This window comes from Mobula birostris, chromosome 14 (assembly GCF_030028105.1).
Source record: "Mobula birostris isolate sMobBir1 chromosome 14, sMobBir1.hap1, whole genome shotgun sequence".
Taxonomy (NCBI): domain Eukaryota; kingdom Metazoa; phylum Chordata; class Chondrichthyes; order Myliobatiformes; family Myliobatidae; genus Mobula; species Mobula birostris.
The window spans coordinates 15,198,023-15,342,201 of record NC_092383.1 but is presented as its reverse complement, the minus strand read 5'-3'; the positions used below and the strand labels follow the sequence as shown (position 1 = coordinate 15,342,201).

The following is a 144,179-nucleotide window of genomic DNA, read 5'->3' as shown; positions in this document are numbered from 1 at the left end:
GCAAGATACAATCTTTTTTTTTTCAGTTATATAAAGAATTAAAGGGAGGTGAGTGTTGATATTGGACCAATGGAAAATGATGCTGGTGAGGTAGTAATGGGAGACAAAGGAATGGCAGATGTACTTAATGGGTACTTTGCACCTGTCTTCACTGTAGAAGACAATTGCAGTGTGCCAGAGGTCAGTGAGTACCATTACTATTACAAAGGAAAAGTACCAGGAAACTTGAAAGGTCTTAAGGTGGATAAGTCACCTGGATGAGATGGGCCGCATCCCAGAAACCTGAGAGAGGTTGCTGAAGCGATAACAGATGGTTTGGTCATGGTCTTTCAAAAATCACTTGATTCTGGCATGGCCCTAGAGGACTGGAGGATTGTAAATGTCACTCCACTCTTTAGGAATGGAGGAAGGCAAAAAAAAAAGGAAATTATAGGCCAGTTAGCCTAATCTCAGTGGTTGGTAAAGTGTTGGAGTCTATTATCAAGGATGATGTTAAAGGAGCGATAGTGCGGACTATTATCTAAATGGGGAGAAGTTTCAAACATCAGAGGTGCAGAGGGACTTAAGAGTCCTCATGCAAGACTCCCAGAAGGTTAATTTACAGGTTTAGTAAAAAAGGCAAGTGCAATGTTGCCATTTATTTCGAGGGGAATAGAATATAAAATCAGGAGATAATGCTGAGCCTTTATAAGACATTAGTCAGGCCGCACTTGGTGTGTTGTCAACAGTTTTGGGCCCCATATCTCAGAAAGGATGTGTTGCTATTGGAAAGAATCTAGAGGAGGTTCACAAGGATGATTCTAGGAATGAGGGGGTTAATGTATGAGGAGCATTTGGCAGCTTTGGGCCTGCACTCACTGAAATTTAGAAGAACGCATGGGGAGCTCATTGAAACCTACCGAATGTTGAATGGACTGGACAGGGTGGATGTGGAGAAGATGTTTCCTCTGGTGGCGGTATCCAGATCTAGCGGACACAGCCTCAAAATTGAGGGGCAACCTTTCAGAACAGAGGAGAGGATTTTTTTAGCCGGAGAGTAGTGAATCAGTGGTGTGCTCTGCCACAGATTGCAGTGGAGGCCAAGTCTCTGAGTATATTTACAATGGAAGTTGATCATTACCTGATTGGTCAGGGCATCAAGAGATATGGTCGGAAGCCGGGTGTATAGGGTTGAACGGGATTCGGGATCAGCCATGATGGAATGGCGGAGCAGACTCGATTTGCTGCTCCTAATCCTACTCCTATGTCTTTTGGTCTTATGGTCTTATAACACTGATCGGAGAGCCCCCACGCCCTCCAGTTGGAGAATTGGCATTCTCCTTCTTACCCCACACGGGTCATATCCCCTCAGTCAGAGAACTGACTCCCTGCTTCCTATCATCGAACCAGTTCTGAATCCACCTTATTAGCTCCCCCTGAATCCCATGCGACCGAACCTTCCAAAATCGGACTGCCATGTAGAACCTCGTAAACTTGTTAATGAAATTAGACAACCTCCACTACCCTAATTTCATGTATTCTCTTATGTCTCTGAAAAGCTTCAAATGATTTCGGAAATATGACACTCCAGTGAGCTGTGCTGAATGAATTACTTCCCTTGACATTGTGGACTCTTGGTCAGTGGGCAATGGAAATAACCATATAACAATTACAGCATGGAAACAGGCCATCTAGGCCCTTCTAGTCCATGCTGAACTCTTACTCTCACCTAGTCCCACCGACCTGCACTCAGTCCATAACCCTCCATTCCTTTCCTGTCCATATAGCTATCCAATTTAACTTCAAACGACAACATCGAACCTGCCTCAACCACTTCTGCTGGAAGTTCATTCCACACAGCTACCACTCTCTGAGTAAAGAAGTTCCCCCTCATGTTACCTCTAAACTTTTGCCCTTTAACTCTCAACTCATGTCCTCTTGCTTGAATCTCCCCCACTCTCAATGGAAAAAGCCTATCCACATTAACTCTATCTATCCCCCTCATAATTTTAAATACCTCTATCAAGTCCCCCCTCAACCTTCTACGTTTCAAAGAATAAAGACCCAACTTGTTCAACCTTTCTCTGTAACTTAGGTTATGAAACCCAGGTAACATTCTAATAAGTCTCTGTACTCTCTCTAGTTTGCTGACATCTTTCCTATAATTCGGTGACCAAAATTGTACATGATACTCCAAATTTGGCCTCACCAATGCCTTGTACAATTTCAATATTACATCCCAACTCCTATACTCAATGCTCTGATTTATAAAGGCCAGTATATCAAAAGCTTTCTTCACCACCCTGTCCACATAAGATTCCACCTTCAGGGAACTATGCACCATTATTCCTAGATCCCTCTGTTCTACTGCATTCTTCAATGCCCTACCATTTACCATGTATGTCCTATTTTGACTAGTCCTACCAAAGTGTAGCACGTCACATTTATCAGCATTAAAATCCATCTGCCATCTTTCAGCCCACTCTTCTAACTGGCCTAAATCTCTCTGCAAGCTTTGAAAACCTACTTCATTATCCACAGCTCCACCTATCTTAGTATCACCTGCATACTTACTCATCCAATTTACCACCCCATCATCCAGATCATTAATGTATATGACAAATAACATTGGACACAGTACAGATCCCTGAGGCACACCACTAGTCACCAGCCTCCAATCTGACAAACAGTTATGCACCACTACTCTCTGGTGTCTCCCATCCAGCCACTGCTGAATCCATTTTACCACTTCAATATTAATAGCTAATGATTGAACCTTCCTATCTACCCTTCTGTGTGGAACCTTGTCAAAGACCTTACTGAAGTCCATATAGACAACATCCACTGCTTTACCCTCATCAACTTTCTTAGTAACCTCTTCAAAAAATTCAATAAGATTCGTCAAACATGACCTCCCACGCACAAATCCATGTTGACTGTTCCTAATCAGACCCTGTCTATCCAGATAATTATATATACCATTTCTAAGAATACTTTCCATCAATTTACCCACCACTGATGACAAACTCACAGGCCGATAATTGCTAGGTTTAGTCTTAGAACCCTTTATAAAAAATGGAACCGCATGAGCAATACGCCAATCCTCCGGCACCATCCCCGTTTCTAATCACATTTGAAATATTTCTGTCAGAGCCCCTGCTATTTCCACACTAAATTCCCTCAAGGTCCTAGGGAATATCCTGTCAGGACCAGGAGACTTATCCACCTTTATATTCCTTAAAAGCTCCAGTACTACTTCTTCTTTAATCATCATAGTTTCCATAACTTCCCTACCTGTTTCCTTTATCTTATACAATTCAACATCCTTCTCCTTAGTGAATACCAAAGAAAAGAAATTTTTCAGGATCTCCCTCATCTCTTTTGGCTCCACACATAGCTGTCCACTCTGATTTTCTAAGGGACCAATTTTATCCCTCACTATCCTTTTGCTGTTAATATAATGGTAGAAACCCTTGGGATTTATTTTCACCTTACTTGCCTAAGCATATCTTGTTTTAGCTTTTCTATTTTCTTTCTTAAGATTCTTTATACATTCGTTATATTCCTCGAGCACCTCATTTACTCTATGCTGCCTATATTTATTGTAGATATCTCTCTTTTTCCGAACCAAGTTTCCAATATCCCTTGAAAACCATGGCTCTCTCAAACTCTTAACCTTTCCTTTCAACCTAACAGGAACATAAAGATTCTGATTTCACCTTTAAATAACCCCCATTTCTCTATTATATTCTTCCCATAAAACAAATCATCCAATCCACTCCTTCTAAATCCTTTTACATCTCCTCATAGTTAGCCTTTCTCCAATCAAAAATCTCAATCCTGGGTCCAGACCTACCCTTCTCCATAATTATATTGCAAGTAATGGCATTGTGATCACTGGACCCGATGCTCCCCAACACAAACCTCCGTCACCTGACCTATCTCATTCCCTAACAGGAGATCCAACACTGCCCCTTATCTAGTTGGTACATCAATGTATTGCTGCAAAAAAATATCCTGCAAACATTTTACAACCTCCAAACCATCCAGCCCTTTTACAGAATGGGCTTCCCAGTCTACGTATGGAAAATTAAAATGTCCCACAATCACAACCTTGTGCTTACTACAAATATCTGCTATCTCCTTACAAATTTGCTCCTCCAATTCTCACTCCCCATTTGGTGGTCTATAATACACCCCCATAAGAGTTACTACACCTTTCCCATCCCTCAATTCCACCCAAATAGCCTCCCTAGACGAGCCCTCTAATCTATCCTGCCAGAGCACTGCTGTAATATTTTCTCTAACAAGCAATGCAATCCCTCCCCCTCTTGTCCCTCCGATTCTATCACACCTGAAGCAATTAAATCCAGGAATATTTCATTGCCAATCACACCCCTCCTGTAACCGTGTTTCACTAATAGCTACCACATCATACTTCCAGGTATCAATCCATGCTTTAAGCTCATCCACCTTTCTTATAATGCCTCTGGCATTCAAATAAATGCATTTCAGAAATTTTCCACCTCTTAATCTCTGTTTATCACTATCGGTGCAAACAATTTTACTATTTTCTTTTTCTTCCTTCTTCCCTACATCTGTTCCTACACCCTGGTTCCCCTTCCCCCTCGTATATAGTTTAAATCCACTGGAGCCTCTCTAGAAAACCTACCTGCAAGAATATTTGTCCCCCTCCAGTTCAGATGTAGACCATCCTGCCGGAACAGGTCCCACCTTCGCTGGAAAACTGCCTAATTATCTATAAATCTGAAGCCCTCTCTCCTGCAGCATGTCTTCAGCCACGTGTTGATCTGCGCTATCTTATTATTTCTGAACCTGACTGCATGTGGCACTGGTAGCAATCCTGAGATTGCTATCCTGGAGGTCCTGTCCTTTAACTTGGTGCCTAACTCCCTAAACTCACCTTTCGGGACCTCCTCCCTCTTCCTACCCATGTCATTGGTCCCTACATGGACCACGAAGTCCGACTGCTCACCCTCCCTCTTGAGAATACCGGGAACTCGATCCAAGATATCGCGGACCTTGGCACCAGGGAGGCAACAGACCATCCAGGATTCTCGATCTCTTCCACAGAACCTCTTATCTGTCCCCCTAACTATCGAATCCCCTATCACTACTGCTCTCCTCTTTTCCCTCCTTCCCTTCTGAGTTGAGGGTCCCATCTCAGTGCCAGAGACTCAACCACTGCAACTTGTCCCTGGTAGGTCGTCCCCATCAACAGCATCCAAAACGATATACTTATTGGTGGGAACGGCCGCAGGGGTGCTCTGCTCATTCTGTCTATTCCCCCTCCCTCTCCTGACAGTCACCCAGCTACCTGTCTCCTGACCCTTAGGAGTGACTATCTCCCTGTAACTCCTGTTTGTTTCTGCCTATGCCTCCTGAATGATCCGAAGTTCATCCAGCTCCAGCTCCAGTTCCCGAACTTGGTTTGTCAGGATCTGCAGCTGGATGCATCTTTCGCAGGTGTAGTTATCAGGGGCGATTGTGCTCACTCTGATTTTCCACATCCTGCAAATGGAGCACTTAACTGCCCTAACTGCTGCCTCCATTACCTACTCTTAGGGTAATTAGATTTAATAAAGGAATTTACCCAACCTTCCCTCACTTGGAGTGAAGCTCTTCCTCAGCCTCTGCTCGCCGAAGCCTCAGGAGCAAAGTCTTCCTACTCTGTCTCCCTCTACTCCATCGCCCACTCCGTTACTCTGCTCTCTTTTAAATACTCCCGCTGCCTCACGGTCTGACTTACACGTGCTTGCGCAGTTGTGCCCCGTTCAACTGCCGAAGAAAATCATAATATTAGTTTTGTAACATCTTCCCTGAGGTGGCAATTTTAATATGTTTCTACAAAAATGCATTGCAAACGTACTCAGCCTCAAACTGGTTATAAAATGCATCTAAAATAACCTCAATTGGAGATGCAGCTACAATTGTACACTTACCGATAAAGGACACCTTGCGAGTAATAGAAAGATTTTCTTTGATGTTGTGATTTCAGCAAACAAAACGTGACCTGCAAATATCCGCTGTTTCTACTCTGTTATTTCTTCTCCCAGAGTGCATGACCAGACATTTCCCAACCCTGCATTCCATCAACTAGTTCTTTGCCTATTCTCCTAATCTGTCCAAGTCCCTGTAATCTGTTCATTCCTGTGTGCCCACCGATAAGAAGAAGGGAGTGAAGAAATCAGGTGCAAAAGGTCTTTTTTTTAAAACACTGCTCGGGGAGAAGGGTCTGCACTGCGCAGGCGCGTGATGTAGCGCGCCAAGGTTTAAAAACAGACCACCATATACAGTGGGCAGTGGATTGAGAGGGAGCAGAGTGGGACGGCTTTGGCGAGAACAGGCAGAGGCCAGGGTAGGTTCCGGTAAGTTTTTGTCCAGATTGTTTAGAGTAGAGAGAATGCCAGACAGGATGTTGGAATGCTCCCGTTGCAGGATGTGGAAAGTCAGGGAGCCCTCCGGTGTCCCTGACAACGACACCTGCAAGAAGTGCATCCAGCTGCAGCTCCTAACAAAAACCGCATTAGGGAACTGGAGCAGGAGCTGGGTGACCTCCGGATCATTTGGGCTCCTTTGGTGTAACTACCTCCCTGTAGCTACTATCTATAATCTCCTCAAAGGAGCAGAGCACAGGAAATTGGGTCACTTTCAGGCGAGGGAAGAGGAAAGGGCAGGCAGAGCAGGGTTCCCCTGTGGCCATTCCCCTCAACAACAAGTATACCATATTGGCTACCGTTGGGGGGGATGACTTACCTGGGACAAGCTGCAGCTGCCAGATCTCTGGCACTGAGTCTGGTTCTGTAGTGCAGAAGGGAGGGTGGAAAAAGAGGAGAGCGGTAGTGATAGGGGACTCAATAGTTAGAGGTACAGATAGAAGGTTCTGTGGTTGTGACAGGGAATCCAGGATGGTTTGTTGCCTCCTGGGTGCCAGGGTCAAGGATGTCTCTGATCACTTGCATGATATTCTGAAGTGGGAGGGTGATCAGCCAGATGTCATTGTACACATCGGTACCAATGACGTAGCAAGGAAGAGTGAGGAGTTCCTGGAGAGTGAGTATAGAGAGCTTGGTAGGAAGTTGAAAAGCAGGACCTTGAGGGTGGTAATCTCAGGATTGCTACCTGTGTTGCGTGCCAGTGAGGGTAAGAATAGGATGCTCTGGAGGATGACCAAGTGGCTGAGGAACTGGTGTAGGGGGCAGGGTTTCAGATTTCAGGATCATTGGGACCTCTTCTGGAGCAGGTGAGACCTGTACAAGAGAGACGGGTTACACTTGAACTACAGGGGGACCAATATCCTTTCAGGGAGGTTTGTTAGTGCTATTGGGGAGGCTTTAAACTAGATTTGCAGGGGGATGAGAACCAGGGTGCCAGAGCTGACAGTGTGGCTTGGGTGAAAATAAATGATGTTAAAAGTTCAAGCAAAGCCGCAAATAGAAAGGTTGTGAGTGGTGGTAAAAATCTTCTGAGGTGTATATATTTCAATGCTAGGAGTATTGCGGGGAAGGCAGACGAGGTGAGGGCGTGGATTGACACGTGGAATTATGACATTATAGCAATTAGTGAAACTTGGCTACAGGAGGGGCAGGACTGGCAGCTTAATATTCCAGGGTTCCGATGTTTCAGATGTGATAGAGGCAGAGGAATGAAAGGTTGGGGGGTAGCATTGCTTGTCAGGGAAAGTGTTACGGCAGTGCTCAGGCAGGACAGATTAGAGGGCTTGTCTATTGAGTCCTTATGGGTGGAGCTGAGAAACAGGAAAGGTATGGCCACATTAGTGGGGTTGTATTATAGACCACCCAATAGCGAGAATTGGAGGAGCAAATCTGCAGAGAAATAGCAGGCAACTGTAGGAAACATAAAGTTGTGGTGGTAGGGGATTTTAATTTCCCACATATTGATTGGAACTCCCATACTATTAGGGGTCTAGATGGTTTAGAGCTTGTAAAATGTGTTCAGGAAAGTTTTCTAAATCAATATATAGAGGGGATGCAATATTGGATCTCCTGTTAGGAAACGAGTTAGGACAAGTGACGGAAGTGTGTGTACGGGAGCACTTTGGTTCCTGTGATTATAACACCATTAGTTTCAACTTGATCATGGACAAGGATAGATCTGGTTCTAGGGTTGAGGTTTTGAACTGGAAGAAGGCCAAATTTGAAGAAATGAGAAAGGATCTAAAAAGCATGGATTGGGACAGGATGTTCTCTGGCAAGGATGTGATCTGTAAGTGGCAAGCCTTCAAAGAAGAAATTTTGAGAGTGCAGAGCTTGTATGTTCCTGTCAGGATTAAAGGCAAAGTGAATAGGAATAAGGAACCTTGGTTCTCAAGGAATATTGCAACTCTGATAAAGAAGAAGAGAGAATTGTATGACATGTATAGGAAACAGGGAGTAAATAAGGTGCTTGAGGAGCATAAAAAGTGCAAGAAAATACTTAAGAAGGAAATCAGGAGGGCTAAAAGAAGACATGAGGTTGCCTTGGCAGTCAAAGTGAAAGATAATCCAAAGAGCTTTTACAGGTATATTAAGAGTAAAAGGATTGTAAGGGATAAAATTGGTCCTCTTGAAGATCAGAGTGGTCGGCTATGTGCGGAACCAAAAGAAATGGGGGAGATCTTAAATGTTTTTTTTGCATCTGTATTTACTGAGGAAACTGGCATGAAGTATGGAATTAAGGGAAACAAGTAGTGAGATCATGGAAACTGTACAGATTGGAAAGGAGGAGGTGCTTGCTATCTTGAGGCAAATTAAAGTGGATAAATCCCCAGGACCTGACAGGGTATTCCCTCAGACCTTGAAGGAGACCAGTGTTGAAATTGCAGGGGCCCTGGCAGATATATTTAAAATATCGGTGTCTATGGGTGAGGTGCCGGAAGATTGGAGAATGACTCATGTTGTTCTGTTGTTTAAAAAAGGATCGAAAAGTAATCTGGGAAATTATAGGCCAGTAAGTTTGACGTCGGTAGTGGGTAAGTTATTGGAGGGAGTACTAAGAGACAGAATCTACAAGCATTTGGATAGACAGGGACTTATTAGGGAGAGTCAACATGGCTTTGTGCGTGGTAGGTCATGTTTGACCAATCTATTGGAGTTTTTCGAGGAGTTTACCAGGAAAGTGGATGTAGGGAAGGCAGTGGATGTTGTCTACATGGACTTCAGTAAGGCCTTTGACAAGGTTCCGCATAGGAGGTTAGTTAGGAAAATTCAGTCATTAGGTATACATGGAGAGGTGGTAAATTGGATTAGATATTGGCTCAATGGAAGAAGCCAAAGAGTGGTAGTAGAGAATTGCTTCTCAGAGTGGAGGCCTGGGACTAGTGGTGTGCCACAGGGATCAGTGCTGGGCCCATTATTATTTGTCATCTATATCAATGATCTGGATGATAATGTGGTAAATTGGATCAGCAAATTTGCTAATGATACAAAGATTGGAGGTGTAGTGGACAGTGAGTAAGGTTTTCAAAGCTTTCAGAGGGACTTGGACCAGCTGGAAAAATGGGCTGAAAAATGGCAAATGGAGTTTAATACAGACAAGTGTGAGGTATTGCACTTTGCAAGGACAAACCAAGGTAGAACATACAGGGTAAATGGTAAGGCACTGAGGAGTGCAGTAGAACAGAGGGATCTGGGAATACAGATACAAAATTCCCTAAAAGTGGTGTCACAGGTAGATAGGGTCATAAAGAGAGTTTTTGGTACAATGGCCTTTATTAATCAAAGCATTGAGTATAAGAGTTGGAATGGTATGTTGAGGTTGTTTAAGGCATTGGTGAGGTTGAATCTCGAGTATCGTGTTCAGTTTTGGTCACCAAATTACAGGAAAGATATTAATAAAGTTGAAAGAGTGCAGAGAAGGTTTACAAGGATGTTGCTGGGACTTGAGAAACTCAGTTACAGAGAAAGGTTGAATAGGTTAGGACTTTATTCCCTGGAGTGTAGAAGAATGAGGGAGATTTGATAGAGGTATATAAAATTATGATGGGTATAGATAGAGTGAATGCAAGCAGGCTTTTTCCACTGAGGCAAGGAGAGAAAAAAAACAGAGGACATGGGTTAAGGGTGAGGGGGGGAAAAGTTTAAAGGGAACATTAGGGGGGGCTTCACACAGAGAGTGGTGGGAGTGTGGAATGAGCTGCCAGATGAGGTGGTAAATGCGGGTTCTTTTTTAACATTTAGGAATAAATTGGACAGATACATGGATGGGAGGTGTATGGAGGGATATGGTCCGCGTGCAGGTCAGTGGGACTAGGCAGAAAATGGTTCGGCACAGCCAAGAAGGGCCAAAAGGCCTGATTCTGTGCTGTAGTTTTTCTATGGTTTCTATAACTTACATTAGAGCTCCATTTTGCAGCATACATTTTAGGGTGAGGGCATCTGAGACAGAATGCTCCACTTTCAAAGTTCAAAGTAAATTTATCATGAAAGTACATATATGGAAGCAGTGAAAAGAGAGCACGTCCTGCATAGTGGGGGTCCCTGATGATGGATGCTGCTTTCCTGCGACAATGCTTCAAGTAGATGTCCTCGATGGTGGGGCAGGCTTTGCCCATGATGGACTGGGCTGTAACCACTACTTTTGTAGGATTTTCCAATCAAGGGCATTGGTGTTTCCATACCAGGCTGTGATGGAGCCAGTCAATATACTCTCCACTATACATCCATAGAAGTTTGTCAAAGATTTAGATGTCATGCCAAATCCTCGTAAGCTCCTAAGAAAGTTGAGGTGCTGCTGTGCTTTTTCATAATTGTACTTATATGCTGGTCTCAGCACAGGTCAACCAAAATAATAACAACAGGGAATTTAAAGTTGCTGACCCTCTCCACCTCTTAACGTCTGATGAATGTAGGCTCATGCACCTTCTGTTTCCTCCTCTGGAAGTCAATAATCAGCCCCTTGGTCTTGCTGACATTGGGTAAGAGATTGTTGTTATTAGATTAGATTCAACTTTATTATCATTGTGCCAAGTACAGATACAAAGCCAATGAAATGCATTTAGCATCTGACCAGAAATGCAAAGAATAGTGTTATTTACAAAATAACTGCGAATAAAAAAGTGCTACAGCTCACAAATATAAAGAACTGAGACAGTACAATACGGATGCAATACTGCTTAGCGCTGTGATGAGAGGTTCAGCAGTGTCACAGCCTCAGCGAAGAAGCTCTTCCTGTGCCTGCTGGTGCGGGAGCAGAGGCTCCTGTAGTGCCTACCGGATGGGAGGAGAGTAAAAAGCCCATGGTTAGGGTGAGGTGCATCCCTGATAATGCTTTGCACCCTGCCCAGGCAGCGTTTATGGTAGATGTTCTCCATGGTGGGCAATTGGGTGCCGATAATCTGCTGGGCAGTTTTCACTACATGCTGGAGTGCTTTGCGGTCCGATATGAGACAATTGCCATACCACACTGAGATGCAGTTGGTGAGTATGCTCTCAATGTTACAGTGGTAAAAGTCCGTCAGTATCCTAGGACAGAGGTGAGCTTTCTTGATGCTCCGCAGGAAATAAAGGCAATGTTTCGCCTTTTTTGATCAGGATGGCACCTTTCAGATAGATTTTCAGTCTCCCTCCTTGATATTGATTCATCACCTCCTTTGACTCGGCCTACGACAGTGGTGTCATCTGCAAACTTGAATATGGCATTGGAGCTGTACTTAGCGACACAGTCATAAGTGTAAAGCTAGTAGAGCAGAGGGCTAAGCACACAGCCTTGAGGTTCACCTGTGCTAATGGAGATCGTGGAGGAACTGATTGTGGTCTGCAAGTGAGGAAATCAATTTTCCAATTGCACAAGGAGGCATTGAGGCCAAGGTCTTGAGACCTATTGATTAGATTTGTGGGGATGATAGTATGGAACGCTGAGCTGTAAATAATAAAGAACACCTTCATGTATGCACCTTTGTCGTCCGGATGTTCCAGGATTGAATGAAAAGCCAAAGGGATGGCATCTGCAGTGGACTTGTTGCCCTGGTAGGCAAACTGGAACAAATCCAAGTTGCTTCTCAGGCAAGAGCTAATGTGTTTCATCACCAACTCTCAAAGCACTTTATCACAGTGAATGTAGGTTCTAGGGGTGATCCTTCATTAGGGATGAAGGAGATATAGAGGGTGCCAATCAGCTTTGCCTACCTGGCCTTTCCCCATAGCCTTTAATTTACCTGACATGCAAAAATCTATCTAACAATGTCTTAAATATATTTAATAAGGTAACCTCTACTTTCTTTCCTGAGCAGATTCACTGTTCTTTGGGAAAAGTAGTTCTTCCTCATCCCTTCCCTAAATCTATTTACACGAATCTCGAAGCAAACCCCATTGTTCTGCCAGTGGAAGCAACTTTCCTGCTTCTACCTTATTTATCCCTTTCATATGTTTCTATGAGATCCCCTTCTCATTCTTCTGAATTCCAGTTGATATAGTCCTAGGCAATTCAAACTCTCCTCATAAGCTAACGAGAATCAACCTGGAGAACCTTTTCAGCATTGACTCCAAAACAAGTTGGTCTTTTCCCCTGTTGGCTGGGAATGCATGCTGGTTTCCCCTCTTCCAAGTTTTTAACTAATTAAAACAATAGAAGCAGGGAGGTGCTGATAAGAGGATTTTTTTTTAGAATGTCTTCAACTTTGAACTTCAGTTTCTTGTGCAAATTTTGATTTGAAACTTAATCATCACTGATCTCAAGTCTGCGTGCCTTCACCCAATACTTGCCCTGTTTTAATCTTCTGTTTACTTGCTCTAGTTGCTATGTGGCTTTGTACATTGTACAACCTGTACTTTTCTGTACTCTCTGCTTACGACATTTCTAAAGGTGTGACTGTTTTTGCAATGTTATTTTTAATCCTGCCCAAAAATTAATTCCCTGAGACTGAAGTGAATTTCCTCATTTCTTCCAAATGTCTGTGTGGCTTTCTGTTGCTTTATTTACTTTGTGTTTTACATTTTGCACCTTATTACTCACGGAAATAACTCACACTTCAGATGCTTTTCTCTTGTCTCAGTTATGGCCTTGTTAGATTCACAAACCCACTTCCTCATTTTTGCATTTCACAACATTGGCCTCATATGCAGTTATTAGGGACTAGTCTTGCTACATTCTTTCATTTCCTGCCCATCTTACATTATCTCCCTTAGGTGCCCTTCGTGATTGAGCAAAGTAAAGAAGCTAGACCTTTGCCCACAATGTCTGTGTCAAACATGGTGCAAAGTTAAACTAAATCTCTTCTGCCTGCTCATGGTCCATATATCCATTCCCATCATGTTCACTTGCCTGAAAAGCCTCTTAACTGTCACTCCTGCTTCACCCTGTGTGTGGTAGCCCATTCCAGACTCTTACCACTCTGCGTGGAATTAGAATTGGAATTGGTTTATTATGATCACATGTTCTGAGGTGCAGTGAAGAGTTTGCTTTGCATACTTTTTATACATATAAATTCATTGTACACTGCATTAAGATAGTACTGGGTAAAACAATAATAAAATGCAGAATAGAATATATCAGCTACAGAGAAAGTGCAGCACTGATAAAGAATAATGTGCAAGATCATAACAAGGTAGATTGTGAGTTCAAAAGTCCGTTTTATTGTACAAAGGAGCCATTCAGTAATTCTATAACAGCAGTGCAAAGTTATCCTTGAGCTTGGTGCTTTGTTCTTCCAGGCTTTTGAATTTTCTACACAATGAAACAGGAGAGAGAGAGAATGTTTAGGGCGGTGGGGTGTCTGATTATGCTAGCTGCTTTACAGAAGGAACAAAAAGTAAACACAGGAAGGGAGGCTGATTTCCAAGATGTGTTGAGTTGTGTTCAGATCTGGACTGGACTGTTGTCTTCAATCATTTACCCAGTCCACATTGTAATGATGTGGCCATTTGACTACCCCCTTCCTCTGTGGCAACTTTTCCTCCTTTGCTGATGTCATCAAATTTAACCTCGATTATTTTTCAATTAAGTCATTGCCCTCTGGAATTTACTTAGCTTCTGTGTCACAGTGCCCACTGGTGAGTTTTCTTAGCGCTACCTCTGAACCGAGTGCCTTGTTTACTTTTAGTTATTGCAAACAGTCAATTTGTCAAGTTACCTCTCTGTGTTGGTTAACTTTATTATTCTCATCTTTGCTTTCAAATCTTTCTATGATCTTCCCTTTCCTCACTTCTATAAACTCTCCTGGTTCACAGCAGTCCAGATCTCTCCACTCTTGTAACATTAGCATCGATTTTGTGCATCTCTCCTTCACTCCACCATTGACAATGGTGACTTCAGCTACTTAATCCCTTGGTCCTGGAATTTTGAGCACTAAACTCCTTCTTCTACCCCCTTGTACACCATGACCCATAAGACCTAACTTTTTGTCCATTCTCATGTTTGCTTCTCTCACATCTCACTTGGCAAATTTTCTGAAGACAGTCTAGTTTATTTCCCTGCATTTAAGTAAATTATATTTATCAACATTTTTGCTGCATTGGGCAGGAATGCAACATAATTAAATACTCAAAATAGAGATGCAAACATCCAGGACACAGCCTGTTTTCAGTACTAACATTAGGGAGGAGGTACTGAAGCCTGAAGACACACACTTAGCATTTCGGTAACTCAGCATGGATAACTTCACTCACCACAACTCTGAACTGATTCCACAACTTTTGACTCACTTTCATATAGATCTGAATCTGTAGAATGTTCAAATAAAATGTTATTGGGAAGCAGAACTCAGATGCACAACTAGATCACGTTTCTGGACCACGTTTTTCAGCTGAGGTTTCAAGTGTGGCAAGTTCCAGCAGGGATAGTGAGCAACAGGTTCTCCATATGAGCTCAAGGAGAAAGACTTCGTATTGCACAGGGCAGAGTAACAAGAAGGTGTGGTGTTACAAATTCTAACTTTACTTGCTCCAGAGCAGGTAATCATCTTCCACCACAAAGATTTGTGACCGCTTCTGTAGCATTTACTGGTCTAGGATATCCTGTAATAATTGTTCATTTCATCCTATCAAGTTGAGAATGGGGAACATCTGATTTCTCAGCCTCTCAGGGTCATGTGTTGGTAGCTACCAGACTCAGATAGGGCAGGCCACAGCCTGAAATCTATGCTGAAACGAGGTTAATATTGTAAAACCCCAAAGAGGAGAAAACAATTAGTGAATAGCACTTAAGTGGAAAGACTACCTATTTCCAGAATCAGAATAAGGAATGCTATTATTGAAATATTTCTGATTTTTGTTTTGTTTTGTGGCAGCAGTACAGTGTAGGGCATTAACATTACTAAAGTTACAAATAAGTAAATAGATAATAAATACATTAATTGTTAAGTAGATAGACAATGTGAAAGTGGAATTATGAGGTCGTGGATTCATGGATCATTCAGAAATCTGATGGCGGGGAGGAGAAACTCTTCCTAAAACATAAAGTGTGCGTCTTCAGCCTCCTGTACCTCCTGACATAAAACCGTAAGACATCGGAGCAGAATTAGTCTATTTAGCCCATCGAGTCTGCTCTGCCAATCCATCATGGCTGATTTATTATCATCACTTCAACCCTGTTCTCCTGCCTTCTCCCCGTAACTTTTGACAACTTGATTAATCAATAATGTATCAAACTCCACCTTAAATACACCGAATGACTTGGCCTGGACAGCCATCTGCAGCAATGCATTCCACAGATTCACCACCCTCTGGCTAAAGAAATTTTTCCCCATCTCTGTGATTAATAAATGTCCGGTTATCCTGAGGCTGTTCTGGCCCTAGACTCCCCAACTATAGGGAACATCCACTCTATACAGGCCTTTCAAAATTCTATTGGTTTTATTGAGATAACCCCCCCCCCCCCCACACACCCCTCATTCTTCTGAATGCCAGCAAGTACAGGCCCAGAACCAATGAAACACTCCTCATATGTTAACCATTTCATTCCTGGGCTCACTCTTGTGAACCTCTTTTGGACCTTCTCCAAGGCCAGGACATCTTTTCTTTGATAAGAGGCCCAAAACCACTCTCAGTACTCCAAATGCTCATTGAGGCCTCAGTATTACATCCTTGCGTTTCTCTTCTAGTCCTCTCGAAATGAAGGCTGACATTGACTTTGCCTTCTTGACCACCGACTCAACCTGTTTGTTAACTTTCAGGGAATACAGCACGAGAATTTCCATGTCCCTTTGCATGTCTCATTGAGTTTGCTCACCATTAGGAAAATAGTCCTCACCTTTATTCCTTCCACCGAAGTCTATGACCATACATTTCCCTACACTATATTCCATCTGCTCATTCTTTGCCCATTCTTTTGCCCAACACTAGCAGTCCTCCCACCTGTCTTCATGTCATTTGCAAAACTGACCACAAAGCTATCAATTCCTCCGTCCAAATCACTGACAGATAATGTAAAAAGAAGTTGTCCCAATATGGCTTCCTGTGGAAAACCACTGGTCACCAACAACCAACCAGAAAGGGTGCATTTTATTTCCACTCTTTGCCTACTGCCATTCTTCTTCTATGTTAGTATCTTTCCTGTAATAACACAGGCTCTTATCTCGTTAAGCAGCCTCATGTGTGACACCTTGTAAAAGGCCTTCTGAAAATCCAAGCTCATAGTATACACCAATTCTTCTTTGTCTATCCCACCTGATACTTACTCAAAGAATTGCAACAGATTTGTCAGGAAGGATTTCTCCCTCTGGAAAATATTGCTGACTTTGGCATATTTTGTCATGTGCCTCCAAATAACCAGAAACCTCATCCTCAATAATCAACTCCAACCTCTTTCTAACCATTGAAGTCAGGCTAACAGGCCCTAAATTTCCTTTCTTCTGCCTCCCTTAAAGAGGGGAGTAACATTTGCAATTTTCCAGTCCTCAGGAACCATTCCAGAACTTAGTGCTTCTTGCAGGATTATTAGTAATGACTCCATAATCTCTTCAACTACCTCTTTCAGAAAGTAGGGATGTAGTCCACCTAGACCAGGTGACTGATCTACCCTCAAGCTTTTCAGCTTCTAATATCATCTCCTTATTAATAGCAACAACACTCAGTTCTGTCTACTGACACACTCCCATATCTGGCATTCTGCTAATATGCATTCTGGTCATTTTCTTCAGCAGCTCAACGGGGCACGACTGCACAAGCCCTGTGTAAGTTGGACCATGAGGCAGCGGGATTATTTAAAAGAGAGCAGATTAACGGAGGGGGTGACGTTGTAGCGGGCGACGGAGTAAAGGGAGACAGAGTACGAAGGCTTTGGCTCCTTAGGCTTCGGCGAGCAGAGGCTGAGGAAGAGCTTCACTTCAAGTGAAGGAAGGTTAGATAAGTTCCTTTAATTAATCTAATTACCTTAGGAGTAGGTAATGGAGGCTGGAGTTAGGGCAGTTGAGTGCTTCATTTGCAGGATGTAGGAAGTCAGGGCGAGCACAATCGTCCCTGATTACTACACCTGCGAAAGGTGCATCCAGCTGCAGCTCCTGGCAAACCGAGTTAGGGAACTGGAGCTGGAGCTGGATGAACTGGATCATTTGGGAGGCAGAGGCAGAAATAAACAGGAGCTACAGGGAGATAGTCACCCCTAAGAGTCAGGAGACAGGTAGCTGGGTGACTGTCAGGAGAGGGAAGGGGAATAGACAGAATGAGCAGAGCACCCCTGCGGCCATTCGCACCAATAATAAGTATATTGTTTGGGATACTGTTGATGGGGACGACCTACCAGGGACAAGTTGCAGTGGTTGCGTCTCTGGCACCGAGATAGGACCCTCAACTCAGAAGGGAAGGAGGGTAAAGAGGAGAACAGTAGTGATAGGCGATCCGATAGTTAGGGGGACAGATAAGAGGTTCTGTGGAAGAGATCGAGAATCCCGGATGGTCTGTTGCCTCCCTGGTGCCAAGGTCCACGATATCTCGGATCGAGTCCTCAGTATTCTCAAGAGGGAGGGTGTGCAGCTGGATGTCATGGTCCATGTAGGGACCAATGACATGGGTAGGAAGAGTGAGGAGGTCCTGAAAGGAGAGTTTAGGGAGTTAGGAGCCAAGTTAAAGGACAGGAATTCCAGGATAGCAATCTCAGGATTGCCACCAGTGCCACGTGCAGGCAGGTTTAGAAATAGTAAGATAGCGCAGATCAACACGTGGCTGAAGACATGGTGCAGGAGAGAGGGCTTCAGATTTATAGATAATTGGGCAGTTTTCCAGCGAAGGTGGGACCTGTTCCGGCAGGATGGTCTACATCTGAACTGGAGGGGGACAAATATTCTTGCGGGTAGGTTTGCTAGAGAGGCTCCGGTGGATTTAAACTATATACGAGGGAGGAGGGGAACCAGAGTGTAGGAACAGATGTAGGGAAGAAGGAAGAAAAAGAAAATAGTAAAATTGTTTGCACAGTTAGTGATAAACAGAGAGTAAGAGGTAGAAAATTTCCTAAATGCATTTATTTTAATGCTTGGAGAATTGTAAGAAAGGTGGATGAGCTTAAAGCATGGATTGATATCTGGAAGTATGGTGTGTAGCTATTAGTGAAACCTGGTTACAGGAGGGGTGTGATTGGCAACTAAATATTCCTGGATGTCATTGCTTCAGGTGTGATAGAATTGGAGGGACAAGAGGGGGAGGGGTTGCATTGCTTGTCGGAGAAAATATTACAGCGGTGCTCTGGCAGGATAGATTAGAGGGCTCATCTAAGGAGGCTATTTGGGTGGAATTGAGGAATGGGAAAGGTGCAGTAACTCTATGGGGGTGTATTATAGACCACCAAATGGGGAGCGAGAATTGGAGGAGCAAATTTGTAAGGAGATAGCAGCTATTAGTAGTAGGCACAAGGTTGTGATTGTGGGAGATTTTAAACTTCCACACATAGACTGGGAATTCCATACTGTAAAAGGGCTGGATGGTTTGGAGTTTGTAAAATGTGTGCAAGATAGTTTTTTGCAGCAATACATAGAGGTACCAACGAGCGAAGGGGCAGTGTTGGACCTCCTGTTAGGGAATGAGATAGGTCAGGTGACGGAGGTTTGTGTTGGGGACCACTTCAGGTCCAGTGATCACAATGCTATTAGTTTCAACATAATTATGGAGAAGGATAGATCTGGACCCAGGGTTGAGCTTTTTGATTGGAGAAAGGCTAACTTTGAGGAGATGCGAAAAGATTTAGAAGGAGTGGATTGGGACAGTTTGTCTTATCGGAAGGATGTAATAGAGAAATGGAGATCATTTAAAGGTGAAATTTTGAGGGTACAGTATCTTTATGTTCCTGTTAGGTTGAAAGGAAAGGTTAAAAGTTTGAGGGAGCCATGGTTTTCAAGGGATATTAGAAACTTCATTCGGAAAAAAAGAGAGATCTACAATAAATATAGACAGAATGGAGTAAATGAAGTGCTCGAGGAATATAAAGAATGTAAAAAGAATCTTAAGAAAGAATTTGAAAAGCTAAAAGAAGATATGAGGTTGCTTTGGCAAGTAAGGTGAAAATAAATCCCAAGGATTTCTACTGTTATATAAATAGCAAAAGGATAGTGAGGGATAAAATTGGTCCCTTAGAGAGTCAGAGTGGACGGCTATGTGTGGAGCCAAAAGAGATGGGGGTGATTCTTAACAATTTCTTTTCTTCAGTATTCACTAAGGAGAAGGATATTTAATTGTGTAAGGTAAGGGAATCAGGTAGGGAAGTTATGGAAACTATGATGATTAAAGAAGAAGTAGTACTGGAGCTTTTAAGGAATATAAACTTGGATAAGTCTCCGGGTCCTGACAGGATATTCCCTAGGACATTGAGGGAATTTAGTGTGGAAATAGCAGGGGCTCTGACAGAAATATTTCAAATATCATTTGAAATGGGGATGGTGCCGGAGGATTGTCATATTGCTCATGTTGTTCCATTGTTTCAAAAGGGTCCTAAGACTAAACCTAGCAATTATCAGCCTGTGAGTTTGTCGTCAGTGGTGGGTAAATTGATGGAAAGTATTCTTAGAGATGGTATATATAATTATCTGGATAGACAGGCATGGTTAGGAACAGTCAACATGGATTTGTGCATGGAAGGTCATGTTTGACACATCTTATTGAATTTGTTGAAGAGGTTACTAGGAAGGTTGACGAGGGTAAAACGGTGGATGTTGTCTATATGGACTTCAGTAAGGCCTTTGACAAGGTCGCCCACAGAAGGTTAGTTAGGAAGGTTCAATCGTTAGGTATTAATATTGAAGTAGTAAAATGGATTCAGCAGTGGCTGGATGGGAGACACCAGAGAGTGGTGGTGGAAAACTGTTTGTCTGATTGTAGGGCGGTGACTAGTGGTGTGCCTCAGGGATCTGTACTGGGTCCAATGTTATTTGTCATATACATTAATGATCTGGATGATGGGGTGGTAAATTGGATGAGTAAGTATGCAGATGATACTAAGATATGTGGAGTTGTGGATAATGAAGTAGGTTTTCAAAACTTGCAGAGAGATTTAGGTCAGTTAGAAGAGTGGGCTGAAAGATGGCAGGTGGAGTTTAATGCTGATAAATGTGAGGTGCTGCACTTTGGTAGGACTAATCAAAATAGGACATACATGGTAAATGGTAGGGCATTGAAGAATGCAGTAGAACAGAGGGATCTAGGAATAATGGTGCATAGTTCCCTGAAGGTGGAATCTTATGTGGATAGGGTGGTGAAGAGAGCTTTTGGTATGCTGGCCTTTATAAATCAGAGCATTGAGTATAGGAGTTGGGATGTAATGTTGAAATTGTACAAGGCATTGCTGAGGCCAAATTTGGAGTATTCTGTATAGTTTTGGTTACCAAATTATAGGAAAGATGTCAACAAAATAGAGAGAGTACAGAGAAGGTTTACTAGAATGTTACCTGGGTTTCATCAGCTAAGTTACAGAGAAAGGTTGAACAAGTTGGGTATTTATTCTTTGGATCGTAGAAGGTTGAGGGGGGACTTGACAGAGGTATTTAAGATTATGAGGGGGATAGATAGAGCTGACGTGGATAGGCTTTTTCCATTGAGAGTGGGGGAGATTCAAACAAGAGGACATGAGTTGAGAGTTAAAGGGCAAAAATTTAGGGGTAACATGAGGGGGAACTTCTTTACTCAGAGAGTGGTGGCTGTGTGGAACAAGCTTCCAGCAGAAGTGGTTGAGGCAGGTTCGATGTTGTTGTTTAAAGTTAAACTGGACAGCTATATGGACAGGAAAGGAATGGAGGGTTATGGGCTGAGTGCAGGTCAGTGGGACGAGGTGAGAGTAAGAGATCGGCACGGACTAGAAGGGCCAAGGTGGCCTGTTCCCCTGCTGTAATTGTTATATGGTTATATTATATGGCTATATAATGTCTACACAGTGGAGACTGACACAAAATACTTAAGTTTTCCTGCCACTTCTTTGACCCCCATTACTACCTCTCCAGGGTAATTTTCCAGTGGTCCAAAATAAACTCTCATCTCTCTTTTACTCTTTATATATCTGAAAAAAACTTTGTATCCTCCTTTATATTATTGTCTAGCTTAACTTCATATTTAATCTTTTCTGTGGCTTTTTTGTTTCCTTCTGTTGGCTTTTTAAGACTTCCCAATCCTTTATCTTCCCACCAATGTTTTCGGGGGGGGGGGGAACTTTGAGGTTCTAACATTTAGCTGTCATTCATTCTTTGGGGGCACTCCTCTGTTTTCGTGGATGGTTGCGAAAAAAAAAAATTCAGGATGTACATTATATACATTTCCCTGACATTAAATGTACCTTTGAAAGCTTTGAAAAACATTGCACACTCAAGTTGTTTGCCAAGAAGCCAAAAATGACCTTGATATCGATTTCGTTGCTTCTTATAACATTTTCAAAATGATAGAAAAGTGTGGAAATCTCATACAATTGGTGAAAGATTAATAATGCCCGCTGTATCAGAAGCGGTCACCACTGTGCTCAAAATGGATACCAGTATTCTGAAAATCAATTCCTCTGAGTAATAACTCTGTAACTCATCATAGTGATGAAATGAGTGAAGAGATGAGTATTAGCTATGCACAGCTACAAAAAATCTGAATTTGGGATACAACTCGGTGCATCAAATGTGTGAGACAATGAGGCATTGCTAATGGCAGCAGTCCCCAACCACCGGGCCGCAAAGCATGCGCTACCGGGCTACGAGGAAACGATATGATTTGGCGATATGAGTCAGCTGCACCTTTTCTCATTCCCTGTCATGCACTATTGAACTTGAACGCATGAGAGGTCATTACCCGCGCGTCATCCCATGTCAGCGCGGGAAGACTCCTCGAGCTTGCAAATGACGGCGGGCTGAAAAGTATGTGTGACATCACATCTCTGCCGGCATTCTGGATCAAAGTCAAGGCTAAATATCCTGAGATAGCCACGAAAGCACTGAAAACGTTGCTTCCATTTCCAATATTTTTCTGCGAAGCAGAGTTTTCTGCATTGAATGCAATGAAAACTAAATTGCGGAATAGACTGGACATAAGGAACCCATTCGAGTATCGCTGCCTCCCATCACCCCTCGATAGGACCGTGTTGTTGCAGGGAAACAAGCCCAGGGCTCCCACTGATTCAGCGATATTGGTGTGTTGCAATGATTTTATATGTTCATACGAGGAAAATATGCGCTGTGTGTTTAATATCCAAACGTTACTTAAAATGTTATGATGCTATTGACTTACCTATATAACTATATAACAATTACAGCACGGAAACAGGCCATCTCGTCCCTTCTAGTCCGTGCGGAACGCTACTCTCACCTAGTCCCACCGACCTGCACTCAGCCCATAACCCTCCATTCCTTTCCTGTCCATATACCTATCCAGTTTTTCTTTAAATGATAATATCGAACCTGCTTCTACCACTTCTACTGGAAGTTCGTTCAACACTCACTTCAAGCTCCCCTGTCCTCCCCTGATAATTGACTTATCGCTATATTCATACATGGAAAATAGGCGCTGTGTGTTTAATATTAAATTCATTAGATAAACCCTTTTAGAAACGAAATTGAGTGTATTAACCACTTATCACCAATATTCCGGTCGTGATTAACACCCCCTCCCCCCCCGAACAGAATCTCCGAAAACGATTTGTGGAGGGAGGTGGGGGGAGAAATCAGTAGGTCACGCATGTACACTGGTACCCGCGCAAGGCTTCATGGTCATTGTAGTCTTTTTTGGGGGTAAACTCAAGGTATTTGACTGCTACTCTTGGCCATTAGCAACCCTACCCTCCACCCCAACCTGGTCGGCCGGTCCGCAAGAATATTGTCAATATTAAACTGGTCCGCAGTGCGAGAAAGGTTGGGGAGCCCTGCTAATGGTATATGTAGAGTTTATCAAAAATGGAAAAGTTTATGAAGAGATTCATAAAAACTAAAAACAATCATCAATTGAGAGTAAGTGTACAATGAGCTTTATATTGAGGATAAAAGTATTCCGATTTAGGAACATGATTTCATGTGCAACAGGTGGAGCACCATCTATGGCAGGTTGCCATGCTGGTTTAGTTGCAATTATGAAAGAAAATTCCAAGTCTGTTTGCAATCCATAGTGTAATTCACCTCAACATCTTGCAGCGAAAAACCTCGGCCAGTGACTTTCTTTATGCAGGACTCTTGTAATACCTGCTATCAACAAAATTAAAGATCCATTAAATAGCAGAATATTTCAACAGTTATGCCAAGATAATGATGGAGGGTTTGAATGCTTGCTTCTTCACACTGAAGTGCATTGGTTGTTGACTCATACAGTTGTATCCCAAATTTTGATCTTTTTGGCACTGTAGTTGAATTTTTGCTCAGAGTCAACAAGAGTTTGGAAAACAATATTGAAATTCTACGTGGAGATGTGGCATACCTAGCCGATCCATAAGACAAAGTAAACATTCCAAATATAAAATTGCAGGGTGAAAATTTCAATTTAATCCAGGCAAGAAGTGCAGTGTCCACTTTTATCAGAAAATTGGAAATATATAAGCAACATTAGGAGAGGAACATTCTCAGTTTCCCTGCATGGCACACATGACACTCTCTGTCACAGGCAGTGATTTGCAAGAGTACTGCTTATATCTGCAGTCACTGAAGAAGGATTTACAGAATTGAATCAAGAATTTGAATGATCTGGAAATTCCAGACTGGGTAATTAACCCATTTCCTTGCAAGGTGGAAGAATAGGAAGAGAGCTTGCAAGAAGAATTTATCAAAATTCAGAATGATGAAGACGCAAAAATGCTTTTCAAAAACCATCACTGAGTTGAAGTTCCTGGTGAAATTCCAGTAAAATCTGGCAAATCCCAGGAATCATTGGACCTGTTTCACTTCAGATGGTGGTGGCCACGCTGACTGCCTGGATCTTAATGGGCCATCTTGAGATTGTCATTAGAAATGACAAAACCCAAAAATGAAATGGTGGTCACGTGAAATTCTGAGTTCTACAGCTTGACGTAAAATCCATGGTTTAGAAGCCTCTTAAAATATCCCTAACATGAGCAACGTGCTCCTCCACGGACTTCAACATTAGGATATCATCCAGGAAGATGAAGGCATACTTATGGGGAGTATCCCCAGAGAATGTCATTTATAGGAGCCTGAAAAACAGCTGGAGCCTTTGCAAGAACAAAGGGCATGTCAACAGGTTCTCAGTGTCCCATCCGTATATTGTATATGGTTTTGCACTCTAACCCTATACTGTAGACCACATCTGCTGCCCCACCTTCATCAATGTTCTTAGTTACCATCTTATAAAAGTAACAAAAATTCACAAGACATAAACTCCCACCCACAAGGCCCTGCTGACAATCTCTAATCAAACCTTGTCTTTCCATATGCTTGTATATCCTTTCCCTCAGAATCCCCTCTGGTAATATGCAGATGTTAGGATTGCCAAACTATAGTTCTCAGGTTTTCCTTTGCAGCCCTTCTTAAATAAAGGCACAACATGAGCCACCCTCCAGTCTTCGGGCAATTCAACTGTGACCAACAATGATGCATATATCTCAGCTGGGACTGCCACAAATTATTCTTCAAGCTTCCCACAGTATTCCTAAATATACCTGAACAGGCACTGAAGATTTATCTACCTTCATATGTTTTAAGCGTAACAATCTCACCAGGGCTCATATACAAACTTGGCTCATTGGCTAACTCTGCTAACAGCCACGTGACTGAGCAGTGAGAAGGTCACCTTCCATAAGCAACAATCATCTGGGATCAGTATGATTTGGGTTCAACCAAACAGGAAATATGGAGTGTTCCGATTGAGGAATATTAATTGTGGTGAATGCTGTGTAAATACTGCCCCATGCAAAATTATCATTCACAGGAAATAACAGATGATACACCGGCATAAAATATACAAAGGAAGTTTATTTACCAGTCTTTCAACTTTAACAAACAGCTGACAGGAAAAGAAAAGAAAAATAAAAGGACTCAGTACAGTTAAACCAGTTTAAATATGCACATAAACATTGGAGCTCATTTCTGCTGTAATCGGGGGGTTCACTTTGATTATTCATATGCTGAACGCAATTTCTGCAAGAAAAACACCAGCCACACTTTGAACCTCCCTTGAAGACCATTTTGAATGAACTGGCTAACTCGGAGGTATTGGCACTTCCTCCTTGGAATTATTTGTCTGCACAAAGCACTTCTTACAACAGGGTTCCCCCTTCAAGCAGCATTCTGCAAGCATCTTCCTTTGTGGTTTGTGTGGTGATATTACGTGTCACGTGTAAGAACGTGATTGGACAGAATTCGGAGCATGCGCAGAAATGACAGAATGGTCAAGAAGCTTGTATGTTAAACGTGATTGCTGTTTGCTGTTAAGTAAAAGTTCTATGACATTGTTGGAAAGAAAAAAACTTTGTCATCACTGTGGGCGGGAGCACTGATCTAAAAAGTGTCCAGCATAGGGAAAAATATGCAGTCACTGTGGTAAGAGTAATCATTTTTCATGCTGTTGCAGAAGTAGAAAGAAAATAAAACACATAAATCCAGTGCATGAAAATGAACATGAGGACTTTTACATAGACGTGCTTTGTGAAAACAAACAAAGTAAGAATGACTAGACTATTCCATTGCAAGTGAACCAAAACAATATTTTGTTTAAATTGGATACTGGAGCATAAGTAAAGGTTCTTGCAGAACCTGAGTTTAATGCATTAAAGCCAAGACCAAAGCTACATAAGACAAATATGGAAGTGACTGGGTATTCAGGTGCAGACGTTCCAGTTAAAGGAACATGTGTGGCAAAAGTATCACACAAAAATATTGTGCACACACTTTCATTTGTGGTCATGCCTAAGAATGTACAGTCATTACTTGGTTTATCTGCCTGTAAGAGACTAAATTTGGTGAAAAGAGCATTGGTCCTGGATAGTGACACAGAGTCAGAATACAGTGGCTTGATGAAAGAATGAGAGACAGCAGAATTTGATTCTACCGCGGCAAAAGTCTTATCATAAAGAAAAATCCCAGACCCATCCCTTTGTTACCAAACTTGCCGGTACAGTACAATACGGATCAGAAGCCAAGTAGTGACAAGAATCAGGATCCAATTGAAGAAGTGAAAGCACAAGTGAAGGAATTGAGAAGTTTTATTGAAATGATGAAGTCTCAGCATAAAAAAGAGATCACACAGTTAATGAATGAATTGTGATTTCTTTTCAAAGACCTCAAGAAAGAGCCAACTTCAGAGTTTCAGTTAACTGATGCAGACCAGATGAAACATGAAAATACCAATGAAACACAAGAACTGTGTGAACCACTTAGAAGGTCTACTCGTGTTCGTAAACGCCCAGAGAGACTGATGGAGACATGTTAAGTTATGCATTTGTTTTGATTAATGTTACTAATTGGTTTTCTTTTTAAGGAAAGGAAGATGTGGTGATATCAAGTGTCACATGTAAGAATGTGATTGGACAGAATTCGGAGCATGCACAGAAATGACAGAATGATCGAGAAGCTTATATGTTAAACGTGGTTGCTGTTTGCTGTTAAATAAAAGTTCTAGTTATGTTCTTCCAGAATATGTGTCTTTATGGGTAACCCACAGTACGTATAAAGAACACAACAGTTCATTAAGCAGCTCCTGCCAACAAAGACCCAAAGCAGTCCACTGTTCCCCAGAAATCTGATCCCACCCAGCTCTCTTGAAAATTCCAAGGCAACCCACTGGACAGAATGTTACAGCACATTACTAAGACAAACCCAGCTGGCTGACACAAAATTCCTAGGCTGAGCAAACGTCTCCTTATATCCACCACAGCCAAAACACTAGTCTATGAAGGTTAACATAATACACTGTGTTTGCAGAAAAACTGACTAAAATATAACAGCATAACAGTAGAAATACAATAAAACAGGTTCTTAACCAGGGCATTACATAGGATAATATCTGTTGTCATTTAGATGATCTCCAAGATCTACCCATTAAATATTTCAAGATCCAAAATCTCCTTCACCTCCTCCTGGTTAAAAATAGAGGAGAGATACTCCTTGAGGACCTCACTTATCTTTTGTGACTCCTACAAAGGTGTCCACTTTGAACTTTGAGGAGCCCTATTTTCTTCCTAGTTACTCTTTTCCCTCAGTGCCCTTACAAAACTCCTGGATTCTCCTTAATCTTCTCTGCCACATCTATCTCATGCTCTCTTTTCAGTATTCCTCATTCCCATCTTGAGTATACTCCTGCATCCCCATACTCCTTCCAGGATACACTTGATCCCAGTTACCTCAACCAGACTCACACATCCTTCTTTCTGAGTAGAACCTCAATACCGCAACACTTAGTTTTAATTTCACATGGCTCCCCAAGGCAGGCTGCATCTTTTTTCTATATTTAAGACATAACACTCAGTGGCAACTTTACATGGTACACCCGTACACCGGCACATATATGGAAATCTTGAAAATAGCTAATAATGTGGCCGTAACTTAATGCATAAAAGCATGCTGATGTGGTCAAGAAGTTCACTTGTTGTTCAGACCAAACATCACAATGGGGAAGAAATGTCATCTAAATAACTCCAACTGTGGAATGATTGTTGGTACCAGATGGGACGGTTTGAGTAGCTCACAAAGTGTTGATCTCCTGGGATATTCACACACAATGGTCTCTAGAGATTACAGACAATGGTGTGAAAAACATCAAAAGCACCAAGTGAGCGGATGAAAATGACTTGTTAATGAGATAAGTTAATGGAGAATGGCCACACTGGTTCAATCTGACATGAGGGAGACAGAAACTCAAATAGCCATATACTACAACAGCGGCATCTCTGAATGTACAACATATCGAACCTTGAAGAAGATGGGCTGCTGCAGCAGATGACCATGAACATACACGCAGTGGCCACTTTATTAGCTATTGGAGATAATTAATAGAATGGCTACTGGGTGAAAATAATTGCCAAATTTTGGGTGACTGTACACAAGCACAAAGTAATTCAGCGATAAAAATAGATTAGCTGTCACACAAACAAAACAGAAGCTCCTTCAGACACATTTTGCGGCATCACATCCTGGAGTGAATACAACAACATTTACATGGTGATAGGATAAAATGTAAGGACAATTTGCATTGCCTAGTCCTGTTTTCAATGGAATCTTGTCATTACAGCGGAGTATAGATACAAACTTAATGTAAGTGATGGGTGGGGGATTTCATGTGTAAGCATTCTGCACGTCACAAACTCAGGGTATTTGGAAATCTCCCCACAAAAGCTGCTTAGAGCAGTAATTGATTGATGAAGATTGACAGATCTTTAAGTGTGTAAAGGTTAATACATCCAATGCGTTGATGATACCTGTTGGGAGACTCTGTGGCTCACTTCTCTTCAGCTTCTATGGATGTTGCTACCCATATGTCTGCAGATGATATGTGTAAATTCATTTTTTCTTGCAAGGTGAAAATGAGCTAATTATTCTGTATGCTGGTCATGATTCATGCAAACAACATCAAAGATGCCCTTCATATTGAAACGTGACCTATCTTGCACCAGCAAATATGTTTTAGTCTAAACTGCCAGCAGAATAGAATCCATTTGCTAGACATGAAATCAGATATGTTGCAAAGGAACATTTCTTTATTACCACATCTACTCAATTCATTGTAACTACTTTAAAAACAAAAGTACATGGTCGTACATCATCAATGGCGTTAAATGGTCACAACAGAAAATGGAGCCTGATGCTTATGCATCTAAGAAACATTTCAAACATATGTGATGTAAGAAGTTACTTAAACTTAAGAAGTTACCCGTTTGTGAGATGCAACAATTCCTACTCAGCAACACACACAAAACACTGGACAAATTCAGCAGGTCAGGCAGCATCAATGGAAATGAATAAACAGTCAAAAAGAATCAACAGTGCTGATGAAGGCCTCATCCCAAAACGTGTAATGTTCATTCATTTCTATAGATGATGTCTGACCTGCTGAGTTCTTACAAAAATTTTATTTTTATTGAAGGAATGACACAATACAGAATACGTAATGTATTACATTTTCCTCCATTTTGCTTTTATATTTTATCCTTAATCAAAACTCCCCTCACCCTGAACATACCATGGCAGCTAATTTGTTTACAATACAACACTTCACAAATACAAGTACAGACATTTCACAACCATATCCCCACAGTCCTTCAAGACGAAGGCCCACACACATCCACAACATGTCAGATGATCCAGAATACACTCATATTACAATGCATCAACCACCCTATGAGGTAAACCATATGTGTGTTAAAAGGGGGCAAATCCCTAAGTACAATCAAATGCCCTCAACTGGTAGGTAATTCCTTAAGACTCCCAAAATATGACAAGAAAGGTCCCCATTTGGAATACAACCTTTTCACAGACCCCCTCAAAGTAAATTTAATCTTTTCTAGTTTCAGAAAAAGCATTACGTCCTCTAAAAAGCAGCAGCAGATGCGGGAGTGGCAGATTTCCAGACCAGCAAGATTCTCCTATGGGCCAAAAGTGATGTAAATGCAATGATATCCAACTTGTTTGCATTTAAACCCAAAGCATCATCTGCCACACCAACTACAGCTATAATTGGACAAGGTCTCAGTGTCACCGCCAAAACCTCACCGATAATTTTAAAAACCAGTGCCCAATAGCCATCAAGCCGAGGGCAAGACCAAAATGCATGCACTAAACCAGCCGGAGAGAAGGAACGCCTGTCACAGCCAGCGTCTGTCCCAGGATATATGTCAGCAAGCCTGGCTTTACTTAAATGTACCCTGTGTAAAACTTTGTATGAGCCCCAGTGTAGCACATGATGACGAGGATTAAATGCTATTCAATGCTTTTGCCCAATATTCCTCAGCCAGATCCATACCAAGGTCATCCTCCCACCTCGTCTTAGTTTTGTTTAGATCTTGAACTCCCAAAGACAACAGCTGAGAGTATAGTACAGAGATCAGCCCTTTATTATTAAAGCTAAGAGTGAGTTTTTCCCACAACATAGTAGGTGGTAGATCAGGAAAAGAGGGAAATTTTTCCTTGAGAAAGTGGCGAATCTGCAGGTATTTAAAAAAATGATTATATGGAAGACCATATTTACTGCACAGGTCATCAAAACTATCATATATATTATCAGTGTACAAATCCTTAATGCGCAAAAGACCATTCAAACCCCATTGTCTAAAAACTGAATCGAGTGCAGAGGGGGGAAATAGATGGTTTCTATGAATGGGACGCAAAACTGAAGCTGATGTGCACTTATAGTGGCAACGAAATTGATCAAAAATTTTGAGAGTGGACAGCACGACCGGGTTAGATGTGAATTGAGTGGATTTCTATGGCAAGGAAGAATGCACAAAAGCTGGGAGAGACGAGGAGTGGCAAGACCATGACTCAAGCAGACCCCAGATTATATCTGGCCGGTGGAGCCAAAATAATACCTTTTGGATGTTTGATGCCCAGTAATAATGAATAAAGCTAGGAAGGCCCATTCCACCTACGTCACGACATCTTTGGAGAATGCGCTTATTAAACTTTGGGATCTTATTTTCCCAAATAAAGGAGGTTATAGCTTGGTCAACTGATTTGAAAAATAACTTAGATAAGAAAACTGGCAAGCACTGGAACAAATAAAGAAATCTAGGAAATATAGTCATTTTCACTGACTGAATTCTCCTAGCTATAGTAAGGGGTAAACTGTGCCATCTCTCGAAATCAGCCTTCATTTGGCTAACCTGAGGCCTGTAGTGAGCTTCAAAGAGAGAAGTAAAAGAGTGAGTAACATGTATTCCTAGGTATACAGAACCATCTTGAGATAAAGGAAAAGGCAAAGATTCCTGTCGGATCTGTAGGGCCAAGTTATTAATGGGAAAGCATTTGCTTTTTTGAAGGTTCAGTTTATAGCCAGAGAAGGCTCCAAATTGACCTAATAATGACACAATAGCAGGACTACTATCTGCAGGGTCGCTAACATAAAGTAAGAAGTCATCAGCATATAGAGATACATGGTGTTCCATGTCCCCTCTCCTAACGCCTTGAAATAATGTAGTTGACTTAAGTACAATAGAAAGAGGCTCAATTGCAATTGCAAAAAGAAGAGGGAACAATGGGCAGCCTTGGCGAGTGCCACGTGTTAATGGGAAATAGTCAGATCAAGAATAATTCGTCTGTATGCATGCTAAAGGCGAGTGATATGATACAGTAGCTTAACCCAGGCTACAAATGTTCTGCGAAATCCAAGTTTCTCCAAAACACTAAACAAGTATACCCACTCCACTCTATCGAACACCTTCTCCGCATCCAAGGAGATAACAACCTCTGGACTCGGAGAGGCACTGGGTGAATAAACCACATCAGCCAGTCAACAGATATTAAAAAAAGATATTAAAACCTGTTTGATCATCTGAGATTATCTTGGGAAGGGAGTGTTCTAAATGGCACGCAAGCATTTTAGCCAAAATTTTCAAGTCCACATTCAAAAGTGGGGCGATATGATCCACATTGAGTTGCATTCTTGTCCTTTTCAAGAAGTAGCAAAATAGATGCCTGTGAAAGAGTAGGGGGTAAGGAACCATTCTCCAAGGATTCCTGAAACACTTCTAGAAGGACCGGTATGAGCTTATCCTTAAATTTCTTCTAAAACTATATTGGATAACCATCAGGACCTGGTGACTTACCACTCTGCATAGCCATGATGCCATTATTAATCTCTTCCTGCCTAAGAGCCCAATCTAAAATCTCCACCTCCTCTGATTCAAGAGTTGGTATTTCCAAATTATCTAAAAAACGTCCCATATTTGTTTTATCTGAGGGAAACTCTGAGGTATACAAAGAGGAATAAAAAGCTGCAAAGATGTTATTAATCTCTTTTGGATTGCTTGTCAAGTTTTGGTGCGTGTCTCTTATCTGGGGAAAAGTTGTGATGCAGCTTGCTTCAACTGATAAGCCATAAGCCGGCTCGCCTTGTCACCATATTCATAATAGAGGCCACGTGTCTTAAGAATTAATTGTTTTGATGGGTTTGTAGATAGGAAATTAAACTTCGTTTGCAAATCAGCCTGGCTTTTATATAATTCCGCAGTGGGTGCCTCAGAATATTGCCTATCCAGGTCAAAAATAGATTGTGATAATTCTTGTATTTCCTTCCTATGCCCTTTACTGACGTGTGAAGTATAAGATATTATTTGACCCCTCAAGTAAGCTTTTAAAGTTTCCCAAAGTAAAGAATATGATACCAACTCAGTTTCGTTAGCCTCGAAGAATGAATCAATGTTAGCCAATATATAACTGCAAAATTTCTCATTGGAAAGCAAAAGGGGTTTAAATCTCCACTGTCATGGTCCGGTCCATGAAGTTCGCATTCCGGTTCACGGTCCGGTCCATCAACCCTTGCTCCAGGTTTTCCTGTCTACCTTGTTTCTGTTCCTGTTGAGCACTAATTGAGGCAGCTGATGCTAGTTGGGGCTGGCTGCATAAATACCTTCAGAGCCCAGGGCGTGGCTGCTGGATTGTTCTTGTCCTTGCTCCTTGTATCCCTTTCCCACCCTTCTGTTTCCTCGCCTGAAGCCTTGCCTTGTCTTGTTGGTAACTCTCACCTCGCCTGAAGTTCTTGTCTCGCCTTGCATTGCCTGAAGCCTTGCCTTGTCTTGCTGGTAACTCTCGCCTCGTCTCACCTGAACTCTTGTCTTGGAGCCACCCTGTACCTAGTTCCTTTCCTGTCCCTTGCCTCCGCCGGGTAAGTCAGGCTGTCTTGCCGTTACCCTACAGGTGGTTCTGTCCCTTCCTGTCCCTTGCCTCCATCGGGTAAGTCAGGCTGTCTTGCCGTTACCCTACAGGTGGTTCTGTCCCTTCCTGTCCCTTGCCTCCAGTGGGTAAGTCAGGCTGTCTTGCCATTACCTTATGGTTGGTTCTGTCCCTTCCTGTCCCTTGCCTCCATCGGGTGGAGATCCGCGCCCTGCCCAGGAGTACCGCACTCTGTCCAGGAGGAGCTTCAAGACCCCAAGCCTTGAGCCTCGCCCCAAGACAAGCCTTGCCCCAATCCAAGCTTTAAGACCCCAAGCCTCAAGTCTCTGGTCTCAAGCCTCTCCTCAAGTCTCTGGTCTCTGGCCTCGCCTCAAGTCTGAAGACTCCAGCCTCATCCTTGTCTAGTTCTGGGGTCCGAGTCAGAGGCAAGACCCAGGTTCTGGGTCCTTGTCCAGTCTCTGGCTCGAAGTTCAAGCCCGGGCTCCTAGCTCTCTCGTCCAGTCCTGTTCCGGGGTCCCGGATTTCGTGTCCATGTCCTAGCCCTCACCCTGTATCCTAGTCCTATCCCTAGTACTTCAGTGTCTGTGTCTTGCACTTGGGTCTGTTCCCAGCCACCACCTTATGACAGAACAATCCAGCCAACCATGGACCCAGCGACACAGACACTGTCATTTTCCTCTTGCCACCCGGGGTTCCCTTCTGTTAAATACCCTCCCACCCGCCTGGATCGTCCATAGTCTGGATAGCCTGTTTGGTCACCAGGAGGCTCCTGTAGAGAGACGGGGGGTACTGAAATGGTCCTGTCCGTGGAGTCCGCATTCCGGTTCACGGTCCAGTCCATCGACCCTTGCTCCAGGTTTTCCTGTCTACCCTGTTTCTGTTCCTGTTGAGCACAAATTGAGGCAGCTGATTCTCATTGGGACTGGCTGCATAAATACCTCCAGAGACCAGGGTGTGGCTGCTGGATTGATCTTGTCCTTGCTCCTTGTATCCCTTCCCTTGCCTTCTGTTTCCTCGCCTGAAGCCTTGCCTTGTCTTGCCGGTAACTCTCGCCTTGCCTGAAGTTCTTCCCTCGCCCTGTATTGCCTGAAGCCTTGCCTTGTCTTGCCGGTAACTCTCGCCTCGCCTGAAGCTCTTGTCTTGCCTTGCATTGCCTGAAGCCTTGCCTTGTCTTGCTGGTAACTCTCGCCTCGTCTCGCCTGAAGTCTTGCTTGGAGCCATGCTGTACCTAGCTCCCTTCTTGTCCCTTGCTTCCGCCGGGTAAGTCAGGCCATCTTGCCGTTACTCTACAGTTGGTCCTGTCCCTTCTTGTCCCTTGCCTCCATCGGGTAAGCCAGGCTGTCTTGCCGTTACCCTACAGTTGGTTCTGTCCCTTCCTGTCCCTTGCCTCCGTCAGGTAAGCCAGGCCATATTGCCGTTACCCTGCGGTTGGTTCTGTCCCTTCCTGTCCCTTGCCAACGTCGGGTGGAGATCCGTGCCCTGCCCAGGAGGAACTTCAAGATCCCAAGCCAGGCTTCAAGACCCCAAGCCTTGAGCCTTGCCCCAAGCCAAGCTTCAAGGCCCCAAGCCTCAAACCTCTTGTCTCCAGCCTCGTCCTGCCTGCCAGCCAAGTCACATCCTTGCCTAGTTTTGGGGTCTGAGCCAGAGGCAAGACCCAGGTTCTGGGTCTTTGTCCAGTCTCTGGCTCGGAGTCCAAGCCCGGGCTCCTACCTCTCTTGTCCAGTCCTGTTCCAGGTTCCCAGTTTTCGTGTCCATGTCCTAGCCCTCACCCTGTATCCTAGTCCTGTCCCTAGAACTTCCGTGTCTGTGTCTTGCACTTGGGTCCATTCCCAGCCACCACCTTATGACATCCACAGAGGCCATTCTCTAATGTTTAAAGGAAAACATAGGTCTAGTTTCACGGGCGAGTGATCAGATGTAACTGTAGCAGTGTACTCAATTTGTCTAATCATTGGTACCAAGGAACTATCTATAAAGAAATAGTCTAGCCTGGAATAGGAGTGGTGAACATGAGAAAAGAAAGAGAATTGCCGAAATGATAGATTCAAAAATCTCCAAGGATCCATAGAACCATTTTGTTTCATAAACATTGAGAAGACCTTTGCCATGCTAGAAGAAGTTCCGCTAGAGCTAGACCTATCAAGCAATGGGTCAATAGCACAGTTCAAATCTCCTGAAAAGATTGGCTGGTGTGTATTCAGGTTAGGTATTAATGACCAAACCTTATTCGCAAAGTGAACATCTCCTAATTAGGGGCATTAACATTTACCAAAATGACAGGTATCTGAAAAAAAGATCCAGAGACCATAATAAAGCAACCCTTAGGGCCACTGATTACATCAGATGGTGTAAACTGCATTCTTTTGGTGATTAGTATTGCCAACCCCTGGACCTGCTATTAAATCTGAATGAAAAACCTGACTAATCCATGCTTTACGGAGCATATTATGGTCTTCCACTCCTAAATGTGTCTCTTGTAGAAATAGCATATCTGCTTTCAATTGTTTCAGATGAGAGAAAACTTTAGCTCTTTAGACCTGCTGAATTCTGCCAGCATTTGTGTGTGTTCCTCTGGATTTCCAGCAGAAGCTCTTGTGTTTATGAAATCCTACTCAGTAGCAACATTGAGTCTGTCCATCTGTAATTAATACCCCTTTATCTGAGCTCCAGTCTGGTGTTGCATAATAACGCCCAGGGTTATTGAACAGAAAGTATAGTTGCAAGGAAGTTCATTTAGTTTTGTGGTAAAAAAAAAACTCCATTACTCAAAGTCATCAACTCCAGATAGACACAAGAGAGACTGTAAATGCAGGAAATCTTGAGCAACACAGACAAAGAGTGCTGGAGGAACTCATCAAGACAGGCACAGAGGAGTCATCTACACAGAGGAATAAACAGTCAATAGTTTAGGCTATAACTCTTCATCTGGACTGGAAAAGAAGAGGGCAGAAGCCAGAAAAGGAAGATGAGGGCAGGGGGAGGAATACTTTCTGGCAGAGGATAGATGAGACAAGATGAGCAGGAAGTTGGGTAGGCAGGGAGGGGGATGAAGTAAGAAGGTGGGATGTGATAAGTGGAAAGGAAGAAGCACTGAAGAAGAAGGAACCTGATAGGCAGTTTGGCACCAGAGGGAAGTGATTAGAAATGAGGAGAAGAGGTGAGAGTGTAACCAAAATGGGGAATAAAACAAGAGAGAAGGAGGTAGGGGTAGAAATAATTGGTTATAGAAATTGATATTCATATAATCAGATTGGAGTCTACCCAGATGTAATATGAGGTGTTGCTCCTCCAACCTGATGATCATCTCTCGTGGTATTAGAGGAGGCCATGCAAATCCTAGGTGATCCCCGACAGACTTGCAGGTGAAGTGTTGCCTCACCTAGAAGGACTGTAGGGGCTGTCCCACTGCAAGGATAAGTGCCAGGTGGGAAACCAGTGGGGAGGGACAGATAGATAACAAAGAGAAAATGTGGGGAGAGTGGGATGGGGGGAGGGTAGGGAACGATGTGCTTTCTGTGTAAATGGCAAAGTTACCAAAAATGATGTGCTGAGCAGAGTGACTCCAGGTGGATAAGCATTTGTTGAGGAAATATTGCAAACTAGCTCAAACAACCAAAAAGGGATGTTTTTGGCCTGTTAAAACATGACCTACAACACTGGGGATTTGGGAAAGGACTGGGAAGTTACGATAAATTGCAAGGGACTGTGTTGTGACCTCTGCCATTTTGACAATGGATGAGGAGACCTGAAAGAGCAGTGGGGAAAGCAGTCTTTCAGACACTGAAATCGAAAGTTTTTCAGGGTAGTAGATTTATCTTAAGGTAATATACTGTGAGATAAACATGATTTGGTAATTGATTTACTTCGGACTTTGTGACTATGTGCATAAAACATTACTTCATTTAAGTAATCATAAATAAACATGTCTTTTCCTGTTTGGTTTGATTTAGGTATTTGCGGTTTTTTCTGTGCATATCATTGTATGAAGCCTTTAAGTTCACTGATCTATTACTCTATTTTTAAGAGACTTTGCTACATTCACAATTTCTGGAAAGGAGGCTTCATGTATTGAACACAAGAAAATCTTAAAGTTGAAAGAATTCAAATCACCATTTCCCAGACGCAAAATAGAGAAACCTTACTCATACTTTTGCTTTATTTTCTTCCGTGCAACGTGATAAAGTTTCTTCAGTGCTACAACCACCAGCACTGTGACCGTGAGCAACATGCACAAAAAAAAGACCATCACATCCACACAATAGTAAGCATACCAGGGGAGCCGGTAAGATTCAGAGTGCAAATGCCCTGCTCCTTTGTGTCGGGCAACATACTCAATCCAGAAAATAGCTCTCTCCATTGGTGACTCTGGTTGGTCCTGGTGGAGAGCAGAGAGTTTCTTCATGTTGTCCTGGTAAAATGTGTCATTTATCACCTCATTAAGTAGCTGCAATAGATCTGTTGAATGCATGGTTGCAACATTAAGCATCTTTGCTGCACCTCGGGATTCCAGTCGAAGTAAATTGTCAAACTGGTCAAAAATCAGAGGCATGCCAATCACTGGCACCCCATGGTAGATGGCCTTGTAAATGCTATTGGTACCACCATGAGAAATGAAGACTCGTGTGTTGGGGTGTCCCAGAAGGTCGTTCTGAGGGATCCATTTTGTCAGTAGTGTATTATTACCTATATTGGGAGGGATTTCTCCATCATATCTCCAAATAACCTGCTGAGGTACTTGAGCAAAAGCCTCAGCTATTTCTATTGAAAGCTGCTTTGGCAAGGAACCTACCAATGTCCCCAACGACATCACAATAAGTCCATGCTCCCCTGAGCTTTGAACAAACTCTTCAAACTCTGATGCTAGTGGTTGGGCTGGTTTACACTGGAAGCCTCCAATGTACGCAATATTTGGCATGGTGGGTCTTGGGAATTCAAATACAAAATCGACTCTCATCAGCAACACATCAGCCCCCATGAGAACTGTTTGAATGTCTGTATCTGGTCCGAGATATCGATGTCAGATTTCATTATAAATTGGATATACAAAAAATTCTGTAAACACTAGCTGAAGAAGATGTTGCATGACGTTTCCTGTTCTTTGGAGAAGATTCATATTATCTGTCAATTGAGAGCCAGGAATAAAGACATAGGAAGGTGGTGATGGGGCAGAGAGGAAATGGGCTTCCCCATTTAGCTGCCCTCGAACATTATACACCTGTGGGACTTTCAAATAATGAGCAAGCAATGGTCCAGTACCTAAACCTGAATCTGTAAGTACTAAGTCAAAATTTGCGCTTTCAATTTGTTTTAACAGTGTTTTGTTTTCAAAAATTGCAATAGTAAGATTTTGAATGAATTGATGGCAATGATATAAAAAATTCATCATGATGCTTTGGAACTTAATATGGTTCCATAGGTTCCAACCATTCTCTGAGCTCTCCAATGACAGCTCCACAAGTTTTTCAATCATTTCATTCTTCACAGATTTGTTATCTTTTTCTTCAAGATGAACAACAATGGATTGATAGAGGTCAGGATTTTCCTTCATATACCAAGATGCAGAGTAGTAAAGCATTGTGATATTGTGTCCACGAAGTTTCAGTTCTTCTACTAGAATTTTTATGTTAAACCAATGACTTCCATCCATAGGTATAACCAATATTTTAGCTCCTTGTGTAACTGGACAAGGCAGTGTGATGAAAATAATACCAAGAGCATATGCAATCTGCAATCTGCCTTTCCATCCAGGACTCTCCATCTTGATCACGCCGACGCTGGTGTAGAATTGATAAGAGATATTGGTAAGCATCATAAATTGACAACAAGGTCATTTTGCATATAATTGTGTTATTTCTTGTTTGCACTTTAACCCAGGTGTTCACAACCTTTTTAGTACCATGAACCAGCATCATTATACAAGGAGTGCAGCTTGGGAACCTAGGTTTCAACCAAATCAACTGTGCACTGAGTATGCTTTCATATCTAATTGAATTTGAATGACATACAACATAAAATATGATTCTGAAGAAGCACTCAACTGCACAACTAGAACACTTTTCTGGTACACAATTTTAGTTGACGTTTCAAGAATGGCAAGTTCCAATGGGGACAGAGAGCCACAGGTTCAATATATGTGTTCAAGCAGGGGGCGAGACCTTCCATTGCACATCGAAGAGCAACAAAAAAGAGAAAATCCGCAGATGCTGGAAATCCTAGCGAGACACACAAAATTTTGAAAGAACAGCAAGCCAGGTAGCATCTACGGAAAAAAGCACAGTCGACGTTTCAAGCTGAAACACTTCGGCAGGACTGGAGATGAAAGGCTGAGAAGTAGATTTGAAAGGTGGAGGGAGGGGAGAGAGAAAAACCACGTGACAGGTGAAACTTGGAGGGGGAGGAATGAAGCAAAGAGCTAGGAAGTTGATTAGTGAAAGAGACAGTCCATGGAAGGAAGAAAAAAGGGAGAGGGGCACTAGAAGGAGGCGATGGGGGGGGGCAGGGAGATAACATGAAAGAGGGACAAGGGGATAGGAAATGTTGAGGGGGGTGTTATTACTGGAAGTTTGAGAAATCGATGTTCATGCTTGGGTTGGAGGCTACCCAAACGGAATGTAGGGTGTTGTTCCTCCAACCAAACCGTGGCCTTATCCCGACAGTGGAGGAGGCCATGGATGGACATATCAAAATGGGAATTTGAAGTGGAATTAAAAGGGCTGGCTACTGGGAGATCCCGCTTGTTCTGGCGGACAGAGTGTAGGTGCTCGGCGAAGCGGTCTCGCAATCTGTGTCGGGTCTCGCCGATTTACACGAGGCCGCACTGGGAGCACCGAATACAGTATCTAACTCCAACAGACTTACAGGTGGAGTGTCTTCTCACCTGGAAGGACTGTTCGGGGCTCTGAATGATAATGAGGGAGGAGGTGTAGGGGCAGGTGTAGCACATGTCCTGCTGGCAAGGCTAACTGCCAGGAGGGAGACCAGTGGGGAGGGACGAATGGGCGAATTTCCGTCGCGATCGCTGCGGAAAGAATAAATGCATGTGTATGCTTGTATGGCGGGGGCGGGGGTAGATGGATGTGTTTGATTGTGGGATCCAGTTGGAAGAGGCGGAAGTTTCGGAGAATTATGTGCTGGACGCGGTGGCTATTGGGGTGGCAGATGAGGACAAGAGGAACCCTATCCCTGGTAGCGTGGCGGGAGGACGGGGTAAGAGAAGTGCGTGAAATGGAAGAGGTGCAGTAGAGGGCAGCGTCAATGATGGAAGAAGTAAAGTGCCTTCTTTGAAAAAGGAGGACATGTCATTCATTCCAGAATGAAAAGCCTCATCCTGAGAGCAGATGCAGCGGAGACGGAGGAACTGAGAGAAGGGGATGGCGTTTTTACAAGCAGCAGTGTGGGACAAGGTATAGTCCAGGTAGCTGTGAGAGTCCGTTGGTTTATAATAAACGTCGGTGGATAAGCTATCTCTAGAGATAGAAACAGTGACATTGAGAAAGGAAAGGGAAGTGTGTGAAATGGACCAAGTGAATTTGAGGGCAGGGTGGAAGTTGGACGCAAAGTGAGTGAACTCGATGAGTTCAGCACGGGTGCAAGGTGCAGGGTGCAGGAAGCAGCACGAATGCATTCGTTGATATTGCATAGGTAAAGTGCCGGACGGTCATCAGGGTAGGCTAGGAACACAGACTGTTCCACCAAGCCGACAAACAGCCAGGCTTTCCTGGGACTCATGCGAGTGGCGGAAGTTCCGGAGCATTACGTGCTGGACGGGGATGCTTCCCCCACCCCCACCCCCACCCATCACCACTCACTTTCTGCTTTCCCCAGGGATCGCTCCCTACGCGACACCCTTATCCATTCCCTTCATACTTCTCTTCATAAGGCGTACATTGTGGACTTCTGCAAAGCGGGCAATGGAAATCAGAACTTCGTTCCCTAACATATTCCCTGGGGTGGTAATTTTAACATGTTTCTGACAATTGCAATGAAAACTTACTCAGCCTCAAGCTGCTTTTAAAATACGTCCAAAAATTACCTGGATTGGAGACGTAATTACAATTGTACACTTACCGATAAAGAACTCCTTGCAGTAATAGAAAGTTTTTGTCTGATGCTGTTGTGATTCAGCAAAGCAAAGTGAGCTGAAATTTTCTGCTGTTAGGGGAAAAGTCCAGGAGATTGGATAATAGTTAGTGCCATGCGTTCGTTTTCAATTCAGTCCTGCCGAATGTTTCAACCAGTATGAACAACTTTTTTAGGCTTGTATCCGCTGAGTCAAAACAAAGTCCAGTTTCTTGTCAAATGCGCAAGTACATGCTTGCACAGGCGCAATGAAAAACTTAGTTTCAAAGAGCATTACAGCCATATACAAGCAGCGTTCACAAACATAAATTAAACCTAAATTTAAACTCAACTCTGTAATTCCACATTTCCAGGAATATAAGCATATGAACAAACTTTTAAAGTAACTTTCTTGCGACTTTATTGATATTGGCTTAATGAAAATCAAAGTTTCCCGGGAATTTTGGGTCATGAAGCTTCTAATATCCCATAGTAACCTAAATTTTAGTTGTATCGCTACTGTGGAGGGATTTGAATTCTGACCACTTTTATTTAGACTAACACACACTAAATGCTGGAGGAACTCAGCAGTCCATTATAGCAGAGGTATCCAGCCTGGGGCCCATGAATCCCTTGCTTAAAGGGATTGGTCCATCGAATAAAAAGTGTTGGGAACACCTGATCTATGGAGAAGAATAAACATCGACATTTTGTGCCCAGATGAGTTATTAGGATACCCACTTGAGGAAGGAGAGGTGTGGGTGTGATTCCGTGACTATGACATCAGTATAGTTGGACCAGTGGCGATGTTTACTCCTTGGAACTTGAAGCTCTCAACCCTCTCAACCTTAAAACCACCAATGTAGTCAACAGCTGGGGCATAGTCCTCCTCCCTGATGTCAATCACCAGCTCTTTTATTTTTCTGACATTGAAGGAAAGATTATTTCCTGACACCATGCTACTCTGCTTTCTATTTTTTTTTACAGAGGTGATTTAACTTTATACGAGGTGGTAGTATTCAAGCTCTGCCATAAAGGGCAAGCCTATTGTGTTGATTCAAGTTTGTTCAGGGATTCTCACTTCACCCATGAAAAGACTTTACAGAGGTCGTATCTTCACCTCTTGTAACTTTCTCAATAACCGGACTTGAATTCTTCCAGTCTAGTTCTCATAGTTCATCCAGGAGTTCTGTTCGCAGAGAACTCAAATGACTGAATAATTATGTGGAGACATTCTGGTCTACAGCTGTTTTAATAAAATCTGTTCCAACCACGACTCAGAAAACATACTCAAAGCAAACTCGTAGCCACTCCTCAGCCTCCTGTGACCCCCAGTTCATTGTCCTGAATGCTGAAGCTTCAGGACAATAGGCAGAGGCTGAAATCTGCAGCTATGAAAAGCACAGCCGAGTGATCAGATTTACCAAAATGTGGCCTGGGCATTCCATGTCTTATTAAAACAGTGGCCTAGTATGTTGGGACCTCTGGTGCTACAGGTTTTACTGCTGCTTGTGAGAAGGGAGAAAAGAGAAGGCTTCGGATGAATGTTTCTATCATTAACTCTGATCTTGTTTCTTGTTTTGTGGATGTCTGTGAAGTGTGAGAATTTCAGGTTGTATTCTGTATATGTTCTCTGATATTAAAATGAACTTTTGAACATTTCTTGGAGGGAAGTTGCATGCTGCAGATTGCAGTGAGAGTAATTTGAAAGCGATATATTTAACAGTATATTTAGAACTATTGTCTGCAGCCCACAGAATGTTGCTGATAATCACTGGTGCCATCTTACAAACAACGAAACAGACTGCAAATCATGCAACATGGGCCACGGAAGCTCCTTCTGAGTGACGTTCAGCCTGATATTGAGAGACTGATATCAATGCACAAAGCCCTCACAGAAAGGAGAAAAATCAATGAATGGCAGTCTACTAGTGTGCACTCTAACATTATTAATGAAAATTGCTTTTAATGCAATTAAATAAAGAAAATATTTTATTTCTCACGTTACAAAATTGAATAACTTTCGTGATTATTTGTCACTGCTTTGAATTTGCCGTTCCCATTTTTTTTTTCATTTCTGCATTCTAAATCAAAATTTTTTATAGTTTTTATGTCGTTGAGCAAACATGTTAAGGTCAATGCATACAATACATTGATGGAATCTGAGTGACTCAACAGGTTTAGGGAACTGTGTGGCTCATTCCTCTTCAGATCACTTGATATTGCTGTCCATTTCTCTGCAGATGATATGTGTAAATACATTTATACTGCACATTGTAAACTACTTAATCTGTACTGTGATCAGCATCAAAGATATATTTGACAATGAACTTTGACCTTTTTTGCATAATTTTTAGACCAAAATTTCACTGGGATTCATGAGTGATAAAATTAATTTGACCGACATGAAGAATCATTAAAATCAAACACCTTTCAAAAGAATATTTCTTTATTCTTAGATCAGCTGAATTAGTTTGTTTTCTCTTACACCTCTGGTCACTTTTTTACATCTCCTGTTTTCCCGGTGAAATGTGGATCAGGTAGTTACAAATCTTTTATGCATATCAAAGCACAAAGTCTATTACATGATGTGTCTATTGCTGATGATTTTACTCAAAATAGCCTTTGCTAAATTCATGAAATCCGGAAAGAAGGTTCCATGGATTAACTTCAGGGAAAAAAGATCAATCAGTTATAAAGAGCATAAAACACCATATCCCAACACAAGATAATGTAACCTCACTCAGTCTTTTGCTTTCTTCTACATGTAATACAACAAAGTTTCTTCAGTGCTACAACCAGCAGCACTGTGAGCATGAGGAACATGGACAACAGAAAAACCATCACATCCACACAATAGTAATTGTACCAAGGCAGTCGGTAGGATTCAGAGCGCAAATGCCCTGCTCCTTTGTGTCGGGCAACATACTCAATCCAGAAAACAGCTCTCTCCATTGGCGACTCTGGTTGGTCCCGGTGGAGAGCAGAGAGTTTCTTCATGTTATCCCGGTAAAATGTGCCGTTTCTCACCTCATTAAATGCCTGCAATAGATCTGTTGAATGCATGGTTGCAACATTAAGCACCTTTGCTGCACCTCGGGATTCCAGTCGAACTGCATTGTAAAACTGGTCAAAAATAAGAGGTATGCCAATCACTGGCACCCCGTGGTAGATGGCCTCGTAAATGCCATTGGTACCACAATGAGAAATGAAGACTCGTGTGTTCGGGTATCCCAGAAGGTCGTTCTGAGGGATCCATTTTGTCAGTAGTGTATTATTACCTATATTGGGAGGGATTTCCCCATCATATCTCCAAATAACCTTCTGGGGTACTTGAGCGAATGCCTCAGCTATTTCCATTGTAATCTGCTTTGGTAAGGAATCAATAACGGATCCTAATGACATGACAATAAGTCCATGCTTCCCTGAGTTTTGAGCAAATTCTTCAAACTCTGCCACTAGTGGTCGGGCTGGTTTACACTGGAAGCCTCCAATGTAGACAATATTTGGCATGGTGGGTCTTGCGAATTCAAATACAAAATCGACTCTCATCAGCAACACATCAGTCCTCAAGAGAAGTGTTTGGATATCTGTGTCTGGTCCCAGATGTTGATGACAGATTTCATTATAAATTGGGCATATAAATAATTTTGTGGTGACTAGCTGAATAAGATATTGCACAATGTTTTCTGTTCTCTGGAGAAAATTCATTTTATCTGTAAAGTGTGTGTCTGGATATGGGATGTAAGAAAGTGGCAATGGGGCAAAATGAGAATGAGCTTCTCCAAAACAATGCCATCTAACATTATACACCATCGGGATTTTTAAATAATAAGCAAGCATTGGACCAGCAACTAAAACAGGATCTGTAAGCAATATCTCAAAATTTGCATTCTTAAGCTGGTTTAACAAACTTTTGTTTTCACATATTGCCCTAGTTTCCTTCTGAAACAAGCTATGTAAATAATACATGAAAACACTTGAAGATAACTGCAACTTAATTTTGCCCCATGTTGTCCAACCATTTTGCAAGCATTCCAATGAATTTTGCATAAGCAATTTAATCTGCTTGATAACATTAGATCGTTCAATGTATATTTCTTTTTCAGTCGTTATGATTTCAAAGAGATCTGGTCTTTCTTTTAGATACAAAATTGATCAGTAAGAAAGCACTGTGATATTGTGTCCATGTGCTTTTAGTTTTTCTATTAGTATCTCCATATTGATCCAATGACTTCCGCCCAAGGGCACAACCAATATTTTAGCCCCTTGTGTGACTGGACAAGGAAGCATGATGAAAATGCTAAGAACACGTGCAATCTGCATTCTGCCTTTCCATCCAGGACTGTCCATCTTGAAATTAGCTGATCACGCCGATCCTGTTGTAGAATTGATTAGAAGTGTTGGTAAGCATAATAATTAATAAGCAACAAAAATATTTTACATGTAGTTGTGTGTTTTCTTGTTGCCACTTTAACTCTACTCACTGTATGGACACTCCCGGTTGTAGCTGAATCTGAGCGACATACAACATACAAATATAATTTGGAAGCAGAACTCAGCTGCACAACTAGGTCACCTTTCTGGTTCAAGGGTAACAAGTTACAACAGGGATAGTGAGCAACAGGTTCTTTTCTTGAGCTCAGAGAGGAAGACTTTGCATTGCAAATACCAGAGTAAAGCCTGACTTATACTTGTGCGTACGGGCTACGCCGCAGACCTGATTTATACTTCTGCGATGCCCTAGCCGTAGTGAGCATGCATTGTTGTGTCTGCATCGCTCTGCAATTTACAGCCAAAATGCTAGTTGGCAGTGGGGTTTCTATGCCACTGTGCTGAGATTCTTCGTGAGAGACATGGGCGAGGAAATGTATTTCAAATTGTTTCGGGTGTCGGCAGGTAGATTTGAGTATTTGGTTCATCTTCTCCAACCATTTCTTTCGCCTCAGTGTACAGACATGGCAGAGATAAGCAACCGGAAATGCGATGCTACCAAGCAGACCAATCACAGTTATTCCAGTCTGCATCACGGCAACGCGTGAGTTATTTTTTGGGGAGGTGCACATCACCCTGCGGCGTAGGCTACGCGGTACATCTGGCATACAATTGCGCGTGAAGTACAAATCAGGTTTTACGAGGAGTGGTGGAATGGAAAGTTGTGACTTTTTATGCTCCATAGCAACAAATCCTGATCAGGAATGTATATCTTCCACCACAAAGACCTGAGATTCCCACTGTTACATTTTCTGGTTTGGGATATCTTGTACTGTTTGTTCATTTCATCCTCTCAACGTGAGAATGGGGGAACATCTGAGTTATACAGCCTGTAACATTAAAACATAGGTAGCTATCCTAGGACAGGCCATATTTTGAAGTTTGTGCTGAATTTATAGTGATATGGTTAAACCACAAAGATAAGAAAGCTGTAAATTTCAGCTTCATCGATATACACTCAGAGGTCACTTTGTTAGGTACACTTATACACCTGCTCTTTAATACAAATATCGAATCCAGCTTCAGACAGTGCGGCTGAGGGTGAGCAACGACATCATGGTGGTTTTCAAAGTAAGAAATAAAACTAAATATTTTCTTAATAACGTATTTCCTATAAATATTCATGGCACACGGTCGCTGTAAACAATGAGAAAGCAAGGCTGAGTTGAGGGTCGAAGTGTGCGTGCAGGAGCAAGGACAAGGCACGTTCAGACAGAGTCAGAGTCGAAGCAAGCAGAGTGGAGGAGACTCAGAGCCCTTGCACCGAAACCGGTAGTGAGAGATTTGCTCGATCTAAGCATCGGACTAATTTGGAAATATTAGGCATGGGCTGAAGTATGGCGGGTAGAGGGAGGAGGAAGCAGTGAGGGGGGGGGCGGTGTCTAGGCTCAGAGTGTATCGATGCAGCTGGTTCCGGACTTTGATAGAGGAATGAACCGATCTTCGGAGGATTTAAACGCCAGGCCAGATGATTAATAAGTCAGGGTGTCAGGACTGGAGTCAAGGATGGGCCAGTTCTGCTTGCCGCTCTGCAACGTTGACTCCACTCTTCGCTGAACCCACAGTAATTTGTATGTCTTACACTGTATTGCTGCCAAAAACAACACATTTCACAACATATGTTAGTGATAATAAACCTGATTCAGATTCTGGAATTGCATTAAAATGATATTGATACAATTATCCCATTAAGCCTACATAAAGTCTGGCCATTGTGATAATTAACACTGTTCCCTCCATCCCAATCTTCAGACTATCTATCCGAAGACCTGACTGATGTCCTGGGTCTACAACAAATAGGTAATCTGCGGACAACTGTCACGTGACGATCATACTGCAGGCTGAACCTGCTTGGCTGATGTTATACAATGCGAGTTCATAATATCAATCTTTTCTGTGAAATAGACTGGACAGTGACAAAACACAATGTGCGCTCGCAGGACTGGACCCAAGTGTGGAGGAACTGCTGACTCTCTCTTTCACAGTGGTTACGGGCACTGGCTCAACCGAGGACCAGCGGACAGCAGGCTCGTCACTCGACTCCGGAGCGGAGGAAAGTCAGAAGCCCATAAAGAGACAGAAACAAGAAGGTAGGTATGGGAACATCAACAGAGCCTCAGAAGGACAACTGAGCAACACCATGTTCTCCATAACATAGTAGAATTCTGCTAAAGAGATAACTAGAGACCCTTCTAAATAATTATAGAATGTAGGAAACATATGCCATTCACATTTAGCTTGACAAGATTAAAAAAAAGAACGAGGGCTTAATGGCTCTAGTTGAGATAACAGTTAGTAAATACAGGTGCTTGAAAAACTAGAAGATCAGCATTCTGCAGCAAACTGTAGAGGTCTGCTGGGCATATGACCATAATTACTTCCATGGACATTTTCTGTCCTGTTTGTCACTGAGTGGTGGTTAGATTGGTAAAGATCCTGATGCACAAGGACCATAGTTAATATGTTTCTTCAATTTGAAGCCCAGGGAGCTGATATGAACCTTCTCGATGATATCTCTAAAGATCATTGTCCTTAAGACATCTTCTTTATGACATGTTTCCAAGGGCACATCTAACATAATGGAGTTGATGAATCCCCATTCTCATCATAAGAAATAGTTACGAATGTAAGAGCTATTGCTTCAAATGCTTGTTCAATTTCAATCTGTTTCATTGAACATTCACGTTAAAAAGCATAGAACATACAACACCACACCAGTACAGACCTTTGGCCCATGATGTTGTGATGATCTTCTAACCAACTCTAAGATTAAATTGCTAACCATTCCTTCCTATCCAGGAATTTCTTAAGTCCGCTTAATGTATCTCGCGCTGAGCTCAGCTGAAGGAAAAGCTTTTTAAAATCTCCCATTCTCACTTCAAGTCTAGACTCCATGGCTTCTGCTTCTTCTTGTTGAAGCTTCTTTTGAGCCGAAGCCTCCACTCCCCACTCTGATTCTGCCAGCTCCCAAAATGGCTGCTCCACTTATACAGACCTTTAATTTATTTACCCTTGCCAAATGCATAGTTACTCAAGCAATTCACAACCTTGCTAACTTGGTTCAAGCTTTTCAAATCTCCCACTTCTTGCGACAAGCAAAGGTTCTTGCTACCCAAAGCTAAGCAGAAGGTACTGTCAAGCCATACCTTTTCAAATCTTCTGCTTCTTGTGACAAACAATAGCTCCTTCCATTCTAAACAGAACAAAAATTATTATTAATAATAATAATGAAGCCTTATTATTCCTCTTTTTAACTATACATTTACTTATATTTAGTAACTTGTACTAAACTTCAGGGGTTGATGATCATGCTGCCTTACTTTTCTTTCCAGGTTCATGGCTATCGGACGAAGAAGAATTGCAGAGTTGTATACTTTGATAATATATGACTCTTTGAACTTTTGAACCTTCAGATGAATGTGTTGCTGGAAAACAATAAATTTCATGACATATGTCAGAGACAATAACCTGACACAGTGGATAGCAATCTTATAATAAATGATGCTGCTTTTCTATGATATTATATTAATTGTTAGAGTATGTTTTATCTATTGATATTGAAAGTCTGCTATTGTTTTCTATCCATTTTTCCCTTTGAGAATGGGTGATGACTTGCCTCCATGAACCACTACACTCCTTTTGGAGAAGGCAGTCCCACAATTTTGTTGAAAGGGTAGCTTTAGGATTTAGAATCAACAATGATGAAGTAATGAGAATATATTGCCAGGTATGGTCAATATTCGATTTAAAGGAGAAATTATGGCTAGTGGTTATCCATGCGCCCAAATTCTTTCTCCTCGGTGGTACAGGTCCAGAGTTTAGGAGGTGGTGTTTGAACAGCCTAAGCAAGTACACACAAGTGCATTACATAATTGGCTGAAAAGAGCAAATGAAATGGACTACCCAGTTCTTGAAAAAATTGAGATTCTTAGGAGCTGTTGGAAACATAGTTATCTAAGCTAGGAAGAAGTATTCCATCATGCTTTGGACCTGATCCTGTTCAGTCTTTCAGGTATCAGAAAGTAAAATGCATGCAGAAGGTACACAGTTTCTTGCATGCTCTTGTACACACATCATTTATGCATGGGTTCAATTGAATGTCTTTTCATTGGAAAATGCCACTGATGATGCATATCAACAGTTAGATTCTTGTTTCACATTGTCAGTGCACAGAACCTTACTAGCACAAATATTAACAGCAAAAGGGATACTGTAACTATTCTGATTTTTTTTGATACAAGTTTAACAAAATTTAAAATCTACACATTTTCCTGGTTTCACAGAAAATTATGTTTTCTTTTTTGTATTTTCCCTGTAAGTTCTGATGTTTTAAATCTACAGTTTAAAACTTTTTAATCGAAATATCAAAAATAGATATGTTTGAGAAACATTATAGTGGGGGTTTCCTTCAGGAACAATTGCAGTTGTTGTAGATTACCTTTAATATTGCCCAATATGAATTGACTCAATTAATTTTCTTCTGTAAATATAAAGCCTTTTCATAGCTTCTGAAATTTGCTCCACCGAGCCAGCCATGAGCTCCTAGCCCTCAAATACATCAAAGTGACAGAGTAAAATTGAAAAAGAAATGTCAACATTGCAGATGACAATGAAAAATAAACCATTGTTTGAAGAAAACCTCATAGGAGAACGGAAGTGGATGAAAGGCTGCAGCGCACACTTACACATGCGTGCGTGAAACAGTGCATAGATGTATGCACACATACAGTATATGGAGACGTGGAAAGAAGTTTGCTTCATTGGATTATAATGCCACAAATTGGAATAATTATACAGAAACCAACAGAGTAGATGGTAAATTTAAGTTACTAATCTGGAGTGAATTAAAAAAAGTCTGGAATGGAACTAAGACCATGAAGCCTTGTAATTGTTCTTCCAATTTCTCTTGCCTCCATTCTAATAGACATGGATCAGAAACATAGCAACGTGGATCAGAGTCAACCCATTATGATAAGAAATCAGCTCTGCAATTCACAAATCAGCAATGTGATGATTATCCTAGCATAAGTTAATCAAACAGGAATGGATTCTCCATACGTATCTCCATCTTTAATGATGCCACAGGATCAGAGGAAAGAAAAAAACTGAAGCATTTGTAACAGTTGGGAATGCTAAGAGAAATTTCAGTTTTAATTCCCTCTTGAAGCTCCTGCCATCACAGCTACCAGTCCCAGCCTGATATTATGCTGGATTTTGACCTGAAACACTGACAGTTCCTTTCCCCCAGCAAAGACCTGCTGTGTTCATTCAGCAGATTATTTATACCAGTTATCCTCAGCCATTGAAAAAGAAATGTCAACGTAGCAGATCACAATGAAAAATAAACCATTGTTTGAAATAAATATGATCTGAGAACTAAAGTTGATGAAAAGCAAGAGTACACACTTACTAAACCTACTTACACATGTATGTATGTATACACACAGTAGCACATATATGTATATATACTTTCATATATATAGAGTGGTATATGCATACAGTTCATACATATATGGAGTGAGAGATTCACTGCTCTTCAAGTTATATCAAGTAATGAATGACAAGGCTTGAAACAGTAGAGGCTATGTGATCAGACAACACTTCAGTTATTGGTAAGGTTCATACTGTGTAAGTGCAGGCAATGAGCATTTCAAACAACAGCCCAACTAAATTCTCTTTGACTTTCAGTGGCAGTATCACTGCAAAATCCTTCAACATCTGCATTCTGGATTACTGGATTTGTTCCCTGACTCGCGAGAAATACTTCGATACATGTGAATAGTGGAAACAAAAAATATTCAGAATTTATTCAAACATATATATTTACGATCCGGCGGCGTCTATCGGAAGAAGTACAGTCAACGTATCGGGCCGAGACCCTTCGTCAGGACTAACTGAAAGAAGAGATAGTAAGAGATTTGTAAGTGGGAGGGAGAGGGGGAGACCCGAAATGATAGGAGAAGACAGGATGGGGAGGGAAGAAGCTAAGGGCTGGAAAGTTGATTGGCAAAAGGGATACAGAGTTGGAGAAGGGGAAGGATCATGGGACAGGAGGCCTAGGGAGAAAGAAAGGGGAAGAGGAGCCCTGAGGAAGATGGAGAGCAGGCAAGGAGTGATTGTGAGAGGGACAGAGAGAGAAGAAAAATAAATAGCATCTTCCTATAGATGTTGCCTGGCCTGCTGTGTTCCACCAGCGTTTTGTGTGTGTTGCTTGCATTTCCAGTATCTGCAGATTTTCTCGTATTTGCATATTTATGATCCATGCCTTTTGATGTAAGCACTAAAACTTCTATCTATCGAATCTCTGAGGCCTCTGAATAATTTTAAAGCCTCACCATATCATACCTCAGCCTTCTCTTTTCTTGGCTTAATTGGCTCAAGTTATATTTGATGGTGCATTTCTTTCAATGGTCCTCAATTCTTCACTTGCTTTTTTACGTCTGTTAATACCAAATGTAATCCCCTGGTTAAGATTTTTACTGTTATGTAGTAGCTATATCATTTTAGCAGTTTTGTAAGAGCAGTCTGTTCTGCTTTCAGCCTGTTTGGGTTTTATTGGAAAATGTAAACGCATACATTGTATTTTCTATGTATTACAGTATTTACAATATTTACTCAACAGTATTTCAGTATTACTCAAATGCACACATTATATTTTCTATATTTACTATGTAACCACTGCTAGCTGAATAGAGGGTATTCACTATGTAGCCATGACTTTTGACCTAATCACTATTAATTCATGAAGAGAACTAGAATGAAACCAAGTGGAAAGATAACGGTGGCGAGTAAGGTAATGAAATATGTGGCAGTATGTCAAAACAAGACCAATTAAGAAATAACTGTGGTTAGGGATGAGGGGACACCTGGTCTAAAAAGTAAACTAGGATGTAATTAAATTGGGGAGTAAAACAATAGTGGAAGGTCGAGAGCGGATGTATTGATGATATGTAGCAGATGGCAGGCCGTCTGGATATGATAATGTAGCTAAGGCAGGAGACTGCTATAAAAAATGCTGTGTACAAGCCTCGATGGGCAGTCAGCTACTAGCTTTCTGATTGTCTCAGCTTTTATTTGCAAGTTAAAGTTTAAAACGTCTTGAAGGATTTTCTGCGTCTCCTTGTTGTTTGTAAGAAACGAGAAACCACGACAAAATTGGCGTCACGAACAGGATCGGATAGAGACCCGCGAGGAAGGGAACGGCAGATTGGGACGCTTCCCGGTCCCTCGGGGACCCTCACGGGGCTAACAGAATTAGGGGTGAACCCAAAGAAAAAAGTGAGCGCTTCTTTCGATAATTCGGACTAAGAATTCTGTTGGTTTTGCGGGGTCTCGGGGACTCAGAAGTGTGAAGCAACTGCCGAAAGGTCTCTCCGATCCAAAGAATCTGGCAGAATCGGGAATAAAAGGAGGCTCAGAGGATTAATCAAGAGCACGGCAGTGGGGATAAGTACAAGTTAAGTAAGAAAATTCCACGTGGTGTTGGTAAATCCCTGTGGATACCGCTTCGCACGAAACGAAGGTCTGAACAGGCAGGGAAGGAGAATTAAAAATCCTCGTGAATACCGCCTTAACAAGTGTAAGGGTCTGCATAGGCGAGGTGCAAATTAAAAATCCTCGTGAATACCGCCTTAAGAAGTGTAAGGGTCTGCATAGGCGAGGTGTAAAAGGTTCTGTGGATACCGCCCTAAGTAGGGGTCTGCACGGGCAGAACGTAGTAAGAGACAAAGATAGTTTGATAGAGAATTCAGACGCTAGTGAGATAAACCATAAGGCTAGGCATAGAAATAGAGTTAGAAAAATAGTACTATTAAATAGGCAAGTAGTGAGATTCAAAAAATACCATAATAGAAAAAGGAAAAAGAGAGCAACATGACAGAGAAAGGAACAGCAGTAGAAATATTGAGCAGAAAATTCCCGGTGTGTCAAGGTAAGATCGTGGAAATTTCAGAAAAATGGGAAAAAAGAACGAAAGAACTGGTCACGAAATGGCCAAGAGAAGGAACGTTTGATGTAAGCTTATGTGAGGAAATGGAAGGGCTAATTAAAAATCACAAACCCAAAGATAAATCTAAGAAAAGAGAAGGAAAAAGGGAACAAGAAATGGAAGTGTTAAAACTCTTTAGGATGGAGGGAGAAAGATTAAGAAAGACGGGAGGTATATTAATAGTAAGTAAAAAAGACACTGAGAAACGAAACGAGCAGGCTGATAAAGAAAAGGAAAAGCATAACAGGGAGCCGGCTTCGGCTCTATACCCAGACCTGAAAGACGTAGAAAAACCTCCTCCCTATTACGAGAGAAAAACTCTTAAGCAGTGTCCGATGATAACCGGAAGAGTGGATCTAAATGGAGAAATTAAAGTCTGGGATACCGAGGAGGAAAGAAAGAATCGCGAAAAGGAGCAGAAGAAAAGGGAAATCGAAGAAGAGATCAAAGGGTTACAGGAATTAAAAGCGAAAAGGGATGACGAGAAATCTTTGTTACATGGACACGGAGCTGAGCAGGTTAGAGCAGAAGGTAACCTGTCGGGTGGGCAAGAGTTAAGTAGCGAAAGAGAGGGTGCCGGAGAATGTAGGCAGAGGATAGAAGACAGGAGCCTTGAAGGGGAGAAAGAGAGAGTGAAAAGGCAGATATTAGAAACAGAGGGAGAGATTAGGGAATTACAGCGCAGACTGAATTTCCAACGAGTGTTCGAGGATTTCGCATGGGCCAAAGCAAATGTTAGCTCAAGGCAGAAAGAAAGAACTCCACGAGGAGGCCAAGGGAGAAAGGAAACCCCGGAAAGAATCATGTGGCAGCCAGTGAAAACGTGCTCAGAAACAGATGGGGAGTCAGGTGAGCAGGAGAGTCAGGAGATGTGGGAAAGGAAAGGGAGAATGATGCCGTTGTTAGTAAAAGGATTGGGACAAGTACAGTATATTCCTTGGGGATCCCAGGACCTGGAAGGGCTGAAAAACACCCTGCCCAGCCTACATGAGGGTGCAGGGAAGTGGATTAGGGCCTTTGAGGAAGAAACCACGGGACGAATGTTGGCTATGGGAGATTTGAAGGCGCTGCTGATAAGGCTGATGGGAACCTCCGGACTGCGAGAGCTGATGGAAGCGGCTGGCATACAGAATGCGGACAGCACACTGATTGACGGGGCCAGATTTGACACAGTGAGGCAGAGGGTATGGGGGGGCCCTCAGGGAGCTCTATCCACCCAAAATGGACCCCAAAGCCATGAAAGGGGATCCACTGGGAGACACTGAAAATCCAGTAGCCTACATCGAAAATCAGTTGAAAAGGTGGTGACTGGAAATTGAACAAGAGGTGGAAGGCAACCCGTTTATGACCTGGATGTTCCGAAGTGCTGTTTTGGATGCGATGCCTTCCCAAGTTAAGTCTAAACTTGAGGAAGTGGCCGGACTGATGTCAATGACCCCACAGGATTTCAGGGACCACGTAGCCCATACGGTCGAAAAATATCGAAAAGACAAACGAAAGTTGACTGAGCAGCAAGAAGCAAAGAAAGCTGATACAAATGCAGCTTGGAGAACTTAAAAAGAAGGAAAAAGAAAAAGGCAAGAAGATGCAGCCAGCAATGACCGATTTAAGCACAGCACGTGAAATGAATGAAATGCCATTATATGGAGGGGCCGGTCGTGCCGTAAGACAGAGTCCGGAAAACCCCATGCCAATAATAAACGTCTTTGGGGGAGCTTTTCCCGCAAATGCCCTATCAGGGACAGAATAAATTTAAACAGCAGCCCAGACAGGACTGGAAATCCCGAGGAAGGGGGCAGAGAGATAACAGGCTAGATAGGTTACCGTCTATTCTGTGGTCACAACATGACACGGACGTAGGGAAAATAAGAACAGCTAGTCCTGTAGAAATAGAGTTGAAAAAGGGAGCAGTTCCACCCAGGAGACCACAATATCCCCTGAAACCAGAGGCAGAAGAGGGAATAGCGCCAACGATACAGGGGCTACTGGAGGCAGGAGTACTCAAGGACAGACGGCCCATGTAATACCCCACTGTTACCTGTCCTTAAAGCGGATAAATAAATGGAGACTGGTGCATGACTTGCGAGCGGTGAATGAGGTAATGGAGGACTGGCCAGCGGTAGTTCCCAACCCACACACGCTCTTGACTAATGTTCCACCAGAGGCAGACTATTTTTCGGTGATTGATTTGTGTTCGGCTTTTTTCAGCGTTCCCCTGGCAGATCTGTGTCAGTACCTATTTGCATTTACATACAGAACAACCAGTATACCTACACTAGAATGCCTTAAGGATTTAAAGATTCACCACACGCACTTAATCAAGTGTTAAAGGCGGACCTAGAGGGCATATCGTTGGAAAGTACATTGATACAGTATGTGGATGATTTGTTGATTTGCTCCGAGAGTGAGGGACAGTGTGAATAGGATACCATAACCCTTTTAGAGAGACTGGCGCATGGAGGGCATAAGGTATCTAGAAAGAAGCTGCAATTTTGCAAGCAACAGGTAGAATACCTGGGTAGAGTGATATCCAAGGGAGTGAAGGCGACAGCGCCGGATCAAATTGAGGCTATAACTAAAGCTCCCAAGCCCCAGACAGTGAGACAGATGATGACGTTTCTGGGACTGACAGGATATAGTTCAGATTGGATTGGGGAATATGCTGAAATTGTAACGCCACTAAGGAAAATAATGAAGGAAGCAGGACATACAAGCTTGGGGAGTAATCTACAGTGTGGAAACAGAGAGGTTTTAAAAAGAGCAATGAAGATCCCATACAGCACTGTCAGCAGATTTTAGATCTAATAAAAGCGCTGATGAAACCTAAAGCACTGGCTATAGTAAAATGCCAGGCACATAAAAAAGGAAACGATACAGTAACAAAGGGAAATCAAGCTGCAGATGAAGCAGCCAGGAAAGCGTCAGGGTGTACATCCGTTGTCAGCGCACCCCAGGTAAGTCTAGAGCCGGAACCTATGGTAGAGGACCTAATTGAAATACAGGGAAAGGCAACTTTGGCAGAACAAACACTGTGGAGACGAAGGGGGGGCGGGGGGTGCAAGCAGAACTCAGAAGGCCTATGGACCACGGAAGACGGCCTACTGGTAGCTCCCACCCCGTTACTGACGATCTTGGTCTCAGAAGCACATGGGATGGATCATTCTGCAAGGGGGGAAGTAATAAGGAAAATAAAAAAGGATGGATTTTGGTCGCCTTATTTACAGGTTTCAGTAGACCATGTGTTGTCACAGTGCGAGGTATGTGTGCAGAATAACAATCGGAAAGGAATTACAACCCCAATAGGTCATATACCCGTACCTGAAGGACCATTTAAACACCTAGTGATTGACTATGTAGACATGATAAAAACAGTGAGAGGGAAAAGATACATGTTGGTGGTAATCGACAGAATCAGCAGATGGGTAGAGGCAGTACCCTCGAAAGATCAAGGGGCAGGAACAGTGGTGAAATTCCTGACAAACGAAGTGATCCCAAGGTTTGGGATACGGACAGAAATTAACTCAGACAATGGTTCAGCTTTCATTCAAAAAGTGGTCAAGTTAGTTCTGCGAGCACTGAGAATAAAGCAGAGATTTGGATGTGTGTATCACCCTCAGTCGCAGGGTATGGTGGAAGGAATTAACGGGACCTTAAAAACCAAACTAAACAAAATCTGTGCAGATACTAAACTTAACTGGGTCGATGCACTACCGTTAGCATTAATGAGTTACCGCATGCAGACTAATCGGATGACGTGTCTAACACCGCATGAAATGCTAATCAGAAGGCCCATGCCAGTGCCCCGGTGGAGAGGCCCATATAAAGGGCCTAGTTTAGAACAACTGGAATTGGAATTAAAACAATGCATGCGGCAATTAACTATGATGCATAAGTCTATTTATGTACAGGAAAAACAGAAAGAGCCAGAGATGGATCAAGGGGAAGGACCAATCAAGCCAGGCGATCAGGTCTACGTGCGAGCGTTTCGAAGAAAGTGGAACGAACCCAGAAGGGAAGGGCCCTTTATAGTAACCAAAGCATCACCCACCGCAGTTCAAGTGGAAGGACGCTCCACCTGGTATCATCTCAATCACTGCACTAGAGCAATCCCGCAGGTACAGTCAGGTGTGCCAACCGAGGTAAGTGGTGAAGAGGAACAAACAGTAGGGGGCAGATACACTCAGACACTCTTGTGCAGATTTGGAAACCATTAATTTGGCAGATGTTGCATGGGACTGTTAGGCTCCCACCAAATCTGAGAGAAAGGAGTAAGAGGAGCACAATGGTTACCTCCGTACCATGGTACCAGAACATGTGGTACCAATGGGCAAATTATACAACAGGAATGATGAAGAGACAGAATTGTTATCTATGCTCAAGGGCAAGTCCAGTGCAATATGTAGTCCCCATGCCATACAACTCTTCCACCTGCACGCAATTGCGAAAGGAGCGGAGGGGGCAGTGTGCGCAGCAGTGTCCAAGTATAGTCAAGACCTGCAGTATGGGAATTTGTAGCGGGATAGATCCTTGTTATCGGAAATGTATTGATAACACATCAATGTGCCCTTATTGGTGTATGTTATACCTGGCTTCCTCGCAGTATGATCAAAACAAGCTTGCCTCTAATTGTAATTACAGCAGACCATGGGCTACAGATAAAAGAAGCCAGACACCCACATTTGAAAAGCTCAAAGTGCAGGAGCATTTGAGTTATGAATGTTTCACACGGACGGGTGATCTCTTGGTTGGACATTTCAGTGGTAACTGTGCTAAGACTTGGGATGTAACCCCAGGCCAGAGATACAAGACAGGTACCCCTCCGCCCGATGGTGCACTGGATGCCCAGACCATCCCGTTAGCAGATACCTGGTGGCTCTGTGGGAAGGAGGGAGGTCTGAGATCCACGCTCCCCCTCGGTTGGACAAGTACATGTATACGAGTTATGCTGATTCAAGAAGTTGTAGTATCCCCTGAAGTACAATTTGACGCTCTGAAGCAGCAGATACTGCGACGAAGGAAGAGAAAATATGAACCTGATCCAACAATCCAAATCGACAGTATAGGACAGCCGAGAGGTATACCTAATGAATTTAAGGCAAGAAATGAGATTGCTGCGGGCTGGGAGGCACTTACACCTATAATAGGGGTTAGTAAAAATGTTGAATGGATAAATTATATATATTGTAATCAACAGAGATTCATTAACTACACTGATGATGCACTAGAGGCTTTGGGACAGCAGCTAGATGCAACCAGTAGAGTGGCGTGGCAGAATAGACAGGTACTAGACTGGCTATTGGCAGAGAAAGGAGGAGTTTGTGTAATGTTTGGGGAACAGTGCTGTACTTTTATACCGAATAATACTAGTCTGGAGGGATCGTTTACCAGAGCAATGAATAAACTGAAAAATCTAAGAAAGGAAGTTAAACAAAATGCAGGGTTTGGACACCAGTTCTTTGACTGGTTAAATAGTAAACTAGGAGGATGGGGAACATGGCTGACCAAGATTGCAGTAACCATTGGTATTGTATTGCTAAGCTGTGCGGTCATTCTGTGCTGTTTTCTTCCACGCCTCAAGTCGCTTGTAGTGCGTGCTGCAATGAAACGGTTTCCGATGCTCCTGGAAATTGTCGGATCGAGCCCTATGGAGAAGGAGACACCGATGATGTATTCGTACAGTCTACGAGACATGCAAGACGAACAGGAGAGAGATGAAATATGTGGGGATTAGGCTGTGAAGGCTCCTGAGTCTTTTTTCATGTTTCAGTTACGAAGGGATGGGTTTTTGGCTCAGCGGCCTAGGGAGTTAGGGAGAGAACACTTTGAGTCTTAAGCGCAGAAAGCTATAGTTTAACCCAAATTTGGGAGTAAATGCGTGGCTTTATTTGAGCTTTTGTGCATAGACTCTCAGTCCTCTCTCTCTCTCTGTATGAGACCCTGTGGGTCTCAAAGGGTTTTTATATTGGAAAATGTAAACGCATACATTGTACTTTCTATGTATTACAGTATTTACAATATTTACTCAACAGTATTTCAGTATTTACTCAAATGCACACATTATATTTTCTATATTTACTATGTAACCACTGCTAGCTGAAGAGAGGGTATTCACTATGTAGCCATGACTTTTGTCCTAATCACTATTAATTCTTGAAGAGAACTAGAATGAAACCAAGTAGAAAGATAACGGTGGCGAGTAAGGTAATGAAATATGTGGCAGTATGTCAAAACAAGACCAATTAAGAAATAACTGTGGTTAGGGATGTATTGATGATATGTGATCACAGGCCGTCTGGATATAATAATGAAGCTAAGACAGGAGATTGCTATAAAAAATGCTGTGTACAAGCCTCGATGGGCAGTCAGCTACTAGCTTTCTGATTGTCTCAGCTTTGATTTGCAAATTAAAGTTTAAACCGTCTTGAAGGATTTTCTGCGTCTCCTTGTTGTTTGTAAGAAACGAGAAACCACGACAGTTTCAGCTAAAATAAGGGACTTTGTTGTTCAACTTAGAAATGTTGCATCAGCCGATCAGGATGGTGGAATTGGGAGAAGGTTCTAGAGAACGCTGGGCAGAGAGGTTTTAGTGACGGACACTGTTGTGAGTTGAGGTCTTTTTGGCGGGAGTTGGGAGGACAGTACAGAAAATGTTTTGTTCAGAAGAATGACTTCAAGGAGGAGGGCGTGGGGGTGGGGTGGAAAAGATGTTTGTGGTGGGATCCAGTTGGAAGTAGCCGAGGTTTCGGAAAATTTTGAATTTTGTGCTGGTCGCGGAGGTTTGTAGAGTGGTAGGTGAGGACAAGAGGAACTCTATCCTGGTAAGGTAGCGGAAGGATGGGGTAAGAGCAGACAGAAGTGGAATGGAAAAGATGCTTTTGAGGGCAGCGTTGATGATGAAAGAAAGGAAGCGCCTTTCTTTGAAAAGGAGGACATCTCCTTCGTTCCAGAATGCAAAGCTTCATCCTGAGAGTAGATGCGGCGGAGACGGAGGAATTGAGAGAAGGGGATGGCGTTTTGAGAAGGAGCAGAGTGGGACAAGGTATAGTCCAGGCAGCTGTGAGAGTCCGTTGGTTTATAATAGACATCGGTGGATAAGCTATCTCCAGAGATAGAAACAGCCAGATCGAGAAAGGGACGTGTCGGAAATGGAACAGGTGAATTTGAGGGCGGGATGGAAGTTGGAGGCAAAGTGGGTAAAATCGATGAGTTTAGCATGGCTGCAGGAGCAGCACCAATGCTGTCGTCGATATTGCGTAAGAAAAGTACGGGACGGTCACCAGTGTAGGCTTGGAACATCGACTACTCCACGTACCCGACAAACCGGCAGGCTTAGCTGGGACCCATGCGAGCGGCGGAAGTTCCGGAGCATTATTTGCTGGACGGGGAGGCGCCCCCCCCACCGTCACCACCACCCCTCACTTTCTGCTCTCCCCAGGGATCGCTTCCTACGCGACACTCTTGTCCATTCCCTTCATGAGGCGTACATTGTGGACTCTTGCTGAGCGGGCACTGGAAATCAGAACTTCGTTCCCTAACATATTCTCTGGGGTGGTAATTCTAACATGTTTCTGACTATTGCAGTGAAAACTTACTCAGCTTCAAGCTGCTTTTAAAATGCATCCAAAAATTACCTGGATTGGAGACGTAATTACAATTGTACACTTACCGATAAAGAACTCCTTGCCAGTAATAGAAAGTTTTTGTCTGATGCTGTTGTGATTCAGCAAAGCAAAGCGAGCTGAAATATTCTGCTGTTAGGGGACAAGTCCAGGAGATTGGATAATACTTAGTGTCATGTGTTCGCTTTCAATTCAGTCCTGCCGAATATTTCAATCAGTATGAACAACTTTGTTAGGCTTGTATCCGCTGAGTCAAAACAAAGTCCAGTTTATTGTCAAATGCGCAAGTACATGCTTGCACAGGCGCAATGAAAAACTTAGTTTCAAACAGCTTTACAGGCATGTACAAGCAGCGTTCACAAACATACATTAAACCTAAATTTAAACTCAACTCTGTAATTCCACATGTCCAGGAATATAAGCATATGAACAAACTTTTAAAGTAACTTTCTTGCGACTTTATTGATATTGGTTTAATGCAGGCTTCCCCAACCTTTTTCGTACTGCGGACCGGCCGACCGGGAGCGGGGTTTGGTAAGGTTGCCAACCAACAAGAGTAGCAGTCAAATGCGTTGCGTTTACCCCGAAAAAGACTACAATGACCATGTCTTAGTGTAACGGTCGTCTAGTATATCCGGTAGGATTCAGAGCGTAAGTGCCCTGCTCCTTTCTGTCGGGCAACATACTCAATCCAGAAAATGGTTCTCTCCATTGGCGACTGGTTGGACCCGGTGGAGGGCAGAGAGTTTTTTCATGTTGTCCTGGTAAAATGTGCCGCTTATCACCTCATTAAGTGCCTGCAATAGATCTGTTGAATGCATGGTTGCAACATTAAGCACCTTTGTTGCACCCGGGGATTCCAGTCGAAGTAAATTTTCAAACTGGTCTAAAATTATAGGCATGCCAATCACTGGCATCCTGTGATAGATGGTGTCGTAAATACCATTGGTACCACCATAGGAAATGAAGACTCGTGTGTTCCGGTGTCCCAGAGGTCGTTCTGAGGGATCCATTTTGTCAGTAGTGTATTATTACCTATATTGGGAGGGATATCTCCATCATCCCTCCATATGACCTTCTGGAGTACTTGAGCAAAAGTCTCAGCTATTTCCATTGCAATCTGTTTTGACAAGGACCCTACCAATGTCCCCAACAACATCACAAAGAGTCCATGCTCCCCTTGTTTTGAACAAACTTTTCAAGCTAGTGGTCGGCTGGTTTACACTGGAAATCTCCAATGTACACAATATTTGGCATGGTGGGTATTGGGAATTCAAACACAATATTGACTTGCATCAGCCACACATCAGCCTTCAGGAGCAGTGTTTGTATGTCTGTGTCTGGTCTGACATATTGATGAATGATGTCATTATAAATTGGGTATACAAACAATTCTATAAGCACTTGCTGAAGAAGATTTTGCATGAGGTTTCTTGTTCTTTGGAGAAAATTCATATTATTTGTCAATTGTGAGCCAGGTCTGTGTCTGGTCCCTGATACTGATGACAAATTTCATTATAAATTGGGTATCCATAAAATTCTGCAAACACTAATTGAAGAAGATTCAGGATGAAGTTTCCTGCTCTTTGAATAAAATTCATATTATCTGTCAATTGTGAGCCAGGTTTTGGGACATAGGAAAGTGGTGATGGGGCAGAAAAGAAATTGACTTGCCCATTTATCTGCCATCTAACATTGCACACCTGCAGAATTTTTAAATAATGAGAAAGCATTGGTTCAGTACCAAGAACAGGATGCATAAGTATTAACTCAAAGTTTGCACTTTCAAGTTGTTTTAACAGTGTTTTGTTTTCAAAAATTGCAATACTAAGAGCTTGATTCATTTGATGATGATTACGTAAGTATTTGTGTTATGATTTTGGAACTTAATATGGTCCCAAAGGGTCCCACCATTCTGTGACCTCTTCAATGCCAGTTCCACTTGCTGAAGAGGATTTTGCATGAGGTTTCTTGTTCTTAGGAGAAAATTCAGGCTAAAGTGGTTCAAGCTGACAGGAAGGTGACAGTATTTCAAATAGCTGCACAGTAAAACAGTGGTGTGCAGAGGTGCATCTTGAACGTACACACATCAAATCCTGAAGTGGATAGGCTACAGGAGCAGAAGAGCACAAGCATACACTCAATGACCAATTTACTAGGTACAGGAGGTCAAGGTTACCTGTAAGGTGTGCTACTAACACATAAAGGAACTTAAACTGCAGACAAAAGGTTGTCACCCTCTACATCAAAGTTGCTGGTGAATGCAGCAGGCCAGGCAGCATCTCTAGGAAGAGAGACAGTCGATGTTTCGGGCCGAGACCCTTCATCAGGATTAACTGAAGGAAGAACTAGTAATAGATTTGAAAGTGGGAGGTGGAGGGGGAGATCCAAAATGATAGGAAAAGACAGGAGGGGGAGGAATGGAGGCAAGAGCTGGACAGGTGATTGGCAAAAGGGATATGAGCGGATCATGGGACAGGAGGCCCAGGGAGAAGGAAAAGGACGAGGGGGGGAAACCCAGAGGGTGGGCAATTGGTATAGTCAGAGGGATAGAGGAGAAAGAATGTGTGTATATAAATAAATAACGAATGGGGTACAAGGGGGGAGGTGGGGCATTAACGGAAGTTAGAGAAGTCAATGTTCATGCCATCAGGTTGGAGGCTACCCAGACGGAATATAAGGTGTTGTTCCTCCAACCTGAGTGTGGCTTCATCTTTACAGTGGAGCAGGCCGTGGATAGACATATCAGAATGGGAATGGGTTGTGGAATTAAAATGTGTGGCTACTGGGAGATCCTGCTTTCTCTGGCGGACAGAGCGTAGGTGTTCAGCAAAATGATCTCCCAGTCTGCGTCGGGTCTCGCCAATATATAGAAGGCCACATTAGGAGCACCGGACGCAGTATATCACCACAGCCGACTCACAGGTGAAGTGTCGCCTCACCTGGAAGGACTGTCTGGGGCCCTGAATGGTGGTAAGGGAGCAAATATAACCACAATAAGGGAGTGATAGGTTAAAATATAAGGACAATTTGCATCACCTAGGCCTGTGTTCAATTGAACCTTGACATTACAATGATGTATAGATACAAATGGATATAAGTTGGAGGAGGGGTATACCAGTGTAAGCATTTTGTATGTTACAAATTTAGGATATTTGCAACTCTTTCCACTCAACTTACTTCAGCTACTTAGTCTAGAGCTGGATTCCAAACTGGGGTCTGCAGAACCCCTGTTTAAAGGTATTGGTCCACAGCATAAAGAGGGTTGGGAACCCCTGGTCCAGAGGGATAATTGGTTGATGAACATTGATAGATTGTCGTTGAGCAAACATGTTAAGGTTAATGCACACAATACATTGATCGAATCTGAGTGACTCAACAGGTTTAGGGAACTGTGTGGCTCATTCCTCTTCAGATCACTTGATATTGCTGCCCATTTGTCTGCAGATGATATGTGTAAATACATTTTACCTGCACATTGAAGACTACTTGTTCTGTACTGCAATCAGCATCAAAGATACATTTGACAATGAACTTTGACCTTTTTTGCATAACTTTTAGATCAAAATTTCACTAGGATTCATGAGTGATAAAATTAATTTGACCGACATGAAGAATCACTAAAATCAAACACCTTTCAAAAGAATATTTCTTTATTCTTAGATCAGCTGAATTAGTTTGTTTTCTCTTACACCTCTGGTCGCTTTACTCTTTTGCATCCCCTGTTTTCCCAGCGAAATATGAATCAGCTAGTTACAATTCTTTTATGCATATCAAAGCACGAAGTCTATTATATAATGTGTCTATCGCTGATGATTTATTCTCAAAATAGCCTTTGCTAAATTCATGAATTCTGGAAAGAAGGTTCCATGGATTAACTTCAGGGAAAAAAGATCAATCAATTATAAAGAGCATAAAACACCATATCCCAACACAAGATAATGTAACCTCACTCAGTCTTTTGCTTTCTTCTACATGCCATACGACAAAGTTTCTTCAGTGCTACAACCACCAGCACTGTGAGCATGAGGAACATGGACAACAGAAAAGCCATCACATCCACACAATAGTAAGTGTACCAGGGCAGTCGGTAGGATTCAGAGCGCAAATGCCCTGCTCCTTTGTGTCGGGCAACATACTCAATCCAGAAAACGGCTCGCTCCATTGGCGACTCTGGTTGGTCCCGGTGGAGAGCAGAGAGTTTCTTCATGTTATCCCGGTAAAATGTGCCGTTTATCACCTCATTAAGTGCCTGCAATAGATCTGCTGAATGCATGGTTGCAACATTAAGCATCTTTGCTGCGCCTCGGGACTCCAGTCGGACTACATTGTCAAACTGGTCAAAAATAAGAGGCATGCCAATCACTGGCACCCCGTGGTAGATGGCCTCGTAAATGCTATTGGTACCACCATGAGAAATGAAGACTCGTGTGTTGGGGTGTCCCAGAAGGTCGTTCTGAGGGATCCACTTTGTCAGTAGTGTATTATTACCTATATTGGGAAGGATTTCCCCATCATATTTCCAAATAACCTTCTGGGGTACTTGAGCGAATGCCTCAGCTATTTCCATTGTAATCTGCTTTGGTAAGGAATCAATAAGGGATCCTAATGACATGATAATAAGTCCATGCTTCCCTGAGCTTTGAACAAATTCTTCAAACTCTGCCACTAGTGGTCGGGCTGGTTTACACTGGAAGCCTCCAATGTAGACAATATTTGGCATGGTGGGTCTTGGAAATTCAAATACAAAATCGACTCTCATCAGCAACACATCAGCCCTCAAGAGAAGTGTTTGGATGTCTGTGTCTGGTCCCAGATGTCGATGACAGATTTCATTATAAATTGGGTATATAAATAATTCTGAGATGACTAGCTGAATAAGATGGTGCACAATGTTTTCTGTTCTTTGGGGAAAATTCATTTTATCTGTAAAGTGTGTGTCTGGATATGGGATGTAAGAAAGTGGCAATGGGGCAAAATGAGAATGAGCTTCTCCAATAATATCCCATCGAATATTATACACCATCGGGACATTTAAATAATAGGCAAGCATTGGACCAGCAACTAAAACAGGATCTGTAAGCAATATCTCAAAATTTGCATTCTTAAGTTGGTTTAACAAGCTTTTGTTTTCAAATATTGCCCTGGTTTTATTCTGAAACAGGCTATGTAAATAATACATGAAACCACTTGAAGATAACTGCAACTTAATTTTGCCCCATGTTGTCCAACCATTTTGCAAGCATTCCAATGAACTTTGCACAAACAATTCAATAGGATTAGATCGTTCAATGTATTTTTCTTTTTCAGTCGTTATGATTTCAAAGAGATCTGGTCTTTCTTTTATATACAAACTTGATGAGTAAGAAAGCACTGTGATATTGTGTCCATGTTCTTTTAGTTTTTCTATTAGTATCTCCATATTGACCCAATGACTTCCATCCACGGGCACAACCAATATTTTAGCCCCTTGTGTGACTGGACAAGGCAGCATGATGAAAATGCTAAGAACACATGCAATCTGCAATCTGCCTTTCCATCCAGGACTGTCCATCTTGAAAATAGCTGATCACACCGATCCTGTTGTAGAATTAATTAGAAATGTTGGTAAGCATAATAATAAATAAGCAACAAAAATATTTTACATGTAGTTGTGTGTTTTCTTGTCACCACTTTAACTCTACTCACTGTATGGACACTCCCGGTTGCAGCTGAATTTGAACGACATACAACATACAAATATAATTTGGAAGCAGAACTCATCTGCACAACTAGGTCACCTTTCCGGTTCAAGGGTGACAAGTTACAACAGGGATAGTGAGCAACAGGTTCTTTTCCTGAGCTCAAAGAGCAAGACTTTGCATTGCAAATACCAGAGTAAAGCCTGATTTATACTTGTGCGTACGGGCTACGCCGCAGACTTGATTTATACTTCTGCGATGCCCTACGCCGTAGCGAGCATGCATTGTTGTGTCAGCATCGCTCTGCAATTTACAGCCAAAATGCTAGTTGGCGGTGGGGTTTATATGCCACTGTGCTGAGTTTCTTCCTGAGAGACATGGGCGAGGAAATGCATTTCAAATTTTATCGGATGTCGGCAGGCAGATTTGACGAATTGGTTCATTGTCCCCAACCGTTTCTTTCGCATCAGTGTACAGACATGGCGAAGTAAAACAACTGGAAATGCGCAGGAGGAAATGCGATGCTACCAAGCGGACCAATCACAGTTATTCCAGTCTGCATCACCACAACGCGTGAGTTATTTTTTGGGGAGGTGCACATCACCCTGCGGCGTCGGCTACGCGGTACATCTGGCATACAATTGCGCGTGAAGTACAAATCAGGTTTTACGAGGAGTGGTGGAATGGAAAATTCTGACTTTTCATGCCCCATAGCAACAAATCCTGATCAGGAATTTTGTGAGTTGGGCAGTGAGTTGAGGTCTTTTTGTCAGGAGTTGGGAGGGCAGTACAGAAAATGTTTTGTTCAGAAGAATGACTTCAAGGAGGAGGGGTGGGGGTGGGGTGGTAAAGATGTCTGTGCTGGGATCCAGTTGGAAGTAGCCGAGGTTTCGGAAAATTTTGAATTTTCTGCTGGTCGCGGAGGTTTGTAGAGTGGTAGGTGAGGACAAGAGGAACTCTATCCTGGTAAGGTAGCGGGAGGATGGGGTAGAAGCAGACATAAGTGGAATGGAAAAGATGCTTTTCAGGGCAGCGTTGATGATGGAAGAAAGGAAGCGCCTTTCTTTGAAAAGGAGGACATCTTCGTTCCAGAATGAAGCTTCATCCTGAGAGTAGATGCGGCGGAGACGGAGGAATTGAGCGAAGGGGAGGGCGTTTTGAGAAGGAGCGGACTGGGACAAGGTATAGTCCAGGCAGCTGTGAGAGTCCGTTGGTTTATAATAGACATCGGTGGATAAGCTATCTCCAGAGATAGAAACAGCCAGATCGAGAAAGGGACGCGTCGGAAATGGAACAGGTGAATTTGAGGGCGGGATGGAAGTTGGAGGCAAAGTGGGTAAAATCGATGAGTTTAGCACGGCTGCAGGAAGCAGCACCAATGCTGTCGTCGATATTGCGTAGGAAAAGTACGGGACGGTCAGCAGTGTAGACTTGGAACATAGACTACCCCACGTACCCGACAAACTGGCAGGCTTAGCTGGGACCCATGCGAGCGGCGGAAGTTCCGGAGCATTATTTGCTGGACGGGGAGGCGCCCCCCTCCCACCCCCCACCACCACCACCCTTCACTTTCTGCTCTCCCCAGGGATCGCTTCCCACGCGACACTCTTGTCCATTCCCTTCATGAGGCATACATTGTGGACTCTTGCTGAGCGGGAACTGGAAATCAGAACTTCGTTCCGTAACATATTCCCTGGGGTGGTAATTTTAACATGTTTCTGACTATTGCAGTGAAAACTTACTCAGCTTCAAGCTGCTTTTAAAATGCATCCAAAAATTACCTGGATTGGAGACGTAATTATAATTGTACACTTACCGGTAAAGAACTCCTTGCCAGTAATAGAAACTTTTTGTCTGATGCTGTTGTGATTCAGCAAAGCAAAGCGAGCTGAAATATTCTGCTGTAAGGGAAAAAGTCCAGGAGATTGGGTAATACTTAGTGTCATGTGTTCGATTTCAATTCAGTCCTGCCGAATGTTTCAACCAGTATGAACAACTTTGTTAGGCTTGTATCCGCTGAGTCAAACCAAAGTCCAAGTCCAGTTTATTGTCAAATGCGCAAGTACATGCTTGCACAGGCGGAATGAAAAACTTAGTTTCAAACAGCATTACAGGCATATACAGCAGCGTTCACAAACATAAATTAAACCTAAATTTAAACTCAACTCTGTAGTTCCACATTTCCAGGAATATAAGCATATGAACAAACTTTTAAAGTAACTTTCTTGCGACTTTATTGATATTGGTTTAATGAAAATCAACGTTTCCCAGGAATTTTGGGTCATGAAGCTTCTAATATCCCACAGTTACCTGAATTTTAGTTGTATCGCTACTGTGGAGGGATTTGAATTCTGACCACTTTTATTTAGACTAACACACACTAAATGCTGGAGGAACTCAGCAGTCCATTATAGCAGAGGTATCCAGCCTGGGGCCCATGAATCCCTTGCTTAATAGTATTGGTCCATCGCATAAAAAGTGTTGGGAACACCTGATGTATGGAGATGAATAAACATCGACATTTTGTGCCCAGATGAGTTATTAGGATACCCACTTGAGGAAGGAGAGGTGTGCGTGTGATTCCTTGACTATGACATCAGTGTAGTTGGACCAGTGGCGATGTTTACTCCTTGGAACTTGAAGCTCTCAACCCTCTCAACCTCAAAACCACCAATATAGTCAACAGCTGGAGCATAGTTCTCCTTCCTGATGTCAATCACCAGCTCTTTTATTTTTCTGACATTGAAGGAAAGTTTATTTCCTGACACCATGCTACTCTGCTTTCTATTTTTTTTTACAGAGGTGATTTAACTTTATACGAGGTGATAGTATTCAAGCTCTGCCATAAAGGGCAAGCCTATTGTGTTGATTCAAGTTTGTTCAGGGATTCTCACTTCACCTATGAAAAGGCTTTACGGAAGTCGTATCTTCACCTCTTGTAACTTTCTCAATAACCAGACTTGAATTCTTCCAGTCTAGTTCTCATAGTTCATCCAGGAGTTCTGTTTGCAGAGAACTCGAATGACTGAATGATTATGTGGAGACATTCTTGTCTACAGATGTTTTATTAAAATCTGTTCCAACCACGACTCAGAAAACAGACTCAAGGCAAACTCGTAGCCACTCCTCAGCCTCCTGTGACATCCAGCTCATTGTCCTGAATGCTGAAGCTTTGCTCTTTAGCCTCTGCCTATGTGCAGCTATGAAAAGCACAGCCGAGTGATCAGATTTACCAAAATGTGGCCTGGGCATTCCATGTCTTAGTAAAACAGTGGCCTAGTATGTTGGGTCCTCTAGTGCTACAGGTTTTACTGCTGCTTGTGAGAAGGGAGAAAAGAGAAGGCTTCGGATGAATGTTTCTATCATTAACTCTGATCTTGTTTCTTGTTTTGTGGATGTCTGTGAAGTGTGAGAATTTCAGGTTGTATTCTGTATATGTTCTCTGATATTAAAATGAACTTTTGAACATTTCTTGGAGGGAAATTGCATGCTGCAGATTGCAGTGAGAGTAATTTGAAAGCGATATATTTAACAGTATATTTAGAACTATTGTCTGCAGCCCACAGAATGTTGCTGATAATCACTGGTGTCATCTTACAAACAACGAAACAGACTGCAAATCATGCAACATGGGCCACTGAAGCTCCTTCTGAGTGACGTTCAGCCTGATATTGAGAGGCTGATATCAATGCACAAAGCCCTCACAGAAAGGAGAAAAATCAATGAATGGCAGTCTACTAGTGTGCACTCTAACATTATTAATGAAAATTGCTTTTAATGCAATTAAATAAAGAAAATATTTTATTTCTCACGTTACAAAATTGAATAACTTTCTTGATTATTTGTTACTGCTTTGAATTTGCCGTTCCCATTTTTTTTTCATTTCTGCATTCTAAATCAAAATTTTTTATATTTTTATGTCGTTGAGCAAACATGTTAAGGTCAATGCATACAATACATTGATGGAATCTGAGTGACTCAACAGGTTTAGGGAACTGTGTGGCTCATTCCTCTTCAGATCACTTGATATTGCTGTCTGTTTCTCTGCAGATGATATGTGTAAATACATTTAACCTGCACATTGTAAGCTACTTATTCTGTACTGCGATCAGCATCAAAGATATATTTGACAATGAACTTTGACCTTTTTTGCATAATTTTTAGACCAAAATTTCACTAGGATTCATGAGTGATAAAATTAATTTGACCGACATGAAGAATCATTAAAATCAAACACCTTTCAAAAGAATATTTCTTTATTCTTAGATCAGCTGAATTAGTTTGTTTTCTCTTACACCTCTGGTCACTTTTTTACATCCCCTGTTTTCCCGGTGAAATGTGGATCAGGTAGTTACAAATCTTTTATGCATATCAAAGCACAAAGTCTATTATATAATGTGTCTATTGCTGATGATTTTACTCAAAATAGCCTTTGCTAAATTCATGAAATCTGGAAAGAAGGTTCCATGGATTAACTTCAGGGAAAAAAGATCAATCAGTTATAAAGAGCATAAAACACCATTTCCCAACACGACATAATGTAACCTCACTCAGTCTTTTGCTTTCTTCTACATGTAATACAACAAAGATTCTTCAGTGCTACAACCACCAGCACTGCGAGCATGAGGAACATGGACAACAGAAAAACCATCACATCCACACAATAGTAATTGTACCAAGGCAGCCGGTAGGATTCAGATTGCAAATGCCCTGCTCCTTTGTGTCGGGTAACATACTCAATCCAGAAAACGGCTCTCTCCATTGGAGACTCTGGTTGGTCCCGGTGGAGAGCAGAGAGTTTCTTCATGTTATCCCGGTAAAATGTGCCGTTTATCACCTCATTAAGTGCCTGCAATAGATCTGTTGAATGCATGGTTGCAACATTAAGCACCTTTGCTGCACCTCGGGATTCCAGTCGAACTGCATTGTAAAACTGGTCAAAAATAAGAGGTATGCCAATCACTGGCACCCCGTGGTAGATGGCCTCGTAAATGCCATTGGTACCACAATGAGAAATGAAGACTCATGTGTTGGGGTGTCCCAGGAGGTCGTTCTGAGGGATCCATTTTGTCAGTAGTGTATTATTACCTATATTGGGAGGGATTTCCCCATCATATCTCCAAATAAACTTCTGGGGTACTTGAGCGAATGCCTCAGCTATTTCCATTGTAATCTGCTTTGGTAAGGAATGAATAATGGACCCTAATGACATGACAATAAGTCCATGCTTCCCTGAGCTTTGAACAAATTCTTCAAACTCTGCCACTAGTGGTCGGGCTGGTTTACACTGGAAGCCTCCAATGTAGACAATATTTGGCATGGTGGGTCTTGGGAATTCAAACACAAAATCGACTGTCATCAGCACCACATCAGCCCTCAAGAGAAGTGTTTGGATGTCTGTGTCTGGTCCCAGATGTTGATGACAGATTTCATTATAAATTGGGCATATAAATAATTTTGCGGTGACTAGCTGAATAAGGTATTGCACAATGTTTTCTGTTCTCTGGAGAAAATTCATTTTATCTGTAAAGTCTGTGTCTGGATATGGGATGTTGGAAAGTGGCAATGGGGCAAAATAAGAATGAGCTTCTCCAAAACAATGCCATCTAACATTAAACACCATCGGGATTTTTAAATAATAAGCAAGCATTGGACCAGCAACTAAAACAGGATCTGTAAGCAATATCTCAAAATTTGCATTCTTAAGCTGGTTTAACAAACTTTTGTTTTCAAATATTGCCCTAGTTTCCTTCTGAAACAAGCTATGTAAATAATACATGAAAACACTTGAAGATAACTGCAACTTAATTTTGCCCCATGTTGTCCAACCATTTTGCAAGCATTCCAATGAATTTTGCATAAGCAATTTAATCTGCTTGATAACATTAGATCGTTCAATGTATATTTCTTTTTCAGTCGTTATGATTTCAAAGAGATCTGGTCTTTCTTTTAGATGCAAAATTGATGAGTAAGAAAGCACTGTGATATTGTGTCCATGTGCTTTTAGTTTTTCTATTAGTATCTCCATATTGATCCAATGACTTCCGTTCACGGGCACAACCAATATTTTAGCCCCTTGTGTTACTGGACAAGGCAGCATGATGAAAATGCTAGGAATACATGCAATCTGCATTCTGCCTTTCCATCCAGGACTGTCCATCTTGAAATTAGCTGATCACACCGATCCTGTTGTAGAATTGATTAGAAATGTTTGTAAGCATAATAATAAATAAACAACAAAAATATTTTACATATAGTTGTTTGTTTTCTTGTTGCCACTTTAACTCTACTCACTATATGGAAACTCCCGGTTGTAGCTGAATTTGAACGACATACAACATACAAATATAATTTGGAAGCAGAACTCATCTGCAGAACTAGGTCACCTTTCTGGTTCAAGGGTGACAAGTTACAACAGGGATAGTGAGCAACAGGTTCTTTTCCTGAGCTCAAAGAGCAAGACTTTGCATTGCAAATACCAGAGTAAAGCCTGATTTATACTTGTGCGTTCGGGCTACGCCGCAGACCTGATTTATACTTCTGCGATGCCCTAGCCGTTGTGAGCATGCATTGTTGTGTCTGCATCGCTCTGCAATTCACCGCCAAAATGCTAGTTGGCAGTGGTGTTTCTATGCCACTGTGCTGAGATTCTTCGTGAGAGACATGGGCGAGGAAATGAATTTCAAATTTTTTCGGATGTCGGCAGGTAGAGCTGAGTATTTGGTTCACCGTCTCCAACCATTTCTTTCGCATCACTGTACAGACACGGCAGAGAAAAGCAACCGGAAATGCGATGCTACCAAGCGGACCAATCACAGTTATTCCAGTCTGCATCACCGCAACACGTGAGTTATTTTTTGGGGAGGTGCACATCACCCTGCGGCGTAGGCTACGCGGTACATCTGGCATACAATTGCGCGTGAAGTACAAATCAGGTTTTACGAGGAGTGGTGGAATGGAAAGTTCTGACTTTTTATGCCCCATAGCAACAAATCCTGATCAGGAATGTATATCTTCCACCACAAAGACCTGAGATTCCCACTGTTACATTTTCTGGTTTGGGATATCTTGTACTGTTTGTTCATTTCATCCTCTCAAAGTGAGAATGGGGGAAAATCTGAGTTATACAGCCTGTAACATTAAAACATAGGTAGCTATCCTAGGACAGGCCATATTTTGAAGTTTGTGCTGAATTTATGGTGATATCGTTAAACCACAAAGATAAGGAAGCTGTAAATTTGAGCTTCATCGATATACACTCAGAGGTCACTTTGTTAGGAACACCTATACACCTGCTCTTTAATACAAATATCGAATCCAGCTTAAGACAGTGCGGCTGAGGGTGAACAACGACTTCATTGTGGTTTTCAAAGTAAGAAATAAAACTAAATATTTTCTTAATAACGTATTTCCTATAAATATTCATGGTACACGGTCACTGTAAACAATGAGAAAGCAAGGCTGAGTTGAGGGTCGAAGTGTGCATACAGGAGCAAGGACAAGGCACGTTCAGACAGAGTCAGAGTCGAAGCAAGCGGAGTGGAGGAGACTCAGAGCCCTTGCACCGAAACCGGTAGTGAGAGATTTGCTCGATCTAAGCATCGGACTAATTTGGAAATATTAGGCATGGGCTGAAGTATGGCGGGTAGAGGGAGGAGGAAGCAGTGAGGGGGGGGGCGGTGTCTAGGCTCAGAGTGTATCGATGCAGCTGGTCCCAGACTTTGAGAGAGGAATGAACCGATCTTCGGAGGATTTAAACGCCAGGCCAGTTGATTAATAAGGCAGGGTGTCAGGACTGGAGTCAAGGATGGGCCAGTTCTGCTTGCCGCTCTGCACCGTTGACTCCACTCTTCTCTGAACCCACAGTAGTTTGTATGTCTTACACTGTATTGCTGCCAAAAACAACACATTTCACAACATATGTTAGTGATAATAAACCTGATTCAGATTCTGGAATTGCATTAAAATGATATTGATACAATTGTCCCATTAAGCCTACATAAAGTCTGGCCATTGTGATAATTAACACTGTTCCCTCCATCCCAATCTTCAGACTATCTATCCGAAGACCTCATTGATGTCCTGGGTCTACAACAAATAGGTAATCTGCGGACAACTGTCACGTGACTGATCATACTGCAGGCTGAACCTGCTTGGCTGATGTTATACAATGCGAGTTCATAATATCAATCTTTTCTGTGAAATAGACTGGACAGTGACAAAACACAATGTGCGCTCGCAGGACTGGACCCAAGTGTGGAGGAACTGCGGACTCTCTCTTTCACAGTGTTTACGGTCACTGGCTCAACCGAGGACCAGCGGACAGCAGGCTCGTCACTCGACTCCGGAGCGGAGGAAAGTCAGATGCCCATAAAGAGACAGAAACAAGAAGGTAGGCATGGGAACATCAACAGAGCCTCAGAAGGACAACTGAGCAACACCATGTTCTCCATAACATAGTAGAATTCTGCTAATGAGATAACTAGAGACCCTTCTAAATAATTATAGAATGTAGGAAACATATGCCATTCACATTTAGCTTGACAAGATTAAAAAAAAGAACGAGGGCTTAATGGCTCTAGTTGAGATAACAGTTAGTAAATACAGGTGCTTGAAAAACTAGAAGATCAGCATTCTGCAGCAAACTGTAGAGGTCTGCTGGGCACATGACCATAATTACTTCCATGGACATTTTCTGTCCTGTTTGTCACTGAGTGGTGGTTAGATTGGTAAAGATCCTGATGCACAAGGACCATAGTTAATATGTTTCTTCAATTTGAAGCCCAGGGAGCTGATATGAACCTTCTCGATGATATCTCTAAAGATCATTGTCCTTAAGACATCTTCTTTATGACATGTTTCCAAGGGCACATCTAACATAATGGAGTTGATGAATCCCCATTCTCATCATAAGAAATAGTTACGAATGTAAGAGCTATTGCTTCAAATGCTTGTTCAATTTCAATCTGTTTCATTGAACATTCACGTTAAAAAGCATAGAACATACAACACCACAGCACAGTACAGACCTTTGTCCCATGATGTTGTGATGATCTTCTAACCAACTCTAAGATTAAATTGCTAACCATTCCTTCCTATCCAGGAATTTCTTAAGTCCCCTTAATGTATCTCGCGCTGAGCTCAGCTGAAGGAAAAGCTTTTTAAAATCTCCCATTCTCACTTCAAGTCTAGACTCCATGGCTTCTGCTTCTTCTTGTTGAAGCTTCTTTTGAGCCGAAGCCTGCACTCCCCACTCTGATTCTGCCAGCTCCCAAAATGGCTGCTCCACTTATACAGACCTTTCATTTATTAACCCTTGCCAAATGCATAGTTACTCAAGCAATTCACAACCTTGCTAACTTGGTTCAAGCTTTTCAAATCTCCCACTTCTTGCGACAAGCGAAGGTTCTTGCTACCCAAAACTAAGCAGAAGGTACTGTCAAGCTATACCTTTTCAAATCTTCTGCTTCTTGTGACAAACAATGGCTCCTCCCATTCTAAACAGAACAAAAATTATTATTAATAATAAAAATGAAGCCTTATTATTCCTCTTTTTAACTATACATTTACTTATATTTAGTAACTTGTACTAAACTTCAGGGGTTGATGATCATGCTGCCTTACTTTTCTTTCCAGGTTCATGGCTATCGGAAGAAGAAGAATTGCAGAGTTGTATACTTTGATAATAAAGGACTCTTTGAACTTTTGAACCTTTAGATGTATGTGTTGCTGGAAAACAATAAATTTCATGACATATGTCAGAGACAATAACCTGACACAGTGGATAGCAATCTTATAATAAGTGATGCTGCTTTTCTATGATATTATATTAATTGTTAGAGTATGTTTTACCTATTGATATTGAAAGTCTGCTATTGTTTTCTATCCATTTTTCCCTTTGAGAATGGGTGATGACTTGCCTCCATGAACCACTACACTCCTTTTGGAGAAGGCAGTCCCACAATTTTGTTGAAAGGGTAGCTTTAGGATTTAGAATCAACAATGATGAAGTAATGAGAATATATTGCCAAGTATGGTCAATATTCGATTTAAAGGAGAAATTATGGCTAGTGGTGATCCATGCGCCCAAGCTCTTTCTCCTCGGTGGTACAGGTCAAGAGTTTAGGAGGTGGTGTTCGAACAGCCTAAGCAAGTACACACAAGTGCATTACATAATTGGCTGAAAAGAGCAAATGAAATGGACTACCTAGTTCTTGAAAAAATTGAGATTCTTAGGAGCTGTTGGAAACATATTTATCTAAGCTAGGAAGAAGTATTCCATCATGCTTTGGACCTGATCCTGTTCAGTCTTTCAGGTATCAGAAAGTAAAATGCATGCAGAAGGTACACAGTTTCTTGCATGCTCTTGTACACACATCATTTATGCATGGGTTCAATTGAATGTCTTTTCATTGGATAATGCCACTGATGATGCATATCAACACTTAGATTCTTGTTTCACATTGTCAGTGCACAGTTCCTTACTAGCACAAATATTAACAGCAAAAGGGATACTGTAACTATTCTGATTTTTTTTGATACAAGTTTAACAAAATTTAAAATCTACAGATTTTCTTGGTTTCACAGAAAATTATGTTTTCTTTTTTGTATTTTCCCTGTAAGTTCTGATGTTTTAAATCTACAGTTTAAAACTTTTTAATGGAAATATCATAAATAAATATGTTTGAGAAACATTATAGAGGGGGTTTCCTTCAGGAACAATTGCAATTGTTGTAGATTACCTTTAATATTGCCCAATATGAATTGACTCAATTAATTTTCTTCTGTAAATATAAAGCCTTGTCATAGCTTCTGAAATTTGCTCCACCGAGCCACCCATGAGCTCCTAGTCCTCAAATACATCAAAGTAACAGAGTAAAATTGAAAAAGAAATGTCAACATTGCAGATGACAATGAAAAATAAACCATTGTTTGAAGAAAACCTCATAGGAGAACGGAAGTGGATGAAAGGCTGCAGCGCACACTTACACATGCGTGCGTGAAACAGTGCATAGATGTATGCACACATACAGTATATGGAGACGTGGAAAGAAGTTTGCGTCATTGGATTATAATGCCACAAATTGGAATAATTATACAGAAACCAACAGAGTAGATGGTAAATTTAAGTTACCAATCTGGAGTGAATTAAAAAAAGTCTGGAATGGAACTAAGACCATGAAGCCTTCTAATTGTTATTCCAATGTCTCTTGCCTCCATTCTAATAGACATGGATCAGAAACATAGCAACATGGATCAGAGTCAACCCATTATAATAAGAAATCAGCTCTGCAATTCATAAATCAGCAATGTGATGATGATCCTAGCATAAGTTAATCAAACAGGAATGTATTCTTCATACGTATCTCCATCTTTAATGATGCCACTGGATCAGGGGAAAGAAAAAAACCGAAGCATTTGTAACAGTTGGGAATGCTAAGAGAAATTTCAGTTTTAATTCCCTCTTGAAGCTCCTGCCATCACAGCTACCAGTCCCAGCCTGATATTATGCTGGATTTTGACCTGAAACACTGACAGTTCCTTTCCCCCAGCAAAGACCTGCTGTGTTCATTCAGCAGATTATTTATTCCAGTTATCCTCAGCCATTGAAAAAGAAATGTCAACATAACAGATCACAATGAAAAATAAACCATTGTTTGAAATAAATATGATCTGAGAACTAAAGTTGATGAAAAGTAGGAGTACACACTTACTAAACCTACTTACACATGTATGTATGTATACACACAGTAGCACATATATGTATATATACATTCATATATAGAGAGTGGTGTATGCATACAGTTCATACATATATGGAGTGAGAGATTCACTGCTCTTCAATTATATCAAGTAATGAATGGCAACGCTTGAAACAGTAGAGGCTACGTGATCAGACAACACTCCAGTTATTGGTAAGGTTCATACTGTGTAAGTGCCAGGCAATGAGCATTTCAAACAAGAGCCCAACTAAATTCTCTTTGACTTTCATTGGCAGTATCACTGCAAAATCCTTCAACATCTGCATTCTGGATTACTGGATTTGTTCCCTGACTCGTGAGAAATACTTCTATACATGTGAATAGTGGAAACAAAAATTATTCAGAATTTATTCAAGCATATTTATTTACGATCCAGCAGCGTCTATCAGAGGAAGTACAGTCAAGGTATCGGGCCGAGACCCTTCGTCAGGACTAACTGAAAGAAGAGATAGTAAGAGATTTGAAAGTGGGAGGGAGAGGGGGAGACCCGAAATGATAGGAGAAGACAGGAAGGGGAGGGATGAAGCCAAGAGCTGGAAAGTTGATTGGCAAAAGGGATACAGAGTTGGAGAAGGGGAAGGATCATGGGACGGGAGGCCAAGGGAGAAAGAAAGGGGAAGGGGAGCCCAGAGGAAGATGGAGAGCAGGCAAGGAGTGATTGTGAGAGGGACAGAGAGAGAAGAGAAATAAATAGCATCTTCCTATAGATGCTGCCTGGCCTGCTGTGTTCCAGCAGCATTTTGTGTGTGTTCCTTTCATTTCCAGCATCTGCAGATTTACTCGCATTTGCATATTTATGATCCATGCCTTCTGATGTAAGCACAAAAAATTCTATCTATCCAATCTCTGAGGCCTCTGAATAATTTTAAAGCCTCACCATATCATACCTCAGCCTTCTCTTTTCTTGGCTTAATTGGCTCAAGTTATATTTGATGGTGCAGTTGTTTCAACGTTCCTCAGTTCTTCACCTTTTTTTTTATGTCTGTTAATACCAAATGTAATCCCCTGGTTAAGATTTTTACTGTTATGTTGTACCTATATTATTTTAGCAATTTTGTAAGAGCAGTCTGTTCTGCTTTCAGCCTGTTTGGGTTTCAGCTAAAATAAGGGACTTTGTTGTTCAATTTAGAAATGTTGCATCAGCCGAATAAGATGATTGAATTGGGACAAGGTTCTAGAGAATGCTGGGCAGAGAGGTTTTAGTGCTAGACACTGTTGTGAGTTGAGGTCTATTTGTCAGCAGTTGGGAGGACAGTACAGAAAATGGTTTCTTCAGAAGAATGACTTCAAGGAGGAGGGGGTAGGGGTGGGGTGGTAAAGATGTCTGTGCTGGGATCCAGTTGGAAGTAGCCGAGGTTTCGGAAAATTTTGAATTTTGTGCTGGTCGCGGAGGTTTGTAGAGTGGTAGGTAAGGACAAGAGGAACTCTATCCTGGTAAGGTAGCGGGAGGATGGGGTAAAAGTAGACATAAGTGGAATGGAAAAGATGCTTTTGAGGGCAGCGTTGATGATGGAAGAAAGGAAGCGCCTTTCTTTGAAAAGGAGGACATCTTCGTTCCAGAATGAAGCTTCATCCTGAGAGTAGATGCGGCGGAGACGGAGGAATTGAGAGAAGGGGAGGGCGTTTTGAGAAGGAGCGGACTGGGACAAGGTATAGTCCAGGCAGCTGTGAGAGTCCGTTGGTTTATAATAGACATCGGTGGATAAGCTATCTCCAGAGATAGAACCAGCGAGATCGAGAAAGGGACGTGTCGGAAATGGAACAGGTGAATTTGAGGGCGGGATGGAAGTTGGAGGCAAAGTGGGTAAAATCGATGAGTTTAGCATGGCTGCAGGAAGCAGCACCAATGCTGTCGTCGATATTGCGTAAGAAAAGTACGGGACGGGCTTGGAACATAGAGTACTCCACGTACCCGACAAACCGGCAGGCTATGCTGGGACCCATGCGAGCGGCGGAAGTTCCGGAGCATTATTTGCTGGACGCGGAGGCGCCCCCCCCCGCCCCCACCACCACCCCTCACTTTCTGCTCTCCCCAGGGATCGCTTCCTACGCGACACTCTTGTCCATTCCCTTCATGAGGCATACATTGTGGACTCTTGCTGAGCGGGCACTGGAAATCGGAACTTCGTTCCCTAACATATTCCCTGGGGTGGTAACTTTAACATGTTTCTGACTATTGCAGTGAAAACTTACTCAGCTTCAAGCTGCTTTTAAAATGCATCCAAACATTACCTGGATTGGAGACGTAATTATAATTCTACACTTACCCGTAAAGAACTCCTTGCCAGTAATAGAAAGTTTTTGTCTGATGCTGTTGTGATTCAGCAAAGCAAAGCGAGCTGAAATATTCTGCTGTAAGGGAAAAAGTCCAGGAGATTAGATAATACTCAGTGTCATGTGTTCGCTTTCAATTCAGTCCTGCCGAATGTTTCAACCAGTATGAACAACTTTGTTAGGCTTGTATCCGCTGAGTCAAAACAAAGTCCAAGTCCAGTTTATTGTCAAATGCGCCAGTACATGCTTGCACAGGCGCAACGAAAAACTTACTTTCAAACAGCATTACAGGCATATACAGCAGCGTTCACAAACATAAATTAAACCTAAATTTAAACTCAACTCTGTAATTCCACATTTCCATGAACATAAGCATATAAACAAACTTTTAAAGTAACTTTCTTGCGACTTTATTGATATTGGTTTAATGAAAATCAACGTTTCCCAGGAATTTTGGGTCAGGAAGCTTCTAATATCCCATAGTTACCTAAATTTTAGTTGTATCGCTACTGTGGAGGGATTTGAATTCTGACCACTTTTATTTAGACTAACACACACTAAATGCTGGAGGAACTCAGCAGTCCATTATAGCAGAGGTATCCAGCCTGGGGCCCATGAATCCCTTGCTTAATGGTATTGGTCCATCGCATAAAAAGTGTTGGGAACACCTGATCTATGGAGAAGAATAAACATCGACATTTTGTGCCCAGATGAGTTATTAGGATACCCACTTGAGGAAGGAGAGGTGTGCGTGTGATTCCGTGACTATGACATTAGTGTAGTTGGACCAGTGGCGATGTTTACTCCTTGGAATTTGAAGCTCTCAACCCTCTCAATCTCAAAACCACCAATGTAGTCAAGAGCTGGGGCATAGTTCTCCTTCCTGATGTCAATCACCAGCTCTTTTATTTTTCTGACATTGAAGGAAAGATTATTTCCTGACACCATGCTACTCTGCTTTCTATTTTTTTTACAGAGGTGATTTAACTTTATACGAGGTGATAGTATTCAAGCTCTGCCATAAAGGGCAAGCCTATTGTGTTGATTCAAGTTTGTTCAGGGATTCTCACTTCACCCATGAAAAGACTTTACGGAGGTCGTATCTTCACCTCTTGTAACTTTCTCAATAACCAGACTTGAATTCTTCCAGTCTAGTTCTCATAGTTCATCCAGGAGTTCTGTTCGCAGAGAACTCGAATGACTGAATGATTATGTGGGGACATTCTTGTCCACAGATGTTTTAATAAAATCTGTTCCAACCACGACTCAGAAAACAGACTCAAAGCAAACTCGTAGCCACTCCTCAGCCTCCTGTGACCTCCAGTTCATTGTCCTGAATGCTGAAGCTTTGCTCTTCAGCCTCTGCCTATGTGCAGCTATGAAAAGCACAGCCGAGTGATCAGATTTACCAAAATGTGGCCTGGGAATTCCATGTCTTATTAAAACAGTGGCCGAGTATGTTGGGACCTCTGGTGCTACAGGTTTTACTGCTGCTTGTGAGAAGGGAGAAAAGAGAAGGCTTCGGATGAATGCTTCTATCATTAACTCTGATCTTGTTTCTTGTTTTCTGGATGTCTGTGAAGTGTGAGAATTTCAGCTTGTATTCTGTATATGTTCTCTGATATTAAAATGAACTTTTGAACATTTCTTGGAGGGAAATTGCATGCTGCAGATTGCAGTGAGAGTAATTTGGAAGCGATATATTTAACAGTATATTTAGAACTACTGTCTGCAGCCCACAGAATGTTGCTGATAATCACTGGTGGCATCTTACAAACAACGAAACAGACTTCAAATCATGCAACATGGGCCACTGAAGCTCCTTCTGAGTGACGTTCAGCCTGATATTGAGAGGCTGATATCACTGCAGAAAGCCCTCACAGAAAGGAGAAAAATCAATGAATGGCAGTCTACTAGTGTGCACTCTAACATTATTAATGAAAATTGCTTTTAATGCAATTAAATAAAGAAAATATTTTATTTCTCACGTTACAAAATTGAATAACGTTCGTGATTATTTGTCACTGCTTTGAATTTGCCGTTCCCATTTTTTTTCATTTCTGCATTCTAAATCAAAATTTTTTATAGTTTTTATGTCGTTGAGCAAACATGTTAAGGTCAATGCATACAATACATTGATGGAATCTGAGTGACTCAACAGGTTTAGGGAACTGTGTGGCTCATTCCTCTTCAGATCACTTGATATTGCTGTCCATTTCTCTGCAGATGATATGTGTAAATACATTTAACCTGCACATTGTAAACTACTTATTCTGTACTGCGATCAGCATCAAAGATATATTTGACAATGAACTTTGACCATTTTTGCATAATTTTTAGACCAAAATTTCACTGGGATTCATGAGTGATAAAATTAATTTGACCGACATGAAGAATCATTAAAATCAAACACCTTTCAAAAGAATATTTCTTTATTCTTAGATCAGCTGAATTAGTTTGTTTTCTCTTACACCTCTGGTCACTTTTTTATATCCCCTGTTTTCCCGGTGAAATGTGGATCAGGTAGTTACAAATCTTTTATGCATATCAAAGCACAAAGTCTATTATATAATGTGTCTATTGCTGATGATTTTACTCAAAATAGCCTTTGCTAAATTCATGAAATCTGGAAAGAAGGTTCCATGGATTAACTTCTGGGAAAAAAGATCAATCAGTTATAAAGAGCATAAAACACTATATCCCAACACAAGATAATGTAACCTCACTCAGTCTTTTGCTTTCTTCTACATGTAATACAACAAAGTTTCTTCAGTGCTACAACCACCAGCACTGTGAGCATGAGGAACATGGACAACAGAAAAACCATCACATCCACACAATAGTAATTGTACCAAGGCAGTCGGTAGGATTCAGAGCGCAAATGCCCTGCTCCTTTGTGTCGGGCAACATACTCAATCCAGAAAACGGCTCTCTCCATTGGAGACTCTGGTTGGTCCCGGTGGAGAGCAGAGAGTTTCTTCATGTTATCCCGGTAAAATGTGCCGTTTATCACCTCATTAAGTGCCTGCAATAGATCTGTTGAATGCATGGTTGCAACATTAAGCACCTTTGCTGCACCTCGGGATTCCAGTCGAAGTGCATTGTAAAACTGGTCAAAAATAAGAGGAATGCCAGTCACTGGCACCCCGTGGTAGATGGCCTCATAAATGCCATTGGTACCACAATGAGAAATGAAGACTCGTGTGTTGGGGTATCCCAGAAGGTCGTTCTGAGGGATCCATTTTGTCAGTAGTGTATTATTACCTATATTGGGAGGGATTTCCCCATCATATTTCCAAATAACCTTCTGGGGTACTTGAGCGAATGCCTCAGCTATTTCCATTGTAATCTGCTTTGGTAAGGAATCAATAAGGGATCCTAATGACATGACAATAAGTCCATGCTTCCCTGAGCTTTGAACAAATTCTTCAAACTCTGCCACTAGTGGTCGGGCTGGTTTACACTGGAAGCCTCCAATGTGGACAATATTTGGCATGGTGGGTCTTGCGAATTCAAATACAAAATCTACTCTCATCAGCAACACATCAGCCCTCAAGAGAAGTGTTTGGATATCTGTGTCTGGTCCCAGATGTTGATGACAGATTTCATTATAAATTGGGCATATAAATAATTTTGCGGTGACTAGCTGAATAAGATATTGCACAATGTTTTCTGTTCTCTGGAGAAAATTCATTTTGTCTGTAAAGTGTGTGTCTGGATATGGGATGTAAGAAAGTGGCAATGGGGCAAAATGAGAATGAGCTTCTCCAAAACAATGCCATCTAACATTATACACCATCGGGATTTTTAAATAATAAGCAAGCATTGGACCAGCAACTAAAACAGGATCTGTAAGCAATATCTCAAAATTTGCATTCTTAAGCTGGTTTAACAAACTTTTGTTTTCAAATATTGCCCTAGTTTCCTTCTGAAACAAGCTATGTAAATCATACACGAAAACACTTGAAGATAACTGCAACTTAATTTTGCCCCATGTTGTCCAACCATTTTGTAAGCATTCCAATGAATTTTGCAAAAGCAATTTAATCTGCTTGATAACATTAGATCGTTCAATGTATATTCCTTTTTCAGTCGTTATGATTTCAAAGAGATCTGGTCTTTCTTTTAGATACAAACTTGATGAGTAAGAAAGCACTGTGATATTGTGTCCATGTTCTTTTAGTTTTTCTATTAGTATCTCCATATTGATCCAATGACTTCCGCCCACGGGCACAACCAATATTTTAGCCCCTTGTGTTACTGGACAAGGCAGCATGATGAAAATGCTAAGGATACATGCAATCTGCATTCTGCCTTTCCATCCAGGACTGTCCATCTTGAAATTAGCTGATCACACCGATCCTGTTGTAGAATTGATTAGAAATGTTGGTAAGCATAATAATAAATAAGCAACAAAAATATTTTACATGTAGTTGTGTGTTTTCTTGTCGCCACTTTAACTCTACTCACTGTATGGACACTCCCAGTTGTAGCTGAATTTGAACGACATACAACATACAAATATAATTTGGAAGCAGAACTCAGCTGCACAACTAGGTCACCTTTCTGGTTCAAGGGTAACAAGTTACAACAGGGATAGTGAGCAACAGGTTCTTTTCTTGAGTTTAAAGAGCAAGACTTTGCATTACAAATACCAGAGTAAAGTCTGATTTATACTTGTGCGTACGAGCTACACTGTAGGCTTGATTTATACTTCTGCGATACCCTAAAATTTGCTCTTTCAAGTTCTTTTAACAGAGTTTTGTTTTGAAAAATTGCAATACCAAATGATTGATTCCATTTGTGAACTTTATATGAAATATGCTTCATGAATTTTTGGAGCTTCATATGGTCCCAAATGGTCCCACCATTCTGTAACCTCTTCAATGACAGTTCCACAATTCTTTCAATCATAATTGACAGAGATTTGTCATATTTCTCTTGAATTTGAATAACAATGGATTGATAGAGATCAGGATTTTCCTTCATATGTGAAGATGAAGAATAGTAAAGCACAGTAACATTGTGTCCACGAAGTTTCAGCTCTTCTACGAGAATTTTCCTATTAATCCAATGACTTCCATCCACAGGTATAACCAATATTTTAGCCCCTTGGGTAACCGGACAAGTCAGTGTGATGAAAATAATACCAAGAGCAGATGCAATCTGCAATGTCTTTCCATCCAGGTCTACCTATCTTGAGAAAAGCGGATCACACTGAGTCTGCAGTAAAATTGTTAAAAAAATACTGGTAAGCATTATAAATTCACAACAAAAACATTTAACCCAGTGGCTCCCAACCTTTTTTATGCCATGGACCATTATCATTAAGTTAGGGGTCTCTGGTTTTTAGAGTACCTGAATCGGTTAAATGTTGTTATACGAAAGACATTAATCTTTTAGATTTCCTTCTGTTTTTCTTGAGTGACTTGCTCTTTGTAATGCAGTCTCCTGCTGCTTTCAGTCTAAACTTAAATTTACTTTGATCAGCTCCTAGATTCCGAGTTTCTTGTAATGATTTAAATGGAAGCCCTATTAGCGCTAACTGCGATTTCACCAATCAACTTCCTAACTATTTACTACATCTCTCCCCTTCCTAGTTTCAACCGCCACTTTATGTTTCTCTGTCTCCTCCCCCACTTCTTAAATCTACTTCTCATCTATTTTTTTCTCCAGTCCTGCCGAAGAGTCTCGAAACGTCAACTTTACTTTTTCCCATAGATGCTGCCTGGCCTGCTGAGTTCCACCAGCATTTCATGTGTGTTGCTTCCACCTCCTTACACTCCTTGTTGACATGGGCTGCTGCTGGACAAGAGCTAAATACCTGGGTGTTAACAGGACCAGATTGTGATCAGATTTGCCAAGCAGTGGAAGGGCATGTATGCATCCTTTACTTTTGCAAACAGAAGGTCCAGAGCTCTATGCCCCCGGTAGGAAAGCTGACATATTGATATGAAGTTGGTATTGTTGCCTCGAGAGAAACATGATTGAAATACCCCGTAACAGCCAACAAAAGCAAACACATTAGAGTTCGTATTTTAGCAAAGGTCGAAACAATAGCATCACAAACTACATTTGCGTCAGCCGACGGTTGTACGTAAACTGCAACTAAAACGGCAGTTGAGTGAGAATTCCCATATCAGGTTTATGCATATCCAAAATAATCTACATTTATAATAAATACCAAAAATGCTGACATAGATCGGTGGGACCCCACACTAGTCACAGCCCTCCAGTCAGAGAATTGACATTCTCCTTCCTACCAAAATAACTCTGAATCCACCTCACAAGCTCCCATGAATCCTATGTGACCAAACCTTCCAAAGTCCACCTACCACTCAGGACCTTGTAAAGTCCAGAATTGATTCCATATTGACAACCTTCACTGCTCTAACTTCATCCAAGCTCTTCCTTACCTCCCTGAAAAGCTCGAAATGATGTTGCAGGTACAACTTCCGAATGGGCTGTGCTGAATGAGTTCCCTTCATGGAGTGTACATTGTCAACTCTAGCTGAGCGGGCACTGGAAATCAGAACTTCGTTCCCTAACATATTCCCAGACTTGGTAATTTTAATGTTTCTACACAAATGCATTGTAAACATACTCAGCCTCAAGCTGGTTATAAAATGTACCCAAAAATAACCAGGATTAGAGAAGTAATTACAATTTTATACTTAGTAATAAAGAACACCTTGTGAGTGATAGAAAGATTTTCTTTGATGCCGCAATCATGAAGAAATCTGCAGATGCTGGAAATTCTTCCTATAGATGCTGCCTGGCTTGCTGCTTTCCACAAGCATTATGTGTGTGTTTCTTTCATGTCGTTGTGATTTCAGCAAAGGAAAAGTTACCCGCATTCTTCGGCTCTTTGGAGACAAGTCTAGGAGATTGGGTCATATTCAATGTGATACATTCACTTTTTCTTCAGTCCTGTCGAATGTTTTTATCAGTATGAACAATGTTGTTTGGCTTGTATCTCCTGAGTCAGCGCAGAAGTCAAAGTCAAGTTTAAAACCAGACTCACAAGTACGTACATTAGATTAAATTAGATTCAACTTTATTGTCATTGTGCCGAGTACAGATACAAAGCCAATGAAATGCAATTAGCATCTGACCAGAAGTGCAAAAGAATTGTATTATTTACAAAATAACTGTGAATAAAAGGTAAGTGCTACAGCATACAAATATTAAAGTACTGAGACGGTCCAGTATGGGTGCAATACTGTTTAGTGCTGTGATGTGAGGTTCAGCAGGGTCACAGCCTCAGGGAAGAAGCTCTTCCTGTGCCTGCTGGTGCGGAAGCAGAGGCTTCTGTAGCGCCTACCGGATGGGAGGAAAGTAAAACGTCCATGGTTAGGGTGAGATGTATCCTTGAAAATGCTTCTCACCCTGCCCAGGCAGCGTTTATGGTGGATGTTCTCAATGGTGGGCAATTGGGTGCCGATAATCCGCTGGGCAGTTTTCACCACCCACTGGAGTGCTTTGCGGTCCAATACGGGACAATTGCCATACCACACCGAGATGCAGTTGGTGAGTATGCTCTCAATGGTACAGCGGTAAAAGTCTGTCAGTATCCTGGGACAGAGGTGAAGGTAATGTTGCGTCTTTTTAATCAGGATGCAGGAGTTCAGGGACCAGGTGAGATCATCAGAAATGTGGACATCAAGGAATTTGAAACTTGATACACCCTCCACTACAGCTCCATTGATGTAGATGGGGACATGAGTGTGGCTCCTAGTATGCCTGCTGTCCACGATAATCTCCTTGGTCTTCTGGGTGTTAAAGGCCAAGTTGTTATTAGCATACCATGCGGCCAGGTGCTGGACGTCATCCCTGTAGGCTGTCTCGTCATCCCCTCTGATCAGGCAAACCACCGTGGTGTTGTCTGCAAACTTGATTATGGAGTTACAACCGTGTACAGGAACGCAGTCATAGGTGATAAAGGACTACAAAAGAGGGCTCAGCATGCAGCCTTGATGCACATCGGTATTCAGTGTGAAAATGGAGGAGAAGAGGCTGTATAATCATACACAGGCATAAATGAAAAACTTGGCTTCAAGCAGCATTACAGGCACATGTAGGCAACATTCACAGGGAAACACAAATTAAACCTCAATTTAAACTCTTGACTCTGTAATTCTATATTTTCAGGCACAGAATTGCATGAACAAACTTTTAAAGTGAGTTTGACCCTACTTTATTAAGAGGGTTCAAGGAATTCAAGAAGGTTCCTGGAAATTTTGGCTCGTGAAGCTTCTAATCTCCCATGTGTACATAAGATATGACATAGCAGAGGTTTGAACTCTGATCACCTGTTATTTAGACCAACACACAGAAAATGTGGGAGCAACACAGCAGTTCAGGCAGCATTCATGCCATATGAAAGATCTATGGAGAATAAGAAACATCAGCGTTTTGTGCTAAGACCTTTCATTAAGAATCCCATCAGAGGAAAGAGGGGTGTTGGTGTGTTTTCTTGGCTGTAACATAGGTGTGGTTGGAGCAGGACAGGTTATTGGTGATATTTGTTCCTCAGAACTTGAAGCTCTCAATCCTCTCAACCTCAGTACCTTTGATGTAGACAAGAGCACATTTATAGCCCTCCTTTCAGATGTCAAACAACAGTTCTTTTGTTCTGCTGACATTGAAGGAAAGGGTATTGTCATGGCACCATTTTCCCCAGCTATCGATTTACTTCTTGTACACTAACACACCATTATTTGAGATATAGATCTCTACAGTGGTAGCATCTGCAAACTTGTAGACGGAGCTGGAGCAAAACCTGGCCATGTAGTTATGAGTGCAAAGGGAGTACAGTGGGAGGAAGTGTAACAAACCGTACTGTGTATCGCTCTTGAATTTACCTCCTCTCACCTTAAATACATGTATTCCATTATTCAACACGTCTACCCCGGGAAATGTATATGCCTGTGTACCCTATCAATGCATCTCAATATGTTGTAAATGACTCTCAGGTTTTCCCTCATGTTCTGATGCTCCAGAGAAAACAACTTGGGTTTGTCCAGCCTAACTGGACAGTTGTCTTCCATCATTTACACAGTCCACATTTCAATGTTGTGGCCGTTTGACTGTCTTCTTCTTTTGTGTCAACTTTTCTTCATTTACTGATCTCATGTATTTCAACCTCAGTCATTTTTCAATTAAATCATTGTATTATGCTAACCACTTTGTTTCTGTGTCAAAGTGCCCGCTGATAAGTTTTCTGCCCCTACCACTGAACGAAGTTATTACAGATAGTAAATATGCCAAGTTATCTCTCCTGTGTTCATTGACATTTTACCTCTCTGTGTTGTTTAACTTTATCTTTGCTTTCAAATCCTTCCATGATCTTTCCTTTCCTCACCTCCGTAAACTCCTCTGACCCACAACAGTCCAGAAATCTCCACTTTTGTAACATTGACATCAATTTACTGCAAGTCTCCTGCACTCCACCATTGACAATGGTGTCTTCAGCTGCTTAATCCCTTGGTCATGGAATCTTAATCATTAGACTCCTTCTTTCTTGCAAAGTTCCTCAAGACAGTCTCTGTCATTTTGCTGCATTTATGTTCACTATATTCATTCTGGTGTCCAACAGGAATGTAAAATAGTTAAATACTCAAAATAGAGATGTAACATTCCAGGATTCCACAGCCTCTTCTCATCACCATCATTAGGGAGGAGGTACAGAAGCCTGAAGGCACGGCCTCAGCATCTTAGGAACAACCCTGAACTGATTCCACAACTATGGACTCACTTTCAAGGACTCTTTACAACTCATGTTGTCGGTATTATATTTTTTGCTTTGCACAATTTATCTTCTTTTGCACATTTGTTGCTTGTCAGTAACTGTAAGATTCAAGATTTTGATTTTGAGATAAATAGTGCTAATCTAATAAGTCTTTAAAAAATCTTTAGTCTTGAGGTTCATTGAAAATATTGCAGCACAGATTCACAATTTTTAGCAAGTATATTAACACTAATGAAATCAAAATGTCAATGTCCAGTTTATTGCCATACCCAAACATACATGTATGTAGAGTTGCAATGAGAAACTTGCTTGCAGCAATGTCAAAGGCACATAACATCATAGATGCAACATTTACAAGAAAAACATAGATTAATAATGTAGATTATATATTTTTTACAAGAACGACTGCAATTAGAATAAAATTAACCAAGGCCATTGCCGTACAATGTGATCATGTTGTTGTACATAGCTAGTGATTATGATTGTACAGGTTGATTTAATAACTGATTTGTTAAAGGGTTGTAACTGTTCTTGAACTTAGTTGTGTGGGTGAACCACTTGCCCAATGGTAGCTGAGAGAAAATTCCATGACCCGGATTATAGGGATCATTGGTAGATGTTACCTTCTTCAGGCAGCGCCTCTTGTAGTTACTCCTGATGGTGGGTTGGGATGTACCTGTGATATATTGGGCTGAGTCCACTACTCTCTTTAGTTTCTCAACTTCCTGCATTTTTGTTTTGTCATCCCAGTCCATGAAGCAACTAGTACATCTGCACATGTCTGTTGGAAGTGTTTGGTTGCGTGCTGAAAGTACTTAGATTTCTAAGAAGACAAAGATGCTAGAATGCTTTCCTTGTGATTGCATTGATAATTGCATCGATGAGATGGGCCAAGGACAAGTCATCTGTTAAGTTGGAATACAAAAACACCTAGGAGTATCAAGCTGCTGACACCTTCCAGCTCTCACCGACCAACCTGGACCAGTGCATCTTCACCCAACTCTCCATTCCTGAAGAGGCAGATGGGCTCGTGATTCAGATCATGCATCAGCTAACTGAGTGGCTGAACTAGCCTGAGAGTTGACTAACTTATAGCATAATTAAGAAAATGGCACAGGAAAGGTCACATCTGCTAGTGAACCACAAAAGTTTGTGGCCAAGTGAAAGAAAGTTACTTAATTTCGCATAACAGTAGATGACCTTGGTTTTCCCCTGTAAAATAGAAAATCAAAGAGATTGCAGATGGTGGAAATATGGAACAGACACACAAAATGCTGGAAGAACTCCACAGGTCAAGCAGCATCAACAGGTGTGGGGGGAGGGAACGGAATGAAGTGACAAGTTTTCAAGCAAAGACCCTACATCAGGACTCAAAAGAAACGTGCAGAATTCAAAATGAAAGCGTGGTGAGAGGGAGTAGCAAAAGCTGCCTGGTGATAGGTGAATCCGGGGTAGGAAGTTGGAAAAAAGGGAATGAGGTGAGAATCTGGCAAGTGACTAGTGGAGAAGGCAATGGGAAAAAGAAAAAGGAATCTGATAGGAGAGGACAATAGAACATAGAACATAGAATAGTACAGCACAGTACAGGCCGTTTGGCCCACAATGTTGTGCCGATCCTCAACGCTGCCTCCCATATAAGCCCCCACCTTAAATTCCTCCATATACCTGTCTAGTAGTCTCTTAAATTTCACTAGTGTATCTGCCCCCACCACTGACTCAGGTAGTGCATTCCAAGCACCAACCGCTCTCTGAGTAAAAAACCTTCCTCTAATATCCCTCTTGAACTTCCCACCCCTTACCTTAAAGCCATGTCCTCTTGTATTGAGCAGTGGTGCCCTGGGGAAGAGGCGCTGGCTATCCACTCTATCTATTCCTCTTATTATCTTGTACACCTCTATCATGTCTCCTCTCATCCTCCTTCTCTCCAAAGAGTAAAGCCCTAGCTCCCTTAATCTCTGATCATAATGCATACTGTCTAAACCAGGCAGCATTCTGGTAAATCTCCTCTGTACCCTTTCCAATGCTTCCACATCCTTCCTATAGTGAGGTGACCAGAACTGGATACAGTACTCCAAGTGTGGCCTAACCAGAGTTTTATAGAGCTGCATCATTACATTGTGACTTTTAAACTCTATCCCTCGACTTATGAAAGCTAACACCCCATAAGCTCTCTTAACTACCCTATCCATCTGTGAGGCAACTTTCAGGGACCCTGCCATTTACTTTGTATCCTGCCTTGGAGTTTGTCCTTCCAAGGGGTACCACCTCACACTTCTCCGGGTTGAACTCCATCTGCCACTGCTCAGCCCACTTCTGCATCCTATCAATGTCTCTCTGCAATCTTTGACAATCCTCTATACTATCTACAACACTACCAACCATTGTGTCGCCTGCAAACTTGCCAACCCACCCTTCTACCCTGACATCCAGGTCATTAATAAAAATCACGAAAAGTAGAGGTCCCAGAACAGATCCTTGTGGGACACCGCTAGTCCACAATCCTCCAATCAGAATGTACTCCCTCCACCACGACCCTCTGCCTTCTGCAGGAAAGCCAATTCTGAATCCACCTGGCCAAACTTCCCTGTATCCCATGCCTTCTGACTTTCTGAATAAGCCTACCATGTGGAACCTTGTCAAATAGACCATAGAATAAAGGGAGGGACCATCACATCCCTTTTGTACTAGTCATTCCTCCCCCAGAAGAGATCCTAATGATCAGAAATCTGAACCCCTGTCCTCTGTACCATTCACTCGGCCACACATTCATCTGCCAAACCATCTTATTCTTACCCCCACTGGTGTGTGGCATGGGTAGCAACCCAGAGATTACTACCCTGGAGGTCCTGCTTTGCAGTTTTCTATCAAGCTCCCTAAATTCCCTCATCAGGACCCCTCACCATTCTGTCTATGGCATTACTACCAACATGTACCAAGACTTCTGACTGCTCACCCTCCCTCTTTAGACTGCCGTGGACCCAATTCGAGACATCCCTGCCCTGTCACCTGGGAGGCAACGTACCATCTGAGTGTCTCAATCACGCCACAGGTTCACGTCTCTATTAATCTCCTATCAGCATTGCAGACCTCTTCACCTTTCTTCTGATTCAACATCAGAAACCCGGTCACTGCAGCTTCCACTGGGGGGGTCATGCCCCTCAATGGTATCCAAAGTGGTAGACTTATTATTGAGGGGACAGCCACTGCAGAATGGCCATCTGCTTTGACAAACGAGTCCTTCATGAGATCTGTAGATTATTAATTAGCTTGGAGGGAAGTTACATGCTGCAAATTGCAGAGAGACTAATTCAAGATAGCTATATGAAACAGTATATTGACAACTACTGTTTGCAGTCGACAGAACATGGCCGATGATCACTGCTGCCATCTTACCAGCAGCGAAGCAGACTGCAAATCACTGAACCTAGGGATCTGAAACTCCTTCTGAGTGGTGTCCAGCCTGATGTTGAGAGGTTGTTGTCATTGCATGAAGCCCATCGATCTCACAGAAAGATGAAAATACAATGAAATTACAGTGAGTGACTGAACTACCAATGAACACGCTGAAATTCTTAATGAAAATTGCTTTCACTGTAATCAAATAAATAAATAATTTTATTTGTCACTTTGAAAAAAACAAAAATTTTTGCAATTATTTGTCACTGCTTTGAATTTGAAGTTCCAATTTCTTTAACTGTGCATCATAAAAGGAATTTTTTAAATAGTTTATATGTACTAGCCAGAAAGAGAGAGGAGGGCACTGGATATGTGCTTAGAGAGCCCAGAGGGCAGTAACCCAAAAATGGCTGCGAACCACTGCTTCAACTATTTTATTACTCCTGATTATTATTCCATAATATAAGGTTCCATGGATTATCTGCAGAAAAAACATCTTCAATTAATTTTTAAAAACATAAAACTACATCTCCCAACATAAAATAGATTAACCTTACTCAGTCTTTTGCTTTCTTCTATATCCAAAATGACAAAGTTTCTTCAGTGCTACAACCACCAGCACTGTGACCATGAATAACATGGACAACAGAAAAACCATCACCTCCACACAGTAGTAAGTGTACACCAGGGCAGTCAGTAGGATTCAAAGCTCAAATACCCTGCTCCTTTGTGTCAGGCAATGTACTCGATCCGGAAAATGGCTCGCTTCATTGGTGACCCTGGTTGGTCCCGGTGGAGAGCAGACAGTTTCTTCATGTTGTCCCGGTAAAGTGTGTTATTCATCACCTCATTAAGTGTCTGCAATAGATCTGTTGAATGCATTGTTGAAACCTTAAGTACCTTTGCTACGCCTGGGGATTCAAGTCTGACTACTGTGAGGGGATCCTGGAGTACCCCTATTAACTGTTTGGAGAGAGACATTTATCATTGATGGTTTGTTTGGAAAGGAGAGAGAGACAGAGTTATTTACCACCGATATGTTGCTTTTGGAAAAGAGAGAGAGAGACGAAGATTAACAGTTGGACTGTCACTTTAAGGCATTGGAAGTAACTTTGGATTTTTACTGAGTTTGGAGTTGGAGACAGCACCGAGCAGCTCATAAGTTGCTATGGTGACCAAAGGCAGATTGTTGATATTTCTTCCAAGGACTGGTTGCCTGCTTGTGCACTCCTTCACAGACAAAGGAAGGAGGGACTCTTTGAATCACAGGTGATGCCCAGCCTGGTGAAATAAATAGGAGGTCAGATGATACAGACCTCAGGACACATGATCTGAACACTGAATGAGCATTGTTGTCCCTACAGAGAAAGTGGGTTTTGGAGGATCGAACAGGCGGATCGATCCCAAATTGCTATTCCAGCGTAAAGAAGGGGTTGACTGGTGGGGAGTTGTCTATGTGTCCACCCTTGCCGGGGTGATAGCTCCACCACAGGAAGACCAGTCCCCCGGTTAAAGTCACAGTCGGTGACTCGTAAAGGATTTCGGAGGATGAAATTTTGTTTGATTTATTTACATTTATATTACTGTATTGCGTAGTTACTAATAAATGTTATTAGTTGTTAGCAATACGAGACTCCAAAGTGTTTTCTATTTCTGCTGGTTCTTTATCCCCGTCACAGGGTACGTGACACTACATTGTCGAACTGGTCAAAAATAAGAGGCATGCCAATCACTGGCATACCATGGTAGATGGCCTCATAAATGCCGTTGGTACCACCCTGAGAAATGAAGACTCGTGTGTTGGAGTGTCCCAGAAGGTCGTTCTGAGGGATCCATTTCGTCAGGAGTGCATTATTACCTATATTGGGAGGGATTTCCCCATCATATCTCCAAATAACCTTCTGGGATACTTGAGCAAAGCCTCAACTATTTCCATTCTAATCTGCTTAGGCAAGGAACCTACCAATGTCCCCAATGACATCATAATAAGTTCATGCTCCCCAGAGCCTTGAACAAACTCTTCAGACTCTACTGCTAGTGGTCGGGCTGGTTTACACTGGAAGCCTCCAATGAACACAATATTTGGCATTGTGGGTCTTGGGAATTCAAATACAAAATTAATCCACATTAGCAACACATCAGCCCTCAGAGAAGTGCTTGAATGTCTGTGTCTGGTCACAGCTACTGATGACAGATTTCATTATAAATTGGGTATACATAAAATTCTGCAACCACTAGTTGAAGAAGATTCAGCATGAAGTTACCGACTCTTTGGATAAAATTCATATTATCTGTCAATTGTGTGCCAGGTTTTGGGAAATAGGAAAGTGGTGATGGGGCAGAGAAGAAATGGGCTTCCTCACTTATCTGCCATCGAACATCGTACACCTGCGGGATTTTTAAATAATGAGAAAGCATTGGTCCAGTACCAAGAACAGGATCTGTAAGTATTAAGTCAAAGTTTGCACTTTAAAGTTGTTTGAACAGTGATTTGTTTCCAAAAACTGCAATATTAAAAGCTTGATTCAAATGCATCATCTCACAGTTAAGTAAGTTAAATTACATTTGCCGTTCCTCCGCCCATCTCTCGAAGTGATCTCTGGAATTCATTATAACTTGCTTCATTATCAAGAAGCCCAGAAAACTCTGTAATTGCACTAGAGCTGTTAAACATGTCATGTACATTCATAATCCAAATAATTTACATTTATAATGAATAACAAAGATTATAATGTAAAGGAACCCTTAGAGGGCAGTGATCATAATATGAGTGAATTCATACTGCTGTTTGAGAGAGAGAAGCACAAGTCACATGTATCAGTAGCGCAATGAAATAAAGAAATTTTGGACCACTGGACAATGATGCTAATGAGGTATTATTGGGACATAAAGAAATGGCAGGTGAATTTAATGGGTACTTTGCATCTGTCTTCTCTGTGGAAGACACTAGCAGTGTGACAGAGGTATGTGATTGTCAGCGAGCAGGAGTGCTATTATAAAGCACAAACTGCCAGGAAAACTGAAAGTTCTTAAGGTGGATAAGTCACCTGGAGCAGATGGACTACGTCCCAGTGTCCTGAAAGAGGTTGGTGAAGAGATAACGGATGTATTGGTCATGATCTTTCAAGAATCACTTGATTCTAGAATGACCCTGGTGGACTGGATGATTGCAAATGTCACTCCACTCTAAGAAGGGAGTAAGGCAGAAAAAAAAGGAAATTACAGGACAGTTAGCTAAATCTCAGTGGTTGTGAAATTGTTGAAGTCTATTATTAAGGATGAGCTTTTGGGGTACTTGGAGACTAATGATAAAATAAAGTCAAAGTCAGCATGGTTTCTGTGAAGGGAACTTTTGCCTGATAAATCTCTTAGAGCTCTTTGAGGAAGTAACAAGCAGGATGACCAAGGGAGAGGCAGTGGATGTCATTTACTTGGATTTTCAGTCGCATTTGATAAGGTGCCAAACATGAGGCTGCTTAACAAGACAAGATCCAGGGCATTACAGGACAGACACTGGCATGGATAGAGGAATGGCTGACAGGTAGGATGCAGCCAGCGAGCAGGGCCTTTTATGCTTGGGTACCGTTGACATGTGGTGTTCCTCAGGAGTCAGTATTGGGACTGCTACTTTTCACATTGTTTGTCAATGGTTTGGATAATGGAATTGATGTATTTGTGGCACAGTTAGCAGATGATTCACAGATTGGTGGAGGGGTAGGTAGTGCTGTGAAAGCAAAGTGATTGCAGCAGGACTTACACAAATTTGAAGAATGCGCAAAAATGTCGAAGATGGAATACAGTGTTGGGAAATGTACAATAATGCATCTTGATAAAAGGTGGAATAGTACAGAATATTATCTAAATGGGGAGAAGGTTCAAACATCAGAGTTGCAGAGGGACTTACGAGTCCTTGTGCAAGACTCCCTGGTTTATTTACAGGTTGAGTCTGTGGCAAAGAAAGCAAATGCAATGTTAGCATTTATTTCAAGGGAAATGGAATATAAAAGCAAAGAGATAATGCTGAACTTTTATAAGACATTAGTCAGGCCACAATTGTTGTATTGTCAATAGTTTTGGGTCCCATATCTCAGAAGGGATGTGTTGTCATTGGAGAGAGGCAAGAAGAGGTTCACAAGGATGATTTTAGGAATGAAAGGGTTAACTTATGCGGTGCGTATGGCAGCTCTGGGCCTGTACTCACTGGAATTTAGAAGAATGCATGGGGACCTCATTGAAACCTACCCAATGTTGAAAGGACTGTATAGGGTGGATGTAGGAATGATGCTTCCTACCATGGGGCTGTCCAGAACGAGAGGCCACAGCCTCAAAATTGACGGGTGACCTTTTAGAACATAATTATTTTAGCCAGAGAGTAGTGAATCTGTGGTGTGCTCTGCCACAGATTGCAGCGGAGGCCAAGTCTCTGGGTATATTTACGCAGGAAGTTGATCATTCCCTGATTGGTCAGGGCATCAAGAGATATGGTGGGAAGGCGGGTGTACCGGGATGAACGGGATTTGGGATCAGCCATGATGGAATGGCGGAGCAGACTCGATGGGCTGCTCCTAATTCTACTCCGATGTCTTTCGGTCTTATGGTCTTATAACACTGATCGGAGGGCCCCCACGCCCTCCAGTTGGAGAATTGGCATTCTCCTTCTTACCCCACACGAGTCATATCCCCTCAGTCAGAGAATTGACTTCCTGCTTCCTCACATCGAACCAGGTCTGAATCCACCTCGGTAGCTCGCCCTGAATCCCATGCGACCAAACCTTCCAAAATCGGACTGCCATGTAGGACCTTGTAAACTTCTTAATGAAATTAGACATCTTCCACTGCCCTAATTTCATGAATTCTTATAGTTATTTCCCTGAAAAGCTTCAAAGGATTTCGGGGATACGACCTCCCAATCAGCTGTGCTGAATGAACTACTTCCCTTCATGGAACGGACATTGTCGACTCTTGCTCAGTGGGCGCTGGAAATCAGAATTTCCGTTCCGTAACATCTGCCCTGAGGTGGTAATTTTAATATGTTTCTACACAAGTGCATTGCAAATGTACTCAGTCTCAAACTGGTTATAAAATGCATCTAAACTAACCTCGGTTCGAGATAAATTTACTGTTGTACACTTACCGATAAAGAACACCTTGCGAGTACAGTAACAGAAAGTTTTTCTTTAAAGTTTTGACTTCAGCAGACAAAAGGTGACCTGCAAATATCAGCTGTTTCGTAACAAATTCTTGGAGATTGGGTAATACTGAGTGCGATGCGTTCACATTCAGTTCAGTCCTGCCGAATATTTTTATCAGAATGACAACTTTGTTTAGTTTGTATCCCATGAGTCAGAACAGAGTCAAGTTCAAACTAACAGTCAAGTTTATTGCCAAATGCACAAGTACATATACGCACAGCTGCAATGAAAAACTTAGATTCAAGCAACATTTCAGGACATAGCAGCAGCGTCGAGAGAGAAATATTAATAAAGGATAAATGTAACCTCTTGATTCTGTACTTCCAAATTGCTCAGAATATAAGCATATGAACAAACTCTTAAAGTAACTTTGATCCTATTTTAATAAGATGTGCTTTGTGACAATCAAAAAGTTTCTCAGGAGCTTTGGCTCATGAAGCTTCTCATGTCCTCTATTTGCCTAAATTGAAGTTGTATTGCTGCTGTAGAGGGACTTGAAAACAGACCGTTTGTTATTTACACCAACGCACACAAAATACCAGAGACACACAGCTGTTCTAGCAGCATCGATGGAAAGGTATTAACAATCGACATTTTGGGCCAAGACCCTTCATCAGCATACCCTCTATGATCAATCATGATGAAGGGTCTTGTCCTAAAATTATGGCTGTTTATTCTTCTCCATAGATGCTGCCCGAATTGCTGAGACCCACCGGCAATTTATGTGTGTTAATCTGGATTTCCAGTATCTGCAGAAACTCTTGTATTTATGTTAGTTATACAGATGTCCACCTTGGCTCCCTAGTAATTTTGCTGTGCACAACCACTCTATCCTCTAAGGTATTACATCTAGAGCCAAGTTTATGGTCTCCTCTGTATTGGAGAAACTGTATGCAAAATGGATGATGACTGTAGAATATCTCCAATCAATCTTCAGGAATACCTCTGAGCCTCCATTTCCTCCTCACTTCATTTTCCATCCCACTCACTCTCTCATAACACTCCAAATAGATGTGGCTACTATATTATTGGACTCTTAACTCTACCTCTCTCACTTAATTACTCCTGCCTGAGAAGTGACTTCGATCCATGCCAATTTGTCTACTGGAGCAACAAGACCACAGCAGATGCCAACTCACTGGCTCTTCACTCAACCCTGCAACATCTGGACAGCAAAGATGTGTAGATCAGGATGCTCTTTATAGACTGCAGTTCAGTGTCCACAGCCTGGGGTCTAGATGTAATACATCAAAACTGATCAACAAGCTCCAAGATCTTGGTCTCAATACCTCATTGTGAAATTGGATTTCCTTACTTGCAGACCCCAGTCAGTTCGGATTGGCAACAACTCCTTCATAATCTCCATCAGCACTGGTGCACCACAAAGCCCTTTGCTTAGCCTCCTGCTCTACTCACTTTACACTTATGACTGTGTGGCCAAGCACAGCTTCAACGCCATATTCAAGTATGCTGATAACACCACCATCGTAGGCCAAATCAAAGGTGGTGATGAATCAACACAGAGGAGGGAGACAGAAAATCTGGCTGAGTGGTGTTATAATAACAATCTCTTACACAATGTTAGTAAGACCGAGAAACAGATTGTAAACCAAGACAAAAAAAAAACCGGAGGTCCAGGATCCAGGTCTCATCGGAGGATTAGAGCTAGAGAGGGTTAGCAACTTTAAATTCCGAGGTGTTATTATTTCGGAGGAACTGTCCTGGGCCCATCACATTACGAAAGAACAACAGCACCTCTATGCTCTTAGGAGTTGTGGAGATTCAGCGTGACATCTAAAATTTTGAAAAACTTTTGTAGATGCACATGAGACAGTATATATCGACTGGCTGCATCACAGCCTGGTATGGAAACACCAATACCCCTTAACAGAAAATCCTACAGAGATAAGTTGATATTGACCCAGTCCCTCCCAACCCTGGAGCATATTTGCATGAAACGCTGCAAGAGGAAAGCAGCATCCATCATCAGGAACCCCCAACATCCAGGGCATGGTGTCTTCTCGCTGCTGCCATCAGGAAGAAGGTTCAAGAGCCTCAGGACCTTCATTACCTGGTTCAGGAGATTTACTATCCACGATCCATCAAGCTCTCGAACCAAATGGTTCAGCTTCATTTGTCCCATCATTGAAATGTTCCCACAACCTATAAATTCACTTTCAAGGATTCTTCATCTTATGTTTTCAATATTTATTGCTTATTTATTTATTTATTTATATTATTTCTTCTTTCTGTATTTGCACAGTTTCTTGTATTCTACACTCTGGTTGAACGCCCTAGTTGAGTGTGCCCATAGGTTGTATCTGGTGACATACAGTATATGTACACAGATAATAAAATTTATTTCGAATTTTGACAAAGGAATCTGTAAGTATGAAGTCAAAGTAGGCACTTTCAAATTGTTTTAACAGTGTTTTGTTTTGAAACACTTATATTAAAATCTTGATTCCATTGATGACATTTATATTAACAATTCATCATTACCTCTTTGAAAATATTATGATGCCATTGTGTCTAACCATTCTTCAACCTCTTCAATGGCAGTTCCACAAGTCTTTTCATCGCATTATTCTTCACAAGTTTATCATTTTTTTTTAAGATTTGAGCAACACTGGATTGATGGAGATCAGAACATTCTTACATTGATGTGGATTTTGGGTAGGAGGTACAAACGGGGCGGGGGGGGGGGTGCTGTTGCAGTCTAGCGTACTGACCTCTACCTTGCCGAGGCACAGCGACAACTCGCGGATACCTCCTCTTATTTACCGCTCGATCGTGACCCCACGGAGGAGCACCAGGCCATTGTCTCCCACACCATCACCGACTTCATCTGCTCAGGGGTTCGCCCATCCGCTGCTACCAACTTTATAGTTCCCACACCTCCCATTTCCCGTTTCTACCTCCTACCCAAGATCCACAAACCTGCCTGTCCTGGCAGACCTATTGTCTCAACTTGCTCCTGCCCCACCGAACTCGCTTCTGCAGCACTCAACACGGTTTTATCCCCCCTTGTTCAATCCCTTCCTACCTATGATCGAGACCGTTCTCACGCACTGAAACTTTTCGATGATTTTAAGTCCCCGACCCCCACCGCTTTATTTTCACCATGGATGTCCAGTCCCTATATCCTTCCATCCCCCATCAGAAAGGTCTCAAAGCTCTCCGCTTCTCTTTGGATTCCTGACCTAATCAGTTCCCCTCTACCACCACTCTGCCCCGTCCAGCGGAATTAGTCCTTACTCTTAATAATTTCTCCTTTGGCTCCTCCCACTTCCTCCAAACTAAGGGTGTAGCTGTGGGCACCCGTATGGGTCCTAGCTATGCCTGCTTTTTGTTGGCTTGGCGGAACAATCTATGTTCCAAACCTATTCTGGTATCTGTCCCCCACTTTTCCTTCGCTACATCGACGACTGCATTGGCGCTGCTTCCTGCACGCATGCTGAGCTCGTTGACTTTATTAACTTCGCCTCCAACTTTCACCCTGCCCTCAAGTTTACCTGGTCCATTTCCGACACCACCCTCCCCTTTCTAGTTCTTTCTGTCTCTATCTCCGGAGATAGCTTATCTATTGATGTCTACTATAAGCCTACTGACTCTCACAGCTATCTGGACTATTCCTCTTCTCACCCTGTCTCTTGCAAAAACGCCATCCCCTTCTCGCAATTCGTCCGTCTCTGCCGCATCTGCTCTTAGGATGAGGCTTTTCATTCCAGGACGAGGGAGATGTCCTCCTTTTTTAAAGAAAGGGGCTTCCCTTCCTCCACTATCAACTCAGCTCTCAAACGTATCTCCCCCATTTCATGCACATCTGCTCTCACTCCATCCTCCCGCCACCCCACTAGGAATAGGGCTCCCCTGGTCCTCACCTACCACCCCACCAGCCTTCGAGTCCAACATATTATTCTCCGTAACTTCTGCCACCTCCAATGGGAGCCCACAACTAAGCACATCTTTCCCTCCCCCAGCTTTCCGCAGGGATCGCTCCCTGCGCGACTCCCTTGTCCATTCGTCCCCCCAAGCCCTCCCCACTGATCTCCCTCCTGGCACTTATCCTTGTAAGCGGAACAAGTGCTACACATGCCCTTACACTTCCTCCCTTACCACCGTTCAGGGCCCCAGAAAGTCCTTCCAGGTGAGGCGACACTTCACCTGTGAGTCGGCTGGGGTGATATACAGCGTCCGGTGCTCCTGATGTGGCCTTCTATATATTGGTGAGACCCGACGCAGACTGGGAGACCGCTTTGCTGAACACCTACGCTCTGTCCGCCAGAGAGAGCAGGATCTCCCAGTGGCCACACATTTTAATTCCCCATCCCATTCCCATTCTGACATGTCTATCCATGGCCTCCTCTACTGTAAAGATGAAGCCACACTCAGGTTGGAGGAAAAACACCTTATATTCCGTCTGGGTAGCCTCCAACCTGATGGCATGAACATTGATTTCTCTAACTTCCGCTAATGCCCCACCTCCCCCTCGTACCCCATCCGTTATTTATTTATATACACACATTCTTTCTCTCTCTCTCCTTTTTCTCCCTGTGTCCCTCTGACTATACCCTTTGCCCATCCTCTGGGTTTTTCCCCCCTTCCCCCTTTTCCTTCTCACTCGGCCTCCTGTCCCATGATCCTCTCATATCCCTTTTGCCAAACAACTATCCAGCTCTTGGCTCCATCCCTCCCCCTCCTGTCTTCTCCTATCATTTTGAACATTGCAGGATGCACCTAATAAAGTGGCTACTGTGTATATAAATACTAATTATTGTGGGATTGTATACAAAGCACTAAATAATTAAGTGATAAAAATAGATTAGATATCAGACAAACAAAGCAAAAGCTCTAGACAGATTACATTTTGGGGTATCACATCCTAGAGCAAATATAACCACAATTAAGGAGTGATAGGATAAAATTTAAGGACAATTTGCATCACCTGGGCCTGTGTTCAATTGAACCTTGACATTACAATAATGTATAGATACAAATGGATATAAGTTCGAGGAGGGGTATACTAGTATAAGTATTTTGCATGTTACAAATTTAGGAAATTTGCAACTCTTTCCACTCAAGTTACTTCAGCTACTTAGTCTAGAGCTGGATTCCAAACTGGGGTCTGCAGAACCCCTGTTTAAAGGTATTGGTCCACAGCATAAAGAGGGTTGGGAACCCCTGGTCCAGAGGGATAATTGGTTGATGAACATTGATAGATTGTCGTTGAGCAAACATGTTAAGGTTAATGTACACAATACATTGATCGAATCTGAGTGACTCAACAGGTTTAGGGAACTGTGTGGCTCATTCCTCTTCAGATCACTTGATGTTGCTGCCCATTTGTCTGCAGATGATACGTGTAAATACATTTCTCCTGCACATTGAAAACTACTTACTCTGTACTGTAATCAGCATCAAAGATACATTTGACAGTGAACTTTGACCTTTTTGCATAATTTTTAGACCGAACTGCTGTTTGGATTGATGAGCAATAAAGCTAATTTGACAGAAATGAAAGATCCTTAAAATCAACTACATTTCAGAAGAATATTTCTTTATTCATGGATCAGCTGAATTAGTTATATATCTTTTACTAATAAAAATACATTATTGTACCTCATTGCTGGGATTGATTACATAGAGGTCACAACAGTGTACAATGGACCTGATGTTTATGTATCTAAGAAATATACAAACATATATAATGAACAAAGAGGTTGCACAATGCAAGATCAACCAGCCAATGGAAATGCAGCAAAACCCACTCAGAAACTGCATTGTACCGTACCTGTCCATCTGTAATCAACACCCTTTTATCCGAGCTGCAATCTGATACTTGCATAATAATGCCCACGGTTATTGTTCAGAAAATATAACTGGGTGAATGTGCTTTTACTCATCTGGAAATGTAACCCTCTTACTTCAAGTTATCATCTCCGGGTGGACACAAGGGTTTCTGCAAATGGGGGAGATCTTGAGCAACACACACTAAAGGTGTTGGGAACATTTGCAGAAACGTGGGAGATGTGAGAGAAAGGGTGTGACGTCAGTACCTCGGAGGTGACTGGTGGAGGAGGCAAAGGCCTGAGGATGATGGCACCTGATGGGAGCGGACAACAGGTCACAGAGCAAAAAGGAAAGGGGGTGGGGAACTTGGGGGGAGGTGGGAGTTAGGGGTGGTTTAGGTCATAGACAGTTCATGGGGGCAGGGAGGGGAAGAGAAGGAGTAAAGTGGCCAAAAGGGGAATGGAAAACATAGGAATACATTTGATTTCCTTATTTCATCTGCTGCAGCTTGTACTACAGCAGTGAGACTCAATGGAGATTACCTTCTTTCTGAGCATTTTCTTGCCATTCACTACAATAGTTTTGATTTCGCACTGGCCGGCAGGTATAATTCCCATGTTCCCATTCCCACACTGACATGTTTGCCCACGGCTGCCACACTGAGGTTAAACACAAGATGGAGGAACAATACCACACATTCCATTGTGGGAGTCTCCATCCTGGCGGCATCAACATCAATTTCTATAAATTCCGGTACATTGTTTTCCCTTATAGCTCTGGTCACATTACTCTCTTACGTCCCCTATTTTCCCAGTCAAATGTCAATCAGGTAGTTACAATTCTTTTGTGCATATCAAAGCAGAAAGTCTATTATTTAATATATCTATCACAGCTGATTTATTCTCATAATAGCCTTTGCTAAATTCAATGAATTCTGGAAAGAAGGTTCCATGGATTAACTTCTGGGGGAAAAAAATCAATTACTGTAATTATAAAGAACATAAAACACCATATCCCAACACAAAACAGGGTAACCTCACTCAGTCTTTTGCTTTCTTCTACATGCCATACGACAAAATTCCTTCAGTGCTACAACCACCAGCACTGTGAGCATGAGGAACATGGACAACAGAAAAACCATCACATCCACACAATAGTAAGTGTATCAGGGCAGTCGGTAGGATTCAGAGCGCAAATGCCCTGCTCCTTTGTGTCGGGCAACATACTCAATCCAGAAAACAGCTCTCTCCATTGGCAACTCTGTTTGGTCCCGGTGGAGAGCAGAGAGTTTCTTCATGTTATCCCGGTAAAATGTGCCGTTTACCACCTCATTAAGTGCCTGCAATAGCTCTGTTGAATGCACGGTTGCAACATTAAGCACCTTTGCTGCGCCTCGGGATTCCAGTCAGACTACATTGTCAAACTGGTCAAAAAGAAGAGGTATGCCAATCACTGGCACCCCGTGGTAGATGGCCTCGTAAATGCCATTGGTACCACCATGAGAAATGAAGACTCGTGTGTTGGGGCGTCCCAGAAGGTCGTTCTGAGGGATCCATTTTGTCAGTAGTGTATTATTACCTATATTGGGAGGGATTTCTCCATCGTATCTCTAAATAACCTTCTGGGGCACTTGAGCAACTGCTTCAGCTATTTCCATTGTAATCTGCTTTGGCAAGGAATCAATAAAGGATCCTAATGACATCACAATAATTCCATGCTTTCCTGAGTTTTGAACAAACGCTTCAAACTCTGCTACCAGTGGCCTGGCTGGTTTACACTGGAAGCCTCCAATGTAGACAAGATTTGGCATGGTGGGTCTTGGGAATTCAAATACAAAATCGACTCTGATCAGCAACACATCAGCCTTCAAGAGAACTGTTTCAATGTCCGTATCTGGTCCGAGATATTGATGACAGATTTCATTATAAATTGGGTATACAACAAATTCTACAAATAGAAGCCGAAAAAAATTATAAATGACATTTCCTGTTCTTTGGAAAAAATTCATATTATCTGCCAAACATGTCCCAAGATTTGGGACATAGGAAGGCGGTGATGGGGCATAGAGGAAATGGGCTTCCCCATTTAGCTGCCCTCGAACATTATACACCTGCGGGACTTTCAAATAATAAGCAAGCATTGGTCCTGTACCAAAAGCAGGATCCATAAGCACTAGGTCAAAATTTGCTCTTTCAAGTTGTTTTAACAGGGTTTTGTTTCAAAAAAATTGCAATAACAAAAGCTTGATTCCATTTGTGAATTTCATATAAAATAACCTTCATGAAATTTTGGAACTTCATATGGTCCCAAAGGGTCCCACCACTCTTCAATGACAGTTCCACAATTCTTTCAAACATAATTTTCAGAGATTTGTCATCTTTTTCTTGAATTTGAATAACAATGGATTGATAGAGATCAAGATTTTCCTTCATATGCGAAGATGAAGAATGGTAAAGCACAGTAACATTGTGTCCACGAAGTTTCAGCTCTTCTACTAGAATCTTCATACTAATCCAATGACTTCCATCCACAGGTATAACCAATATTTTAGCTCCTTGGGTAACCGGACAAGTCAGTGTGATGAAAATAACACCAAGAGCAGATGCAATCTGCGATCTGTCTTTCCATCCAGGTATATCCATCTTGAGAAAAGCAGATCACACCAACGCTGCAGTCAAATTGTTAAAAAAATACTATTAAGCATCATAAATTGACAACAAAAACATTTAACCCAGTGACTCGCAACCTTTTTTATGCTGTGGACCATTACCATTAAGTTAGGGGTCTCTGTTTTTCAGAGTACCTGAATTGCTTAATTGTTGTTTAATGAAAGACATTAATCTTTTAGATTTCCTTCTGTTTTTCTCGAGTGACTTGCTCTTTGTAATGCAGTCTCCTGGTGCTTTCTGTCTAAACTTAAGTTTATTATGATCAGCTCCTGGATTCCGAGTTTCTTGTAATGATTTAAACGGAAGCCCGATTAGCGCTAACTGCAGTTTCACCAATCAACTTCCTAACTATTTACTACATCTCTCCCCTTCCCAGTTCCAACTGCCACTTTATGTTTCTCTCTCTCCTCCCCCACTTCTTAAATCTACTTCTCATCTATTTTTTTCTCCAGTCCTGCCGAAGGGTCTCGAAACGTCAACTCTACTTTTTTCCATAGATGCTGCATGGCCTGCTGAGTTCCACCAGCATTTCATGTGTGTTGCTTCCACCTCCTTACACTCCTTGTTGACATGGGCTGCCGCTGGACAAGAGCTAAATACCTGGGTGTTAACAGGACCAGGTTGTGATCAGATTTGCCAAGCAGGGGAAGGGTATGTATGCATCCTTTACTTTTGCAAACAGAAAGTCCAGTCCTCTATGCCCCCTGTAGGGAAGCTGACATATTGATATAAAGTTGGTATTGTTGCCTCGAGGGACACATGATTGAAATACCCGGTAACAGCCAACAAAAGCAAACACATTAGAGTTCGTATTTTAACAAAGTTGGAAACAATAGCATCGCAAACTACATTCACATCAACCGATGGTTGGATGTAAACTGCAACTAAAACGGCAGTCGAGTGAGAATTCCCGGACATCACACCCAATATCAGGTTTATTCATGTTCAAAATAATTTACAGTTATAATAAATAGCAAAAATGCTGACATAGATCGGTGGGACCCCACACTAGTCACAGCCCTCCAATCAGAGAATTGACATTCTCCTTCCTATCGAAATAATTCTGAATCCACCTCACAAGCTCTCCCTGAATCCCATGTGACCAAACCGTCGAAAGTCCGCTTGCCACACAGGACCTTGTAAGGTCCAAAATTGATTCCACATAGACAACCTTCACCGCTCTAACTTCATCCAAGCTCTTCCTTACCTCCCTGAAAAGCTCAAAATGATGTTGCAGGTACAACTTCCGAATGGGCTGTGCTGAATGAGTTCCCTTCATGGAGTGTACATTGTCAACTCTTTCCGAGCGGGCACCGGAAATTAGAACTTCATTCCTTAACATATTCCCGGAGTTGGTAATTTTAATATGTTTCTACACAAATGCATTGTAAACGTACTAAGCCTCAAGCTGATTATAAAATGTACCCAAAAATAACCAGGATTAGAGAAGTAATTACAATTTAACACTTACTAATAAAGAACACCTCGTGAGTGACAGAAAGAATTTCTTTGATGCCGCAAACATGAGGAAATCTGCAGATGCTGGAAATTCTTCCTATAGATGCTGCCTGGCCTGCTGCGTTCCACAAGCATTCTGTGTGTGTTTCTTTCATGTCGTTGTGATTTCAGCAAACGAAAAGTGACCTGCATTTTTTGGCTGTTTGGAGACAAGTCTAGGAGATTGGGTCATATTCAATGTGATACATTCACTTTTTCTTCAGTCCTGCCGAATGTTTTTATCAGTATGAACAATGTTGTTTGGCTTGTGTCTCCCGAGTCAGCGCAGAAGTCAAAGTCAAGATTATTGCCAGATGCACAAGTATGTACATTAGATTAAATTAGATTCAACTTTACTGTCATTGTGAGAGTACAGATACAAAGCCAATGAAATGCAATTAGCATTTGACCAGAAGTGCAAAAGAATAGTATTATTTACAAAATAGCTGCGAATAAAAACTAAGTGCTACAGCATACAAATATAAAGGTACTCAGACATTCCAGTATGGGTGCAATACTGCTTAGTGCTGTGATGAGAGGTTCAGCAGAGTCACAGCCTCAGGGAAGAAGCTCTTCCTGTGCCTGCTGGTGCGGGAACAGAGGCTTCTATAGCGCCTACCGGATGGGAGGAAAGGAAAACTTCCATGGTTAGGGTGAGATGCATCCTTGAAAATGCTTTTCACCCTGCCCAGGCAGCGTTTATGGTGGATGTTCTCAACAGTGGGTAATTGGGAGCCGATAATCCGCAGGGCAGTTTTCACCACTCACTGGAGTGCTTTGCGGTCCAATACGGGACAATTGCCATACCACACTGAGATGCAGTTGGTGAGTATGCTCTCAATGGTACAGCGGTAAAAGTCTGTCAGTATCCTGGAACAGAGGTGAGCTTTCTTGATGCTCCGCAGGAAAGAAAGGCAATGTCGCACCTTTTTGATCAGGATGGAGGAGTTCAGGGACCAGGTGAGATCATCAGAAATATGGACACCAAGGAATTTGAAACTTGATACACCCTCCACTGCAGCTCCATTGATGTAGATGGGGACATGAGTGTGGCTCCTAGCATGCCTGGTGTCCACGATAATCTCCTTGGTCTTCTGGGTGTTAAGGGCCAAGTTGTTATCGGCATACCATGCGGCCAGGTGCTGGACCTCATCCCTGTAGGCTGTCTCGTTATCCCCTCTGATCAGGCAAACCACTGTGGCGTCGTCTGCGAACTTGATTATGGAGTTACAACCGTGTACAGGAACGCAGTCATAGGTGATAAAGGACTACAGAAGAGGGCTCAGCACACAGCCTTGAGGCACGCCGGTATTCAGTGTGAAAATGGAGGAGAAGAGGTTGTATAATCATGCACAGGCATAAATGAAAAACTTGGCTTCAAGCAGCATTACAGGCACATGTCAGCAACATTCACAGGGAAACACAAATTAAACCTAAATTTAAACTCTTGACTCTGGAATTCCATATTTCCAGACACAGAATCGCATGAACAAACTTTTAAAGTGACTTTGACCCTACTTTATTAAGAGGGTTGAAGGAATTCAAGAAGATTCCTGCAAATTTTGGCTTGTGAAGCTTCTAATCTCCCATGTGTACATAAGATATGACATAGCAGAGGTTTGAACTCTGATCACCTGTTATTTAGACCAACACACAGAAAATGTGGGAGCAACACAGCAGTTCAGGCAGCATTCATGCCATATGAAAGATCTATGGAGAATAAGAAACATCAACATTCTTTGCTCAGACCCTTCAATAAGAATCCCAACAGAGGAAAGAGGGGTGTTGGTGTGTTTTCTTGGCTGTAACATAAGTTTAGTTGGAGCAGGACAGGTTATTGGTGGTTTTTGTTCCTCAGAACTTGAAGCTCTCAATCCTCTCAACCTCAGTATCTTTGATGTAGACAAAAGCATGTGTATAGCCCTCCTTTCAGATGTCAAACAACAGTTCTTTTGTTCTGCTGACATTGAATGAAAGGGTATTGTCATGGCACCATTTTACCCAGCTATCCATTTACTTCTTGTACACTAACACACCATTATTTGAGATATAGATCTCTACAGTGGTAGCATCTGCAAACTTGTAGATGGAGCTGGAGCAGAACCTGGCCATGTAGTTGTTAGTGCAAAGGGAGTAGAGTGGGAGGAAGTGTAACAAACTGTACTGTGTATCTCTCTTGAATTTTCCTCCTCTCACCTTTAATACATGTATTCTTTTATCCAACACCATGCATCTCAATATGTTATAAATGACTCTCAGGTTTTCCCTCATATTCCGATGCTCCAGAGAAAACAACCTGGGTTTGTCCAGCCTAACTGGACAGTTGCCTTCCAACACGTAAAGAGTTCACATTACAATGTTGTGGCCATCTGACTGGCTTCTTCCTCTGTGTCAACTTTTCTTCATTTACTGATCTCATGAATTTCAACCTCAGTTATTTTTCAATTAAAACATTGTATTATGCCATCCACTTAATTTCTGTATCAAAGTGCCCACTGATAAGTTTTCTTCCTCTACCACTGAACGAAGTGCCTTGTTTACTTTTAGTTATTACAGATAGTAAATTTGTCAAGTTATCGCCCCTGTGTTCATTGACCTTTCACCTCTCTGTGTTGTTTAACTTTATCTTTGCTTTCACATCCTTCCATGATCTTTCCTTTCCTCACCTCCGTAAACTCTTCTGACCCACAACAGTCCAGAACTCTCCACTTTTGTAACATTGACATCAATTTTTTGCAAGTCTCCTGCACTCCATCATTGACAACGGTGTCTTCAGCTGCTTAATCCCTTGGTCATGGAATCTTAATCGTTAGACACCTTCCTTCTTGCAAAGTTCCTCAAGACAGTCTCAGTCATTTTGCTGCATTTATGTTCACTATATTCATTCTGTTGTCCAACAGGAATGTAAAATAGTTAAATAATCAAATAGAGATGTAACATTCCAGGATTCCACAGCCTCTTCTCATCACCATCATTAGGGAGGAGGTACAGAAGCCTGAAGGCACAGCCTCAGCATCTTAGGAACAACCCTGCACTGATTCCACAACTTATGGACTCACCTTCCAGGACTCTTTACAACTCATGTTGTCGGTATTATATTTTTTGCTTTGCACAATTTATCTTCTTTTGCTTGTCAGTCACCATAAGATTCAAGATTTTGATTTTGAGACAAATAATGCTAATCTAATAAGTCTTTAAAATAATCTTTAGTCTTGAGGTTCATTGAAAATATTGCAGCACAGATTCACTATTTTAGCAAGTATATTAACACTAATGAAATCTAAATGTCAATGTCCATGTTATTGTCATACCCAAACATACATGTATGTAGAGTTTTAATGAGAAACTTACTTGCAGCAATGTCAAAGGCACATAGATGCAACATTTACAAGAAGGACAGAGATTAACAATGTAGATTATACATTTTTTACAAGAACGACGGCAATTAGAATAAAATTAACCAAGGCCATTGCCGTACAAGGTGATCATGTTGTTGTACTTAGCTAGTGATTATGATTCTACAGGTTGATTTAATAACTGATTTGTTAAAGGGTTGTTACTGTTCTTGAACTTGGTTGTGTGGGTGAACCACTTGCCCAATGGTAGTTGAGAGAAAATGCCATGACCCGGATTATAGGGATCATTGGTAGATGTTACCTTCTTCAGGTAGCGCTTTTTGTAGATACTCCTGATGGTGGGTTGGGATGTACCTGTGATATAGACAAAGATGCTAGAATGCTTTCCTTGTGATTGCATCGATAATTGCATCTATGAGCAGGTCATCTGTTATGTTCGGAATCTAGGAACACCTAGGAGTATCAAGCTGCTGACATCTTCCAGCTCTGACCCACCAACCTGGACCAGTGCATCTTCACCCAACTCTCCATTCCTGAAGAGGGCAGATGGGCTCGTGATTCAGATCATGCATGAGCTAACTGATGAGTGAACCAGCCTGAGAGTTGACTAACTTATAGCGTAATTAAGAAAATGGCACAGGAAAGGTCACATCTGCTAGTGAATCACAAAAATTTGTGGCCAAGTGAAAGGAAGTTACTTAATTTCGCATAACACTAGATGACCTTGGTTTTCACCTGTAAGATAGAAAATCAAAGAGATTGCAGATGGTGGAAATATGGAAGAGACACACAAAATGCTGGAAGAACTCCACAGGTCAAGCAGCATCAACAGGTGTGGGGGGAGGGAGCAGAATGAAGTGACAAATTTTCAAGCAAAGACCCTACATCAGGACTCAAAAGAAACCTGCAGGATCCAAAATGAAAGAGTGGTGAGAGGGAGTAGCAAAAGCTGCCTGGTGATAGGTGAATCCGGGGTAGGAAGTTGGAAGAAAGGGAATGAGGTGAGAACCTGGCAAGTGACTAGTGGAGAAGGCACTGGGAAAAAGAAAAAGGAATCTGATAGGAGAGGACAATAGACCATAGAATAAAGGGAAGGAGCAACACATCCCTTTTGTACTAGTCACTCCTCCTCTGGAAGAGAGCCCAATGATCAGAAATCTGAACCCCTGTCCTCTGTACCATTCCCTCGGCCACACATTCATCTGCCAAACCATCCTATTCTTACCCTCACTGGTGCGTGGCATGGGTAGCAACCCAGAGATTACTACTCTGGAGGTCCTGCTTTGCAGCTTTCTATCAAGCTCCCTAAATTCCCTCACCATTCTGCCTATGTCTTTACTACCAACAGGTACCAAGACTTCTGACTGCTCACCCTCCCTCTTTAGACTGCTGTGGACCCAATTCGTGACATCCCTGCCCTGTCACCTGGGAGGAAACGTACCATCTGGCTGTCTCAATCACGCCACAGATTCACGTCTCTCTTAATCTCCTATCAGCGTTGCAGACCTCTTCACCTCTCTTCTGATTCAGCGTCAGAATGACTGAACTACCAATGAACACTCTGAAATTCTTAATGAAAATTGCTTTCACTGTAATCAAATAAATAAATAATTTTATTTGTCACTTTGAGAAACACAATAATTTTTGCAATTATTTGTCACTGCTTTAAATTTGCAGTTCCAATTTCTTTAACTGTGCATCATAAAAGGAATTTTTTAAATAGTTTATATGTACTAGCCAGAAAGAGAGAGGAGGGCACTGGATCTGTGCTTAGAGAGCCCAGAGGGCAGTAACCCAAAAATGGCTGCGAACCACTGCTTCAACTATTTTATTACTCCTGATTATTATTTCCATAATATCAGGTTCCATGGATTATCTGCAGGAAAAACATCTTCAATTCATTTTTAAAAACAGAAAACTACATCTCCCAACATAAAATAGATTAACCTTACTCAGTCTTTTGCTCTCTTCTACATCCAGAATGACAAAGTTTCTTCAGTGCTACAACCACCAGCACTGCGACCATGAATAACACGGACATCAGAAAAACCATCACCTCCACACAATCAAAAGGAATTCTGAAGATGCAGGAAATTCAAGCAACACACATCAAAGTTGCTGATGAACGCAGCAGGCCAGACAGCATCTCTAGGAAGAGCCACAGTCGACATTGAGTCCTGATGAAGGGTCTCGGCCTGAAACGTCAACTGTACCTCTTCCTAGCGATGCTGCCTGGCCTGCTGTGTTCACCAGCAACTTTGGTGGGTGTTACCTCCACACAATAGTAAGTGTACCAGGGCAGTCGGTAGGATTCAAAGTGCAAATGCCCTGCTCCTTTGTGTCAGGCAACATACTCCATCCAGAAAACAGCTCACTTCATTGGCGATCCTGGTTGGTCCCGGTGGAGAGCAGAGAGTTTCTTCATGTTTACCCGGTAAAGTGTGTCATTTATCACCTCATTAAGTGCCTGCAATAGATCTGTTGAATGCATTGTTGAAACCTTAAGTACCTTGGCTACACTTTGGGATACAAGTCTGCTACATTGTCGAACTGGTCAAAAATGAGAGGCATGCCAATCACTGGCACACCACGGTAGATGGCCTCATAAATGCCATTGGTACCACCGTGAGAAATGAAGACTCGTGTGTTGGGGTGTCCCAGAAGGTCGTTCTGAGGGATCCATTCTGTCAGTAGTTTATGGGAGGGATTTCCCCATCATATCTCCAAATAACCTTCTGGGTACTTCAGCAAAGCCTCAGCTATTTCCATTCTAATTTGCTTAGACAAGGAATCTACCAATGTTCCCAATGACATCACAATAAGTTCATGCTCCCCAGAGCCCTGAACAAACTCTTCAGACTCTGTTGTTAGTGGTCGGGCTAGTTTACACTGGAAGCCTCCAATGTACACAATATTTGGCATGGTGGGTCTTGGGAATTCAAACACAATATCAACCATCATTAGCAACACATCAGCCCTCAGAGAAGTGCTTGAATGTCTGTGTCTGGTCACAGCTATTGATGACAGATTTCATTATAAATTGGATATACATAAAATTCTGCAAACACTAGTTGAAGAAGATCCAGCATGAAGTTACCAACTGTTTGGATAAATTTCATATTATCCATCAGTTGTGAGCCAGGTTTTGGGACATAGGAAAGTGGTGATGGGGCAGAGAAGAAATGGGCTTCCTCACTTATATGCCATCGAACATTGTACACCTGCGGGATTTTCAAATAATGAGAAAGCATTGGTCCAGTACCAAGAACAGGATCTGTAAGTATTAAGTCAAAGTTTGCACTTTCAAGTTGTTTGAACAGTGTTTTGTTTCCAAAAATTGCAATACTAAAAGCTTGATACAAATGCATCACCTCACAGTTATGTAGGTTAAATTACATTTGCCGTTCCTCTGCCCATCTCTCGAAGTGATCTCTGGAATTCATTATAATTTGCTTCATTATCAAGAAGCCCACAAAACTTTGTAATTGCACTAGAGCTGTTAAACATGTCATGTACATTCATATTCCAAATAATTTACATTTATAATAAATAACAAAGATTATAATGTAAAGGAGCCCTTAGAGGGCAGTGATCATAATATGATTGAATTCATACCGCTGTTTGAGAGGGAGAAGCACAAGTCACATGTATCAGTAGCACAATGACATAAAGAGATTTTGGACCACTGGACAATGATGCTAATCAGGTATTATTGGGAGATAAAGAAATAGCAGGTGAATTGAATGGGTACGTTGCATCAGTCTTCACTGTGGAAGACACTAGCAGTGTACCAGAGGTCTGTGATTGTCAGGGAGCGGGAATGGTATAATAAAGAAAAAAAATGCCAGGCAAACTGAAAGTTCTTAGGGTGGATCAGTCACCTGGACCAGATGGACTATGTCCCAGTGTCCTGAAAGAGGTTGGTGAAGAGATAACGGATGTATTGGTCATGATCTTTCAAGAATCACTTGATTCTAGAATGACCCTGGAGGACTGGATGATTGCAAATGTCACTCCACTCTAAGAAGGGAGTAAGAAGGGAAAAAAGGAAATTACAGGACAGTTATCTAAACCTCAGTGGTTGTGAAAGTGTTGGAGTCCATCATTAAGGATGAGGTTTCGGGGTACAGTACTTGGAGACTAATAATAAAATAAAGTCAAAGTCAGCATGGTTTCTGTGAAGGGAAATTTTGCCTGATAAATCTCTTAGAGCTCTTTGAGGAAGTAACAAGCAGGATGGACAAGGGAGAGGGAGTGGATGTCATTTACTTGGATTTTCAGTCGCATTTGATAAGGTGCCAAACATGAGGCTGCCTAACAAGATAAAGTCCAGGGCATTACAGGACAGACACTGGCATGGATAGAGGAATGGCTGACAGGTAGGATGCAATGAGTGAGCAGGGCCTTTTCTGCTTGGGTACCGTTGACATGTGGTGTTCCTCAGGAGTCAGTATTGGGACTGCTACTTTTCACATTGTTTGTCAATGGTTTGGATAATGGAATTGATGTATTTGTGGCAAAGTTAGCAGATGATTCACAGATTGGTGGAGGGGTAGGTAGTGCTGTGAAAGCAAGGTGATTGCAGCAGGACTTACACAAATTTGAAGAATGTGCAAAAATGTTGAAGATGGAATACAGTGTTGGGAAATGTACAATAATGCATCTTGATAAAAGGTGGAATAGTACAGAATGTTATCTAAATGGGGAGAAGGTTCAAACATCAGAGTTGCAGAGGGACTTACGAGTCCTTGTGCAATACTCGCAGGTTTATTTACAGGTTGAGTCTGTGGCAAAGAAAGCAAATGCAATGTTAGCACTTATTTCAAGGGAAATGGAATATAAAAGCAAAAAGATCATGCTGAACTTTTATAAGATATTAGTCAGGCCACACTTGGTGTATTGTCAATAGTTTTGGGTCCCATATCTCAGAAAGGATGTGTTGTCATTGGAGAGAGGCAAGAAGAGGTTCAGAAGGATGATTTTAGGAATGAAAGGGTTAACTTATCAGGTGCGTATGGCAGCTCTGGGCCTGTACTCACTGGAATTTAGAAGAATGCATGGGGATCTCATTGAGACCTACCCAATGTTGAAAGGACTGTATAGGGTTGATGTGGGAATGATGTTTCCGAACATGGGGCTGTCCAGTACTAGAGGCCACAGCCTCAAAATTGACGGGTGACCTAGAACAGAATTATTTTAGCCACAGATTAGTGAATCAGTGGTGTGCTTTGCCACAGATTGCAGTGGAAGCCAAGTCTCTGGGTATATTTACGCAGGAAGTTGATCATTCCCTGATTGGTCAGGGCATCAAGAGATATGGTGAGAAGGTGGGTGTATCGGGATGAACGGGATTCGGGATCAGGGATCAGCCATGATGGAATGGCGGAGCAGACTCGATTTGCTGCTCCAAATTCTACTCCGATGTCTTTTGGTCTTACGGTCTTATAACACTGATCGCAGGGCCCCCACGCCCTCCAGTTGGAGAATCGGTATTCTGCTTCTTACCCCACACGAGTCATATCCCCTCAGTCAGAGAATTGACTTCCTGCTTCCTCACATCGAACCAGGTCTGAATCCACCTCGGTAGCTCCCCCTGAATCCCATGCGACCGAACCTTCCAAAATCGGACTGCCATGTAGAGCCTTGTAATCTTCTTAATGAAATTAGACATTCTCCACTGCCCTAATTTCATGAATTCTTATAGTTCTTTCCCTGAAAAGCTTCAAAGGATTTCGGAGATGTGACCTCCCAATCAGCTGTGCTGAATGAACTACTTCCCTTCATGGAACTTACATTGTCGACTCTTGCTCAGTGGGCGCTTGAAATCAGAACTTCCGTTCCGTAACATCTTCCCTGAGGTGGCAATTTTAATATGTTTCTACACAACTGCATTCCAAATGTACTCAGTCTCAAACTGGTTTTAAAATGCATCTAAACTAACCTCGGTTCGAGATAAAATTACAATTGTACACTGACCGATAAAGGACACCTTGCGAGTACAATAATACAAAGTTATTCCTTGAAGTTGTGATTTCAGCAGAAAAAGGTGACCTGCAAATATCAGCTGTTTCGTGACAAAGTCTTGGAGATTGGGTAATACTGAGTGCGATGCGTTCACATTCAGTTCAGACCTGCCGAATGTTTTTATCAGAACGGACAACTTTGTTTAGTTTGTATCCCATGGGTCAGAACAGAGTCAAATTCAAAGTAACGGTCAAGTTTATTGCCAAATGCACAAGTACATGTCCGCACAGCTGCAATGAAAAACTTAGATTCAAGCAGCGTAACAGGACATATCAGCGGCGTCGACAGGGAAATATTAATAAAGGATAAATGCAACCTCTTGATTCTCTAATTCCAAATTGCTCAGAATATAAGCATATGAACAAACCCTTAAAGTAACTTTGACCCTATTTTATTAAGATGTGCTTTGTGACAATCAAAAAATTTCTCAGGAGTTTAGGCTCATGAAGCTTCTAATGTCCTCTATTTGCCTAATTTGAAGTTGTATTGCTGCTGTGGAGGGACTTGAAAACAGACCGTTTGTTATTTAGACCAACACACACAAAATACCGGAGAAACACAGCAGTTCTGGCAGCATCTATGGAAAGGTATTAACAATCGACATCTTGGGCCAAGACCCTTCATCAGCATACCCTCTATGATCAATCCTGATGAAGGGTCTTGTCCTAAAATTTTGGCTGTTTATTCCTCTCCATAGATACTGCCCGAATTGCTGAGAACATCCAGCAATTTATGTGTGTTAATCTGGATTTCCAGTATCTGCAGAATCTCTTGTATTTATGTTAGCTAGACAGATGTCCACCTTGGCTGCCTAGTAATTTTGCTGTGCACCACCACTCTATCCTGTAAGGCAGGGGTCCCCAACCTTCTTTGCAGTGCGAACCGGTTTAATATTGACAATATTCTTGCGGACCGGCCGACCCAGGGGAGTTGGGGGGGGAGGTACGGTTGCCAACGGACAAGAGTAGCAGTCAAATCCGTTGGGTTTACCCCATGAAAGACTACAATAACCATGAACCTTTGCGCGGGCACCAGTGCGCATGTGTGACCTGCGCATGTGCCTACTGATTATTTTCCTGCAAATCGTTTTCGGCAATTCTGTTGAGAGGGGGGTGTTAATCACGACCGGAATATCGGTGATCAGTGACTAATACACTCAATTTCATTTCTAAAAGGGTTATCTAACGAATTTAATAATAAACAGCGCATATTTTCCTCGCATGAATATAGTGATAAGTCAATTATCAGGGGAGGACAGGGGAGCTTGAAGTAAGTGTTGAACGAACCCCCAGTTGACGTGGTAGAGGCAGGTTCGATATTATCATTTAAAGAAAAATTGGATAGGTATGTGGACAGGAAAGGAATGGAGGGTTATGGGCTGAGTGCAGGTCGGTGGGACGAGGTGAGAGTAGCTTTCGGCATGGACTCCAAGGGCTGAGATGGCCTGTTTCCGTGCTGTAATTGTTATATGGTTATACAGAGTAAGTCAATAGCATCATAACATTTTAAGTAACGTTTGGATATTAAACACACAGCACATATTTTCCCGTATGAAAATATAAAATCATTGCAACACACCAATATCGCTGAATCAGTGGGAGCCCTGGGCTTCTTTTCCTACAACAGAATGGTCCCATCTAGGGGTGATGGGAAACAGCGATACTGTACTCAAAGGGGGTTCCTCATGTCCAGACTATTCCGCAATTTAGTTTTCCTTGCATTCATTGCAGAAAACTCCGGTTCGCAGAAATATGTTTTAAGCAATGTTTTCAGTGCTTTTTTGCCTATCTCAGGATATTTAGCCCTGACATTGATTCGGAATGCCAGCAGAGATGTTATGTCAAACATACTTTTCAGCCCGCCGTCATTTACAAGCTCGAGGAGTTGATCTTCTTCCCACGCTGACATGGATGACGTGTGCGTAGTGACCTCGCGTGCGTTCAAGCTCAACAGTGCCCATGACAGGGAATGAGGAAAGGTGCAGCCGACTCATATCACCAAATCATATCGTTTCCTCACGGCCGGGTAGCGCATGCTTTGTGGCCTGATACCGGTCCGCAGCCCAGTGTTTGGAGACCGCTGCTGTAAGGTATTACATCTTGACCCCAGGTTGTGGTCTCCTCTGTATTGGAGAAACTGTATGCAGATTGGATGATGACAGCAGAATATCTTCAATCAATCTTCAGGAATACCTCTGAGCCTCCATTTCCTCCTCACTTCATTTTCCATCCCACTCACTCTCTCATAAGGGTACAAATAGATGTGGCTACTATATTATTGGACTCTTAATTCTACCTCTCTCACTTACTTACTACTGCCTAAGAAGTGACTTAGATCCATGCCAATTTGTCTACAAGAGCAACAAGACTACAGCTGATGCCAACTCACTGGCACTTCATTAAACTCTGGAACATCTGGACAGCAAAGACGCATAGATCAGATTGCTCTTTATAGACTGCAGTTCGGCATCCACAACCCGGGGTCTAGATGTAATACCTCAAAACTAATCAACAAGCTCCAAGATCTTGGTCTCAATACCTCCTTGTGCAATTGCATTTCCTTACTTGCAGACCCCAGTCAGTTCGGATTGGCAACATCTCCTTCATAATCCCCATCAGCACTGGTGCACCACAAAGCCCTTTGCTCAGCCTCCTGCTCTACTCACTTTACACTTATGACTGTGTGGCTAAGCACAGCTCCAATGCCATATTCAAGTATGCTGATAACACCACCATCGTAGGCCAAATCAAAGGTGGTGATGAATCAACATATAGGAGGGAGACAGAAAATCTGGCTGAGTGGTGTTATAATAACAATCTCTTACACAATGTTAGCAAGACCAAGAAACAGACTGTAGACCAAGAGAAGAAAACCAGAGGCCCAGGATCCAGGCCTCATCGGAGGATTAGAGCTAGAGAGGGTGAGCAGCTTTAAATTCCTAGGTGTTATTATTTTGGAGGAACTGTCCTGGGCCCATCACATTAAGAAAGAACAACAGCACCTCTATGCTCTTAGGAGTTGTAGAGATCCAGCATAACATCTAAAACTTTGAAAATCTTTTGTAGATGCACAGTAGAGAGTATATTGACTGGCTGCATCACACCCTGGTACGGAAATACTAATACCCTTCAACAGAAAATCCTACAGTGATTAGTTGATATTGACCCAGAGCCACCCAACCATGGAGTATATTTACACAAAACGCTGCAAGAGGAAAGCAACATCCATCAGCAGGAACCCTCAAAATCTAGGACATGGTGTCTTCTCACTGCTGCCCTCTGGAAGAAGGTTCAAGAGCCTCACGACTTTCACTACCTGGTTCAGGAGATTTACTATCCACGAGCCATCAAGCTCTAGAATCAAATGGTTCAGCTTCATTTTTCCCATCATTGAAATGTTCCCACAACCTATAAATTCACTTTCAAGGACTCTTCATCTCATGTTTTCAATATTTATTGCTTATTTATTTATTAATATTACTTCTTCTTTCTGTGTTTGCACACTTTCTAGTATTCTATACTCTGGTTGAACGTCCTAGTTGGGTGTTGTATTGATTCTGTTATGGTTATTATTCTATAGATTTATTGAGAGGGCCCATAGGTTGTATATGGTGTCATACAGTATATGTACTCAGATAATAAAATTTACTTTGAATTTTGATAAAGGAATCTGTAAGTATGAACTCAAAGTGAGCACTTTCAAATTGTTTTAACAGTGTTTTGTTTTGAAACAGTGTTCTATTAAAATCTTGATTCCATTGATGATGTTTATATTAAAAATTCATCATTAAAATATTATGATGCCATTGTGTCTAAACCATTCTTCGACCTCTTCAATGACAGTTCCACAAGTCTCTTCATCACCTTATTCTTCAGAAGTTTATCATATTTTTTTTGAATTTGATCAACACTGGATTGATGGAGATCAGAACATTCTTACATTAGCCAAGATGAAGAGTAACAAAGCATTGTGATATTGCGTCCATGTTGTTTCCACTTTCCTATTGGAAACTCCGTATTGATCCAATGACTTTCATCCATAGGTATAACCAATATTTCAGTCCCTTGGGTAACTGGACAAGACATGTGATGAAAATGATATGAAGTGTACTTGTAATCTGTATTTCCATCCAGTACTATCCATCATGAAAACTATCCATGATGCTAGATGGGCTGCTTTGAGTATCTCAGAAACTGCTCATCGCCTTGCATATTCATGCACAATGGTTTCTAGATTTTATAGAGAATGGTGTAGGAAACAAAAAATAACACCAGTGAACAGCAGTTCTGTGGGTGAAAATGTCTCGTTAATGAGAGGTGTCAGAGGAGACAGGCTAAAGTGGTTCAAGCTGACAGGAAGGTGACAGTATTTCAAATAACTACACAGTAAAGCAGTGGTGTGCAGAGGTGCATCTTGAATGCACACACATCAAATCCCCAAGTGGATAGGCCACAGCAGCAAAAGACCAGAAACATACACTCAATGACCAATTTACTAGGTACATGAAGTCAAAGTTACCTGTAAGGTGTGCTACCAACATACAAAGGAACTTAAACTGCAGACAAGAGGTTGTCACCCTCTACATTGTTAGGACTGTAAATATATTTCATGATCGTACACAATCACATTCCCTTTTGCAGTTTCTGCTGCACATGCTGTTAACAATATGGCCTTTATGATTATTTGTCTGCAGATCTTAGAATACATTTATTAATATTGTTTTTATTGAAGAAATTATTCCATGCAAACAAGTTGTTGTCACTGGGGAAAAATTACACAGCACAACATTTTTGCACACATTGGTCATTACAAATTAAAGGGAACATTGCAGGATGTACTTAATAAAGTTGCAACTGTGTACATAAATACTAATTATTGTGGGATTGTACACAAAGCACTAAATAATTAAGTGATAAAAATAGATTAGCTATCAGACAAACAAAGCAAAAGCTCTAGACAGATTACATGTTGGAGTATCACATTTTACAGCAAATATAACCACAATTAAGGAGTGATAGGATAAAGTATAAGGACAATTTCCATCACCTAGGCCTGTGTTCAATTGAAACTTGACATTACAATGATGTATAGATACAAATGGATATAAGTTGGAGGAGGGGTATACCAGTGTAAGCATTTTGCATGTTACAAATTTAGGATATTTGCAACTCTTTTCACTCAACTTACTTCAGCTACTTAGTCTAGAGCTGGATTCCAAACTGGGGTCTGCAGAACCCCTGTTTAAAGGTATTGATCCACAGCATAAAGAGGGTTGGGAACCCCTGGTCCAGAGGGATAATTGGTTGATGAACATTGATAGATTGTCGTTGAGCAAACATGTTAAGGTTAATGCACACAATACATTGATTGAATCTGAGTGACTCAACAGGTTTAGGGAACTGTGTGGCTCATTCCTCTTCATATCACTTGATATTGCTGCCCATTTGTCTGCAGATGATATGTGTAAATACATTTTACCTGCACATTGAAACTACTTGTTCTGTACTGCAATCAGCATCAAAGATATATTTGACACTGAACATTGACCTTTCATGCATAATTTTTAGACCAAAATTTCACTAGGATTCATGAGTGATAAAACTAATTAGACCGACATGAAGAATCATTAAAATCAAATAACTTTCAAAAGAATATTTCTTTATTCATAGATCAGCTGAATTAGTTTGTTTTCTCTTACACCTCTGGTCACTTTACTCTTTTACATCGCCTGTTTTCCCAGTGAAATATGGATCAGGTAGTTATAATTCTTTTATGCATATCAAAGCACAAAGTCTATTATATAATGTGTCTATTGCTGGTGATTTATTCTCAAAATAACCTTTGCTAAATTCATGCAATCTGGAAAGAAGGTTCCATGCATTAATTTCAGAAAAAAATCAATTACTTATAAAAAGCATAAAACACCATATCCCAACACAAGATAATGTAACCTCACTCAGTCTTTTGCTTTCTTCTACATGTAATACAACAAACTTTCTTCAGTGCTACAACCACCAGCACTGTGAGCATGAGGAACATGGACAACAGAAAAACCATCACATCCACACAATAGTAAGTGTACCAGGGCAGCCGGTAGGATTCAGATTGCAAATGCCCTGCTCCTTTGTGTCGGGCAACATACTCAATCCAGAAAACAGCTCTCTCCATTGGCGACTCTGGTTGATCCCGGTGGAGAGCAGAGAGTTTCTTCATGTTATCCCGGTAAAATGTGCCGTTTATCACCTCATTAAGCACCTGCAATAGATCTGCTGAATGAATAGTTGCAACATTAAGCATCTTTGCTGCACCTCGGGATTCAAGCCGGACTACATTGTCAAACTGGTCAAAAATAAGAGGCATGCCAATCACTGGCACCCCGTGGTAGATGGCCTCGTAAATGCTACTGATACCACCATGAGAAATGAAGACTCGTGTGTTGGGGTGTCCCAGAAGGTCGTTCTGAGGGATCCATTTTGTCAGTAGTGTATTATTACCTATATTGGGAAGGATTTCTCCATCGTATCTCCAAATAACCTTCTGGGGTACTTGAGCGAATGCCTCAGCTATTTCCATTGCAATCTGCTTTGGTAAGGAATCAATAACGGATCCTAATGACATGACAATAAGTCCATGCTTCCCTGAGCTTTGAACAAATTCTTCAAACTCTGCCACTAGTGGTCGGGCTGGTTTACACTGGAAGCCTCCAATGTACACAATATTTGGCATGGTGGGTCTTGGGAATTCAAACACAAAATCGACTGTCATCAGCACCACATCAGCCCTCAAGAGAAGTGTTTGGATGTCTGTGTCTGGTCCCAGATGTCGATGACAGATTTCATTATGAATTGGGTATATAAATAATTTTGCGGTGACGAGCTGAATAAGATATTGCACAATGTTTTCTGTTCTCTGGAGAAAATTCATTTTGTCTGTAAAGTGTGTGTCTGGATAGGGGATGTAAGAAAGTGGCAATGGGGCAAAATGAGAATGAGCTTCTCCAATACTATGCCATCGAACATTATACACCATCGGGACTTTTAAGTAATAAGCAAGCATTGGACCAGCAACTAAAACAGGATCTGTAAGCAATATCTCAAAATTTGCATTCTTCAGTTGGTTTAACAAGCTTTTGTTTTCAAATATTGCACTGGTTTTATTCTGAAGCAAGCTATGTAAATAATACCTGAAAACATTTGAATATAACTGCAACTTAATTTTGACCCATGTTGTCCAACCATTCTGGAAGCTTTCCAATGAATTTTGCACAAGCAATTTAATCAGCAATTTGATAGGACGAGGTTGTTCAATGTATTTTTCACTTTTAGTCGTTATGAATTCAAAGAGATCTGGTCTTTCTTTTATATACAAATTTGATGAGTAAGAAAGCACTGTGATATGGTGTCCATGTTCTTTTAGTTTTTCTATTAGTATCTCCATAATGATCCAATGACTTCCATCCACGGGCACAACCAATATTTTAGCCCCTTGTGTGACTGGACAAGGCAGCATGATGAAAATGCTAAGAACACATGCAATCTGCAATCTGCCTTTCCATCCAGGACTGTCCATCTTGAAAATAGCTGATCACACCGATCCTGTTGTAGAATTAATTAGAAATGTTGGTAAGCATAATAATAAATAGGCAACAAAAATATTTTACATATAGTTGTATGTTTTCTTGTCGCCACTTTAACTCTACTCACTGTATGGACACTCCCGGTTGTAGCTGAATTTGAGCGACATACAACATACAAATATAATTTGGAAGCAGAACTCAGCTGCACAACTAGGTCACCTTTCTGGTTCAAGGGTGACAAGCTACAACAGGGATAGTGAGCAACAGGTTCTTTTCCTGAGCTCAAAGAGCAAGACTTTGCATTGCAAATACCAGAGTAAAGCCTGATTTATACTTGTGCGTACGGGCTACGCTGTAGACCTGATTTATACTTCTGCGATGCCCTAGCCGTAGTGAGCATGCATTGTTGTGTCAGCATCGCTCTGCAATTCACCGCCAAAACGCTAGTTGGCGGTGGGGTTTCTATGCCACTGTGCTGAGTTTCTTCGTGAGAGACATGGACGAGGAAATACATTTCAAATATTTTTGGATGTCAGCAGGTAGATCTGAGTATTTGGTTCATCATCTCCAACCATTTATTTTGCATCAGTGTACACACATGGCGGAGAAAAGCAACTGGAAATGCGTAGGAGGAAATGCAATGCTACCAAGCAGACCAATCACAGTTATTACGGTCTGCATCACCACGAGTTACTTTTTAGGGGAGGTGCACGTCACCCTATGGCGTAGGGTACGCGGTACCTATGGCATACAATTGACGCAGAAGTATAAATCAGGCTTTACGAGGAGTGGTGGAATGGAAAGTTCTGACTTTTAGTGCCCCATAGCAACAAATCCTGATCAGGAATGTATATCTTCCACCACAAAGACCTGAGATTCCCACTGTTACATTTTCTGGTTTGGGATATCTTGTAATGTTTGTTCATTTCATCCTCTCAAGGTGAGAATGGGGGAACATCTGAGTTATACAGCCTGTAACATTAAAACATAGGTAGCTATTGTAGGACAGGCCATATTTTGAAGTGTGTGCTGAATTTATGGTGATATGGTTAAACCACAAAGATAAGGAAGCTGTAAATTTGAGCTTCATCGATATACACTCAGAGGTCACTTTGTTAGGTACACCTATACACCTGCTCTTTAATACAAATATCGAATCCAGCTTAAGACAGTGCGGCTGAGGGTGAGCAACGACTTCATGGTGGTTTTCAAAGTAAGAAATAAAACTAAATATTTTCTTAATAACGTATTTCCTATAAATATTCATGGTACACAGTCACTGTAAACAATGAGAAAGCAAGGCTGAGTTGAGGGTCGAAGTGTGCATACAGGAGCAAGGACAAGGCACGTTCAGACAGAGTCAGAGTCGAAGCAAGTGGAGTGGAGGAGACTCAGAGCCCTTGCACCAAAACCGGTAGTGAGAGATTTGCTCGATCTAAGCGTCGGACTAATTTGGAAATATTGGGTATGGGCCGAAGTGTGGCGGGTAGAGGGGGGAGGAAGCAGCGGGGGCGGGGTGGGGGAGCGGGGTCTAGGCCCTGAGTGTATCGATGCAGCTGGTGCCAGACTTTAAGAGAGGAATGAACCGATCTTCGGAGGATTTAAATGCCAGGCCAGATGATTAATATGGCAGGGTGTCAGGACTGGAGGCAAGGATGGGCCAGTTCTGCTTGCCGCTCTGCAACGTTGACTCCACTCTTTGCTGAACTGAGGCTGAGGCTGTGGGCCTGCTCCGGCCCGTCTGGGCTCCATGTCTGAGGCTGTGACAGACATCCCACCTCTTCCGGAAGTTCCGGGAGTCTCTCGCATATCGATAGTGGTTCCCTGATGCCCGGAAATTATATACAATATCCCGGAAATAGCTTTTTTTGAGAGGGAGAGCAAGCATCCTGTTTGGTCATTCTTTGTGCTAAGAGTGGTCTCCAACCACCGGGCTGCGAGGAAACGATATGACTTGGCGATATGAGTCAGCTGCACTTTTCCTCATTCCCTGTCATGCACTTTTGAATTTTAACGCATGCGAGGTCATCAGTGACCCAAGACGTGCAAAGGAATGGGTCCGTGACCCATTTCTGAATGTCCCAGGTGCATCATCCATGTCAGCGTGGGAAAAAGATCCACTCCTCGAGCTTGCAAATGATAATGGGCTGAAAAGTATGTTTGACATAACATCTCCGCCGGCATTCTGGATCAAAGTCAAGGCAGAATATCCTGAGACAGCCACAAAAGCACTGAAAACGTTGCTTCCATTTCCAACATATTTCTGCGAAGCGGAGTTTTCTGCAATGAATGCAATGAAAACTAAATCGCAGAATAGACTGGACATGAGGAACCCCCTTCGAGTATCGCTGTCTCCCACCATCCCTTGATAGGACCGTGCTGTTGCAGGAAAACAAACCCAGGGCTCCCACTGATTCAGCAATATTGGTGTGTTGCAATGATTTTATATGTTCATACGAGGAAAATATGCGCTGTGTGTTTAATATCCAAACGTTACTTAAAATGTTATGACGCTACTGACTTATAAGTGACTTATATTTCAGTGGTCCCCAGCCTCCGCGCCATGAAGAATACAGCAGTGGCCGGAACGCACCCAGCACATCTTTAGGATAGAAGCCAAAATCAATAAGCTAATTAGTTAGGTACCAGCTGGCACATAAATGTTGGCCCAGATCAGAGGCGACAATCAATTAGCTTGTTTATTTCGGCTTTTTACTTAAAGGTGTGCTGGGTACCTTCCGGCCACCACTGTACCTCTGCATTCTTTGCGGCTCAGAGGTTTGGGACCACTTTTATAATTGACTTATCACTACATTCATGCGAGGAAAATATGCGCTGTGTGTTTAATATTAAATTCCCAGGGGTCCCCAACCTTTTTTGCAGTGCGGACCAGTTTAATATTGACAATATTCTTGCGGACCGGCCGACCCGGGGGAGTGGCGGGGAGTAGGGTTGCCAACGGACAAGAGTAGCAGTCAAATACGTTGTATTTACCCCGAGAAAGACGACAATGTCCATGAAGCCTTGCGCGGGCACCAGAGCACATGTGCCCACCGATTTTTTTTCCTGCAAATTGTTTTTGGCGATTCTGTTCGGCGGGGCGGGGGGGTTGTTACTCACGACTGGAATATCGGTGATCAGTGGCTAATACACTCAATTTAGTTTCTAAAAGGGTTTATCTAACGAATTTAATATTAAACACACAGCGCATATTTTCCTCGCATGAATATAGTGATAAGTCAATTATCAAGGGAGGACAGGGGAGCTTGAAGTAAGTGTTGAACGAACTCCAGTAGAAGTGGTAGAGGCAGGTTTGATATTATCATTTAAAGAAAAATTGGATAGGTATATGGACAGGAAAGGAATGGAGGGTTATGGGCTGAGTGCAGGTCGGTGGGACTAGGTGAGAGTAGCGTTCGGCACGGACGAGAAGGACCAAGATGGCCTGTTTCTGTGCTGTAATTGTTATATGGTTATATAAGTAAGTCAATAGCATCATAACATTTTAAGTAACGTTTGCATATTAAACACACAGCACATATTTTCCCGTATCAACGTATAAAATCATTGCAACACACCAATATCGCTGAATCAGTGGGAGCCCTGGGCTCCTTTTCCTGCAACAAGATGGTCCCATCGAGCGGTCATGGGAGACAGCGATACTGTACTCGAAGGGGGTTCCTCATGTCCAGACTATTCCACAAATTAGTTTTCCTTGCATTCATTGCAGAAAACTCCGCTTCGCAGAAATATGTTGTAAGCAACGTTTTCAGTACTTTTGTGCCTATCTTAGGATATTTAGCCCTGACTTTGATCCGGAATGCCGGCAGAGATGTTATGTCAAACATACTTTTCAGCCCGCCGTCATTTACAAGCTTGAGGAGTTGATCTTCTTCCCGCGCTGACATGGATGACGCGTGCGTAGTGACCTCGCGTGCGTTCAAGCTCAACAGTGGCCGTGACAGGGAATGAGGAAAGGTGCAGCTGACTCATATCGCCAAATCATATCGTTTCCTCACGGCCGGGTAGCGCATGCTTTGCGGCCCGGTGGCTGGGGACCGCTGCATTAGATAAGCCCCTTTAGAAACGAAATTGAGTGTATTAGCCACGTAAAGTGACTTATACGTGACTTTTCACCTATATTCCGGTTACATTTAACACCCACCAACGCCACCCCCCGCCTCCGTCGGCCAGTCCGCAAGAATATTGTCAATATTGGTGCAAAAAACGTTGGGGACCCCTGATTTAAACTAGCTGGCTAGCTGCCAAGGAGCTATGCTATTGATGTCCTAGGTGATGATGCCAAACTCCCTGCAGACTTGCTTAAAGTTGTAATAGAATAAACATGATAATATAATATAAGTGCATATTTTAATGTCACATTTGTGCATATACCCAACTTGGTTTACAGATTAGACAAAATCACTAACCAAACTATTACATACACCCTTGGAGGTCGACGGGGGGGAGTGGGGGGGAGATATGGGGTTGCGGGGGGCGGGGGTGCTACCTCACTGAAATGAGTTTTTGCAGGGTGGGACGTCTGCTGTGGGCCTGCTCCGGCCGGTCTGGGCTCCATGTCTGAGGCTGTGGGCCTGCTCCGGTTGGTCTTGGCTCCATGTCTGAGGACTGAATTTTGTTCTAAATGCTTTTTGCTTACTTTCATTGCTTGCACCGAATAAAGTGGCAACTGCATGCCTAACTTTAACTATTGCTGAGAGGAGAGGATGGGATAACTTTGCCAGAAAGTATCACTGAAGCATAACAAGTATTACTGCTGATGAATTACCTCAGCGCACCATGTCAATATTGTATATGTGGTCATGTGGATTTGGTGAGACATGCAAACTGTCCCTTGGTTTAAGCCTGAAACTAGAACTTATTTTCTCTATCCAAAGTTACTTTGATTTTGTAAGATAGGTGAGCCAGGTTGGTGAGGAAGGGGAGATGAAGTGAGAAACTGAGAGGTCATATGTGAAAAAGGGTAAAGGGCTGAAGGAGATGGAATTTGATAAGAGAGGAGAGCAAACAATCGGAGGTAGGGAAGCAGGAGGGGCACCAGAGGGAGTTGATAGGCAGGTAAGGAGAAGAGAAAAGTTAAGAGGGGAAACATAATGGTGAATGGAAGAAGGGGGGAGGGGCATAAATGATCAGAAATTAGATAAGTCAAGGTTCATGCCATCAGGGTGGAGGCTACCCAGACAGAATTCACACCCGAGAATGGCCTGATCTTGCAGTATAGGAGTCCATGGATGAACATGTATGAATGGGAATGGGGATTGGAATTAAAATAATTGTCCACCATATACTCCTTCTTATTACAGACAGAGCAAAGGTGCTCAACAAAGCAGTCCCCCATTGACACTGGGGTCTCACTAATGTAGAGGAAGCTGCATCGGGATCACCTGATACAGTAGAAGTGTTGCCTCTCCTGGAAAGACTGTTTAGGGAGGTGAGGAAGGAGGTGAATGGGCAGGTGTAACCCTTCTTCTCTTGCAGGACTTGTTTCTTCAAGGACTTGTTGCCTGCTTGTGCATTTTCTTCACAGACAAAGGAAGGAGGGACTCTTTGAATGACAGGTGATGCTCAGCACAGAGAAATAAATGGGAGGTCAGATGATACAGACCTCAGAAACATGATCTGGACACTGAATGAGCATCGTTGTGCCCGCAGAGGAAGTGGGTTTTAGAGGATCGACCAGGTGGATCGATTCAAATTGCTATTCCACTGCTGAAGAAGGGGTTGACTGGTGGGGAGTTGTCTATGTGTCCACCCTTGCCGGGGTGATAGCTCCACCACAGGAAAACCGGTCCCCCTCGTTAAAGTCATAGTCGGTGACTTGCAAAGGATTTCGGAGGATGACGAGAAGATCGATGGCATCAGCTCACCTGAAGACTCAACTCACTCTCTCTCACTCTCTCTATCTCTCTCTCTCTCTCTCTCTCTCTCTCTCTCTCTCCATCCCTACTCAACTAAATACCACGAACTGAACTGAACTGAACCTTACTCAACATCGTAAGACTGTATCTTTTTACCCCAAGACTTAAGGAAGCTTGGTTTTCATACATATATATTCCACACTTACTTTTATATATAATCATTGCTAACCTCTGTGATTTATTTACATTGATATTACTGTACTGCATAGTTACTAATAAATATTAGTAGTCTATAGCAATACGAGACTCCAAAGTGGTTTCTGTTTCTGCTGGTTTCTTTATTCCCTTCACAGGGTACGTGACATAATTGGGGCCTGCGTCCGCGATATGAACAAATTGGTCGGGAGGCTGGTTCGAATTGATTGGGGGAAAATCCCTTTTGAATTTGGACTTTTGATTTGGTTGTGTGGAAAAACAGCAGAAATGGATGTTAGAGACTTTCTGAAATCACCAGACCTGGTGACTTTGAAGTTTGCTAAAAAGTATGAGTTGCGGGACAATTTAAAGAATTGAGAATTGAGGTAAAGAAGGGTGTGACTAAGGTAGAAATTCAAAGGAAAATAGTTGAATATTATATAGATAAGGGAACATTTGATGAGGAGGCGTTAGAGTTGTTCGTGGAAGGTGAACCAACTGAGGATGAGCTTCAGCTTCTGTTGGAAATATTAAAGAGGGAGCATGAATTGAAATTAAAACAGCTCGAGAGAGAGAGGCCAGAGAGACAGAAAAACAGAGGGTCCATGAGGCTAGAGAGGCAGAAAGACAGAGACAGCTCGAAAGGGAGAAATGGCAACGTGAAGATCACGTGGCAGAAAGGCAGAGACAGTTTAAAAGGGAGAGGTTGCAGCAAAGAGGTTCAGAGTCGGATCCTGATGATTTTTACAGCTCAGAAGGGCTAGTTTTGTGTGATGAATTTAAATGTGGTGTTCCTGATGAGGGAAAGGTATACCTAGTGGCAGAGCATGCCCCTACCCTGCAGGGGTCTGTTAAGAAAGCAGACAAAGAAATTTTAACCCATGAGGTTGAGTTTACTCCAGAAAGGAGTTGGCCAGAGAATAGCTGGGAGGTTCGAGATGACCTTGAATTTGAAACTGGGACAAGTGATGACAGCCCAGAAGAGCTAGTTGTTCCGATTGAATGTGTTCAGGTTGTTGAAGTACCTGTGAGTACTGAACCTTATGTTGAGGCTCAGTTAAGGTCTGAGGTGTCTGACTTGGTTGAAAGGGAATGCAGTCCCCGTGTGTCAGATGATCTTGGTTCAGTGGAATGTGAGGATTCTCAGTCATTTGTAGTAGACCGTGTTTTAAAAGCTGGTGAGGTCAATGTTGCTGGAAATAATGGGGAAAGTGCTGTTCCTGGACTTTTGGATAAAGTGCTGGAAAAGATTGGATTGGTTGCGCGACCTTTGACCCTGCTTGCAGGATGCCAGACATCCCAGCTCTCCCGGAAGTTCCGGGAGTCTCCCGCATATTCATAGTGGCTCCCTGATGCCCGCAAATTATATACAATGTCCTGGAAGTTGAATTTTTTGAGAGCGAGCGTGAGAGAACGCGCGAGAGAGAGCATGCGCAAGAGCGAGAAAGCAAGCGTGAGAGAGTCAGAGCGAGAAAGCGAGTGCGAGAGAGAGTGAGACGGGAGAACGAGAGCGAGCGAGCGCAACCACGAGAGAGAGAGAGCGAGAGTAAGAGCAAGAGTGAGAGAGTTCCAAAAACAGTCAGAGTGGCAGAGTGTTCCAAAAAAAAATAAAACGTACGGCACCCCAGACAACACTAAAGTGTACCCCTGCCTAATAGGGGTCAAAATAATGACAGTGTTGCTCGCTGCACTGTTTGCAACAGTGACTTTTCTATTGCCCATGGTGGGTTAAGACTGTAAACCACATGTTGAAGTGAGTTTAACAGGTGTCATTCGTTCATTAGCATAGCTAATGTTATTTAAACTGGCTGGCTAGCTGCTAAGGAGCTACTCTATTGCAGACATCCCACCTCTCCCAGAAGTCTCCTGCAAATTGATGGTGCTACCTCCCTGGAATGAGTTTTTGCAGGGTGGGATGTCTGGGATGCGCTAGTTTGTTGCATTTTGTTTGGACATTTGGAAGTAAGGAAGGTCATGCTGTTTTTCAGTTTAATGTGATGGAAGCAAGGCATAGTGAAGGTCAGAGAAGGATGATAAAGAGATTGTTTGGCCTCTTTCATATTCTCATCAGCCTGATGATGATGCAGAATTTGGTAAACAATGGAGGCATGTTGACAACTCTCCAAGATAAGAGTGTTTCAGCAATTCAGCTGATGAGCAAAGCTGCTGTTGAGTTCTATAGCAAGACCAGAGGTTTAAATTATGATCTGCCACAGACTTTTCTACCTTCTGGATTTCAGCAGGACTTAGAGGGTAGTACAATTGATAAGGGTAAGGTGTATAAGAGAGATTTGTCTTTGTTGAGAAAGGAATGTATTGAGGAACAGAAGCTAGATTCTGAAATAGTGGCTTTAAGGGAGGTGGCTCTCACAGGAGAGGAGGTTTAGAGAGAGTCAGTGTGGGATGTTACCTTGAAGATGGGGTGTTGATGAGGAGGTGGAGACCAGCCACTGTGCCTGCAAGTCACATGGTGGATTTGAAAGGTTGCAAGGCTGAAATTTTAAACATGGCTTACAGTAAGCCTTTAGGTGGACTTCATTGTGGGAGAAATGAGGAAAATTGGAACGAAGGGGTTCCCCTCTTCTTATTTAGTGTTGGAGACTCGATTCAGAAGGCAGTGAAGGGTAATTTGTTGGAACCTGTGCTCAGTTACAGGCCAAAAGGACCTTTGACCCTACTCAGAGAACTCTGGACGGGATTTAGTAAACTTTGTAACTTTGCCAAGGAAAGTTTACACCATGGTCGAGTCAAAATAAGACACTTGTTTACTGGAATTGCAGCTGGGAGAATTGTTATAGTACAAAATGGAATCGTGAAATCTGAAAATGGAATGGAAAGGCATGTTTGCCCACTGAATCTAGACTCCCCAAAATGTCAGAATTCCATTATTTTGAAAAATACTACTGATAAGGTCCACCAGTTGGACCCAAAAGCAAAAAAACAAGTAAAAGAACTAATTGGTGTTTTGAAATGGTGCACAGGTGCTGTGCATCACATCATTATGAATTTAGCCCAGCCTATGAAATGGTATCTTCACAGAGTGAACTTTGAGAGAAGTAAAATGATTGAACAAGGAATTAGAAACAAGAAATAATAAAGAAAGAGAATGGATGACTGTATTGATAGAGTGGGGAAGGCTAATTACCTTATTAACATTGACTTGTTAAAAGCATACCGGGGTGTTCCTTTAACAGAGAGGGTTAAAGAGATATCAACATTTCTCACACCATTTAGACTGTATGAATACAATGTTTTACACTTAGGGATGAAGAATGCTCTAGAAACGTTTCAAAGAATAATCAATTCTGTGATTGGAGGGCTAGAAAGCACAGGAGTTCATATCAATGATTTAGTGGTCTGCAATGACACATGGGAAGAACATATTGCAGCTGTGGAAAAACGGGTTGATAGACTTTCTAAGGCCAATCTTACGGTGACCCTTGCTAAAAGTGAGTTTGGCCATGCCACAGGGTTATGTGGTGGGCCAAGGCCAACTGGCTTCTGTACAGGCCAAGGTTCAAGCTATTGCTGAAGTTCCTGTTCTGACCAGCAAGAAAGCTTTGAGAAGGGTTTTAGGAATGGTTGGGTATTATCGTAAGTTTTGGAAGAACTTTGCTGACATCGCTTTCCCCCTAACAAAGCTCCTAGGGAAGAGTGAAAGATTTGAATGGAGTGACCTTTGCCAGGAGGCATTTGACCGTCTGGAAACCATCCTGTGTCATCATCCTGTGCTCACAGCACCGGATTTTTCAAAGCCATTTTCTATAACAACAGGTGTCAGTGACGAAGCTGCTGGGCCAGTACTGTTACAGAAGGGAGTGGATGACACTGAACATCCAGTAGCTTATTTCTCAAAGAACGTTAACGTACACCAGAAAAATTATTCAGCTGTTGGAAAGGAATTACCAGCACTTATTCTGGCTTTACAACATTTTGAGGCCTATGACCAGAGACCTCAAAACCTGTCTGTTGCTCAGAGACCAATTGTGGTTTACATGGGTTATAATCCGTTCATGTTTCTAACTAAGATGAAGGATAAGAATAGAAGGTTGTTAAATTGGAGTCTCATATTGCAAGAAGGTGACTTAAAAATCAAACATGTGAAAGATACTGACAATGTTATAGCTGATTAGTTATCCAGATGTAAAGTTGAAAACTGTAACCATTTTTGATTTGTCATCTGATGTTTTTTCCCTGTATTGTTTAAAACCCTGTGATGGACATTTAAAAAAAAAATCGTCCACGACAATTTTTTTTCCCTGTGGAAGAGGAGTGTGAGGGGATCCAGGAGTGCCCCTATTAACTGTTTGAAGAAAGACAGAGAGAGACATTTATCATTCATGGTTTGTTTGGAAAGGAGAGAGAGACAAAGATTAACGGTTGGACTGTCACTTCAAGGCATTGGAAGTAACTTTCCATTTTTACTGAGTTTGGAGTTGGAGACAGCACCAAGCAGCTCGTAAGTTGCTATGGTGACCGAAGATGGTGTTATTTAATGGACACTCGGTGTTATGATTTTCAGCAGGTTGTCGATATTTCTTCAAGGACTTGTTGCCTGCTTGTGCATTTTCTTCACAGACAAAGGAAGGAGGGACTCTTTGAATGACAGGTGATGCTCAGCACAGAGAAATAAATGGGAGGTCAGATGATACAGACCTCAGACACATGATCTGGACACTGAATGAGCATGGTTGTGCGCACAGAGAAAGTGGGTTTTGGAGGATCGATCAGGTGGATCGATCAAAATTGCTATTCCACCGCTGAAGAAGGGGTTGACTGGTGGGGAGTTGTCGATGTGTCCACCCTTGCCGGGGTGATAGCTCCACCACAGGAACACCGGTCCCCCTGGTTAAAATCACAGTTGGTGACTTGTAAAGGATTTCGGAGGATGACGAGAAGATTGACGGCATCAGCTCACCTGAAGACTCAACTCACTCTCTCTCTCTGTCTCTCTCTCTCTCCATCACTACTCAACTACATACCACGAACTGAATTGAACTGAACTTTACTCAACATCATAAGACTGTATCTTTTTACTCCTAGACTTAAAGAAGCTTGGTTTTCATACATATATATTCCACATTTACTTTTATATATAATCTTTGCTAATCTGTATGATTTATTTACATTGATATTACTGTATTGCGTATTTACTAATAAATATTAGTAGTTTATAGCAATACGAGACTCCAAGGTGGTTTCTATTTCTGCTGGTTTCTTTATCCCCGTCACGGGGTACGTGACACTGTTTGAGATATCCTGTAAAGATTGTCAATTTCATCCTCTCAGGGTGTGAATGGGGAACATGTGGGTTACTCACCCTCCAGCAGTCATAGGTAGGGAGGCAAAGGACCTCTGTCGGACAGGGCACAGCCCAAAGTCTAAATTGAAGGTGATATAGTTAAACTTCAAAGAGATAAAAAGCTGTAAATACCAGCTGAGTTGAAAGACCATCTCTATCTAGAACCAGAACCAGGATTACTATCACTGAAATATTACTGTTTTTCTTTTTGCAGCTGCAGTACAGTGCAGGGCATTAAAATTACTGTAAGTTACAAATAAGTTAGTAAATACATAATCACCATATGAATAGAGAAATTCAGAAATAGATAAACAAAGTACATATAGATAGATAGTGTGAAGGAGGAATAGAGAGGTCGTGGGGTCATGGAACATTCAGAAATCTGATGACGAATTGAAGAAGCTGTTCTAAAAACCTGAGCGTGCACCTTCAGGATCCAGCACCTCCTCCCTCATTGCAGCAATGCAAAGAGGGCATAACTGTACACAATACTCCAAATGTAACCACAGATTCATCTTATATAATCGCAAAGTAACTTCCCTACTCCTAAACTTGATGCCCCAGCTGGTGAAGGCTAGTATACTAAATGCATTCTTCACCAACCTGTCTACTTGCACGTCCATCTTCAGTGAGCTATGCCCTTGTATTCCCTGGTCCCTCTGTTCCACAGCCCCCATCAGTACACTAGCATGAACTCTGTATGTCCTACCATGCATTTTCCATGTCAAAAATACATCATCTCACAGATATGTAAGTTAAATTACATTTGCAGTTCCTCAGCTCATCTCTCGAAGTGATCCCTGAAATTCATTAAAATTTGCTTCATTATCAAGAAGCCCACAAAACTTTGTAATTGCACTGGAGCTGTTAATCATGTCACGTACATTCATATTCCAAATAATTTATATTTATCATGAATAACAAAGATTATAATGTAAAGGAACCCTTAGAGGGCAGTGATCATAATATGATTGAATTCATACTGCTGTTTGAGAGGGAGAAGCACAAGTCACGTGTATCAGTAGCGGAATGAAATAAAGAGATTTTGGACCAGTGGAAAATGATGCTAATGAGGTATTAAAGGGAGATAAAGAAATGGCAGGTGAATTTAATGGTGTGACAAGAATACACATAGATGTTAGCTGTCCTGTGTGATTAGCAGTTGGTCTGCCACCTGTCTTCGGGACAGAGAGAGATAGGGAAGACAATGGAGCAGCATTTGGAGATGTGTAATGAAGGGACGGGAGAGAGAGCTGTCCAGAGCGGCTCCCCCTTTGAACCCTGAACTGTTTGAAGTGATGGACAGGCGATTCCCCAGCAGGGGGATAAAAAGGGACAGGTTCGCTAAGGCAGGACACACACGACACCACGAGGTAACGAGACCCTGGAAGCGGTGGCCCCGCCCCCAGCAAGTCGGCGGGAGTCATTTTGGACGGCTGGTTGCGGAACCAAGCCATAGACGCACAGGGTGGAAAGGTACGATCAGCGGGAACCCGGTGTGTGTCCACCCTCGCTTGGGTGCCGGGTTCACTGCAGAGGATCGACCGCATCTGGAGGAGGGGTCACAGTCGGTGACCTCAGGTGACATCAGAAAGGACTCGCCCGAAAGCTGCTTGTGAGCAATATTGCAGGTCTGCGTCTGGAAGCCATTTTGAATGATCATTCGTTCTTGTTCTCTCTCTCCTTCCCCCCACATTGTCCATCGCCATGGCAACGATTACTGCGAACTGAACTAAATTGAACTGGACTTTGTGTCTCTTTGAAATTGGTCATTTACCCCTAGACAACGATAGAGCTTGATGGATCCTGTTATCTTAATTCTGTGCACATGTGCGTTTATCATTGCTGAACTGTTGCATTTATTATCCTTTCGATTACTGTGTTGCTTGTTTCTTTAATAAACCTTTCTTAGATCTAGTAATCCAGACTCCAACTGAGTGATCCATTTCTGCTGGTTCGGCAACCCAGTTACGGGGTACGTAACAATGGGTACTTTGCATCTGTCTTCACTGTGGAAGACACTAGCAGTGTGCCAGAGGTCTGTGATTGTCAGGGAGCAGGAGTGCTATTACAAGGAAACAAAGGCCGGGAAAACTGAAAGTTCTTCAGGTGGATAAGTCACCTGGACCAGATGGACTACGTCCCAGTGTCCTGAAAGAGGTTGGTGAAGAGATAACGGATGTATTGGTCATAATCTTTCAAGAATCACTTGACTCTGGAATGGTCCTGGAGGACTGGATGATTGCAAATGTCACTCCACTCTAAGAAGGGAGTAAGACAGAAAAAAAAGGAAATTACAGCACATTTAGCTAAACCTCAGTGGTTGTGAAAGTGTTGGAGTCTATTATTAAGGATGAGGTTTCGGGGTACAGTACCTGGAGACTAATGATAAAATAAGGTCAAAGTCAGCATGGTTTCTGTGAAGGGAACTTTTGCCTGATAAATCTCTTAGAGCTCTTTGAGGAAGTAACAAGCAGGATGGATAAGGGAGAGGCAGTGGATGTCATTTACTTTGATTTTTAGTAACCATTTGATAAGGTGCCAAACATGAGGCTGCTTAACAAGATAAAGTCCAAGGCGTTACAGGACAGACACTGGCATGGATAGGGGAATGACTGACAGGTAGGATACAGCAAGCGAGCAGAGCCTTTTCTGCTTGGGTACCGTTGACATGTGGTGTTCCTCAGGAGTCAGTATTGGGACTGCTACTTTTCACATTGTTTGTCAATGGTTTGGATAATGGAATTGATGTATTTGTGGCAAAGTTAGCAGATGATTCACAGATTGGTGGAGGGGTAGGTAGTCCTGAGGAAGCAATGCGATTGTAGCAGGACTTACACAAATTGGAAGAATGCGCAAAAATGTCAAAGGTGGGATACGGTGTTGGGAAATGTACAATAATGCATCTTGATAAAAGGAGGAATAGTGTGGAATATTATCTAAATGTGGAGAAAGTTCAAACGTCAGAGTCGCAGAGGGACTTAAAAGTCCTTGTGCAAGATTCCCAGAAAGTTTATTTACAGGTTGAGTCTGTGCTAAAGAAAGCAAATGCAATGTTAGCACTTATTTCAAGAGAAATGGAATATACAAGCAACGAGATAATGCTGAACTTTTATAAGACATTAGTCAGGCCCCAATTGTTGTATTGTCAATAGTTTTGGGCCCCATATCTCAGAAAGGGTGTGTTGTCATTGGAGAGAGGCAAGAAGAGGTTCAGAAGGATGATTTTAGGAATGAAAGGGTTAACTTATGAGGCGGTATGGCAGCTCTGCGCCTGCACTCACTGGAATTTAGAAGAATGCATGGGGATCTCATTGAAACCTACCCAATGTTGAAAGGACTGGATAGGGTGGATCTGGGAATGATGTTTCCTACCATGGGGCTGTCCAGTACTAGAAGCCACAGCCTCAAAATTGATGGGTGACCTTTTAGAACAGAATTATTTTAGCCAGAGACTAATGAATCAGTGGAGTGCTCTGCCACAGATTGCAGTGGAGGCAAAATCTCTGGGTATATTTAAGGCGGAAGTTGATCATTCCCCTATTGGTCAGGGCATCAAGAGATATGGTGAGAAGGCGGGTGTATAGGGTTGAACGGGATTCGGGATCAGCCATGATGGAATGGCGGAGCAGACTCGATGGGCTGCTCCTAATTCTACTCCGATGTCGTTTGGTCTTATGGTCTTATAACACTGATCGGAGGTCCCCCACGCCCTCCAGTTGGAGAATTGACATTCTGCTTCTTACCCCACACGAGTCATATCCCCTCAGTCAGAGAACTGACTCCCTGCTTCCTATCATCGAACCAGGTCTGAATCCATCTCAGTAGCTCCCCCTGAATCCCATGCGACCGAACCTTCCAAAATCGGACTGCCACGTAGAACCTCGTAATCTTCTTAATGAAATTAGACATTCTCCACTGCCCTGATTTCATGAATTCTTATAGTTATTTCCCTGAAAAGCTTCAAAGGATTTCGGAGATGTGACCTCCCAATCAGCTGTGCTGAATGAACTACTTCCCTTCATGGAACTTACATTGTCGACTCTTGCTCAGTGGGCGCTGGAAATCAGTATTTCCGTTCCGTAACATCTGGCCTGAGGTGGCAATTTTAATATGTTTCTACACAACTGCATTCCAAATGTACTCAGTCTCAAACTGGTTATAAAATGCATCTAAACTAACCTCGGTTCGAGATAAAATTACAATTGTACACTTACCGATAAAGGACACCTTGCGAGTACGGTAATACAAAGTTATTCCTTGAAGTTGTGATTTCAGCAGACAAAAGGTGACCTGCAAATATCAGCTGTTTCGTGACAAAGTCTTGGAGATTGGGTAATACTGAGTGCGATGCGTTCACATTCAGTTCAGACCTGCCGAATGTTTTTATCAGAATGAACAACTTTGTTTGGCTCGTATCCCATGGGTCAGAACAGAGTCCAAGTCAAAGTAACGGTCAAGTTTATTGCCAAATGCACAAGTACATACGCACAGCTACAATGAAAAACTTAGATTCAAGCAGCGTAACAGGACATATCAGCGGCGTCGACAGGGAAATATTAATAAAGGATAAATGCAACCTCTTGATTCTCTAATTCCAAATTGCTCAGAATATAAGCATATGAACAAACTTTAAAAGTAACTTTGACCCTATTTTATTAAGATGTGCTTTGTGACAATCAAAAAGTTTCTCAGGAGTTTTGGCTCATGAAGCTTCTAATGTCCTCTATTTGCCTAAATTGAAGTTGTATTGCTGCTGTGGAGGGACTTGAAAACAGACCGTTTGTTATTTACACCAACTCACACAAAATACCGGAGAAACACAGCTGTTCTAGCAGCATCTATGGAAAGGTATTAACAATCGACATTTTGGGCCAAGACCCTTCATCAGCATACCCTCTATGATTAATCCTGATGAAGGGTCTTGTCCTAAAATTTTGGCTGTTTATTCCTCTCCATAGATACTGCCCGAATTGCTGAGACCCTCCAGCAATTTATGTGTGTTAATCTGGATTTCCAGTATCTGCAGAATCTCTTGTATTTTTGTTAGTTAGACAGATGTCCACCTTGGCTGCCCAGTAATTTTGCTGTGCACAACCACTCTATCCTCTAGGGTATTACATCTAGAGCCAAGTTTATGGTCTCCTCTGTATTGGAGAAACTGTATGCAGAATGGATGATGACTGTAGAATATCTCCAATCAATCTTCAGGAATACCTCTGAGCCTCCATTTCCTCCTCACTTCATTTTCCATCCCACTCACTCTCTCATAACACTCCAAATAGATGTGGCTACTATATTATCGGACTCTTAATTCTACCTCTCTCACTTAATTACTCTTGCCTGAGAAGTGACTTAGATCCATGCCAATTTGTCTACCGGAGCAACAAGACCACAGCAGATGCCAACTCACTGGCTCTTCACTCAACCCTGGAAAATCTGGACAGCAAAGATGCGTAGATCAGGATGCTCTTTATAGACTGCAGTTCAGTGTCCACAGCCTGGGGTCTAGATGTAATACATCAAAACTAATCAACAAGCTCCAAGATCTTGGTCTCAATACCTCCTTGTGCAATTGGATTTCATTACTTGCAGACCCCAGTCAGTTCGGATTGGCAACAACAACTGCTTTATGATCTCCATCAGCACTGGTGCACCACAAAGCCCTTTGCTTAGCCTCCTGCTCTACTCACTTTACACTTATGTCTGTGTGGCCAAGCACAGCTCCAACGTCATATTCAAGTATGCTGATAACACCACCATCGTAGGCTAAATCAAAGGTGGTGATGAATCAACACAGAGGAGGGAGACAGAAAATCTGGTTGAGTGGTGTTATAATAACAATCTCTTACACAATGTTAGTAAGACCAAGAAACAGATTGTAGACCAAGACAACAAAACCAGAGGTCCAGGATCCAGGTCTCATCGGAGGATTAGAGCTAGGGAGGGTTAGCAACTTTAAATTCCGAGCCGTTATTATTTCGGAGGAACTGTCCTGGGCCCTTCACAATAAGAAAGCACAACAGCACCTCTATGCTCTTAGGCGTTGTGGAGATTCAGCATGACATCTAAAATTTTGAAAAACTTTTGTAGATGCACAGTAGAGAGTATATCGACTGGCTGCATCACAGCCTGCTACGGAAACACCAATGCCCCTTAACAGAAAATCCTACAGAGATTAGTTGATATTGACCCAGACCCACCCAACCATGGAGCATATTCACACAAAACGCTGCAAGAGGAAAGCAACGTCCATCATCAGGAACCCTCAAAATCTAGGAGATGGTGTCTTCTCGCTACTGCCCTCAGGAAGAAGGTTCAAGAGCCTCACGACTTTCACTATCTGATTCAGAAGATTTACTATCCACGAACCATCAAGCTCTCGAACCAAATGGTTCAGCTTCATTTGTCCCATCATTGAAATGTTCCCACAACCTATAAATTCACTTTCAAGGACTCTTCATCTTATGTTTTCAATATTTATTGCTTATTTATTTATTTGTTTGTTTATTTATATTATTTCTTCTTT

At 42.2% G+C, this 144,179-nt stretch overlaps 7 pseudogenes; all 7 read right to left on the bottom strand.

The window, feature by feature from the left end:
- Nucleotides 1–37,283: 37,283 nt before the first annotated feature.
- On the bottom strand, nucleotides 37,284–38,903 carry LOC140209729 (UDP-glucuronosyltransferase 2C1 pseudogene; annotated as a pseudogene).
- Nucleotides 38,904–43,830: 4,927 nt separating this feature from the next.
- On the bottom strand, nucleotides 43,831–45,556 carry LOC140209730 (UDP-glucuronosyltransferase 2C1 pseudogene; annotated as a pseudogene).
- A 19,382-nt stretch (nucleotides 45,557–64,938) lies between these two features.
- On the bottom strand, nucleotides 64,939–79,674 carry LOC140209728 (UDP-glucuronosyltransferase 2C1 pseudogene; annotated as a pseudogene).
- Nucleotides 71,223–79,703, bottom strand: LOC140209727 (UDP-glucuronosyltransferase 2C1 pseudogene; annotated as a pseudogene).
- Nucleotides 79,704–83,434: 3,731 nt separating this feature from the next.
- Nucleotides 83,435–99,350, bottom strand: LOC140209454 (UDP-glucuronosyltransferase 2C1 pseudogene; annotated as a pseudogene).
- Nucleotides 99,351–106,188: 6,838 nt separating this feature from the next.
- On the bottom strand, nucleotides 106,189–118,195 carry LOC140209726 (UDP-glucuronosyltransferase 1-2 pseudogene; annotated as a pseudogene).
- Nucleotides 118,196–124,335: 6,140 nt separating this feature from the next.
- Nucleotides 124,336–141,952, bottom strand: LOC140209725 (UDP-glucuronosyltransferase 2C1 pseudogene; annotated as a pseudogene).
- Nucleotides 141,953–144,179: the final 2,227 nt, after the last annotated feature.